General features: G+C 41.0%; 1 protein-coding gene and 1 long non-coding RNA gene across 2 annotated transcripts; one reads left to right on the top strand and one right to left on the bottom strand.

Annotated features, from left to right (window-relative positions):
- Positions 1-45,751: 45,751 nt before the first annotated feature.
- LOC142397121 (contactin-associated protein-like 4) lies at positions 45,752-132,559 on the top strand. The gene is made up of 24 exons (XM_075480470.1): positions 45,752-45,976; positions 67,192-67,302; positions 75,789-75,982; positions 88,608-88,755; positions 93,644-93,847; positions 97,942-98,117; positions 98,213-98,350; positions 100,377-100,632; positions 103,975-104,124; positions 104,536-104,707; positions 107,663-107,769; positions 108,829-108,948; positions 109,078-109,278; positions 110,141-110,303; positions 110,402-110,529; positions 110,604-110,774; positions 112,866-113,084; positions 114,816-115,055; positions 116,514-116,744; positions 123,818-123,951; positions 125,728-125,815; positions 127,085-127,300; positions 128,020-128,091; positions 129,758-132,559. The coding sequence occupies exons 1-24, from the start codon at positions 45,892-45,894 to the stop codon at positions 129,952-129,954; spliced, it is 3,921 nt and encodes a 1,306-aa protein (XP_075336585.1). The 5' UTR covers positions 45,752-45,891; the 3' UTR covers positions 129,955-132,559.
- Positions 132,560-141,809: 9,250 nt separating this feature from the next.
- Positions 141,810-142,346, bottom strand: LOC142400404 (uncharacterized). The gene is made up of 3 exons (XR_012772929.1): positions 142,169-142,346; positions 141,997-142,049; positions 141,810-141,896 (listed from the first exon to the last, which is right to left on the bottom strand). It is a non-coding gene; the product is annotated as an uncharacterized LOC142400404 (long non-coding RNA).
- Positions 142,347-144,179: the final 1,833 nt, after the last annotated feature.

The following is a 144,179-nucleotide window of genomic DNA, read 5'->3' as shown; positions in this document are numbered from 1 at the left end:
CACCTTACAGTTGTACAATATTGTAAGGTCATATGTACTTACATAGGACCCAGATGAGGAAAGCATCTCATATGAAAATACACGAGGATTAACTGTAACATTCAAATCATCAGTCTGTATGAATAACAGTCGAGCTGTGATACATTCACACGTTCTTCAGCTGGATGACATATCGTCAAACAGGTGGCGAAGTTCCTTTCTTCAAACTGAACTGCTTGGTAACGACCAGCAGCTGCGCCTCTGTCTCTGCCAACATTTCCCATCCTGTCATTAGAGCAGATTGGATCTCTGTTGACCTTTTACTGTAATTACCGTAGTTCTGTCAGTGTGGCCTGTCAGATGCTCTCAGTCTCGTTCATATTTGGCCCGACAGTAGGAGCTGACTGAATGCAAAATTTCATAGAAGCACAAGAGGAACAAAACTCAGTTTACCATGGAAGTATGGTATGTTTGCGCGTTTTTCTAGGGCAGCGGGGACTTCCAGCTGAGCTGCAACCTATTTGGCTATAAAATGAGTTGCTGTTTCGCAGGATTTGTTTTTCAAGGATAGCACTAATGCTGCGGCTTGATGCGGCAGCGATTTCAGGGTTTCACAGAGGAGAGCGTAAGGTGGGAAGGAACAGGGCAGCAGACAGCATTTTAGAGGATATAACCTCTGTCTGATGCATTTCTTTGCTATTTCTCTATTTGTAAGAGAAGATTGTCACTATGAAATTTAATGTTTGCCGGATCTTAGAGTAAAACTCTATGATGAATCATTTCAGGTAGTAATTCAGAGGAAAATTGTGAGAAAAATCCCTGCCCTAAATCAGTTTCTATATTTCAGTCATATGTGAAAAATATTATGGGAATAAACCAACCATTAGCATGCTGTTTTATTTAGAGTCAATTTAGACACTGCCGGCATTTCAAAAACAAGAACTCAGCTCGACTGTGTGTCAATAAAGTATCATTAATATTCTATGAATATCTGGAGAGTTGGTGAGATTCTTTGCTTCTAAAACTACAAAACTCAAGGCTGAAAATCACTACTTTTTATTCAACTGTCAGTGACACTAATGATGTCAATGCAATGTTATTTTTAACATTTACCTAAACTCTCAAATGACGATTGAAAATACAGAAAAACTAAAGATGCAACATTTTCAACAAGCATGCTAATACCATATGTTAACAGTTTGTTCAGTGCAGTGATTTAATGAATGAATATGGACATAAAAAGCCAATGTAAAACGTATAGAAAAGTTAGAAAAGTTTGCTGATTTAAGTAGAAAGTAGAAAGGGAGCACAAGCCTTTGAAGTCAGACAAAGATCAGACGCCACGAACATGAAGGCGCTTTTTGAAAGATCTGAGAATTTACTTCGCTGGTTAACTTTGCACAGGCCGAGATATTTGCACTTGGTTATGGTGCCATGTTTAATCATCCTACAAGTAAATACAAAGAAGAGCTCGAAAAATGTTTGGAGAAGTGGGGACTCCACACATTTTTGGAGATGTCCTCACAAAGATACAAAGTGCATCATTGTACAGACTAAGTTTGACTTCTTTTTTAAACTTGACACAATATTAGAAATAAATAAAAAAAATTCTCAGCTGACATCTGACATGTAACCAGTGATTAAATGTCTTATGGTAACTGTAATTATTGGCAATACTTCTCAAAAAAGTTGGGACAGGACCATGTTTATATCTGCGTAGCATCTCCTCTTCTTTTAACAACAGTCTGTGAACGTCTGAGGACTGAGGAGATCAATTTCCTGGATCTTTGGGAGCTGATATAAGATTGAGTCCCTTTTTAACCTATTCACAGCCACTACCCTGCCGCTTCCATGTAACCTTTGTTGCCGTTGCCTGAGAATCACAAGTAAACGGCTCAAGACGTTCCCATGGATAATCTTCCACAGCACAGCAAATGAATGAAATGAACAACTAGAAGATTCATTTTAATACTGTACTCATCCTCTCTGTGCTGTGGGACTTGGTGTGTTGAAAGCAACGCGATGTGGTGTTGATGTGAGGGACAGATACACAGCAGACCTTTGCTGTAAACATAGATGGAATAAATAAGAACAAAACAGATAGCCTTTTGCTGTAATATAATAGATAGATAGAACAAAAGACCTCATAAATATCAAAAAGTGCTCTGTGAGGCAGAACCGAACACTCTCTGGTGGTTTCATTCAGCTGCTGCTATGCTCCTCTTCCCCCCAGTCCTGTTTCAGCCTGCGTTAAATTGCTTCCCATTATTGGGGACAGAGAGATTCTGCACAGCTGTTAAAGCCTGCAGTCACTCAGGCCTATCTTAATAGAGATCTCCCTCTCAGGCTGAGTAATCTATTGAATCTCATCATTCTAGAGGTGAATGGCACCTGAAAACAAAGGATGCCGTAGAGCTAATACCTGCAAAGTCTGGGGGAAAAAACATGTGCTGTAAGCCTGATACATAAATAGAGATTTGGGGTTTATTAGAGTGTCTATTTTAACTCAAGCCATCATGTTGTGCGAATCGAACCTTTCCAAATGTGCCAATTTCCAGCTAAAGCAGGTTTTAAAACAATGTATAGTAAGTAAGTAAGTAAAATTTGTTTTGAAACCATATTAATGTTCAGTATGCTCCCGTCCACGTCATGTTTTTTCAAGGAAGGCCAAATAATGCTAAACCACATCCTGCAGTTACTACAGCATTACGGCTTCATCATAGCAGAGTCTGGGTGCTGAACTGGCCTGCCTGCTGTCCAGACCACTTGCAAATATTTGGTGAAATACAAACTACGACAAAGAAGATCCAGGACTGTGGAGCAGCTTGAATTGTATATAAAAGAAAAGATGACAACAATTGGGACAACATTCATCTCCCAAAGGTCCAGCAGCTGGTCTCCTCAGTTACCAGATGTTTCCAGACTGCTGTTAAGATAAGAGCGAATGCTACACAATGGTAAATACGGAGCAAAAAGATAAGGATCAAATTCAAGAGGAAATATCTCACTTTCAACATTTGATATGTTTATGTTCTACTGTGTATAAAATATTAGTTTATTATATTCCTAATTCATTGCATTCTGTTTTTATTTATATTTTACAGTGTAAATTGGGAAATTTTCTACAGCTGGCCACATTTACTAAAAATTACACCAACTGTTCAAGACACTTCAAACCATTTATTGTCTAGAAAAGTAGTGAGATGTGGCAATTTCTTTCACTATACTGTTTATAAAAAGATTTTAAGAAATTTTGCCATGAGTCTGGCAGATTTAATTGAAAGTGACCCTTGAAATGCATACAATTTGGTTGAAATCTGTTGTAGTCAAGCCATTAACGCATCGGTTCCACCACTCGTGGCTCTAAATAAGCATCCACACACCCTTCTGAAACTGAAATTGTTACAGCTTAAAGCAATAAGAAAAGCCTTTGGTCTCTTTTTCGGTCTGCACTGCTACCGTTTGCTCTCTGTTTACTTTGCTACAGCAGTTAGCAGGATGGGACATTTTTAGTAGCTTTTCTGGACATGAAGGTCGGTTTAAAGCCGTAATCTGTTCCAACCCAGTCCCATAGTAAAACTTGAAATAGTCACACCAATTTAATCTATTGAATTGTGTCCACAGATACAGTTGCGTCAGGTTTTTTTGCAGTTGCATTGTGTTTAATAGGCAAAAAAGTCCACATCTGGCAGTGGGAGGAGACAGGAGGATGGCACAGGTGTTTGGCTATTTGGTTAAGGTTAGTTATTTAAAACGTTGTTGTTATGGTTAGGAAAATGTCAGTGCTTGCACCTTTAAGAATGTATTGTATTAAAATATCCGTCTCATGGGTTACTGGCTGATAAGTCCCACCCCTCAGCTAAACACCCAGATAAAATGAACCATTTGATGATAATGTGAACAGCCCAACCAGTGAAATCTGAATAAATCATTAAAGTTGGGAGTGTGAATGAAGTCTCAGTATTAATAAACAGTGCTGCCAGAATATACTGCCATTGGATAACTAATCACCCTCCTTTTATCTTAATTGCTCGGATCTTTGCAGCGTACATCATGAGTGGGAAAGAATGAATATTTTCTTTCATTTTTCATCTTCTTCCATCCCTAATGTATTCCAAAAGACATTTAATTAAACGAGCAGCTTGCTAATTCTTCCCAGTCTCTCTCATTAAAGAACATTAACTTTGTGTTCTCACAGGACCAAATTACAGACTCTAAATGATCTGTTTCTCTTTGAAAGAGGTGGTAGTAAGATCATTGTGTTGTAGGAAGCATGTGTGAGGAGCAGTGAGTCTGCATTTTTTGTCGTTGCAGCTGGCAGTGATTCCTCTGAAATCCCAGAGAGTCAGTCTGGAGGGCAATCAGAATAATAAGCCGCTTTCGGACAGACAGTTCTAAGAAAGTAGTTATCAGAACTACCCTCCTCGAATTTCGTTCTGATAACTATCCTTCCCCAGCGGAACTGTTTCAGTCTGCATTCGCACATGTGTCGGGACCTGATAGGGACTGATGCGCCGCGCGCAGCCGTCTGCTTCAGTGACGTGTTAGCCGTTAGCCGTTTAGCGCTACATTCAAACACAAAACAAAACGGTAAAAGTAAGGAGAGTAGAAAAAACACCACCAAGAAGCTAATATGGAGAGCGGGGAGGCCACTGTGTTTATGGTCTGCATGATGGTGATATTAATCATGGACAATCACATCAGGCGTCTAATATCGAGGCTGGAAGAGCTCACAGAGAGAGTCAGGAGATACTTTTTTATTTCATGAAGGAAGAAAGGAGAGCAGAGCGCTGCAGACAAATGAGACCAGTGTAAGTTAACTTATTAAACACCCGCTGGTTGTGTCTGTGTCATATGAGGAGACATTTCAGCCGTGATAGAATTACATGGGGCGTAGCTACCGACCACCACACACCTCCCTTAGATTAGTTCTATAGAACCATGAAAAGACCCGACCTCGGAGAAGGAGCTAAATAGTTATAGGAACTAAGGGAGAAAGCCCCGAGTTCCTGTATGTCCGAACACGGGAGAAAACGGCCCCGCGGATTAAAAGGTTATTAGAACTGCCAAAGGTTCCTACAGTCCGAAAGCGGCTATAGTGATGGGACTGTAGGTTCTGTTTGAGCTGTCGCATTTACAAACAAAGCACAGCGTCCAAAAATGTAATTACCTACATTTTTTTGTTTGTTTGCCAAGATTCCTTCAAAGCATCTCTGAGCTCACTCACTTTCACTCTTATCTTTTAAGCTTTGGGGCAAAACTTTCATGCCTTGCTCAAAGGTAAAGGCATCGAAGACTGGTTTTCAAGTTTAAAAGCAAAAAAAAACACCCAGAGGATTAATACCAAGCATCTTTACTCTCACTGCATATAAGCCAGCAATGCTTGTTTTTTTTTTTCTTTTGTCAGTATTTTACAACTTTGGAGTAAAGCCAGAAGTTAAATTCCCCCTACAAATCTTTTTTATCATTCTCTCTATATTCCTTTTTTCTCTCAAAGCTTATCTGTCAGATTATGCAGATGTTACTCATGGTTTAAGTAGCATTCGGTCTGTGAACATAAATGGGATTTATAGACTGCTCCTTCCTGGTCTCAGATTTCAGCTTTGACCTCTTTAAACTCACTTGGACACACTCGTCAGACGTATATTTTGCAGTAGAAAAAGGTTTCATGCTTTATTGAGGTGGTTTTTGCCTTTTTGGAATATCCAAATCAGCTCTGATGCAGAGAAAATGTCCCTCACACGGGGCATCAATCATTTAGGTATTTCCTTGTTACACGACTGTGAATAATCTTAGGTATAAACATTTTATTGTTGAGAGGGAGAAGATGGCACATTAAATAAAAGTTTTTAATAAGATCCTGTTATCCGCCTGATGCAGTTGACAATATTTTTCACATATGGTCATATAAACTGATTCAATGCAAAAGCTGTAAAATCTGTAGTGAGACAGAAGTAGCTTGGTTGGATGGCATTTAAGCTTTAACTGGCTTTCTATTTTCTCCTTTTTAGTCATTTTAACACCTCGTTTTTTGAGTTTCTCTGCTTTTAGCTTCATCCTTCCATTTTCTTTTGCCTCTTTAGTTTTTTTATCAAGTCATATTTCTAAATCTAATGACTGAAAATCACTAAAAAAAGAAACGTTAAACAATATAATTTCACCCCGACCCGTAAGAGTAGTTTTAAGAATTAAACTGTCGTGTTAAACACCTAACCACACACACCTTTTTTGTGACTTTACCGCCTCCTGTACACCCAAATATCCCTTCTTGAAAGATCGATGTCTCCTTCAGGGCATCATGAATTTACCCGTTGAAGGAGCTGAGAAATATTGATCTATTCCTACGTTCAGTCTTGGAAGCTGAATCTAATTTTTGATGTTGGAAACATAGCAGCTTATTCTAGCAAATGCTGCACACCAGCAACAGCAGTTCTTATGTGAGTTCCAGAAAAATAATCCCACAGTGAAAGTATCCTCCAGCATGAAACTACAGTCTTTATGGCCTTTAAAAGCTTAAAAAATATGCTTAAATACTCTTATAGGGTTTGATATGAAGATCAGAATGACTTTTACATCATTTGATATTAAGCTATAGCCAGGAATCAGTTAGCTCTATTAGGTTTATGTTGCAACCCAAAACGTTTAATTGATATTGATAATGGGCCCATTAAAAACTTACAAAAACCGCAGGCTATGACATTTCTAAAAATGCATATTCTGGGTTGAAAATATTTCAGACTAATTTAAGCTTTCATGCTCTGGTCAAAAATGTATAATGTGACCAGATTCTGCTCCTCGTTTATTCAAAGGGAAAGTCATGCAGGCATCTTTCAGGACCTTTTAAATCCAAGTCGAGCATTTAATGAACAAAGACCCAACCTTAAAAAGACCTGCTGAACATATCATGGGCTCATATGAATTCTTTCTGCAACCAGAGCAAAGGTGCCAATTTTCTGTGACATTTTGGCTTGATGAGTGACAGAGGAATGGCATGTTCCTGAGTTAATGAGATTTATCCAGAAAGGCCAATCTGCTGATCGAATGGCATTTCTTCCCCTTATCATCTGATCGTTTAGTGGCCAAAGCAGCAGACTTTTCCCAAAGGCCAAACAAGAGGACAAGGCTTCAACTTCACACCACTGAATCCATTACAGGGAACATGCAGGAACAGAGCTTATTCATTGAAGTGCTGCAAGCATGGACGCTGACAATATGGTACACCTTTGAAAAGAGGCACGGCCTTGCATGTACCTCAAGTAAACAGGAGAAAGCTCATCAAAGGAGCATGATCCATCAGAGATAAGTTGTGTTGAGAAAACAGGAAAATTGGCCAGTTTGCTCCACTTCTTATTGTCATCTGAGAGCTCATTATGTTAATTTCCATTTGTACAACTGTCGCTGTCTGGGGGACGGTTCATAAATTGGTTTTGTTAATTTTTTTTTCCACTTGCTTGAGTTCCTGTATTGACTTCCTTTTTATTCCTACTTTCCACTCCCCACCTGTTCCCCGTTTCTAATTAGCTCACCTGCATTCACTCAGCTAATCACCCCCCTGGGTTGATATACCCCTTGATCTTTTATTGTTTTCTGTCAGATCCTCTGTTTATGTTCAGCCAAAGCTCCCAGCTTTCTGCCTATTCTGGCTTCCATAGATTTCATTCACATCTTTTTTTGTGTGCTTTTGTTTGTTTAAAAAAAAGGCAAAGAATAATTTCTACTTCCTGCATTTCGAGCCTCCCACAACTTATTTTAACAAATGCATTTGGTGCCTACTGGAAGGTGTTTGTTCTACTATAATGTTCAAGGAATAACTTTTTCTGATACTGTACATCAATGCAGAACCTACACACCCCCTGAAGCTGCAGAAACTCTTATTAAATTTACTTTGGTTTGTGTTGATTTGTGTTTTATGGCCTCTGAGCTCAAATATCAGGAAAATTCTGTGCTATAAATCAGTCATTTTCATGTATGAATGATATTTTGTGCAGTGTATCGACCACTGGGAGTCAGATTTCAGTCAGCCTTTGAAGCTGAAACCACAAGGCTTGGTGGTTTACTGGTTTCAGTTAAGGAATAGTGCAAAGTGGAAATTGGGAATGATTAGGACAACGATATCAGGACAGTGTTTTTATATATTTTGTTCTTTCTTAAATGTTGTATACTTTGAACAGAAAGTTTTGGTGCCACAGTTTTACTTGAGCCGGGGTCCCAGCTGGATCTGGGCTCACTATAGCAAAGACTTAGAACTCAGGTTATCTTCTTTTTGATATAATATTTATTCATTTGCTCATTGATCTATATAATACGGAGTGTAGGGAAGTATTCACTGAGTCTGGTCCTTTATTTTATTTTATTTTATTTTATTTTATTTTTTTATTTTCTTTAGCACAAGTTTCTTGTGTTTATATTGAATCAATCAAAACATGAACCAATGGATGGGTTTAATACATACCTGAAGGTGTCCTGGATTATAGTCTTGAAATTCATGGGTGCAAATACTGTGCAGCCTTAACTCAAAACGTAATAAGTTTTTTTTTTATCTGAAAGTGTGAAACTGTACAGGTGGAAAAATATCAGACAAGTTATTGCTCATGTACATTTTTTCTCCTTTTGCATGATTTTTCAATAAAAAAAGTCAAATTAGCTGTGATTAATTATGAAGGAAAACATTCTTAAAATAGGCCAACTAAAGAGAGAAGAAATGTTCTTCCTCTTCTGGAATAAGCTCTCAACATAATGATTTTAACAGCTGCCACTTATCTGGGATGAAAGCTCAATGAAAGACGAAGGAAAGGGTTGTCAGGTGTTAAACCCATTTAACTTAAGAGTCTTAATAGACGGCTGGTTCAAGTCTTGTTTTTTCCACAGTGCTTTAATTATTTTAACTTCACCACCACCAGTTAATGGCTACTGTTAGAAGTTAAAAGTACACAGTTTGGCTTAAAGAACTTTAGATAATAATGAATTTTACAGTTTAATACTTCTTGATCATGCTTCCTGTCTCTCGATGCAACGCTACCAGACAACAGAAACACCAAAATGTTGTCATCAAACACTTTTTAAGCCTGAATTGTGGAACTACTACAGATTGGTTGTGTGGACAAACATTTTACAGCTTCTGGTGTGACTGAGCTGCCTTTTTGTACTGATGCAACTGCTACAGTTGGGTTAAATTTTTTGGAAATTTTATGTCTCTTTGTTTCGTTAAAAAGAAGGAAGATATGGAGGAATCTTTAGAATTAGGTCTCTTTTCCCCCCTTTCTCATCTGTGTTTTGATTTAAGTCTGCGCCAACACAGCGAGCCCTGGCAATCACAGCCTTCAGAAACTTTTTGGAAAATCACTGAGCCATCAATCAGCGGCACCTATCACCAGCACAGCGAGTTTAATCAGGCCAGTGAAATCAATTTGCTCCATGTAAGGCGTGATAACGGTTTCAAGGATAGACAGCCCTGCAAAAGTGAGGCCATCTGAGAGCGGATTAGTTTAAGACAAATTTGCTGGTTCTGGTTGACCACATAACTGATGCCATGCAGAAAGCACCAGCGATAGTTTTAGTGCTGTCGGGGTGGTTTTTAGTGATGCTCATTTAAATTTCATCTTGAAAAGACTCAAATAAGGTATAACATTTCTGACGTGGGAACTTTAAGTGTGATAACATTAATAAAATGAGCAGAAATAGTTCATCTAGGCTCCTTTTAACATTATCTTACTGTCTTTTTCATGAAAACATGTAAGTGTTGCAGAACTAATGTGTTGCTGTGTGTTTGTCCTGTTTTATGATTGTTATGAGGATTTGTTTGGACTGTGTTTTTGGATTTTCTTTCTTTAAGTATCTTTTGTTTGTTCTGCTCAGTAAGATTAATTAGTTTATTTTGTTTTGCAGTGTGCCTTCCTGTAGTTTTGGCCTGTGTTTGAGTCTTCCGTTATAATCAGTAAGACTTGTACATAATTTTTGAATTTAGCTTTTTGTTTTAGCGTTTCAGTTGTTGTTCCACAGTCTCCTCAACCACAGATACAGTTTTAGGATGAATTATAGTTATGTATCAACAGATTATTTTACACACTACACAAAACTCTACTCCTTTCTTTTAATTGTTACTTAGCAAATCACTTTTACATAAAATAACTGGTGTTTTCTTTCTCTCTTTTTAAAATTTTGCTCTTTACAGTGATTGATGCTTTATAAATTTAATCTAGAAGATGAAATAACCAAGATAACAAGGAATGAGCCATCCACTTCTGCCAGTCTCTATCTCTGGGAAATAAAAAGATAGTTCCAGGTTCTTTTGTTTCTTTGAAGCAGAAGCAGCATAGGAGGAGCCTTTCAGTCAAACCTATCGGGCCTGACAAGAAAAGAAGATACCTGCACATTTGTCTGATGAGCTTGTCAAAAAGATTTACTCTGTATTTTGAGAAAACAAAAAGATCAAAACTTGAGCAGGGCTTGATGCCCCGCATTGGTTTATGTTAAACCTGCATTAATAATTTCTCAAGCAAATGAAGCATTCAGCTTTAAGGATTAAAGTTCAGGCCTGACTTTGAATTTTTTTCTTAAAGTGTTCACATTTGTTCCATGAAGTCACTCAAACATCAAAAGTGATTTTGGTCAAACTGACACGAGAATTTACGATTCAACACACAAGAACAACTTTCACATGAAGTGACATAACAGTTTTTTGACCTGGGAGTATATATATATATATGTCGACATACATTTATAAAATAAAGCTGTTGGCCAGTTAAGAGTAAGTCCTATCCACTCACTTCCAATTCTGGAGTAAAAGGCATTTTAACCACATCCATCTTGATGCTAACTTTGCTCCATGATCAGCTTTGTGCTGTGCTGCAGCAGTGTGTGTCAATGACGTCATCCCAGTAGACGCATGTGGAGAAAGCCCCGACAGCCCCTAATAACAACAACACGGCAGCTCTGAGCTAACAGTGCAATAGTACTGGTTCATTCATTCATTCGTCTTAAAGTATTGGTGAAATAAAGACAGATAATGCCTTATTTAGATGCTCTGTCCTGTTCTCTCCCGTTATATGGATATACGCAGATCTCGAGTGATCTAAATATCTTCCGAAGGACGCCGACTGTCACCAAACTGTTATCGGTGAGTAGATGAACGTAGAAATAAGGTCCAGGTTTTAAAAAACAAACTTACCCTTTAAACTGAGGTATTTTTTTCCTCTGAAAAGCTTCTTTACAGAATATTCAGATCCGGCGAAGAGGACAAAGCTGCTGCTCCCTGCCTTTGTGATTTTTAGCTCCTCAGAATAAGGAATTCATAATCATATATAAGGTCCCTGTGGAGGGTTTTCAATTACCCCAAAGCACCATAACCTTTTTATAGAGCGACTGTTCAGATCAACAGCAGGATGATAAGACAGAATCTGGCACTTCTGCAAAATGCAGTGTGCATTAATAATGGAGGGCCTGTTAAAACTACAATTTAGGGAAATTAATAGCAGCTGATGAAACCACAGTAGCACTTGAAACTGAATAATATACAAAGTGTTTTAAAGGTTCAGTAAACAGAAATTCAAAAATGTAGAATTGCATTAAAGGGGAGGCTTGTGGTTCAGCTGGCACGCCATGTACAAAGGCTGACAGTCCTCACAGCGGCAGGTCCAGGTTCCCGACCTGTGACCCTTTACCGTATGTCAACTGGCGCTCTGCCAGAAGGAGTGTGTGCCTGGAGATGCCACGACATCCTGCTCACTTGACCTTTTTAAGTTTGCTAACACACACACTGGATTACAGCCACTGACAACACTGAGCAGGTTTATTTATAAAAGCGCTATAACAGCAGCCATAGCTGAAAGAAAGTGTTGTACATCTGACTATAAATAAGATTAATAAAACCCATCAAGATGATAAATAAAAGTAATAGTAACATTAAAATCAATTTGACAATAAATGTAATTAAGGTAAAAAAAATCAATTTCAAACATTAAAAGCAAAGTAAGATCAAGTCTCAAGCTGGGTTGAAGGCCAATGAGTAAAAATGGGTTTTAAGACAGTGAGGGCCTTTTGATGTCATGGTGGCTAAAGCCAAAACGAGAAATGGACTCAAAGTCTCAAACGCAAGATATCACCAGGGCAACATAGATTTATTTAGTGAGAACTGGGAGAATGGCCAGAAAAACGCTGGGGGAAGAAAAACCTTGGCTGGATAACTGTATGGAGAGATAATTAAGGGAAAATGAGTTCAGGTAAGTTATGTCCAGAAAAATCCAAAATAGGGTGTTCAGAGGTCTTACAGTCCAAGCAGGGAAAAACATCCACGGGAGGGGTGAGCTGAGATCCGCTGACTGGGGAGATGAATCCGGAGTTGTAGGAGGGCGAGCAGCCAGAAAAAAAACAGGTGAGCGAGTTACACCGGGGGAATGGAGACTGGAGAGGTAATGGGAACAGAGAGAAGAATCCAGGAGGGTACTGATCTCATGGGCCAGAGAACTGAGCGCAGGAAACACACTCTGGGAAGTGAAAAGGTTGTAAGAACAACTACAGATTACACAGGACTTGAGGCAAAAGTATCTGGCCTCATTACCACTGAAAATGGTTTCACAATCTGGCGAAGACTGGTGCTCCTGCTGCTCCTTAAGAAGGAGTCTTGATGACTGTAGATGAAGGACAGCTGTGGCACCAGGCAGCAACCAGGCTCCGCCCCGGCGTTCTGTGAAGCCTGCTCAGCCCAACCTACAACTCAGAACACAGAACAGCTCCACAGCCAAACCAGATCATGACAGTTAAATGTCCAAAGGTAAATCGTTCCATAATTTAGGGGCACAGACGGAGAAGGCAGTATCCCCCCTGAGCTTCAGCTTTGAAGTTGGGATGACAAAGAGCAGCTAAGCAGCTGACCTGAGGGACCGAGCAGGCGTGCAGCTGTGAAGAAGCTCGGATAGATTCGGTGGCACCAGACCATTTAGAACTTTAAAAACAAACAGGAGAATTTTAAAGTGAACTCTAAAGTGCACAAGCAGCCAGTATAATGAAGTCAGGACAACGGTTATGTGCTATCTTTTTTATCTTTTCCATGTTCCTGTTAAAAAGTCGTGCAGCAGCGTTCTGAACCAGCAAATTCCAATTCATCAATCCATCTTAAGGTTAAACTCTGTGATATTAAAGGCAGATGTACAGTATATTTTAGTTGGTGATTAGATGTAAAGACACATATCAACCCTATAAATTAAGCCACAAACTTCAGTAGTTTTCCGATAGATTTAAAGAAAGTTAGATTTAATCTGGACTAAGAGCTGCTGCACTCTCAGGCTTCTGTCGGTCTGTTATCACCTCTCATTGTGAAAACCACACATTTCTCCTCTTTAACACATCCCAGCCATGCAGAGACAAGGTTTGATATAGACACACAGTTAGTAATCAACGGTTTCTCTCTCTCTGGGGTTGTGCTTTTTATTCTCTCAGATATAATCACTGCTCACAGTGGACTCTGTCCTGATAAAAGTGGAGCCGCTACTGCTTTTTAACCTGAATAAATAGCCTACTTTTATCCGCACATCCTTTTTAGCTCAAAAAATAAAGCCTGTGTGGGACACATTTGTGTGTCTGTGTGGGTGAGATACAGATGACCACCAGAAAGTACACTGAAGCCCTGTTCCACCAAAGCAATTCCACTGCTGGTGTGAAGCCAGTGGATAATTTAGAGGCAGTTTTTTCCTCAATCCAACTCCGGACAACTGGGTATCGATGAGAACTGAAACTTTATGACTGTCCAACTGGGCCAGTACTCTTCGGCCACTTCCCCCCTAAGTTGTGGAGTTCTACAAGGTTCTGTTTTAGGCCCCCTAAATATTAAATAATTAGTATCCCTTGTGTTGTATTTGTTGTTGTAGTGTTTATGATTATTTTTATTATGCTTTTGCTTCTGTACAGCACTTTGGTCGACTGAGGTTGTTTTAAATGCGCTCTATAAATAAACTGACTATGACTTGTTTACAAAGAAAAACAAGTGTTGTGAAAAGTCTGCCTGATCCTAAAGAGAATAATAACAATTTAACTTAGACGTGGACGTGGAATTAAATGAATAGTGGAACATGAGCTTGATATTCCTCTTATTTTCCTGCTGTTCAGTTTTAATGTAACACCATCAGGTGTTTTAATATCACTAGTTGGAGTTTATACACCCCATTTCCAACAGTGTGGAGAACCAGCATTTGGAAAAGCTGATCAGCATTGCGAAGGGCGCTCATAAAACATTGACTCTCCTCGACAGCATGGATGAACACAGAACTTTTGACATATCAGTTTACAGGGAAAAACTAATATGTAGATACACTCTCTCTCTTCACTGTTGTCCTCAATTCACACACTAGAAGGGGGTTGAAACAGTGACGTAATGACACGGATTTCTGGCACCATGATGCAAAACATACGGAAAAGCAGGTGGAAAACTCTGCTCATTTCTTAAAGTGCACCAGATCTCAAGCGTTCCGTGAGTTAGAGAGGCAGCATACAAACACAATGAGCCAGCTGCATCCTCCATGCTTTACAGAAGAAAAGTACTGCTTTTAATCAATCCTGTCTCCACTTATGATCCTGAAATACAACAACACCTTCTACTTTTTGGAGGAATTGTGACTGTTGTATATTTTGAAGTGTCAGATGTTGCCGCATAATATCCACTTGTCAAGACAACAGCATCATTAAACTATTTTAAGATTATGTATAGAATCCAACAGCAGTTCTGCTGTTTTGTCAAATCCGCTGGCTTCTGGGAGACTATTGTCCTTTGGCGTCTGTGAGCGACGCAGCTGCCGCAACAATATGATCACTGAGCTTGAAAACCGTGGCATGAACGCAGAGCCAACACAGAACTATCATACTTAAGATGCACTTGAACTCGCTGCAGTCTTCTTTAAGATGGGTGTCACTGCTGAGAAAAATGGACGACAACACGACTGAAGTATGGCAGAGAAAATTTAAGGGAGGTGAAGAGTGATTGCAGTTTTCTGCAGTACTTATTTTTTCCTTTTCCAGTTATTGCTGCAGTATTCCTGACTGGGAGTAAGTATTTCTCATTAATTCATTCCACTGTGTTTTCTGTCCAGCACGTGAACTTTTACTGTTATCAGGGCATCACTGGGAAAGAGAGCTTGTTGTTCTTCCCTTCATGAATAAGTGTGGAGGAATTAAATCTCTTTCTTAAGTCAAATAAATGAACAAAGACCGTTATGTGCCCTGGTAGTTGATTTATTCAAAACGCATGCTCATACAGAACATGGAGAGATCTCTGCCGGTGCGGCGCGTCACACAAGCTTTTATACAGTGGTACAAACAAGTTACACAGAACAGAGTTATTTCCTGTATGGCGCGCGAAGCGCGATCTCGTGAGGTGCTTAACGTAAATCAGCAGGCTCTCCTTGCAGTAAGGCCTACGCATCCCACACATAAACTGACAGCTACGGACGCAGATGTTCACAGGTGGCAAGTTGCAGGGCAGATTATACTATTAATATCATGTTTTGACTAAGTATTAAAAAACATGTTTTTGCAAAGTATTAATAACATGTTTTTTGCAAGGCAGAGACAATGATGTTGTTGGAGAAGAAGAGAGACAAAGTGCAATTAAAGTTCAGTGTCTGGTAGTTCAGTGTCTAGTACAACACACATCACATGAATATAAGATTGCCTGCAACATGGGTATATAAGGTTACCTGTAACATGAGTATATAAAACTACCTGTTATATAAGTATATAAATTCTTTCACATTTCCCTACTTTTGATCCTACTGGATCAACACAAGCTGCATGAATTTATAAAAGGTAGTAATAACATCAAAGAATGTATAAAAGTATAAAAGTATAAAAAGAATGTATATAAAAACATGCAGCAATAACATCAGAGATGGCACACCCAAAGGTTTAAGACATCACATCATAAAGGCTGCAGAATCAAACAAGGTCTACGGCTTCTGATTCGGAGTCATCAGAGAGAGAGTAGGCAGGAGGTTTGGGAGGGGGAACAAAGGTACGTAGAGAGAGATAGGGGAGGTGGGGGTGATATGCCCCGATGGCAGTGGTAATAAGGCGCTGGATGAGAGGCCTGAGGAATGGAATGCAACAACAACCACATAACACAAGAATTGCTGAGAAAATGGCGATAGAAGTGAGGACAGAGGCCACAAGGGTTTTGTATTTACCAAAAACAGAGAACCATTGATCCCAGGGGGAGTCAATGCCGGAATGTGCTTTCAATTTTGCGCTCAAAGTGCGGAGGCCATCAACAGCGCGAGTGAGTTTGCCCATGGGGGCAGTGTTATTGGGAATAAAGGTGCAGCATTGATCACCAAATATAGCGCAAACACCTCCTTTTTCAGCCAGGAGCATGTCGAGAGCTAACCGGTTCTGAAATGCCATAAGGGAAGTGGAGCGGAGTTGTTCGTGGACGGCTAGAAGGCCATCTCTGGTATAATTGGCCAGACGTTGGACATTGTAATGTATGTAATTAATACGATCAACGTTTTTGTTTATGGTGCACCACCAGCAAAGGCTGGACTCAAAACCAGCAGAAACTTGGTCAACTAGCTTGTACTCGTTAGGGACGCCGCAAGGTACTCCAATGGCATCTATATAAGTGGGGTCAGGAGTGTCGGGAGTGGAACGACGAGAGCGGGCATGCAACGATGAAAGGGACGGAAAACCTGGCATAATCCGAGCAGGCAGCAAAAGAGTGACAGGAGCGCAGGTTCCAGCCCAATCAGATGGAAGGGTTGCACGGAGGGAGAAACCGCCACACCACCAGTACAGGTCAGCGCGAGCAACGTTGGAACGGGCAGAGGTTCGAGTGGAAGAGCTACACCACGAAGCATTAATGGACCCGAGAGGAAAAGTTCCTGGGGAATAATTGGTAAAACAGGTAAAGTTGCCTGCTGCAACATCAGCACTAAACAAAGGGGGAAAAGGAGTACGTTGAGTGAGAGGGAAGGGCGTGTCCCAGTACTGACAAGAGCCAGAAGTGGATTTCCTAGTTAGGAGATTTAACAGACACGTGGCGTTAAGGCTAGGGGGAGGGGGTACGACACGGAGAATAGGGCGGGATCCTAAACAGACAACGCAATCACCGCCAGCTGCTTCGCCGACTTGTTCAGCGAGGAGCAGCCAATTGTTGGAGGAACCCGAGACGCCTGTCATGATTTCAAAGTAATTATTTTTGCTAAGCCTAGCCGGGTTATGGACAGAGACATGCACGCGGACATCACGAACGACGGAATTACTAATGGATAGAGCCGGAGTGTCGGGTAATGAAGATGTGGTATTATCAATAAAGGACGTGAGATTACTACAAAGGGAGAGGTATGTAGCTGGGTCAGCAGCTGGTTTCTCGAGAAACAGGGTGAAGTGGTAACAAGAATCGTTAACTTGTGTCCTCTTCCCTGAGCGATCAGGAACGAGAGAGAGAGTGGGAGGGGGATGCTTTGGTAAAGGAGAGGCTGTTGTGTTAAGAGTAAGGATAAGGGAAGAGGGAGTGGCAGAGAGAGTGAGGATTTTTGACCAGTTTCGGGCTGCCTCGGTGGTCATCACCTCAGATGCTTTCCACGCAGAGCCTGTGTAAGCAAATACTGTTCCCCAGTCAGCACGAACGGTGGTATGGGATAAATACCACGAATGACCTTGCCAAGAGGAGGCCGGATAGCCACCTATTGAGAAGGAGCTGAGTGGAATGGTTATAATAGCGTTAAATATGGACATGTTGTAACAGAACACTAAGGTGGAGTCGCTGCTGGTGGGATTCCATGCACATTTGTCTGAGCTGGTCTGATCGAGAGGAGTGAATCGACGGGCACGGGTGAGGTTCGCGAGGGAGGGGGTAGAGGGAGTGGAGGTGAAATTGGTGGGAGGGATAGGTTTAGGGGGAGTGGAGGTGAAATTGGTGGGAGAGATAGGTCTGGGAGGGAGATAGAAGAATGCTGTGATAGGTCTGGCAGGGAGAAATATCGAGATTAACAAGACGACTAACGCAGCAACTATAGTCACCAGTCCTAAACAACACAGTTTTATGGAAAAACTCATGGCTGATGGTGACTTGGCACGTCACGTGGCAGTGCACACACAATTCGTACACTGATCTTGTTAGGGTGCGATGGGTGGAGCAGGATTTAGGGCTGGGACGGCCCGACAATGTGATGCGTGGATCCAAGTGGCCCGTTCGGCGACTTTCACAGCCGTTTGCGTTGTGAGGAGGATTTGGAAGGGGCCAGTCCAGCGCTGTGCGTTCCACTGCTTCCATCTGAAGTTCTTAATGAGGATCCAGTCTCCAGGATTCAGGTTGTGGAGGACGGAGTCTGCAGAGGTGGGCAGCGCCGCAGCAACCTGTGAACGAATGTCTGCCACAGTTTTGGACAGATTGACACAGTAAGTTAGCACATCACTTTCACACAGGGAAGAATCCGGAGGAGGAGTCCTGGGAGGTCCCACACCGAGCCGGGGAGGGCCTGCAAACAGAACTTCAAAGGGACTAAGATTGTTGTTAGTTCGCCTGCGCATTCTCATATACATGAGAACTATTGGAAGTGCTTTTGGCCATGCAAGTCCTGTTTCCTGGCAACATTTAGCTAGTTTGTTTTTCAATGTTCCGTTCTCTCTCTCCACAGCACCTCCACTGGCAGGATGATAGGCACAGTGTTTTCTAGCATCAATGCCAAGGTATTTAGAAATCTGGGTAATCGCCTGATTAGCAAAATGAGCACCATTGTCGCTAGACAGTATTCGAGGAATTCCCCATCTGGGAATGATTTCCCCCAATAGTGCTCTAGCCACTGATGATGCGTCAGCCTGAGAAGTGGGGAATGCTTCAACCCATTTGGACCACATGTCAACCATTACTAGGCAATATTTCTTACCATGTGAAGGAGTAAGTTCGATGAAATCCATCATAATGTGTTCAAAAGGTCCCGTAGGGGCTTGGTGTGCGCCTGATCTGATGTTAGGTCAAGATTTGTGTGTGTTATGTGTGGCGCATGTTAAGCAGGCTTCACAGTAGCGTTGTGCCACTGGTGAGAATCCTTTTGTGAACCAATTTTCTGTCATCATTCTTACCATACCTCCTTTTGACACATGGTCTAACCCATGTGTCAACTTGGCATAATGATGAAACAAGGCAGAGGGAAGACAGGGTTTACCATCAGGGCCAATCCAGCCATTGGATGAGTAAACAGCGCCAGCAGAACGCCAGGCAGCCTTGTCAGAGGGTGAAGCCAATGATTGTAGGGCCGGGAGGTCTGTGAGAGGAGAGGAGGGAACAGAGAGCAGTGAGGGTAAGGGAGAAGGTGGGGGAAGATAGGAAGCTGCCTTGGCAGCCTGGTCCGCTCGAGAATTTCCTGCAGAAACAGAGTCAGTGGCATTAGTATGAGCAGCACATTTACAAACAGCAACCTCAGATGGGAGAAGGATGGCGTCAAGGAGTTGAGCGATGAGAGCATGGTGAAGGACAGGTTTGCCATCTGATTTGAGGAAACCGCGGTGCTTCCAAAGTGCGCCAAAGTCATGGACGACGCCAAAGGCATACCTGGAATCAGTGTAAATAGTGACGCGTAGAGCACGAGAGAGGCGACAAGCCTCAGTTAGAGCGACCAATTTAGCAGCCTGAGCCGAATAGGAGGAAGGTAGAGAGCCAGAAGAGAGTGTGGCATGGTCAGAACATACGGCATAGCCAACCCTGTTGGTGCCATGGGAATCACGGGAGGCAGAGCCGTCAACATACAGAACATGGTCAGGATTTGGGAGGGGAGAATCAGTCAGGTCCGGTCTGGGAGTGCAGGTCAGAGCCAATTCCGCAGAACAGTCATGGGGAGTCCCGTCATCGGGAAGAGGAAGAAGAGAAGCAGGATTAAGGCCAGTACAACGCTTGACAGTCAAATTGGACATTTCCAACAAACAGGTGTGATAACGAAGGAAACGAGAGACAGAGAAGTGAGAGGTGCGATGTTCTTGTAAGATATGGGTTACCGCATGAGGAACCAGAAGAGTGAGATATCACGAGAGGCTAAAACGGCCTTTTCAGCTGCGGCAACGGCACGAAGGCAGGTACGAAGGCCTGCAGCCACAGGATCAAGTTTGCCGGAGAAGTAGGCAACAGGTCGCAGGAGGTCACCATTATTGCGGCGTATAAACTTAAAAACCAATACAAACGCCGCGGCCGGCTAAGACATGGGGTTTTACTACTGAAGACGCGTCACGCAGAACTATTGCACACGATGGTGTTATTTATTGCTCCATCTCACGAGCTTGTACATAAAAGACAGACACTTACTTCCTTTTGATGCATTTCACGAGCTGTGCAAGGATGCCTCTGACAGTGCAGTTAATATTATGCTTACGTTTACGGTTACGGTCAACAAAAAGTTTTTCCCCAAGCTCACCCAGCCGCCATGATCCAAGCTCATCCCCCAACAGCTGAGCTCACCTGCTCATTTAAAGGAAAAACACACCCAAAGTGCCACCCACAGACACCGGCGACAGCCTCCTGCTGACGTCATGCATGTGCAAACAAAAAAATAGAATAATACAAAATAAAACAACTCAAAATCAATGTATGGCTCCTACATTCCGGCCCCAAATTATTGCAAGGTAATAATTCACCACCACCACCATAACCTTGTAGGAGACACCAAAATGCAGAGTGAACATACAAGTCAAGTCAAAGTAAAAAGAAAAGCCAAAAGTTCAAAAAAGAGGTTTATGACTGAATGTCCAAATAATCCAAAAAGGTCTTCACTGCTCTTCTGCTTCCTGCAGAAGGCAGACTTTGGTTATCGGCCTGTCCAAACAGCTTGTTTTAGTTTTAATCTGTACACTTCGAACCAGTCCATTTTTATCCGGAACAGCATTCACAATTCTTCCTGTAATCCAAGCACTGCGAGGTGCCATATCGTCCACCAGCACCACGATAACCTTCTGCAGCAGAGCGAAGTCCAGACCTTTCACCAAGTGAGTGTGCTCCATGTCGCCTCCCAGAAACTTGGACTCCTGGATCAGCTGCCACCGTTTCTCTGCCGCCGACTTGTCTGCCTCGGCGATGGGTCCGGTGGGTCGGTAGCTTTCACTTCTGCTCTGACGAGCCATAAGAGCCGTGGCTCGGTAGCTCGCTCCTCCTGAGGGATAGTAGCGAGAACTGTGCGTCGGTTACTGATCCATTTATTGAGCTTAAATCCACCTTCAGTTTGCACCTTGACCTGATGAACTCTGGCCTCAACATCTGCCATGAGCGCCACAGGTTCTTTGCGGAATTTCGCGAGGACTCCCACCAGCAAACTTGTGAGGTCTGGTCCTTGCAGAAGTTGAGAGTTCAAAGATGTCCCTTGAAATGTGGCACCGCAATCAAAAACCACCCGCAGTTTTTTCTTTGTTGGGTGATACACCCCATGGTGCGGTATGTACCACAACCTTTCGTCACAACGGGCCAACTGCTCAGTTGCAACTCTCTCCGCAAAGCCATTAGCCAGCATCCCCGACATAAATGTGGTGTAGTCAGAGAAAAAGGATGGATCTTTATTTAAACGTCTTTTAAGGCCCAATGCACGCTGTACTGCAACTGTCTTATTGTTTGGCAATTTGAGGCATCTTTGTCTTAATGGCAAACCAATGCTGTAATGACCATCAGTGAGCTTGGCAGACTCCAAGACAAACTCGATGAAGCGCTGATCTTCCCTTGACAGACCAGACTGCTCATTCTGCAGGGTCTCGGGGAAATCCACTTTCAGCTGCTTCTCCCAAAGCTCATCAAGCCTTGCCACAGAGATTCTATTGACTGTGATATCTGGCTGAAAACACTGTTCACTGATCTGGCAGTCTCCTCGAAGTGGGCCATTCACAGACCAACCCAGGATGGTCTTGATAGCATAGGGGCCTCCATCCACTGCACGAATCACCTCCCACGGTTCCAGAGCTTGAGGTACATTAGTGCCGATCAGAAGGTCTACATCTGCGTCAATCTCTGGGATTCTTATATGTCTCAGGTGTGGCCATCTTTGAAGGTCTTTTGAGTGTGGTATGTTCCCTCGATTTACAGGCATGCTCCTTTGTGTGAACATCTCGGGTAAGCCACAAAAGGTGTCAGAATCCAACCCAGCCACTTCCAGATCAGTCAACATGTAGCTGTCCACCACCTTTTCTTGTCCCATAGTTCTGAGGAGTATTCCCAGCTTCTTACCAGTCAGATTCAGCCGGTTCATTAATCGCTCTGTGCAAAATGAGGCAGTACTCCCCGGATCCAAGAATGCATGTGTAATGACAGTCTCCTGTCCCCTTTTGGACTTCACCTGGACAGGCAGAATAGAGAAAGCACAGTCCTGTTTACCGGCCCCAGTCAAGCCACTGGACTGCACAGAAACCACTACACCTTCTCTGGCCACTTCCGATCCATCATTAGCTTGAGTTGAGCTCTTTTGTTTTGCGTTGGAGTGGATATGCAACAATGTGGGGTGCTTAAGATTGCATACTCTACACAACAAACGTTTTCTGCAATCTTTACTCATGTGCCCAATGCACAGACACCCAAAACACATCTTATTTTCCTTCAAAAAAGACATCTTCTCATTTTGTGTCCTTTTGTCCAAGAGAAGGCAAATATCCAAACCATGTCCAGCTCCACAAAACGGGCACACTTTACCATGTGAGCTCTCCTTATTGTTTCCAGGATCAAATTTCTTCTCAGGTGCTACAGTCGTGGCAAAACTACTGCCTCTAGCAGTTAAGCTAGCCTGAGGTTTTGCCAGTCTTGTGTCTTTTCTTCCAGTCCCAAGTGTATCTTGTATGTTTCCAAAAATCGGGTCACTTGCAATTTTGACTTGCCTCTCCACAAAATTCACAATGTCAGGAAATGTGGCGCGATGATGGAACTTCTCCTGAATATCACAGGCCACACTCCTCCACCGATCCCGCAGCTTATAAGGCAGCTTTTTCATGATGGTTTGCATATTTGTAGGCACGTTCAAGTCACTTGCAGTGGCTCCCATCGAGTTACAACATTCACGCAGCAGCAGACTGTAGGCCTGTAAAGCCATGATGTCCTCAGCCTTAACGATCGGCCATAAAAGCACTTTATCCATGTAGGCGGCGGCTACTTTGAATGGGTCACCAAAATGCTCCAGAAGTAGTGACTTTGCCTTGGTGTATCCATGGGAAGATGGCAGATATTGGCAGCTTCTGACCAAATCCTTGGGCTGACCTCTAGTATATTGCTCGAGGTAATACAGACGATCCTTGTGACTCTGTGTCCTTCCTTCTATGTTGTGCTCAAATCCTCGTATGAAAGTTTGGTACTGCAGTGGATCTCCATCAAAAACCTGCAGATCTCGCTTAGGTAAGAGGAAAAGTGACTGTTGTTCAACCAATAAAGATGTTATTTGATTTTGCCTCTCCAAAACAGTGAGAAAACGCTGCTCCGAATTATTCTCCATTGCAGATGCAGCTGGGTCCAGCTGAAGGTGAGGACGTGATGGATGTAATGCACCTTCAGGTGATGCATGCAGACCAACTCCAATCCTAGCAGTGGGCAGAGTGGGCAGAGCAGTCACAGCAGTGGGCAGAGCAGTCACAGCAGTGGGCAGAGCAGTCACAGCAGTGGGCAGAGTGGGCAGCTCCATTTTGTTGTGCGTCTTGGGCCTCACAGCAGCATAACTTGAGGGCAAAACAAGATCTTCAGCCCTCATGGTCGATGGCTGTGTGGTGAGCTCAGGCACAAACGCTGCAGCATCAACATTTAACTGCGTTCTCTTGCTTTCCTTCAAATAGGAGTTCATCCCATCCGACCTAGCAGACCTGCGTGACACACGAGACCCTTCTGAAGCTTTTAACACGCTCACCTTAGCCATGGAAGCTGCCAGCTCTATATCTAAATCCAGCTCCTCCTTCTTTCTTCTCAAGAGTTCCTGCTGCTCCTCCATTTTCCTCCTCAGTTGTTCCTGCTGTTCCTCCATAGCATGCTTCTCCCTCAGCAGCTTCTGACGAGCCATAAGAGCAGCTGTTTCAGCCTCAGCCCTCCACCTGGCTGACGATGTAGAGGACAAAGATTTGCTCACCCCTGTACTGCATTTCTTTGATCTCCCGGACACATTAGATACACTGTCACTTGGTCTAATGTCATCTTCAACTGTGTTATCCATATTTTCATTGTTATTTGAAACAGACCCCAAACATGGTGCAACAGCATCCTCTGCTAGTGCATCTGGGACATCTTGCATATCAAACAGCCATTTATTTGCTTCCTCCACAAACGCAGTCTTATGTTCTCCAACACTGTGAAACCATGTGTTTTGGTTTTCTTGTTCTTCCGGCGGGAGCATAGGAATCACAACACCATGAAGATGAGTTGCTTCTATGAACAAACTTGAAATATTTCCAAGATATGATTTTTTACCCTTTCAGCATTGTCAGCACTTTGCATTAGGCAATTAATTTCTTTTATTACACCTTTGATCTTTCTTACTTTAGCTTGGCGCTCTTCTTGGAGCTTTTCCAATTTAAGTTCAAAAGCCTTGGGTGTAAGTTTTGTTTGTCTCTTCTCACTCATTTCATTTCCAACACTTGACTCCATTTTTTTTTTTATAAATCACAAAATTAATCCAAAAAACACATCTCAAAAATAGCTGCTTTACTGACCACACAGCGCCTGTGTTTCCACGTGAAAAATGTACAATGCGTTGTCGTTCCCTCTAACTTTCCAGTGGAGCTAAGCTAACTCAACCCTAGTCTTCTGTGCATACTAGCAGTGGGTATTTATGTACCTAAATACCGATAGTCTCGAACCAGACTGACCGTCTGAACCAGAACTACGGCGGTACTCCCAAGCACAAAGCTTCACCCGCTTGACACACGAAAGAAAAACTGCAAAAGTCCCAAACAAATAAACCAGCACATCACCTTATGTGAATATACCGCTTAGCCTAGCAGGGAATACATTCATGCATTGACAACAAATCTAATCCAAAATGTTTACTGTAACTTTCAACGGAGGCGAGTATGACGACAAAATGAGTGTAGTAGCAGCAGTATTGTGAATGAATGGGAGTCTAGCGCGCATTCACGTCTATGTTTGTAACTGGGAAGGCGATCTCAAACATTCAGCGTATCCCGACATTACACTTAAATCTGCGCTTAAACAAAAGTTTTTGTTGACAAAATATTGCGGCGTATAAACTTAAAAACCAATACAAACGCCGCGGCCGGCTAAGACATGGGGTTTTACTACTGAAGACGCGTCACGCAGAACTATTGCACACGATGGTGTTATTTATTGCTCCATCTCACGAGCTTGTACATAAAAGACAGACACTTACTTCCTTTTGATGCATTTCACGAGCTGTGCAAGGATGCCTCTGACAGTGCAGTTAATATTATGCTTACGTTTACGGTTACGGTTACGGTCAACAAAAAGTTTTTCCCCAAGCTCACCCAGCCGCCATGATCCAAGCTCATCCCCCAACAGCTGAGCTCACCTGCTCATTTAAAGGAAAAACACACCCAAAGTGCCACCCACAGACACCGGCGACAGCCTCCTGCTGACGTCATGCATGTGCAAACAAAAAAATAGAATAATACAAAATAAAACAACTCAAAATCAATGTATGGCTCCTACAACCATGTTTCTGCAAAAGAACAGATGTCATGCAACCGGAACGTTCATCAACAGTTTGAGTGAAAGGTCTGGAAGGATCAGGGAGACCAAGAATGGGGGGAGACATGAGAGCCTGCTTGAGGTCCGTGAAGGCAGCCTCAGCTTCGGGGGTCCACTGTAGAACAGAACTGCTGTGTGAGGAATGAGTGAGGACACGAAGTGGATGTTCGCGAGCAGAGTAATTCGGTACAAAGGCACGACAGTAAGAACAAAGGCCCAAGAAGGAAAGGAGTTGCTTTGTAGTAGCAGGTCTGGGTGCAGATTGAATCGCATCAGTATGTCTTTTAGACAGAGACTTGCCCTCTTCGGACAAAACGTGTCCAAGAAACGTGACCGATTGTTGCACAAACTGCATTTTAGATCGACTGACCTTATGACCTTCAGATGCAAGATGGTGGAGGAGAGAAATGGTGTCAGCTTTACACTGAACCTGAGTGGGAGAGCAGATAAGTAGGTCATCAACATATTGCAGCAGGGCGGTGCCAGGACTGAGTGAGAAGGAGGACAAGGAAGATGCCAAGGCGGCATTATACACTGTAGGTGACTCAGCATAGCCCTGTGGCATGCGAGTGAAGGTGTAACTGCGGCCTTCAAACTGGAAAGCAAACCAAAACTGAGAATCAGGATGTACAGGAACACTGAAAAATGCATTCGACAAGTCAATCACAGAGAACCAACAGGAGTCGGGGGGAATTTTTGACAACAAAGTGTAAGGATTAGGGACCAATGGGGCACGAGCATGAATAGCAGCATCAACAGCAGTCAGGTCTTGAACAAACCTCCATTCCTGTGGAGCAGGAGGGGGCCTGTATTTCTTGACAGGAAGGATGGGGGTGTTAACAGGAGAGTCATCACACAGGCGAATTACACCAGTAGTGCGCAGAGACAGAAAGACTGGACGAATTCCTGCCACAGCCTCAGGGCTGAGTGGGTATTGGGCACGCCTAGGGCGAAAAGATGATTTAGGAGTGACAACAAGTGGTTCACAGTTCTTTATTAAACCAACATCATACTTCGACAGCCCTTTAACAAGCCCCGTTTCAAGCCACCTCAGAAGTCGAGACAACAATCCGGTCTCTACACTACCCATGATCCAGGTCGCTGGTCCTGACGGTCCAATGCTCGTCTTCCGTGCCTGGGCCTTTGACGACATCATCAAATCAGTCAAGCACCTTCCATCCCCCGATAAAGGTGGACAGAAGCTGGCAGATGAGCTCCGGGAATTCATCACTCAATTCACTCCCACAGCTCATTTCATGAGCTGTGGGAGTGGCTCGTATTGGCTCGTATTCTCACTCCAACCCAACTGACTCTCCTCCAGGCACACCTGACCCCGAACCGTGCACCAAGAAACCCAAATTGGCTGACCTCCACTGATCAGCAAGATATTGACTATTGCACCTGGATGACAGGTCTGATTGCAGCCGTTCGAGAAAAATTCCCTGTTGTCTGTGACATGTCCAAAGTCGGAGCATGTGTTCTGAAAGCAGATGAAGACATCATGGAGTACTTCACCAGACTCCAACAAATCTTTGACGCTCATGGAGGAATTGAACGACCTGGCGGTTACCCCGGCAACAACCCTACCACCTACGAGTGCATGCTCAAACAATATTTTCTGGCTGGACTGGAGGCATCATTGCTGAGCATGGTCCATGATTCCTGTGTCGAGGTGGATGATCCCAACACCTGCCTGACTGATGTCCTGAAACATGCAAAACACTGCCAAAAGAGACTGAGAGACAAATCAAATTCTGAAAAGACACGCCGCACCGATGCCAAACACCGTGCCAACCTTGCTCTCCTGCATCAGCCTGGCCCACCACGTGGTCAGAGGGGGGGACCATTCCCTGATCCACCTCCTTATCCACCCATGCGTCAATCAGCCAACTTGCCCTGGAACCAAGATGAATGTTTCTATTGTCATCAAGCTGGACATTGGGCCCAAGACTGCCCCAGAAAGCGGAATCAGAGGCGGGGACGTGGACGTGGAGGCGGTTACCAGCGTGCATCCTACTCCTCCAATTCAGGCCGAGGCCGCCCTTTCCAGGGCCCCTCCCCTTCCGATTGAGAAGAAATGGAAATGGGTGGAGTCCGGGAGGTAGGCCCTGCTGGAGATTCTCCGCCCATGACAGATGATGACAGCTCTCCCCAGACTGCAGCTGAGGGAAGTGACACACACACACACACACACACACACACACCCTCTTCTCCTCTTCTCCCTCCGAACGTAGTGTTCTAAGTTTACCCTCGCTAACTATTCATGTTTGTGGTCACCCTGTTTCCTTTATTGTAGACACTGGTGCCACTTATTCTGTTATCACCACTTGTGCTCTGCCATATTCACCTCCTTTATCTGAACGTACTGTTGTTTCTGTTGGAGCCTCTGGCTCACATGTTAGTGAACGCTTTACAGCCCCTCTATCAGTTACCTCCCCTTATTCCCCTGATTCAGTCCTTCATTCCTTTTTGTATTCACCTTGTTGCCCCTTCAACCTACTCGGTCGAGACTTGATTCTCAAATTTCAGATTAAACTTGTGCCCACACCCGACGGGATTAAGCCCGTCCAAAGAAATGACTTCACCTACTCCATGATAAAGCAAACTCTCTCCTCTCCTCCGTCTCCGCCATTGTATATTTATCAGTGGTGGATCAATTTCTCTCAAGCCTCTTCTCTGGTCACCACTGCTCGAGACAGGCTTGGCCCAAGTGCTGAGTTTATGGCAGAAATGTCGAAGTCCAGACGCAGCGGCAGAGTCTGTCTTCCTCCAGTAGTAGAGGATGGAGAGCTGTCGCTGGGCGGCATGCCTGATCCACTGGTGGCTTGAAGGTGGTCAGAGGAGCTGTCGGGTGCAGGGGAAGCGGAGGGAGCGGGCGACAGTGGAGGGCCGGCAGGGTTACCTTCGAGGGGTGGGAGTTGTCGCTGGAATGGGGCTGAGGAGTCCTGGAGATCGACCGTTGCCAGAGACGCACTCAAGCCCTGGAGAGATGGATAAAAAGACCCTTTTGTGTTATCAGATTTTTTTGGTTTACTCTTAAGAGAGGTCATTTCTTTCTGAGTCTTTTTGCGATCCCGCGCATCGCATTCCCATTCCCACATTTGCAAACATTTATTCATGCATTCAACTTTCACAACATCTTTACTCATGAGTTTCTTTTTCTTAAACAATTGTTCTTTTTCTTTCTCTAGAGCTGCTCTCAACTGCGCCAGTTGAGCTTTACTGAGCGAGCCTCCTTAGGGAAAACCCAGGTGTTCCCAATAAGACAAGAACTCGCATGACTGAGGTCCATACCTGGCTTTCATACACGCCATAATGGGTGTATCTGGCCTCGGACCCTGAAACTTACTTTGTTCAGTCCCCATTTTACTGAACCTGCTCAAAGAATTTTGCTTATCTCGCACGTTCTAACCTGGGGACTGCACTTAACTGAATAACCCTACGGTTATGTTAAAACAGCTCAAAGAATTGGGCTTATCTTGCACGTTTTAACCTGGTACCTTCCTGAATAACCTTACGGGAAATGTCGACACCCGTTTTTGAGTAATAATATACGAAATCAACCACAAAGGCACTTGAGTTAAAGGTAATATACTTCTCACCGTTAATTTTAGAGATTTTGGGTGGTTCGTGGATCCCTGCGCCGCTGATCGAGACCGCGAGCTCCTGTCCCCGTCTCTCGAAGGTCTATTTGAGGTTTGAGGATCTTAGGTGGCCAGCCCTTGGTTCCCGGTCCCGACGAGCGAACGTGGAATCCCGCTTCTGACACCAAAATTGTGGAGGAATTAAATCTCTTTCTTAAGTCAAATAAATGAACAAAGACCGTTATGTGCCCTGGTAGTTGATTTATTCAAAACGCATGCTCATACAGAACATGGAGAGATCTCTGCCGGTGCGGCGCGTCACACAAGCTTTTATACAGTGGTACAAACAAGTTACACAGAACAGAGTTATTTCCTGTATGGCGCGCGAAGCGCGATCTCGTGAGGTGCTTAACGTAAATCAACAGGCTCTCCTTGCAGTAAGGCCTACGCATCCCACACATAAACTGACAGCTACGGACGCAGATGTTCACAGGTGGCAAGTTGCAGGGCAGATTATACTATTAATATCATGTTTTGACTAAGTATTAAAAAACATGTTTTTGCAAAGTATTAATAACATGTTTTTTGCAAGGCAGAGACAATGATGTTGTTGGAGAAGAAGAGAGACAAAGTGCAATTAAAGTTCAGTGTCTGGTAGTTCAGTGTCTAGTACAACACACATCACATGAATATAAGATTGCCTGCAACATGGGTATATAAGGTTACCTGTAACATGAGTATATAAAACTACCTGTTATATAAGTATATAAATTCTTTCACATAAGTCAAAATAATCTGGGGGTCCATGTGCTTGGAAGAAATAGATCTGCATTCAGACTCATGCTCCATGTACAGTTTGAAAATATAAGTTACAAAATGAGGTGAGAGAAAAGTTATATCAGAGTGACTTTGTTTATGTAGCATTTAACTCAATGGGGGGCAAATTCTCCTGAGTAGTTTTCAGTGAAGCACATTTTTTATGGGTCTGGTGTGTAGTGATCACAGCTCAGTTTGCTGAGTGTGCTATTATGAGGAAACTGTATATTATCTCATATGTTAAAAGAGGCTGTTAAGGTGATTTAGTGAGGTTTGTTTCTAAATTTGCTTTAGCATGGTAGCTCAAAGCTCTAGGACAAATCTCAAATAAAGCACACCCTGCTGAAAAGAAGTCTAAAGTAGGTAAAGCCAGCTGCAATGAAAAGAGCTGTATTAAGGTTTTAAAGGGGAAGTGCTCTCCGTGGTATCCAAAGCATGTAACAGGGATTAAATCAAAAGCTTAGAAAATGTGAAAAATTCATTAAAGAGTTTTGAAAGTAAAGTCTACTTAATTTAGTAAGTAAAGTCTATTTGATTTAGAAAGTAAAGTTTACTTAACTTTAAAGTGTATTTTAATTTTGCTAGTAAAGTCAACTTAGCTTAATTAAATAGACTTTACTTATAAAATTAAGTCAACTCATTAACCTAAGTTGACTTTACTTGAAGTTACTTGAACTTTAGTTGATAAATTAGTATTGACTTTACTTGCAAAACTCATTTCTTACACACAAGAAAATAAGTAGCCTATACAAACACTAGCCTTGCTTTATCTACATAATAATCTGATGCAAAAAGTTGCCTTACTTTTTTTAAGTATATCAAGCTCAATATTTTTATCAGTGTACAAATTCCAACTCTTCTGTTATTCAGTGATATTTGATAATACTTTGGGCAAAGCTCTCAGCATAGCAGGTCAACAAAAAGTCCTAAAGTTTCAAAAGTTTCTGACTGATATAAGTACGTCTTTATACTCACAGTAAACATACTGGCAAAATGATGGTGAACATCACCAGTGAGGCTTAATTAGTGACAATGATGTAAAAAGTAATGCTATAATCAATGGTACAGGGTTCTGATGATTGTTGAAGGATTATATCAAATCAAGCCTCTGTATTAAATGGTTTTGTCAGTCAGTTTAGATCTTTTGTCATAAGTTTTTAACAGATCATGCAAAAGCCCCCCCCCCCCCCCCCCCCCCCCCCCCAACAATATAAGCTGCTTTCACCAAATGAAAACGATGAAAACCATATCTTGGCTCCCATGAAACCGATGCTTTAATGTCTCTAATCGCTATTCTACTTGTGAAAGGGCTTTAAAGATCTAAAGAATGAGGGAAATACAGTTATTAATTCAGCGGCGTGGAGTAAAATGTCAAAGTCTACTACTGTCAGGGGTTACAGAACCTTTTCAGAATGCTTTTGCATCTTTGAGCGGCTCCAAGTCTGCATTTGACCTTGATGTTTAAACTCGCTGATGTCAGAAACATGTCAAGATACTGTAAACACCTCACCTCATGAGAAATAGAATGAAACATTATGAATAAAGCCTAATGTGTGACTGAGATTACTCCTCCTGTCAGTCATCCTGATGAGCCACCTGCCTTGGAACAGCATCAGCTTTGAAGGTGAAGTGACAAGTATCTGTAAAGGCGCCAGAAGAGTTGAAGAAAACAACACAGGCTCTAATGTTTCACTACTTCATTCTCCAATGAACATGTCTTTTAATACAATGCTTTCAATACTTCAGATACCATTACATTATTATAAATGTTTTCCTTTCTCAGGTTGAAATATGCTCCACAGGATATTGCTGCAGTCACAGAGCACATTTGTTTTCATGGCTAAATCCTAGAGAACATCAGCCTACACGTGGCTCATTTCTACTCGGTTTTTGACCCTTTTACACACTGTGGCTGCCGTGGAAGAGTTAGGTGGAGGCAGGGAATTTTGCTGAGGCCTCTCTGGAATCAGGAAAAAGGTGCTGATTCAGCTTTTAGGACGGGGGTGCTCCGAAGCCAGTCTGGAGGGAGAATTACAGAACAGAAGTGAGATTTTAAAGAACTGGGATCAGTTTGACCGGTATAGTGACATCAAGAATAAAAGTGAGGCGAGTTTTAAAACAGAAGTGATGAAGAGTAAAAGGAGGGAATCCTGTCCATACAGTAATAGGGGGAAGGTGGGGGAGTAAATCTTCTATATTGGACTTGTGTATAAATCAAATCAAATCAAATTTATTTGTATAGCACATTTCATGTACAAACAGTTCAAAGTGCTTTACATAAAATAAAAGCATTGCAGCAGGGAGTGCAAGAAGCATTAAAAATACATAAAATAATATAAAGAGAAACAAATAAAATCATTTAAATGAATTTAAAATCAGGCAACAGTCTAAGTCAGTATAGTCAGTATAAACTTCACGTATTATATTAAAAATTCTACTTGCCTAAAGAACAAATACACTAAAGAGAAAAAGCATCACCTCACACCGGCTTCCTCCTACAGTCCAGAAACATGGATGATTCGTTAATTGTGATTGTTATTTAACTGTGGGAATGGCTTTGCATGGTTGTGCTCGTCTCTGTGTCAGTCTTGTGACCTCTACATGATTTACCTCTAACCTTTTTTTTTTTTTATCTATTAATGCTTCAAAGGGCAATTTTCCAACAGAGAATCACTTAAAACTTTACACAGCAGCAAAAAAAAGTACTGACTACAGCTGTGTATTGATGCTGCTACCAGTGCGTGCGGCCTCTCTCCCGCTTCTTACTTTTTCTTTTGAAAACCTCCCCACCACTTCTTCGGTTGAGTAAGATTCTCGCAAATAGGGATGTAGTCTGGTTCTATTAAGGCTGTTTTTTTTTTTTACTAAGACAGAGATATTCCTGAATGATAGTTTGAAGGACCCAAAAAAAATAGCTTTCATCTTTGGCTTTGACGCAGTTTGACTCCCAGTTTTCTTGAAGTTTTCTTCCACTTGCCCAGTGGTTGCACATCATTAACAACATTGCAGTTTTTCAGTCCTATAGTTGGCCTTTAGAATATCTTATGTTCTGCTAATAAAGGAAATAAGCATGACTGTTATAACTACTCAGAAATGTGTTTGTTTGTGAGGAGTTGAGGTAAACCTCATAATCACAGATTCCTTTTGAGCTAATACTGAATCAGGATGGTGCGGGCAGACTTCTGCTGGCTTGGCAAAAGACAGTGATTTTAGTTTTGAAGGTGTAATCAAAGCTCTGGGATTGACTTATCATATATTGCAGAGCAGCCAGAATTTCCACAGTCACAAACAGAATACCAAATGGCAATTTGGAGCTGATGGGCTCTGAAAGTAAAAACATTTTGTTTTTTCAGGGTTTTTTGTTAGAAAAAGAGAAAGTATCCCAGAAACAGCCCTAAGATGCCTCAACATGGCTGTGTGGTCATGTAGATTAAAATAAAACATTTATTCAAAGTTATATTCTAACTTAACATTCTATTTAGATCAAATTGATGGGGTTTTTAATGTAATATCATACTAAGAGGATGCATTATGTTCTGTCTCATCGAGCCACTAACATTGACATGATTAATTTTGGGAGGTTTTCTTCAGGGCATTCTGCCTGAGAGGTTTCTCTTAAAAAGGCTGTAAGCAATCAGGAGGGATATTGTGTAATAATAAATGCCTTGTAGTGACCACGCTGTCTAGCAATGCATGGGCTCGATCGCTACAGAGTTTTTGTTTAGGACTCAAATTCTTTGATTTCCATTTGGATGTACTTTGAAATTAAGTAAAAGATTGCATTAAAAGTATATTTATACAGTTTATTAGCTTATCTCTAATCAAACTGATTGCTTGTAATGTGTTGTCTTAATTTTATTGAGTAGATATGTTGGAAAACGAGAGGTCCTTAATTAAATTTAAGGGTCATTTGTTTCCTGTTTATCTCATGTCTCGGTTATGTTTCTCGATTTTAGGGTTCCTTGTTTTTGCTTTCATGTGCTTGTTCAGTGGCTTGTTGTGACCTACTGTGTACCACGTTTGGTTTCCTGCCAAGTTTGTTCATTGTTTTTGGAATAACCTGCCACTGCAGCACTTTCATTTCATTAGACAAAAGTTATTTATATCATATTCTGTCCATTTAAAAGCTATTTCACAGTTTTATAGTGGTGTGTGTGATCTGCCGTCACTGCTGGTACTATTCAAACCTAACTTGTGCCTGAAGCAGTGACAACTATTCTCACTCAAACGTCCTCTGTGAAACATTGTAATTATGTCAAACTATGAAATATAAATAATAAGGAAAGGTTCTTTGAGTGCTCTGATCTTTGGTATTCTAAAGGGAAAACTGTTTCTGTGCGCCTTTGAATTAAAAAAATACAAATGTGTTCACGGCCAAACTGAATTACCACCTAATTCCTATTCTTTTTTCAAAAATGTGTCCAAACACACAGGATCAGTCATTCACAGAAAATCTGCTCCTCCTTTTTGTTCATTTCTGTAAAGACTGTGAACAAAGCAGCTGTGGACATCTGTTCTGTGGGTCCTTGGAGCTGTCTTACACTCCTTGACTTGAATGTTTGGAGTGGAGCCAACTTTCTAAATCGGTGTTTCAGTGTAACACCGCACAACCTAATATGGAGTGACAGAGGAAAGGCAGACTGTATTATAGAGCATTACAAGATGTGTCTCATGCTGCACAATTACTTTTTACTGTGAGCAGTGCGATTTTCAGGCTTTTCTTCAAGAACTGGTTTAGAATGAAACTGCTGAGAGCTAAAAAGGTTCAGTTTGTGTCTCTTAAGTCAGCAGAAATCTGCTTAAACAGAACTCTGCAACACCACAAAAAGCAGTCTCGTATTGTTCCATCTTCACGTATCTTCTAGTTTCTGACTGGAAAAAGTACAATTCTCCCATAACTAATTCATCTCTCATCACCACATTACAGATATTTAAGTTGTTCTTTTGTTTACGAGTATAATATTTCCCCACCTTCATTTACCGAGCCTTCACTAAAACAGTTCCTGGACAGACCCACCTCACGCTTTAAATGCCTTTCACCGAGCACACTGAAAGGTTTGTCAGAATACAGCTGAATGTGTGTTTCCGTGAGGCCCTGTGATGGACTGGCGGCCGGTCCAGGGTGTACCCCGCCTCTCACCCAATGACAGCTGGGATAGGCTCCAGGCCCACTGCAACCCCTTGGATTAAGCGGGTATAGAGAATGGATGGATTTGTGTTGAGAAGCACTGTACAACCCAAATCCAGAAGAATTGGGACACTTTGTAAGATAAAATGAAAGAAGAATGCAAAGATTTAGAAATTGTATCGGCCAAATTTTAGTAATAATAGAAATAGATTCTTTATTTTATAATTATTTCATGAAAGGGTTGAATTTGATGGCTGCAACACCATGGTGCCATGTTTGCCACTGTGTAGTATCACTTCTTCCTTTAAGTACAGTCAGTAAACACATGCACAGTTTAACAGCTACATCTCGACTCGGTGAGTTAATTAGACCGCAGTTACACATGCAATCATAGTGTGAGAAAACATTCAAGACATTCTGCAACCTCTAACCTTTTCTGTGGGAGATCATTGTACATGTAAGTGTAGCTCCTTGTCTTTAAGTTTATTGAATGGTTATCTTTTTTCAGATGACTCTGCAGTTATAAAATCTGTTTTTTATTAGAGCAGAGTAACAGTCTGGATATGTGTTAAGCAACTCCAAGCTGATATATAGTCTCAATCCCAATTTGACACATTTAGCCGTCTGAAAAGAGAATTACTATTACTTTAGAATTACTATCTTTACAAAGAAAAAAAAAGTAAAAAGATGGAATTTGTGTGTATTTGTGCATTGCCCAGGCCCAATTAAGTCTGGTTTTAGCATTTACAAGCAGGAGCGATTCGATCCGGCTGTGTTAGTCTGGTTTTGAATGAGATCGCGAATACAAGCGGCCGAAATGAGTTTCCTCCGCAGGGTGTCTGGGCTCTCCCTTAGAGATAGGGTGACAAGCTCGGTCATCCGGGAGGGGCTCGGAGTAGAACCGCTGCTCCTCCGCATCGAGAGGAGTCTGATGAGGTGGCTCGGGCATCTGGTGAGAATGCCTCCTGGACGCCTCCCCGGTGAGGTGTTCCGGGCCTGTCCCACTGGGAGGAGGCCCCGGGGAAGACCCAGGACAGGTTGGAGAGACTATGTTTCTCGGCTGGCCTGGGAACGCCTCGGGGTCCCCCCAGAAGAGATGGAGGAAGTGGCCGGGGACAGGGACGTCTGGGTCTCTTTGCTCAAGCTGCTGCCCCCGCGACCCGATCCCCGGACCAGTGGAAGATAATGGATGGATGGATGGATGGATTTAATCTTCAAATAACAAAAAAGCTGGATTTATCTCATTGAGGAATAAAAACTGCATCAGCTATGCTGTTCTGCACCATCACTCCGAAACCAAAAACATTATCTGAACCTGTCCAAAACTAAATAGAAGTATTATTTAATTTGTATTATTATTATTAAATCTACAGAAGCAGTATTGTATTGACTTTTAAAATTAGATGTGCCAGAACTTCAATATATCCACCTGATCCTGTAATTTATTCTACAATTTATCAAACAAACCCTGTAATCATAGTTAATCACAAGATGTGAGCAAATGTTGCATAAAGAATGACTTGCTGCACTGCTCTTTTCATGAATGAAGAAGATAATTTCAGACTAACAAATGTCATCTGATCTAGACACAATTGCTGGCAGTGCTGAGTCAGCGAGACGGAAAGAGACAACAAATGATTGAGGCAAATAAAAAGAGAATTGTTGGCCTGGATATGGACAGTGAGGCAGAGAAAAGAGAAACAAATTTCCATTTTTCTTCATGGGGACTGAAAGGGGATGGAGTGAGCTCCAGACTCCGGTAAAATGTAGCTACACAAAAAAAAAACCTCTGCAAAGGTCAGAGGTCATCACACTGACCGCTTGATTGGCTCACTCTGATGACCTTAACATAACCACAGGTCAGACAGAGACGTTTTGGATCAGTCTTTGAGCTAATTTCACAGGTTGCTTGCAGAATTTAGCTTTAGCTTTGCTGTACATCTCGCTGCAAACATCTCTGCAGAAACAGTAAAAACTAGAGTTGGTGGAACCAATTATTTACTGTCAAAGTGATCTCTTATTTTCTGCCCAAAGGTTCAGTTCGAGAGCATCCTGAAAGCAAGTTATCAGTAAAACCAAAATCTTTCCCATCATACTCAAAATCCCATTTATCTGTCATTTTTTTCTGCCAGCAGATTATTTTCCTTCTATCTAACTTTTAGACGTTTCTCACCAAAGAAGTGCTTTTTTCCAGCTCAGTAGCTCCTGTCATTCACCGCAGATGTGTAAACAATGCCTTGGATCGTTAAGGCTCCGAAGCATCCTGGCATGAAGACCTGCACCTAATATCACGCTTCACAATCCGGTCAATACCCAACAACACCACGAAGTCCAGGCTCGGCCGAGTGCTCCCAGAACACTTGAGGAGATAGTTTAATTCCTGCTGCTGCTCACTGAGGTCAAAGCCACCGAGCGCAAATCAGCTGTCAGCTGCCTGAGAAGTGTGAGAGCAGTTATTCAGTCAGGGAGGCCACCGGGGTTTCAGTAAGGATGAGAGCTAAATGAGTGCTGTGGTTTCATATGTAAATCTGAGAATGTTTCCATCTCTCACAATTCACTGTGAGGAGATGGGAGACAACAGGGAGTAACAACGAATAAACACAGATCCAACAGCTGTGATATCCACATGTCTCTTGTGTCCTCAATTTGGAATTGGTGTGATATATACCCTTTACTCTCACCTGTACAAAATATAACTCCTGAATCAAGTCAAGCTATTGAAGAACACCAGAATCAATCACACCAGTCTGAGATGAAAAAGATTATAAGAGTAAAGTTCTGCTGAGCACTCACAGTCATGATGCTCGAGGCATGTTTTGCCAACACCCAATAACACAACTGGCATTAGCAATAAAAGAGATTAACACAAATTGCCTGATACTTTCTCCCAATGAGTCATAAGCACTGACTTCCTTTTCTTCTTCTGCAGCTACATTGTTGCAGCTGGCCTGATGATGGGAGTTTTCCTTTCAGAGTGCCACATTTGAATGTGTCGTGACCTCAATTTCATTCCATTTAAGTTGTGAAATAGTAAGTTAGAAACTTCTGAAACTTACGCAAAAGTAGTTTATTTCATCATTTTGGCCAAACAGGCAAGGCAATTTTATTTGTAGAGCACAATTCGTACACAAGGTAATTCAAAGTGCTTTACAGCTACATAAAATCACAAGAAGTCAATAAAATCATTCCAAAAAAACATTAAAAATAATCATTAATTAATTAATTCAAAAGTTAAGAGTGCAGATAAGCCTGATGAGAGCCAAACAGCTCAAGTTTGTTCAACTGTTTTGTTCTGCCAGACCCAAAGAAATTGAGAAATCTGCCTCAAAAATACAATGTTTCATGAAAACTTGAGTGAATTGAACCTCAATTCTTGGAGGATTGAAATTGTTATTCTATGTTCAACACATCACATGACAACATTTTTGCAATATAAATTGCTTTGCACAACTATTAGTACTTTTGTTTTCAACACACAAACTTCAAAGTTGATTTAACTTAAGATCATCTGTAAAATGAAGTGCTTGGCCAAGTTCCCTCACCTAAAGTGTTGCACTAAAGTCAGTTGAATTATTTTCCTTTATTTTCTTAATTCACTGTGGAACCTTCATCTCATCTAAATATTCAAGTTTCCCCCTGATGAAAGTCAAATTTCTTTCAACTTTGTGATAGGTTCTGTGGGAATAAATACTATTGGTAAAGAGCTCTGATTCATCATAATGCAACTATGCCTCACAGAGAAGTATTTAATAGGATACTATAGGATATTAGGAACATGACACACAAAGCACTGCTGATGACCTTAAAGGGGAAATTCGTTTTTCAAACCTAACAGTGCAATAGTTCATTCGTTCATTGGTCTTAAAGTATTGGTGAAATAAAGACAGATAATGCCTTATTTAGAGGCTGTATTGTCTCTCCCGTTATATGGATATACGCGGATCTCGAGTGATTTAAACATCTTCCAAAGGACAGCGACTTTCACTAAACTGTTATCAGTGAGTAGATGAACGTATTTTATGCCAGAAATAAGGTCCAGGTTTAAAAATAAAGGAACTTCCCCTTTAAGCTTTAATCTACTAAAACTCTGAGTAAAACTTTTCAGCTTTCAGAGAAATAGCATGTTGATTAAAAAGTTCTGGTATTTTAAATGGAGAGGAATTAAATACAACGATGCAGGCAAGACAAATTTGTTCAAATGAAAATGTAAATGTACAAATGAAAGTAAGTGAGGTGACAGGACTCTGGGTCTTTTCTTCCAGAAAGACTCAAACTGTGAGTTTCTATGGTAACTGACTCTGAACCTAACCAGCTGGCTTTTTACCACCAACATATTTTCCAGGATAAAATTCATCAGTTCACAGTAAAATCTGAACATTATCATAATCTATTAATTTTGTAGCACTGAATCACTGAAGCTGAAGCAGCTGTTTGTCCACCGCTTCTTTACTGAAACATTTACTGTACATTTAAATAACACTAAACTGGAGGAGGCTTTAGACATATTACACATTGATCGATGAACTGTCATTTGGCATCAGACTCATCGAACATTGATGGTTGCAGAGGTCCACTTATAGGAACCACATGATACAAAAAAAGACTTTTTCTGCAATATACTTGATGAATATTTTCAAATTAAGTACATGGAAATTCAATGAATCATTTCGACAGATGTCATTTTTGATTTTTGGATGATGATGTCTGTATTTACGGAAGCTATGAGCAATCAAACAACATTCAAAAAGCTTTGGAGAGTGTGTGTAATTATGACTGACATGATAAGATGTATTTTTACTCACCAAGACTTCACCACCCAACGTTTTGAGTCAGCCTGACGGGTAACAGTCTGCCCTCACCAATAATCTTGTCAGCCACTTAACTTTTATGAAAACTAATCATACGTTCTCCTGGTTGCTTCGGTTTTTGTGCATATTTAAAACAGAAGATGGTAGCTAAAATGCCACACTGCATCTCCCGCTAGAATAGTGCTGTACTTAAGAATCTTATTCCTCTTTTCTCCACTTCAAGGCATTTGAGGAGAAACATACCCATATTAAACAAGTGAAAAAAATATTGTGCAAGGCACTGATTTCCAAAGATGGAGAGCAGGAACACAAACCTATATTTTATTGATATTTCTTAGAATTATTCATGAGGTACTTGTTTGGGAGGTCAGCGGAAATACAAAGAAAACATTTGTGGTCAATTATGGGGAAAAAAGTTGATAATGGAAACAGAGGCCCTTCTGTGATTTGAGCTGCAACAAACAGCAGTGAACATAAACTTTAAGTCTTCATGTTGAGGAGCTCTGTATGTCATACTGTTTGGAGAGGGCTGTGCAATGAATTAAACAAAGTACCTCTGCTTCCAAACCGCAAGTGATGCTCTTTTTCTGAAGAAAAAGGCTTCAGGCAACCCAATGCATGCCAGTGCTGTGCGTCGACCCGTCATAAATAAGTCATGCTTTGCATGGTGTGTGACATGATTCAAGTACATTCAAGTGGTATGAACACTGTACACTGTTTCAAACAATGTCCAAGCAATGTTGTAAAATCTGTAAAAAGGAAAGGCTTAGATTTAATTTTCTTTTTCTTTTCCGTCTCTTTTTTTCCTGGTACCGCAGCTCTTTAAAGTATTTGCTTTGGTGGAGTCTGTTGAGCTGTATGTTCATCATCTTTTTTTTTTTTTTTTTTTTAATTTTATTTATTTTTGTTACAATATTTAACATGATATGATAATAGTGCCGAACTGGACCGGGGGACAGAGAGAGAGGGAAAGCGAAGAATGAAAAATCCGACAACCAGCTGCTACACCTGTAAAAACAAAACTGAAGACGATTCACGGCTTTTGTGGGGAATCCAACCTTAGAAGCACCAGGAGCACCTGTAAGCAGACAAGCAGAGAACAAACACACAAACAAAAAAAACACAAGCAGCAGCAATCTCATATGATACACAGGTGACCTTAAACCACAGGACAGCACAACAACTGCTTAGTGAGCATAGTGAGCATGCTACTGGGCTAATGAATGTGTGTGTGTGAGTATGTGTGTGTGTGTGTGTGTGTGTGTGTGTGTGTGTGTGTGTGTGTGTGTGTGTGTGCGTGTGTGTGTGTGCATGTGCGTGTGTGCGTGTGCGTGTGTGTGTGTGTGTCTCATGATTAGTAATGTCTAAGGTGTAATTAAAACAAGGGCGGGGGGCTGCAGAGTGCAGCAAATGGGACCACCTACGTGGACCCATCCTCTGCCCCCCACAGAACACACCCGCCCTCAAACCCTACATGTGTGAATGTGTGCTGTGTACAGGAGCCAGAAGGGAGAGGGGTATGGGGATCTAGAAGACCGGGGGAGAGAGGCTCCCCCAGAGAGGGTAGCCAAGAAATGGCTGCAATAGGCACCCCTGTTTCCTGGGATCCGCCACAGAGCAGGAGGACTCGATGTTCACCAGGTCCGGGGCCCACAGCGTATTAGGGGAGCCACTTGGCAACCCGAAGGCACCCACCCGCCCCACCCCAGACGGCCCCTACACATAAAGAAAAGAACAAAACAAAACAGAACACAACAAACAAAAACAAATAAACAACAAACAAACCACACAATCACTCCAGTCATAACAGCCCGGGCCTGAGACCCACCATCACCCAGGCCCACCCAAGCCGCCCCCAACAGGGGAGAAGCACCGCCACACCCTACCGCACGCCACCCCACCCTAACAAAGAACAGCCTGCAGGCACATCAGAGACCCCAGAGCAACCAGCCCGACACCAGGACCTGCACCGACCCACCTTCACGGCGGTGTGCCCAGGGCAACCAGACCCCCCCGGGCACAGGCAGGGCACCCCCCGGGGCGCAAGGCAGCGCCCAGACACCAGGACCCAGGCCCAGCACTACAACCCACGCCAGAGCGGCGCGGCAACCCGTCACCGAGCCAGCGACCACCCCCCCATGCCCACCAAGAGACCACGCCAAACACCGCAAGACAGCTCCACCCACAAGTCCCCCAAACTGTCAACCAGGCCAGACACACAGTCCCCCCCAGCAATGATCAACCCGGCCCCCACGACCCGAGAGACCACCAGAAACCCGAAGCCACACAGCCCCCCCAGCACACAACCGACCTCCCAGAGCGGCGGGACAGCAACACACCACCCCCACTATGTGATAAAGCTAATCAGCGGGGACCAGAGAGAATGAAATTCAGCCAGTTGATCTTTTGAGGAGGCAGACATTGTTTCCATGCTAATATAATCTAAAAGAAAATTTCTAAACTGGTTAATACACAGATTCCTCTTTGCTTTCCAGTTCATGAGAATAGTTTTCTTTGCGATACATAGCACTGTGAGGACCATGTGTGCGAAGTTAATTTCCATGTTGAGGTTGTCCAAGTCACCCAGTATGCACAGTGTGGGGCATGCAGGAATACTACACTTTAGCCATGTTGATAGGTCCTCACAGACCTCAAATATGTTCATCATCTAAAACGTATGATTTTACAATTGTTTTTCTTTTTAAAGTATCTTAGTAATATGAATCGCTGCTGCTTTGGTGACGATAAATGTTTCCAAACACAGAACACAATAAGAGGAGTGTTGGTGCTTCAAAGGCAAAATGGTGTGGAGGACAAGCTGTAAGCAGGGATGGGAAAACGGCGGGTAATGGAGGATTTACTGGCATTGGCGTAACTGAGGTTTAACTGTTAACTGAGACGATCAATGTGGAGAAGAAGCAGGCAAAGAACGGAGAGTCAGAGTAGATGTACTGCGGCGAACCAATCTCATGGATTTTCATATATGAAATCAAGGGCGTAGGAATGAGTTTAACATTGGGGGCGGGGGGGGCATATCGGAAACCTGACACATATAAAATAATGTTTGGGTGGGACAAATGCGCCTGCCCCCCGGTTCCTACGCCTATGTATGAAGTAGTCACTATAATAAAATGTCCAATTCCTGCATATTACAAACTACTGCTGTCCATGGGACTTTTGAAATAAAGCATTTCAAAGGGAAGTCTGCTTGTGTCTATAACGTCGTAATCTGTCGTAATCATTAAAAAATGATTAAGTATCATTGTCATTGTCTCTTTATGGAAGAGTCTCAAACTCACTGTGCTGCTGAGAGAAATGTTAGAACTCATTTAAAAAAAGAATCTAAATGTCACCCAATATGTAAAATAAATATTTCTGTAGCACAGACCGTGAAGTATCAACAGCATAATTAATTTTTCACACTATGAATGTAGATTGAAAATTCGTTTCAGGCCCTCTTTGGCCAGAAGATGCTTTTATATTAAATTTTTTAACCATAAGTTTTAGAAAAAAATCCATCTCGTCTTTTCTGTTCTGACCAAAAGCAAAAAGCCAAACACAGGCTGCAGCTGGTGGTGTGAATGTAAAGTAGAACTGGAGTGCATCAGTCATTAGGCTGCTTCATTTGGTTTGCAAAATAAAAAGGACTCGTACACGAGGTCTGGCATGAGACTGCTGTGGGCCCCAATGCAGCTGCAAAGCTAATTCATAAAGTTCAGTGAACACAAGCAAACGAAAACAGAATCTAAAAGTAAAATGATTTGTTTTTACCTTCAAACAAATAAGTAAATAACAAATAAAAGTTTGTATATGTCAATTCAACAATTTTGATAATGTCTTTATTATAATGTCCAAGGTCAGTGTGTTTTATAAGAACGTCAAACCTGAGGTGTTCTGTCAATGAATCTGATTAAATACTTAATTAAATACTGAGTAAAAGCTGAGTTTTGCCACATCTTCCAGCCATTTAACCGGGAGTGTCAAGTGTTTAGTATTATTGAGGCTTGGACCCAAAACGCAGAACCTCCAGAGGGAGGAGGCGAACACAAGTAGTAAAGGGCTTTATTCGAATGAAAGAAAATGGAGCCGCCAAGGCAGGACAGAAAACTAAAAACATAAAGCACTCACCAACAAAGATGACTGGAGGCCTGATGAACAGATTAAAGGAGCTCACTTACTGACAGATTTGAAGGTTGGAGACAACAAATGAACTGCCAAGAGAGTGATTATAAAATCAACGGCACGTGAGCCAATCAGCAAAGGAAACCAGGAGTGACAGGGAAGCTGTACACTAACAGAAATGAACAAAAGATTGGGATTTACTGAAATAAAACAGGAAATAACAAGAAGCTAATAACTAGGATCATGACAGGGAGACAGCCTGAATGTCGGTCAACCGGTAAGTTTATTTCTCTAATGTGTTATCTCTGCCCACTCTTGATGGTAATTCCTGCCCTAAAGCCGCTGGGTAAGCAAGCCCACAGCTGGCTGTTTGTGGCCTGGTGCTCTGGCTGGTGGCAAGTAGGCTCGACACCAGCAAACAGTGAAGGGCTCATCTTGAGGGACCCAAACTCAGTTTTCTTCACAGACATTTCACCACACGATTGTGTTGTTGACACTCAACCTCGGTATTTTTCTCATCATGTCCAAATCTAACGTCTCTCCACTTATGGATACAAGCGTTTGATTCTGTTCATCATGCCACAAATGATAATAACCTTTGGAAATCCATTCCAAACTACATTTTCCAGCCCTTTAACCTAAATTCATTCAGTGCAGTTTATTCATGCAGCACCACAGCACAAAATACTCACAAATCGTAAAAGCACCATGCTTTCCTTACCCTGCTCCCCACACAGATACAGCTTGAGACGACGTCCTTCATCACCATGTTCCCGTGTGATGGCGTGCACTTTTCCCATGTTGCTAAGGTTTACTTGGCCACAAAAGCTTGTAAGGAGGGTGGTTGGAGGGGTGCTAATCAAGGATCGAGGGTGTAAGCAAGATGAGTGGCTTAGCAAGCCGTGTTGAGCTGAAAGTCAGAGTTTTAAGTGTCACCAAGGTGGCTCTTGTTTAACGTGGTTTGATCACCATGGTAACTTAGGTTTAGGCATGGTGACTCATGACCTGATCCGGAGCAGTTTATGTTCATATAGTTTCTGATTAAATCATGTTACCCCAGACAGCAAACTGTTACCCCCAGACTGAAACAACACTCTGATGTCGTTTGAACAATCTGAGGATCAGAATTCCCATCATGTTACATGGACGCTGCCTTTTGTACCACAGTTATTAACCATGGACTGTGACAGTAATAGATTTAGGGGATGTGGACAAGCATACCTATTCCATGTTTTCTGGTGAGACTGGGTTCTCAGTGGACCTCTTGTGTTGTTTCACACCGACTGAGTCCCTCTGCAGTGGACCCCTACCCTCTGATTTCATTGAACTCATCACCTAAAGTGCAACTGCAAGATGACAAATGGTGTTAGCACCAGCCCAATGCCTATGGTGACCTGAGATGGCTCTTTAACAAATCAGCAGAGCACAATATTGTAGCCTCCCGTGGATTTTCTCCTGAAGGATTGTAGCAAACCACAATATGTTTAAAGTCCTTTGGACTAAAGTGCTGTGGTCGGGTGCTGTGACAGTAGCGAAAGCTCTTTCTCTTTCTGTGTCGATCCCTCCCTCCCTGTACCTCTCGCCTCCTCTTCTTTCCCTTCATTCTGCAGAGTGCAGCCGTACAGAGAGCAGCTTTCTGGTGTTTGTGGAGCCAAGTGGATGTTGAAGAACGCCAAGGACGCCGAGGTGTAAAACTCATCAAAGATCTAGGCATTGTGAGAGTGTGGAAGAGTGGAGTGAAGAGGAGGAGAACCACAGACCAGATCTCTCCTTCACTGTCTGGGCTTTTCTGCAGCATCCCTCCACTTTATCATGGATCTCAGGAGTAAAAAAGTATGGAGAGTTATTGCACAGGTCGTCCTGATACTTTTCAACTCACACAGGGACACAGAAGCAGGTGAGTACTGACCAATCTGATGTGGAGCTTTTCTTCAGTTTATGTTTATTTCAGAGAGTCTGAGAAAGATTAGATGCGAGTTATTTTTGTAATTTATAAAAAATGAGCTTGTTGTTCACGTTACATCGCTGAGTTTTCTGAAAAGCATTTTAATTTTGTGAACATGCACAGCAATGTTTTCGCATTGATTTTGTGTCATGCATAATTCCTGCACTGGCTTACATGTGACTGAGTGCAGCAGGAGTCCGAGCAGAAAGCATGCGAGTGTGCCAAGTGAAGGAGAAACATTACACAGCTGTAATGTTTCCACCTTGTTCACTGGATCTGCATGCTGTGGAAGTATAGCTGTGGGTCTGTAAAGCAGAAAGCAAAATAAGCATTTCGAAAGGTTTTCCCTACAAATTTCACTTGTTGTTCAAAGCAAAATTCAGATGAAGCAGCTTGATTTTCTTAACTTTTCATTGTACATTTTTTCTTCCATGAAACAAAATAAATTGAGTCAGTTGATTTGAGTTCATAGACACGACTTTTGCCCTTTTTTGGTGTAAAAGCACATGAAATAACTACAGAGTAACACGGTCTCACAGCATTTCATGAAGTGGTCACAGGTTGACTGTTGTATCAAATTTAATTGAGTTGGAAAATGGTAATACACACCCAACTAACAAACTTTGGCCACAGCAGCCCATTAGATCACTGTGTTCCAGATCACACATTGTTCTGAAGACAACACAGCTAACACAGTTGAATAATATGGCTATCAGAGGTATACCTGAACACAATAGATCTATTAAATATCAAAAGAAACTGCGTGCCACTGAGGGATTCAGAGAGGGCAGAATAGGACACAGAAATGGTAGAGCTCACCACAAGAGATTTATATTCCACTTGACGGACCCCAGCAGCTACACAAAGGTGCATTTATTGGTTTAAACAGAGTGAAATAAAGGAGATGAAGAGAGTTCTTTGCCCTCCAAGACTCAATGGAGTGCCAATCATCATCTACATGCAAAAGAAAATGAATGCTGCTTGCTTTCAAATCAATAAGCTGTACTTGCAACCTATTTTTGCCCTCATGGAGAGCAAACATACAGTGCATCATCCACTTAATAATCTCCAGAGACCAGAACTTTGTGTTAATGCTGAGCCAATGCCGCAGGCAAGGTTTGACTGTAGCTATTGGAGTAACAAAGGATGTATAACCTCTGTGGAAGGGTAGATGTTTCTGTGTCTGCAGCTGGTCACTGTGATCATGCTCAGCGCTGAAGCAGAAGTGTATTTCTCTGGATTTGTCACATGACTAAATTACTTGACATCTGAGGCCCCTGATAGTAATCAAATCTGACATTATTAGTTCTGCTTTACTTATACAAGATCTATCAATCTTAACATTTTATGGCATTTTATTTTGACTTTGTATGCAAAGAGATAAAATAATCTAATAAGATAAAAGTTTTTTTACTCATTCTTGTAACATTAACACTGCAGCTGTGGATTGAGAACATCCTGATATTTCACAATGTGGGCAATAAGTATTAAAATCCCCTAATGTCAGCTAAACCATCATCGAGTCATTAATGTTGAATGAGGACTAATTCACATGTATTTAAACAGCAGGAGGTGCTGATGACTCTGCTGTAGAGGAAGCATTACAATGGGATGAGAATAATAATGCGTGTTACTTTAACTGAAATAGAAACAGTTACTGGAACTCATGTAATCTTTTCAAAGAGATACGCATTCCTGTGTAAGATATTAATCATCATCATTTTTAATGAATCATCATGATTATTGACTCATTTTTATGGGTTTCTGTGGATAAGCGTGTAAGTTAAATGTAATATTTTAACAGTAAATACATGATTGTGTTATAAGATGCGTATAGTTCATGCATTTTGTATCTGTTCACTCTCTGGGTCAAAGTCATGCATGAAGAATAACTCATTTTGTGATGTTGCACCAATGCAACTGCTAAGTCAGCACCTGCCACTGGCTGCAAGTTCAATCTGTGAGTGTCGGGAGAGCAGTTGTGGTTCAGTAGTGGGATCACCAAGGTCAAAAAAGGAATGATGGTTGTGAAATAGCAAAGATGACAGCAGAGCCTCTGACTGGAACAGAGAGAGGAGGAAAATGAAGATAATATGGCTTTGCAAGCCAATGTCTGGTCGACATTAACCTTACATTCAATGCTATGGTGACAAAAAGCCCCCAATTTCAACAAAAAACGTCATCCAAAATGGGATTCTTCAACCTTTTAAGAGATCCCTTGGACAGGAAAAAAAAATTTAAAATGAGGGAAACATTTTAATACAACGTGCACATGAAAAAGCTTTTCAACGTGTCAAAGTTTTTCAACATTTGTGGACACATTTAGTTTATTTGCATGCAGAGCCAGTCCTTCTCATCTGCTGAAGGACGCCATCGTATCAAGTTAAATTCATCCCAACAGGTGTTCAGAATAAAGAGACGAAAAGCCATTTTAGGTGAGAGAAGAGAGGTGACATCATGACAATAAGAGAACAAGTCTCTTCTTTTATCCCTGTCTCACTGTCAGTGTGAGAATATGTGAGCTAAATAAGCTGTTCAAGTTCAACGTTAGCTTACTCGCTGCTTTCTGTTGGTCTGCTCATCCTTCAGATTTAGCCGGCAGGCCTCAGTCATTTTCCCTCCGTTATCTTTCCCCTCTGAAGCCTGCTTTTGCTTTGGTACTCGGCTTTGTGTCGATTTATGTCTTGCTGTCTGCTGTGGTGACGTCGTTGTGTAGTTTTGCACGCGTCTATAACTACATGCATCTGTTATCGTCTTTAAGCAGTTGCATTAGTTATATGTGTCTATGATGTGATGGGGGCAGAAGTCGCTGCAAGGTCAGAGGAAGGAACAATTAAGCACCACACGTCTACTGTCGACAACAATGTCGTTCAATGCCTCGAGAAAGAGCAACGCGTTAATGCACAACACTGCTTACAATCATACAGTGAAGTAAAAACTTGTCATAGTCTAATAATGCTCTCATGCTATTCTGAAGCGTTTTCTAACTAATCTCTACCAGTTCAGCCTTAAATCAAGCACGCTTGATGTAAGATAATAAAGTATCAAATGATGAAGCAAAGGGGGCTTCCACACTGCTCTGTCTTCTCACACAGAAGTGGTGCAGACAATGTTTCCCTCACTCCATCTCTCCAGGCCTCGTTATCTCCTTTCTCAGCTGATGTGGAGTCAGTGAAGTGTGTGTTCTGATCGCAGCCTAATGACAGATAACATCTCAGCTCTCCGAACCTGTGTGTGTGTCTGTCTGGGTGTGTCTGTGTTCATTTGTCGGGTTTTTGCATAAACACGTGTCAGTGTGAGAAGCTCGTATGTATTTAATATATATATATAACAGGGCAACTAAGGAATTTTACACAGTGGCTAAAATTGTGGTGTGTGTGAGATAAGATAACGCCCCCCCAAAGATAAGTTGCCAGGGTGTCGGAAGGTGCTGCATCCAGAGAGAGCCAGCAGAGGAAGCGTCATTCTTCGGCTTGTTGGCTGGAATTGTGGGTTGAGGATCAACACTGATCTGAAGATGTTGGCGCGTCCTGTTATTCAGCATTGGAGTGACAGCTGGAGGTTGGAACAGTCGAGTCAGTTCAGTTCAATAATACTTTATCAATCTTAGAGGAGAAATGATATTGCTGCAGTATAAATGATTATTAAAGATATGGTTTTTATATAAATCAGCTGACAAACATGTAGAAAGTGCAGCAGAAAGGAAGGTGCGGCAGAAATATTCAGAGGGCGCAATCAATGGATCAGGTGTTCTTTTGTAACTTGGCAATAACTTTGCTGAGTGCACACGGAGCATTGACAGGTGACACAGGTGAACTCTGTCAGGAGACAACATGGACAGGAAATCACAGCCAACAGTTCTGCATCTGGGATGCAAAGATGCACCTTCTCCATAACATGTCCAGGATTACAACATCTGTTATTAGTAAACCCTCCTCCTTACCTCACTGCCTGGCCATATATATCTTAAAGAGTTCTGAGTAGAGAGGTGTTTCTGCCTCCAGGTCTCGGTAAAACAGAATATTTCTGCTATGTCTTAGTCAGCTCTCCAAGTCGTTTTTATCTGCCAGTAATCTCACACTTCCTACAATGATCAGGGGAGGAATTTGTTTAAATTTTCTCCTCTTTTCTCTCCATGTTTTTCCTGCTTTGCACCCACAGCATCTCCTCCTCAGCCAGTCTGGTTTTGGGGTCTTATTCCACACTTTTCTTTGGAAATCAGTTGCTCCAACATGCAAACAATTTTCCAGCTGCAAAAGTTATGGATCATGGATCATTACCAACAAAAAAACATTCCTACAGGAAAGCATCAAACATAGCATAGCAATGTGTTTAAGAAATCTCAGGTTTCAGAGAAACGAAGCTAATTAGATAACCTCATGGAGATGCAAAGAAAGACAGCTTGTTTAGAGCTACTCCTGCAGGCTGCCACTCGTATGGTGCCATCCCGAGCTGAGGCTTAAAACTGAACCTGAACCAGGTAGAGGAATTAATAATAATAAAAAAAAAAGATCTTTAATGGAGATTTCTGATGAATTTGGGGTGTAAACAAAGATTACAATGTTATTAATTACTCTGACTTTAGTACAGCACTAAACACCAAAATGGGGGTACCTGTGCTTCACTCATGTGACAGCTTTAGTTACTTTTAGGATGATTTTGAAAAGCAATATAATTCTATTTATATAGCGCCAAATTATAACAAATGTCCTCTCAAAGCACTTCACTGTATACAAATACATCCGATATGAAGACATTCACTTTTTTTTATTTTATTCTATTTGCTTGTTTTTACTTTAATTGTTTAAATATCTTTATACTGTATGCTGCTGTAACACAATAATTTCCCAAATTGGGATGAATAAAGTACTTATCTATCTATCAATCACTGTACAGCCGTGTCTCACGAGAAAATGTGACAGAGAGAAAATAAAGCTAAAATCTGTATTTTTTTCAATGCCATTAAGCACAACTTTCAAAGTAATGTGTGTTGAGCAAAGTGGTAGCAGCTCGTTATTCATTATTACAGGAAAAACTTTAATGCAAGCCATGAAACCATAACCACCTGTTTTTAAATACTTACCCATAACCAAGTCGTTTTTAACAAAGCCTAAACCATCTTGTTTTTGATACCCAACCTTAAGCAGGTAGTTTACAATGAGTAAAACTGCAACATAACAGAGAAAACAACTTTCAAAGTAAAGCTACTTCATGGCACCGGCGGTCAGGGCGGGACTCAGCCTCGACTTTCCCACTTGGTGGTCGGATGTGTCGTGTCCTTTCCTTGTTCAGCAACACAAAAAACAGGAATGTGGGTTGCGTTGTATGACACATTTTATGTAGGAAGAGCTGAAATGTTTATTTTTTTTTTACTTAATTTAAAAGTATCTTTGGTAATTGTTTGAATAAAAATAAAAATAATATTTCACAGTTTAAAATGTATGAATTTTCTGTCGTTTTGGCTCGTATTTTGGTTCAGTAAGATGTTTGAACGGGGAAAAACGTTATGATGGAGTCTTTCTGAGCTCCAAGATTATTTATCCGAGATTCTGAACCATTCAACTGAGAAAATAATCATCAAATTAATGACCATCCATCCATCCATCCATTATCTTCCGCTGGTCCGGGGATCGGGTCGCGGGGGCAGCAGCTTGAGCAAAGAGACCCAGACGTCCCTGTCCCCGGCCACTTCCTCCAGCTCTTCTGGGGGGACCCCGAGGCGTTCCCAGGCCAGCCGAGAGACATAGTCTCTCCAACGTGTCCTGGGTCTTCCCCGGGGCCTCCTCCCAGTGGGACGGGCCCGGAACACCTCACCGGGGAGGCGTCCAGGAGGCATTCTCACCAGATGCCCGAGCCACCTCATCTGACTCCTCTCGATGCGGAGGAGCAGCGGTTCTACTCCGAGCCCCTCCCGGATGACTGAGCTTCTCACCCTATCTCTAAGGGAGAGCCCAGACACCCTGCGGAGGAAACTCATTTCGGCCGCTTGTATTCGCGATCTCGTTCTTTCGGTCACTACCCACAGCTCGTGACCATAGGTGAGGGTAGGAACATAGATTGACCGGTAAATCGAGAGCTTCGCCTTCTGGCTCAGCTCCTTCTTCACCACGACGGGCCGGTGCAGAGCCCGCATCACTGCAGACGCCGCACCAATCCGTCTGTCAATCTCCTGTTCCATTCGTCCCTCACTCGTGAACAAGACCCCGAGATACTTGAACTCCTCCACTTGGGGAAGGATCTCATTCCCGACCCGAAGAAATTAATGACGATAATCTTAAATTGTACCCTGCCATGTTGAGGTTAACCTCCATCAGTTGCATCTATTAAATCATTTCTCATTATATTCACATTATGAGATGCATAATGTAATAGATGGAGAGATAGTTTATTTATTGGCAATATAGCAAACTAATGGTGCAAAAGATGAATACAATATGTTCAATGCAGTATCATTAAAAAAAAATAATAACTAGTAGTAATGATAATAAATAAGGAAGAATACAGAGTAGTAATTAATCATAACATAATTAGATGGTGTGTGGCCCTGTGGTTTACTGGTGACCTGTGTATTCCATCTCTCGCCCAATGGCAGCTGAGATAGGATCCAGCCCCCCCCCCCCCGGTATAAGAAAAATGGATAGATGTCTGGATGGATGGTTAGGGGGTAAATACAGATGGGAAGTGCCATAACTGATAAAGATTGTAAGGTGACAGTCACAGGGGACATTTTCTTGATAAAGAACTAAAGCCTCTGAATACTTAATGTGACACTGATAAAAACAACCCAACTTATGTACATAATGATGCACAAATGCATACAGGAATATAAAAAGAAAACATGGAAATAAATAGTTGCACAGAAATAAATGGCAGGAGAAAATCCATCCATTTTCTATACCCATTTATTCCATTTCAGGGTAGCTGGAGCCTGTCCCAGCTGAAATGATCTGAGAGGCAGGGGGAACAAGTCCATCACAGGGCCACACGGAAACAAACAACTCCACATGCTCACTCTCACTCCTTCAATCAATTTAGAACCAATTGACCTGACATGCATGTTTTTGGACGGTGGAAGGAAACTGGAGAACCCAGGCATGCACGGGGAGAACGTGCATACTCCACACAGAAAAGCCCTGGAGCCCCGTCACTGTGAGGCGATGATATAGAAAATGGAAGGTTAAATTAATGAAATAAATTAAATAATATAATAATAAATAAATAAATAAAATGATTCAGTAATAAAGAAAATTAAATTGAGAATCAGCACAAAGTTAAATGTATACAGACAGAAATGAAAGCAGGAACAGTTCATTTCACATTCTGTACATCAGTTATTGCATTACTGATTTCAAATCAAATCAAATCAAATTTATTTGTATAGCACATTTCATGTACAAACAATTCAAAGTGCTTTACATAAAATAAAAGCATTGCAGCAGGGAGTGCAAGAAGCATTAAAATACATAAAAGAATATAAAGAGAAACAATTAAAATAATTTAAATGAATTTAAAAACAAGCAACAGTCCAGATAAATTAAAAGATATCGTGCAGATTTCATGCATAGACACATAAGAACAGAAATGTCTTTAACCTGGATTTAAAAATGTCTCCATTTGGTGAAAGTTTAATCTCCACTGGCAGTTTGTTCCACTTGTTTGCAGCATAACAGCTAAATGCTGCTTCTCCATGTTTAGTCTGGACTCTGGACTGGACCAGCTGGCCTGAGTCCTTGGATCTAAGAGCTCTGCTGGGTTTATATTCTCTGAACATATCACAGATGTATTTTGGCCCTAAACCGTTCTGGGATTTGTAAACCATCAGCAGGCTTTTAAAATATATTCTCTGACTAATACGATTTGTAGTATTTGTTGGCATATACATTTATTGATTGTGTCATTTATATATTTGTGTATTTATTTCCAGTCTCACGAAGCTTTTTATTAAAAACAAACAAAAATTGCGTACAGGAAAGTGAACGAAATGATGCAAAACAAAAGTTATAACTTAGTCCAAACATGTCGTCTTTTAAGTACACGTCTACCTTCTGCTGTAGCAGGGAGACGAGCTCAGGACGACAGGTTCTGAGTCCCCGCCTGCCAAACCAGCCTGTCCTTGATGTGATGACGATGAATGATTCATGAGACACTGGAGTTAGAGATGAGATGAGCAAAGTCAGAGAAACCCTCCCCGTCACGTTTCTTCTTTAATGTCATGTATAGGTGTGTGACTTCAGAGAATGAAACCGCAGTGGTCATCTGGGTGAACTTGGATCCATCAATCAGGAACCTGAGTAGTTCAGTGATAAAACTATCATCAGTCTGTAGTCTAATGTCTGGCACTTTAAACGCATCCTCATCCTTTTCTTCAGAGTTATATCATCATCTTAGATCACTCTTAATTGTTACAATATTGTCAAACTCTATTAAGTGAAAAGGTAGAGTAAACAAACACGCACACTTGCATCTCCAATCAATTTGGAGTCTAAAATAAGATGTGACAGTAATAATGAACAAAATGAGTAAGTAGGAATGCTGGTGTTGATGATGCTGATGATAGATGGAATATATAAGCTAAAGACAATTATAACAAACTGAAGAGAATAAAATATGATTAGAACAAAGTGAAGAAGATGAAGAAGAAGGCGATAAAAAAATTAATAATGTTGATGAAGATAACGGTCGTAATGAAGAGAAAGAGGATGATTAAGAGGATCAGCAGGAATATTTGATTTAAAAGAATTAAGCTGTCAGGAACACAAAACACAAGATGTTGCACTAAACTGTTCATACACAAGCATGTTTTTGTCTACACTGTGATACCATTTTATCTTCTGAAACATACTTTATTTCCACCTGCTCGAGTATAATGCATCAACAGAAAGCTGTCCATCCATGTTTTAGTAGAGCAGGACCAACATGGTGCATTCAGAGTTCTGGGCATGAATCGGATTCAGTGTCTGGATGCTTCGTCACCTCCACATTCTTTCACACTGTAAATTGCCATCTGTTCCCTTTATTCTCCAGGCTGCCACCAAGGATTGTGTAATTAGATCAGATGCAGCTTCTTGGTAAATGTGAGTGCAGTCCAAATGTTATTAGTCTTCAAGGCTGTGGCTGACACTGAACGCCACAGGGGAAAAGCTCAGTAAAAGCCAAAACTTAAAGATGCAACAGAGATAAAGTATCTGACAGGTAGTTTTCATGCCTGACACAATGAGGCGGGGTGAGAGCACAGAAAGAGGAAAACGCACCTGCAGTTTCACCAGCTTCTCCAGTTAGAGTACTGTTTAGTTCCAGTTAAATGTTGTGCAAATGTTAAAGGACTTCTCTAAAACATTATATTGTAATAATCTGCATTAAAGGAATTTTCTTATTGTTCCACAGTTGTAAATATTAAGGATTTTGCTTACGGTAATAGAGACATTATTCTGAACTCAAACTAACACAAACTTGAGCAAGAATCTGCCCTAAAAACATAAACAGTCAGTTAGGAAATTCAGCTGTAACTACAAATAGCGTGACGATTGCTTGCAAACATCACAAACAATTAAGTAATTGTTTGAAATTGCACTACTGGAACTTTAATAAAGATTAGATATCAGGGAATCAGCATATTTAGATTCTTTTAAGTGTCCCTTTGCTAAAGAAAAAAATCTAGTTTTTAACCTTGTTGACATGTCAGTAAGATTTTTTACTGCAATAGCTGGGGATTTCTGCTTTGACCCCGCAAACACAAAAAGGTCTCCATTATATCTGCTAAAGGTCCACTCAGGATGTCCACCATTCAGAGGACATTGAAAAGTCAAAAAGTTAAAGGTTAACCTGTTGCCAAACCTCTGAACTTGTGTACGACCAAGGATAAAGCCCAGTCTTTTCACATCAGTCATACGTGCAACACACCGAGTTGAACTCCGAAAATAACATGACTGACATACGGATATAATCTTTTCTCAAGCACTTCTGAATAAATGGTTTTATCACAAGTATTCTAATGCACATTGAAAAAAACACCATTACAATGTGTGATTTTATGAATGCACACATAAGAACATACACACACACACAACCAGAAAAGTCATAAAGTTCCTTCATAGGTTAAAGAAGAAAATGTTATCCGTGGAACCAAAAGAGGATGCTCCCTTGACATATGTTTTGGTTCAAAAACCCTGAACCAATCCTGACTGTGCAGCGTGGGGCTGTACAGTTAATTTGCATTTAATTTGCATCCACTGTGAGAAAAAAAATTGGCTGCGACGAGCCTCTAGCTAGAGGGACTCGAACAGGGCCGAGCTCAGCTTCCTTCTCAGCTAACTTCTTGTAAACCACACCCTTGATCATCAGACAACTGTTGAGGTACGACTTCAAAAACATGCGGGTGCAAGCGGCTCTGAATTCTATCAAACACAGCCAGTACAGTGCAGCTACTCTGTGCTCACACCGCTGTGTCAGCAGAGCAGCTGGAAATGTGTTGGCCTGTTTCACTGAGGCCCTGACGGCTCCAAAGTGCTGATCACTAGCTCAGCCCGTGCACTGTTTTAGAAATCAATAGAGTAAGACAGACTACTGATTATTATTTTAAAACCTCTCAGCAGGTGATCATGTATTACAAAGTCTTTATGACATGAAGCTGCGGCGTGAAGCCCTTCTGTATCGACTGTATTAGCGGTGAAACACACAGCTGCGTGCCACAATGACTCTCACGCACACCATGATACAGACACCCCAGCATGGATGGCAGAAGCATAAGTTAACAGTTGTTTTGTTGTCAGATTAGTTTTCTGATCCAGTTTGCAGTCTTCTGTTGGTGAAATAAAGTGATTTTTTTTGCCTTCAGGTTATTTTCACAGATGTTAAATTTGTTTTTCCAAATGACAAGAAAGACTAATGTGTCCTGCAAATTATGCTAATGACATGTACTTGTCCTTCAAGTGCATGTCATTACCTTGAAGCTACAAGCAACTTCAAGACATTCCATCAATAAGAAAGGCTAATGTTTTGATGGGTTTAATATTTAGCATCATAAAAATGCTAAACAGGGACATCAACCAGCTCCTCCATCAGTGCACTAATGCCTTTTACTTGTTTTGTTCATTTTTTGTTATATGTCTTATTCCCTCTCCACTTCACTGAAGCAGTAGAGATACTTCTCTTCAGGGCACAATGACAGCAGGATTATTCCCAGTGGCTCAGCAATCACATCTTTAGACTTTCTCCTCTTGAGCCAAATTCTGTAAACTTTCCAGCAGTGAAGCAGTTTCAGGGAGTTTCGGTTGTATGTCTGTGTAGGTGGGATCAAAGTTAAAGCAGCAAAGAGAATTTGGAGTGCTGCTTTAGTTAATTATTAATCAATAAAGTAGAATAATCTGAAAAGTTTTTGTGATGGGGACGGCACTCGTCCTATGTCGCCAGATGCTTATTGAATCCATAAACTCTGCACTATGTGTGCCTCAAGAGCAGTTTTATAATTATGTCCTTGTACTAAAACTGCACATGAAGGAAGAAGTGAGAACACTTAAGGACGAGAATCAGTGCACACGTTATTGGCACCAGCAGGAAGGACTTCCAGCACCCCTGTTACCCAAAAGTTCCTGCAGTGGCCGCAGGCACTTGCTGTATTTTTAAAATCTTTCACCGTACGAAGGGTCAGGCGGTCCCACGAGGGGAGGAAGCTTCAGTTTGTGCTCGGAGCAGAAGCTGTGGGTTTTTAATGTGATAAACCTACAACCGCTATCTTTTTATTGTTGCTTTTTGGTTGTTTATTGAAGTTTCTGATTGTTTGAAACCATCAATTTAAAAAAAAAACACTTTCTGAACATGTAAATCAGAGCAGAGATTGTAATAACTTTTATATGATTCAGCCGATCTCTTCTTTATCATGACTGTTCTGCAGGTGTTATCGGTACAGGCTCTGCTCTGCTTGTCCGTCCAACTGTTAGGAGGGTTTCTTTCTAACGTCTTCAGTGCCAAGAGGCAAATTACCTCAGAGAGGTAGAATCGATGAGGCTGGAGACAGTCGTAAAGAGTAGAGTATTCTTTAATACCTTGTACAGAGGTTAATACAGCTTAAATGCCAATGTTGTAAGACGGGCAGCAAATAAGCCAGTTTCCTTTTGTAGGTGCAGAACAATTCATTTAGTTCTGGCTCCGTTTTTCAACATGTGGTTCCTTTAAAGGTCTCTTAAGACTTTCTGGCGTCTGGCTGACATGTATCATTAAATACATATCAGAAATACATTTAATATATTTCAAAGTTTGACTGTCTCAGGAGGGTGAATTGCAATAATCAGGTCTGGCCTCTCCAGACATAATATTAGTTGTGTTCATGTGTCACCAGGCAACCAACACAATGCAATAACAATAATATTGTGAAGGAATGTTTTTTTTTTTTTTTTTTTTTATATAGCTCAGCTTCAATCTTCTTTTAATCTTAATCTGAGAGTTTCCATTTCTGACCCGAACCAAGTCGCAGTTTTAGCAGTTTTAGCAGATTTAGCAGTTTTAGCGCCTAAAGCTAATCGTGCTGCCAAACCTCAGCCATCTAGATGGGAAGCATAAAGAGCAAGTGGAACCTAAAGCAAAGAGAGAATTAGAGAATTAAGAAATTATAAAGTGAAGAAACAGCTGTCATGGTCTTGGTCTGGAAAGTGTTACTTGCACTGGCATCTTCTACCACTCCTGCTTTCTTTTAACGTGGATTTTGTTGCTTGGTCAATATTTCAGTGACATTTGCTCATTCAGTATAAATGGATGGCAGCAATGCAGTCACTGACTGGCCTATATGTAATTAAACTGCTGTCCCAGTGTAAGCATCAAAGAGGAATTGATTTTTTTCATCGAAGTACGTCTGACTCTGCTACAAGAGGAGACAATATGCCCCTTCAGCTTCTTGATATTGGGCTTTTTCTGCTTGACGTATCGCATCCCGACCCAAAATAATTAACGGTTTAGCTGTCTGCAAATTAGCTTTCGTAGTTGATGCTCTCCCTTGTAGTTATTCTCTGTATCTCCAGCTTCTTCCTCTTCATACCCAACCCATTCTCATTTCCAACTCATCACACACTGCTTTTCCAGGAGCTCCTTGAATCAGTTTTCAACACCCAGATGCCACTTTTTCATCTATTTCAGATGAACAAAACTTGTTCTGCTTCAACAGTAAATATGCCATTCTACAGTGATGGTTTCTGAACGAGTACAATGGCTGCATAAGGAGGTTAGAGGGCAGGAGGGAGACTAAACTTCTATGTGTTCAACTTATATTCATGTCCAACCTGCTGTTTTTTTGTCTTTATTTTGACCTCTGATCTTGATTTTGACCGTCTTTGCTGTGCAACTGTACTACTTTGTTAGGCGTTAAAAGTACTTGGTGAAGGTAAGCTGAGCAATACATAGTACTTAAGCAATATATGAGTATTATTACTGTGGAGGTGCCCATCCTCACAGCTCAATGAACAGACAAAGTTCCTTTGTAGAGCCAGAATAACTGCTCTGTTCTATCTGTATTTAGAGAATAATGTGGGGCATTGAACTTTAACATGCACGTCATAACAGCAAGCGTCTACAGTCACTTTTCATTGCTTATTTTACTTATCATTTTATTACCTATGGCACAGCTTACAGGGACTTTGGCATTATCGTCATTTCTATTACTTCTGAGTAGTTCTCATAAATCCTCAGTCTCTGCTGCGAAGCGGATGGTGGCCTTTGCTAAAAGCTCTATCGAGCATTTCAGAATTTAGTCAATCATAATTAAAGTGACATCTACAAAGCAGAAATGTCAAATGTGATGTGAAAGTTCAGTGCTGTATATTGCATGCACTGCTTACTCGCTCCATTTCTAGGGATTTTCACTATATTAGGTCTATGTTTAAACTTTAATGAATGCATCAGCAGTAGGATGAAGGGCTTTATTTCAGGTCTATGAGCTCTAAATCGTAACTGTCCTCATCAGAGTAAAAACCTGAAAAAATGAATTTGTTATCAATCCAGCCATTGAAATGTTTACTTTCTGTTTCTGTTTGTTAGGGTTAATATTTGATGACACTAATAATGGCCACTTATTAAAGCTACAGTTTAAAAGCTGTCCCAGTACGAGTGCAGATCTGAAACAGTATTTAATGACACAAGAAGAGAACTTAGAAGGCAGTAATAAGTGCAAAATATAATGTAGCTAAGGCAGTGACTTTGACTTGTTGGTTTGTTTGGTGTAACTATCTGCACACAGCGACGGAGAAGCATACTGAGGCCTTAACTCAGTGCAAGCCATTACATTACAGATCAACTCACACCTCCATCACATGAATGGATGCATGAGCATGTCACCAAAGCTGAAACTGGTCTGACCACGCAGATGTGGAAACCTTGAAATGACTCCAAAGAGCTCTGTTGGGGTTTTTAACTGCGTCACGATTTAATTTCCTCAACATTACAGAGCATCAGGTCACATTAAGAAGTCACAGACATGACCCCTTAAGTCCCTGTGACAAAACCTCCGTCCTCTGCTTGCATCTCAGGTGGGAGGGACTAAGTCACAGCAAGTGGAGGTTACAGGAGGAATTGTGTGCATTGAAATTGGCTTAAGACGATTGTGTCCTGTACTTCTCCTACAATGAAAAATGGTTCCAACAGATAAAATAAATAAAATAAATTATGCTCTAAACTAATTTGGGGGACAAACTGCCAAGTCACAAAAAGATGTTTTGTGTATAAAAACAAAAAAGATGGCTGTGTGGGGGCATTAGATCTTAGCACATTCCTCTTATTAGACATACTTGAAAAGCACTGAGCAGAAGTGCTCCACGGACTGGAGGAAAATTAAGCCCACTGGGCCAAATTAAATGTTTGAGCAAGATGTAAAGGTCTTGTACTCTACATTTCTTTTTGGGGACATCTCGACTTTTTGGGGACTGTTGTAAATAATAAAGACACTTAATCACTGTAATGAAAGAAATGCTAATTCTGAGTAAAGCTCTAAATGATAGAAAATAATTCTGAAGACCTTCATGACACAGTGTGGCTAATCTCTGTAAACAGACTCCCTGCCAAGGCTCTGCTTCAGTGGAGCCGTTATGTTACAAAGAAATGTCCAATAATTATTTGTGACATTGGCAAAAGTCTCCAGCAGCTGCTGCTTGACCGCTGCAGAGTTGTTGAAATGAGAGAAAAGTGTTGTATGTTTACTGTTCACAGAGACTCTCACATACTCTAATGGACGGATGTTTTAGTCGGTTATGAGTTATTTGACTTTTATAGGCTCTGCATGGACAAGCGCCAGCATACATCAGAGAACTTTTACATCCATACGTCCCCAGCAGGTCCCTGGGGCCATGTTATCAGGGCCTGCTGGCTGTGCATCATACAAGGCAACAGTGGCCCCCAGACTCTGGAACTCTCTTCCACTGAGCCTGAGATCTCAGTTTTATCTTTTTAAACTTTCTTTTGGTTAACTTTTCTTTTTATGCTTTGACTTTATGTGCATCAACACCCACATAAAGAAAACAAAGACTACTGAGGATGTCCTCAGAAGAATTGTTTCTCTGCCCTGGCACATTTTAAACACGTAGACTATCCTCAACACACTTTCTGTATGTATGTAGTGATGAATGGGGTAAGATGAGCCAGTTGGGTATGTTGACCCACCTTCTGTATCTTGACATCCATTCATTTTGGAAACACCCATCATTTCTGCCAGACTGTAAAATGAAACAGCATACGGTAGAAGTGATTCTGACATGTCAAATAAAATGGCTGCAACAACAATTATGTTGCATGTTGGTAATATGTCGGCATATAAAACCATGCAAATAATTTAGCTAAATGTTAGCTTGAATTGGTAAGCTACGCTAGCCTGGGAATTCCCATGCTGCTTTGCGCGCGATTTCATTCTCACTGCAAAGTCAGCCTGGAAACCACCGCCCTTATTTTTGCCTGCATTTGGGAACCAATCACAGAACGGGGGGGCAGCAAGACGATGACGACGTCTATGCGCTACACCGAAGCTTGTAGAGTGTTAATCCAACATGGCAGCGGACACAACGTTACCCTTCAATGCAGCCTTAGAAAGTGTTTTAACCCATTGGCGCCTGGAGCGACATTTACGCTGCATTCAGGCTCTTGAGATTTGAGCTTTTTTATTAAAAATGTGGGGATGGTAGAGCTGAATTAGCACATTCTAATGCAAGATGAGGGTCCTAGCTTTTAACTGCAACTTATTTCATGTTTTTATGTGCTTCGGAGGCTGAGATATTTAGGTTTTAATAGGCAGAGGGCACCTTTTAAAGGGCTTAGGCTAAAATGGGTTAAGTAGCTTAGAGCGCAAGTTTACTTTTATTTTACTTTTTTTTCTTCTTCTTCCTCGTCGAATTTCTGTCGTCATCTGGTATAAGTGATACAATTGGCTATGAATCGCGCGCAAAGCAGCATGGGAAGAACCAGACGCCATTTGATAGACATTCGTAGCGCCCAATAAACGGCTCTAGGCATTTGTAAACCACGCCTCAAATACGAGAAAATGCACACCTAGTTCCCAGACCACCATCTCATCAAGACTGCGTAGCTTTAGCCAGGCTAAAGCTAAAGCTACGCAGTTTTCCTTCCCCAAAAAATATCAACTGTGGGGCAAAATGAGCCCAATGCTGTGGGGTAAACATGGTCCATAGCTTTTGAGAACTGATTTTCTGTCCTTTGTTCTTCATCTTTTCTCTGGTTTAATTATTTCTTTGTCTCTCGGTCTCTGTGCTCTTGGTTGGTATTTTGTTCGAGCTTTTCCCATGTTTTCTGTTGTCGTTTCAGTCCTCAGTGTTTAATTCCCCCAGTTGTCCTCAGCTCCACCCACAGCTGCCTTCTGTCAATCTGTCACAGCTGCAGTCACTTACTCATTAGCGCCCCAGTATATTTATATATATATATATATGCTCTTTTTTGCCTTGCGTTGCTTTCACCATTGATCTTCTCCAATGTTCTGTTTCCCTCTTGTCTGGTTATCTGCCTGCCTCGTTGTTCTATTATTTAAGCTTTTCGAATTTCCAGCTTTGTTCATGGATTCCAAACTCAGCCGCACTTTTGGCTTCCAGACTGTTGATCTTTAACTTGGGTTCTCTATAATCTTCCACAACTGACATTGTAACAGTTAGAGGTTGGAGGAACTGCAAGGAGGGAGTAACATTTCAGATTTCACTGCCCTACTTGGATAAAGAGAAAGTTGGAGAGCATTATACTAATGTTGTTTTATAAAAAATAAGAATGTTAGGTTATTTGAAAAGGAAAAATTAGAAATAGAATTAGATCTTCAAAGATTTTATCAGTGGTTAATGGTGGTTAGCATCACTGCCTCACAGCTAGAGAGTTCCCGGTTCGAATCCCTGCTGGGGCCACTCTTGAGTTAGACTGACGACCTGTCGAGGTGTACCCTGCCTCTCGCCCCCTGTGGCAGCTGGGATAGACTCCTCTGGTAGTTACATTGGTAGTAACCATGTTAAGATATGGTTATAGGCTTTTGTTGTACTTATGTTTAATATTCCCTTATCTTGAGGAGTAAAAAAATGGCTCATCTAACTCTACTCCACCCGACATGGTTATGTACATCATGTATAATCATAGATGGCCAGTATATGTGTTTAATGTCTAATATGTGGTGAACATTTGTAGACTGTCTTTTCTAACTGACAGTTTAGATTTGAAGGAAATACCTGCCCCACCACCAAATTCATTAGAGTTTTTAAGGCAAGTTCTTTATACTTATGACACTGTCTGAGGTGTAAAGCTTTGCCATGAACAGAAATGTCTGACATTTTGATGTTTCACAAAATGTCCCTCATTATTTTCATGGTCATTTTTTAACAGTGTGGAGTTTAACCTGATTCCAGGATGTGCTTCTACACCCTGCTGCTTTATTAGTGGACCTTTTTGGCTCCATTAACTTCAGCAGTCTAAGCTCAGGAGGAAATTTTGTTTTGTGCTTTGAAAGTTGCCTCCATTTTCAATTTCCCAGTAATTTCAATCAGCCGCTGGACCACAAAGTGAATTCAGCAGAAATTTATGGTTAGAATACTGATAAAGATATTTTCTCGTCTTGTGCTACTCTCATACATCTTTTATCAATTAGTGAAGCCACTCTAACCACTGAAAGTGGAAAAGAGGTCAACCATCCCAGTGCTTCTTGTAACAATAGCCCCTTTCACACTGCCGAATAACCCGCGTTTAATTCGCGAATTTAGCGTGTCCGCTGTTGTGTTCACACTGCCGACCCGGGCTGCCGCGTCAACTCGACTCGCCTTTCGACCCGCGTCGGACCCTAGTCTTTTTGCCGAGCCGAGTTTGATGTGAACACAATCGACGCGGGTCGGACGTGGGCGTGACGTGAGGAGTTTAAAAGACAGAATGGACAGCTGATTCAGAACAACAGCGACAGGTGAGGACAAGTTTTACTCTGTTTTAGCCTACATCAAGTTCGAGGCATTTTTTAATATGGCCAACTGGTGAGACAAGGAGGTCCGCGAGCTCCTCAGCCCCCGAGCAGAGGACGTTATTTACCGCCACATGTCGGGGACGGTGAAGGATGGACCTCTGCTGGAAGGGCTGGCGAGAAAGATGGGAGAGCGCGGTTTCCCACGCAGCAAGACGCACCATAAAGTAACATCTCCATGAACTGCATTGCAAAAACGAGTTTTCAAGGTGTCCCGCCATCGTTTGTTTGAAAAATTTGATGCAGACAGGTGTATTTAACCCTACCTCCGGCGCATGGCTTGTGACTACGTCATTGTACACGCCCAGCATTTTATGTGTTTCGTGTGACGCTCTGCCACTAGGCAACTCCCCCTGAACTCGGCTTCAGGCGACACGGGTCACCCTGACACGCCAAGCGTTCACATTGCTCGACGCGGGTCGAAGGTGCAATTTGGACCCGCTAAGGTAGCGGGTCGCAGTGTGAAAGGGGCTATAGACAGTATATTGATGCAAGTTTAACACTCTGGGGTCTAAAGCCCACCGGTGGGCATTTTTGACACATCTCCAAAAACACATCTGTAACTCTGTGAGTTTTTGTCATTGAAACATATAAGTGACACCATTAAAAACCTTGAAACTTCTAGTTTTCAAATATATATATTTTTAAATAAATTATATAGCTGTCCCTTTTTAAAGAGAGTGAACAGAAATCTTTGGATTTTCTGTACTGTCTCACTGCAGCAGCTTCCAAGGCCACACCTATCACTATTCACATGTAAAGTACCAGGTGATTGAGTGGCTATTCACAGGTGAGAACACGCCCCATTCAGCCAGCATGTGGGGGAAGGCAGCAATGTCCTGCCAGTGACAGACAATTATCACATGGAGAGTGACAGGGGGGTGGGGGGAATCAGGGGTGTTACACCCATCTAATTAGTATTCAACTCTCAGAGACATTGCTTGGAGTTACCATTACTTTTTTACAGTTTGTGTGAAAACAAAAAAACATTTCTGACTGCACTTTTTACTTTTATGCAGCCAACACTTTTGTTTACAAGGTTCAACCTTCAAAAGTCTTGGCTAGATATATTTATAGTGTGTTTTCTTGCACTGTTTGAAGACCTCTAAAACTTGTTTTTTTGTACAGTTGTGTTTCCCCTCAATTTAAATAAAACTTGTTTGTATTACATTCACTTCACTCTCATATTGTTTTTTGTTAGGCTTTTCAGAATACAACCATATGTGTCACTTTTGCATAGATGTTTACAGTTAGTTGAAATACTTGAAAATGTCAAGGTGGTGACAACTGCCTCAAAGTCTCTGAAAAGGTCTTAGACTCCAGAGGGTTAAGATCTGCCAAGTTGATCTCATGGGGAAATCATACCTCAGCCAAAAGTAAATAAAACTATAAAACTTTCATGCATTGAGAACATGCATTGAGAATTTGGTTTTGAGATATAGAAACTAATACATTTTCAACCTTTTCTTTGCTTTTTTTTTTGTTCTCAGCATCAACACAAGCCAAATTCATTGAAAAAGTAGTTTTAAACAGACAAAAATCCTCCTGAAAAACAGTTAGACCAAATTTGTTAATACATGTCACATCAAATTTGATATACACTCTTGTTATATTTAATCTTTTGTACTTTATGCACTTGAGCGCTGCGGCGAAAGAATTTCCCGCAAGTGATATATAAAGTTTATTCATTTCAATTCAATATGAAACAGAAGGCTGACATTTCTCAAGAGAACCAAGTATGAGAGATGGATAAATGATAATTAGAAAGACAAGCTGAATATGAAATGAAAGAACAAAGACTGGTTTTGATATAACAGCTGTCATACAGTAATTGATTCAAAATTAAGTCTTAAGAATATGTGGTATACTCACATCTACTTTAATTTTTGTATATGTGTGGGAAACCTTTAAAATTTCTGAATTGGTGGATTTATGTGTACAAGAAGAAATATTCTCTTTAATATCCGATCCCAATATTTTACTTTTTTCCAAGGAGAACTGCAGTGGTGTACACATTTACAAATTCCCTGAATTTGGACAGGTCTGTTTTAGACACTCTTTTTTTACTCTGAACATGCTATTTTCTATGCTAATGAGAACAAATAACATGGTCAGAATGATGCAAAGAAAGTACAACAATGCTCGATAATAACAAAGTCTTGTGAAAGTCACATTTTTAGAGTGAGCGGCTTTTATGGGCAAAAATCAAAGATCAAAGCAGGAAGCATGAGTCGGATTAAATCGAGTCTAAACACAGTAAAAACGCTCCTCGATTCTAAAATGTGCATAATTTCACCTTTAGATATTTCGTTTCCAGTTATCTGACATATTTGTCTCTCAGCCCAAAGGAGACATCCACTGACTTAAGACTTCAGTTTACTTCATCACCAGGAATTTAAAGCAAGCTCTATCAGACATAAATGTGCACTTTTCTGTGTAGCTTATGATGGATGTGCATTATGCATGTTCATGTAGTGCCTGAAACCATCTGTAAATCTCATGTTTACATACATGCAGCTGTGTCTGCAAGTCATGTTACTGTGTAGTTTGATTTTGTCTAATTATAATGCATCACTTGTCTAGTAGGTCCTCACATCGACCCTGCATCAACCAGGCTAAGAGACAGAATAATGATCTTTGTTTTTCATGTTTTCTGTTTGGATACTGACCGTCACATGTCCATTTGTGTTTGCCGTGCAACTACCAGAGATGTGTGACAGTCCACTCATATCCGGTCTTCTGCCATCGTCCTTTCGAAGCTCCTCACAGCTGTCCAGCAGTCATGGCCCTGGCTTTGCTAAGCTGAACCGGAGAGAAGGTGGGTAAAATCACAGCCTATTTCAAGACTGAACTGTTATATGGCTTATAAATCATTCTTGATACACTTTCAAATAATTCCACTCGAGTCCACTCGCTGCCTAATATATCCCACCTTGCAGGTGCAAGATAATCCTTCATGTGATAATCACTGTTATCTACTGCAAGTGTCAGTGATTTTAATGCCGTTAGTTCTGCATGCATCTACCTCAAAATCCATCCAGTGTTAATACTTTGGAGCTTTGCACATGGATTGCTGACACATCCCTAAAAATCCCTTAAAAATCCTTAAAACGGCCTTATCCCCCAGGGTGTTGACATCACATGTGGTGTTAAAGAAGAATATACCAACGTTAAAGTCAATTAAGGTTTAACTGAACATCATATTATCTTGATAAAGAACATGAGAAGCCTCAGACCTGTGCCATGTGCCATGGGCCAGTGTCACAGTTTAAGTAGTCCATCGCTCACTCAGTTAAACCCCCCCCCCCCCATTATTCACATATAAAATTTAGCAGTTTTTCATCAATGAATAATAGCTGCATCCTTGTCTTCTTCTCTTCTCACTATGTTTCATAATCTCCAGTGTTTTCGGTGGTTGTTCAGATCAAATAGTCCGTAAAAAGAAGCCCCCTGCTGTTTCTGCTCTGATGTGTGGCAGCTGCACTGCTCATGACACGGCACACAACATCAAAGACGCGTCTCACTTGGACTCACATCAACTGACATCACACAATCTGACTGGTGGACTAAAAGATAGATAGTATGGTGGTTAGCGCTTTGTTTCTGCAGTGTTTTGGCGAACATTTTCCAACTGATGTTGGATCAGAGATAGATGTCAAACGGTATTTGCTGATACAGCGGCCTTCCTGCTTTTTTGGGAGCTTTCAGGCACGTTATGTACTCTGACACCCGGGACATAAATCGAATAAAAACACCATGATGTTTCCGTCTTTGTAATGACACAGAATCTGAAAGATTTTCCGCACCTGGAAGACTGCAGGAAGTGGAGCCTGCAGGTTACTGATTTCTTAGTATGTTTGATGGATAAAAGCTGTGAGCAAACCCACCTGCTGTGCTCCTTCACTTCTGTCAGCCTGTTTGGTCTTTTTTACCAACTTTAGTTTGATCCCCACAAAAAAGGATTGCATGCTTTCAGACAAGGACAAAATTTCTCTGATTGGCACAACATAAGTTAGAAAGCAGGTAAACACTGAGGACGCCTTTGCACACAAAGGTGCTGCTGGTCTGCAGGCAAAGTTTACTAAACATATTCCCATATGTTCCCTCAGTTTGTCTTGGTACAGGTTAAGCTCATTAGCTCCTGTAAAATCTGATCACTGAGTATCTTGCATCTTCCAGGTTGCAAAGCATTATTAATTCTCAAATCAGAGTTTAGAAGTGAAATATGCTGATTAATATTCAGTTTTGAAAGCAATTACATGCACTTCAGAAGAAATCCTCAATAGATAACAAAGTATTTCATTGACTGGACAATAAAAACTGCTTTATGTTCAAAATCCCAGATTGTCTCTTTGGGAATAAATAAATGGTTCATTTACATCTCCTCCAGCTGTTTCGAATTCTCCTCATACTCATATCGTCTTCCTCTGAGGAGATGCCTCATTTAGAAGTAATTTGCCAGCAAAATGTAGAGAAAGTCACATGGTACAACACATATGTTTAAGGAAAATGCTAAAATATGTTTTTATTGTATGAAGCACTCTGCAGTGGCCTTGTTTGGATTATAAACCTGTGCATCAACCCATGAGAAAACATTTAGTTTAAAGTCAGTTTATTGAAAAGTCACTCGCTGTATTTATTAAAGCAAATATATGGGAACCTATTGGAAATGTTCTGCAGTGATTAATTTGTTTCAGTTGGCAACAAGATATTTAACTAACTGATGCAGTGAGTAACTCCTCTGTGCTTTAATTCAGTTCTCAGAAGGCACATCCTCCAGTTGTGGAAAAAATGTTCCTGTTTCAAACAGGGTCAAATGATTGTTCTGCATCTAACAAACAAAACCACCAAGTTAAGAACTGTCTAATGCTATGTAAGAGCTTTGATTAATTGTGGAGAGCTATCATCTTCAAGGAAGTAAAACTTCAACAAACATCATCGGAGCTGAATTAAACGTGTGGTGAAATAATAAATCAATAGCAGAACCCACAGCAATGTTTAGTAGTGAAGGAGCTGCAGGCAGCGCATAGACTGGTCCAGGATTGCCTCAGTTTCCCTCTAAAACCCACTGCCCCAGGAGTAAAAACAATAACACTTTAACAGATTAACTGCTGCTGATCGATATCGGTGCATCCGCTCCAGCACGGTCAGTCATTGTTAAGTCCATTAAATCAAGTAATTCTATGAAATCCACAGGCTTCTAAGGAGGACATAAACTTGATGAGACTCAATGTAGAGGGAGCTGAAAACAAAACACTATAAACACTCATCCCACCAATAAACTGTCAAGTGCGTCAGGTCTAAGAACAGTTAAAGTATTAAGGCTTACTGTTGCTCCACACTAAACTTTATTATAAACAGTAAATAAAAAATTTCCTCAGTTCCTGATGCACAGTTTTGTGGATCTGTGACATTGTGTGTTCCGTCTTCTTCCCCGACTGTCGCAGCTGACCAAAGGAACTTTTATATACATCTTAAGATTAAGATCAGATTTATTGTCATGCATAAACACAAAGTTGGTCCTCTGCCTTTAACCCATCCAGGTTGGCACCTGTTGACACTCATGCACAGGGTCACACACTCAGAGAAGAAATGCCAACCTGGAGCGGTGGGCAGCCATTCACAGCACCCGGGGAGCATGGGGGTACGGTGCCTTGCTCAAGGGCACCTCAGAGGGCTGACACCTCTCCAGCTGTCAGTTTCACCAATCTTTTGAGTGGTGAGAGGGAATTGAACCGCCAACCTTCCGGTTATTGGACAACCGACTCTGACCACCGATTGTGATCGAGCAGTTTCACCAGTTTACCAAGACTTGGCTCATTATTTCTCTGCAACATTTCAACAACCATCATATTCGAGATGCCCCGTCTCAGTTCAAAATGTAGAGAGGGCATTTCATAAAGTTTAATTTACAACATAGTTCAGCCTTGAAGTTGGGCTGAAGAGATGAATCTTGAAATTAAAATCAAAACTGGGGGTGGTCTGTGGCGTAGTGGGTACAGCAGACGCCCCATGTACAGAGGCTATAGTCCTCGCTGCAGCTGGCCCGGGTTCGAACCCCGCATCGGACGGCCCTTTGCTGCGTGTTATTCCCCCTCTCTCTGCCCCCTGCTTCCTGTCTCTCTACTACACTGTCCTATATAATAAAGGCATAAAAAGCCCCCCCAAAAAAAACATTTTAAAATTTTTTTTAAAGAAAACAATACTGACCATCAGATTCTAATTTGATGTGATTTGATTCCAACTCATTCAAAATAAAAATAAAAAGTGGGGGAAAAAACTCGGCTGATTTAAGTTAAATCTAAAAAACACTACATAGGCCGTAAGGTGAACCCCGTTTTCGTTTAGGCTCGCTCCGTGCTCTCCGAACTACATGCCCGTTAGCTGATAAAAATGACCAAGTTATTTTGCACATATAAAAAAAGTTTCGCGTCACAGAATCCTGTACTTTTTTTAAACCGAGACGTTTTCTGAAGAAATATTTTCCGCAGGGCTGAATGACGATTTTGACGTCACAAGATACCACATGACCGCGCTGGACCAATCACGTTGCCGATTTACGACAACAAACTGGAAAAATGACAACCTGCCAGGTGCTGTCAAATCTAACCTACAGAAAGGAATCTCGCAAAATATCATTTTAAAGTGAACATAAAATAATAATTATCAACGATAATGCTCATTCATGTATTTCTGAATTGAGCCAAATAAATTCGAAATAGTGCTTTATTTACAGCACGAAGCACAATTATGCAAGTGACCTTTCATGTTGTCATTTTGATCAATTAATGGAATTCCAATAATTATTGATAACCACCCACGTGTTTGTAACGTGGGCTAAATTGATTCCAAACAGTGCTTTATTTGTAGTACAAACAACTATTGTGCAAGTGGATGAAAAGGTTACCTTTTCATGTTGTCTTTTTTATTAATGAATGGAAATAATTCTAATTATCAATGATAAGGACCATTCAGGTATTCATTTACTGATGTATTCACTAATAACTATACAACACATTACAAAATCAAAACAAGCAGGGCATACACATCAACCGGCATTTACATCAACCGGCATAAACTTATATACATAACCATAATAAAAGGAATGATACAAATGGAATAGAATAGAGGTAAAAAAAAAAAAAACGCGCGCACACACACACTATTCCCCCCTGTCAGTGTCAGGGCAGCTGTCATCTTCTTTATCCTCTGTTTCCTTTGTGGTGTTTGAACAGCTGGAACACCTGCACAAGTCTGTACAACAGAGTCCTGCAGAGAAACAGGAGGTGGATTTCTTGTCATCCATGTCACTTCAAGATTTCCATCTTCCAGATGCCAACCATGTCCAGTGGGAGATGGAGCGCCAATCTTTTTCTTTACACATGACCTCATTATTTTAGCCTGATAATTTGCCCTTTTGCAGGGCTGGTGGAGGGCATCACTTGTTGGGGGGATAGATAATTCTGGCAAGGCTGATGATGCCATACAGAAAGCTTTGTTCCTAGCCTCATTGATGTTTTCTGCGCTTGGCTGATCGTACAAATGGCATACATATTTGCAAAGTAATGCAAATGTAGATTGGTCCAAGTTAAATTCAGTCCCCAGATTTCTGAAAGTTCAGGTAGACATCTTTCTCGCATGCCACAGCAAATGTCTTCTTTTTGCCTTGTGGTGTCACACCCAGTGAATGTATGGATCCCAATCAAGGCTGAACACACACTGGCTCCGAGAGCTGATGACACCTTGGTAATGTCCATTATGCGTGTTCTGTTGCCCGTCCCTGTGAAAAAGTACAAGCTGCATGGCAAATCTTTCTGCAGACTCACAGCAATGACTGCTACATCAGTGTCAGGGCTCTAAATAATGACAGTCTTATGTTCCTGTGCAGCATGTTGTGCATGCAAAAACAACAGTGTCACATTCGTCGTGGTCACACTGCAGGTCTACCACAGCATGAACAGACTGCACACCTTCCAGTACAGTCACACAGTGACATTGGGGTTGATGTGCTATGTACAAGCTGAGGTTTTTTCCCACTGCTGTAAGATCAGCATGTGGCCACGCATCGTATAAGAACTCAGCAAGTGCTTCTTTATTTGTTCCTTCTGATTCCTTCCATTCCACCTTGTGCAGGTGAAATTTCCTCATGCTTAACAGAAGATATGTGCATGTAACAAGTCGGTCGAAATTTCGTCTTCTTCGGTACTGCTGGATGATCGCGCTGCCACTGCGGTGCTGTTTGTTTACAAGCTCAGCTGACATACCAGCTATCCGATTCGTCCATTCTGATGACGTCTCAACCGTGGCACCTCTCGCGAGCCAAACTGTTATTACGCCTGCCGAAAATGTACATACGCCTTGCCAGGCACTAGTTATTCCTTTAAACGTTGCGAACTAAAAAAGTACTGTGTTCTGAGCGGCGAAACTTTTTTTTAAACCTCAACATAACTCAATCTTTTTATGAGCTGAAGTGTGTTTGGTACGGAGAGCGTGGAACAAGCCTGGTGTTCTGAAGGAGTTTTCGAGGTTCACCTTACGGCCTGACGGAAGCCTTTCCACTCAGGGACCTTCTTGGTGGAAGTTTGGAGACTTCTTGCTCCTTTTGAGTTGATGCAAACGCTTTAAAAAAAGCACCAAGTTTTTGAAAAGTGATTCATAATTCTGCAAAATGTCTTATATTTAGAAACTGAATTCCACTGACAAAAAGTAACTTAACAGACAGAAACATCATTACACTTCTCTAACATAAAAGGGATTGTGGTGATAAGATGCTTGTTGATGTCATTACAGATTATTCTTTTCTTCTCTCTTAAAACTGCTAACGCTGAATTCTCACTGTTCTATTATCTGTGAGAATTGGAGCCTGTGACTTATTAGAATAATAATAAGGGCGGTTTACCACTATTTCAACAACACATTTAGGTTTGATTGTTCTTTGGAATACCATGAAATGAAGATAAATAATATAAATGTATCTACATCCAAAAACCAATCATGCTTGGCTGAAGGCAAGAGAAAAATGCTGTTAAGGATAGAAAAGAATGTTTTTTTTTTATTAAACATTAATAAACAGTTTTTTTTTTTATTTGTTTATTTATTTCAAGTCAGAATTTAAAAAATAAATTTAAAAAATATATATATATTTATAAATAACAGTCACTTTTGCCCACTGGGCATAGAAAACAACAAATGATAAATTAAACAACAGAATACCAGCTTGAAAAGGAGTGGGATGAAGACAAGCTTATTTACTCCCACCCCCATCCAATCCGCAATAGTTTACATGTTTTCAATTCCCACTATACTCCGTAGTCAACTGCATCAACAGTATTCATAAGTTTGCCGTATGACACAGTAGACTTTGTGCACTGTGATAAACACCATCTATCCTTAATCTCAACACTTTGGGTGTGTTAAGATTTTCAAACGAGATATTTTACCTTAATATTAACATTTCAGATGTCAGATTTGTCTGTTATGTCTCTGTGTATTTGATGTTACAAATGAGCTTTTATAAACCAAATTTAACATTCAGAGCCAGTGTGCTCATGAGTGTGCGTGTCATCCTTGTTCATGAGCTCAAAAAAAATCTTATACTGGCAGCAAACCTTTACTTTAATGTGACTCAGTACTTTAACTTCTGCACACAAAGGTGCACATTTTATAACTTTAATTGTTTAATGTCCTTTTTTGAGCTTCTACCCTGTAATTTGTCTCAGCCACAAGTTATATTCAGAATATATTTAATCATCGAAAATACCTTTAGCTACAGATTAAACTCTTCTAAGGTTAAGACATAACCGACCACACAAAGATCAGATGAAATGAGTTAAGATGTATTTTCTGTAAAAAAATGACTGAAAACTCTGAAGGGGTTATGTTACGTTGTTATTGCAGCTTAAAGGATAAGACCGGTTTTTTGACATTGGGCCCTTGATTTCACATTATAACATGATGTTCTACTCACCCCTGCTTGTTGTTGGTCATTTGGAGCTGTTCCGAAGATATTCGAGAGGCGTCTGGCTGCTCTCTTCTACCCAGGCTCCGCCCTCGCAGTGACGCAACACCTTCGGCTCTGCTACACTTACTCAGGCCAACTGCTCATTCAGGTGGATTCGAGTTCCCGAAAAAATGGGAACTCCACCCACTTTGTCGGGAAGCAATCAACTTTGAGCAGCGCCAACCAAGGCGGGTTCAAGGTAGTGACGTGATTGAACTGCCACTCAACCCATGGATTGTACACGGAAGCGCTTCATTCAATATCAACATGGAGCAGCATCAAGCTTTTGACACTGCTGTAGATGCTGTAATGAAAGTGTTCGACGGGAGATTCTCGTTAAAAATCGAGCAAAGAACAGCCCTTGAATCATTTCTTGACAGGAAAGACGTTTTCGCCTTGCTCCCTACTGGCTTTGGTAAGAGTTTAATCTACCAGTTAGCCCCGCTGGTAGCTAAATCATACGTCAGAGGAAAGAGTGGTGTGATTGGCTTAAGCTTAGGCACAACCTTTTCTGGCCACAACCAGTAGCAACCCGAGGGAGGCGGGTTGACCAGGCCATTTCGAATCGTATTCGTTATGGTCTTGGTCAGACCAGAATCTCGAAGAGATTTGAAAGTCTATGTTAATCAGGCTAGCTCTCTTCAGATATTCGGCCATGAAACGGTTTCCTATGGGCAAGCTTATACAGGCACAAACTATGCTGTTTATAATTTATTAATTACTCTACACTAGCACTGATAACGTGGAGGTGCGTCGCTTACTTAAAAAAATCCGGGTTATTGTAATTTTGATTTTTTTGTCGTAAAGTGGGTGTTACTCTCTTCATCGTCGTGCTACTGCCACAGACAGCCCACAGACCTGCTGCCTATTTATTCATTCGGCTAAAATTCAAAATTAGTAACCCGGATTTTTTTAAGTAAGCGACGCACCTCCACGTTATCAGTGCTAGTGTACAGTAATTAATAAATTATAAACAGCATAGTTTGTGCCTGTATGAGCTTGCCCATAGGAAACCGTTTCATGGCCGAATATCTCAAGAGAGCAGCCAGACGCCTCGCGAATATCTTCGGAACAGCTCCAAATGACCAACAACAAGCAGGGGTGAGTAGAACATCATGTTATAATGTGAAATCAAGGGCCCAATGTCAAAAAACCGGTCTTATCCTTTAAGTGTTTTAAAAATTTCAAGTTTTTAGAGAAAAGCACATATAATTTCTCTAAATATCGTGATGAGAGACTCAAGTTATATCTTAATCTTTGTGGATGTTCACATGTGTTTGTGACGTTTGTTGCTCTCTGGCCAGGAGCTGGAGGTTGGTCTCCACTGAGTTCAGACAAATATCAGTGGTTGGAAGTCGACCTGGGTGGACGGACACAAATCACCGCTGTTGCTACACAGGGTCGCTATGGCAGCTCTGACTGGCAGACGGCCTACCTGCTGATGTTCAGCGACACGGGACACAACTGGAAACAGTATCGACAGGAGGGCAGTAGAGGGGTGAGTTTTACGCCGAACCCTATGAACAAGAAACAAAATCCTCGTGAGGTAGTTCAAACAGGAGATTCATATTTCAGACCATCTTTTTAAAAACAGTTTCCCATTCCCCTGTTTGCATCAACTTTTTGGTTTCACTCACTGTCTCCGGGAGTGTATTACAAAGCAAAGTCAACACAACCTGGCTTAGCTGGCGTGACAAAACACTAAACCTCCTTTCAAAGGTAACAGATACTAACATGGTGATCATCTTTCTTTGTGAACTGTGCGTGCTCACAAAAAAAATTAAAAAAGGTGCTTTAATCATCATTTGATGCATCTTCTGCACAAAATGCACTGCGCCTGGCATTTCATTGATAAGTACAGCCGGTTGGATGAATGGAGAGGTGAGAAAAACATAAGAATTATTCTGGTAACGACATAGTCAATGCAATCAAAAGGATGGAAGTGCTGCTAGAAAATACCTACTTGTGCAAATGAGTGAAACCTATGAAAGAATTGTGCCTTTTTCCAGATGATTTAATAAGAAAATCTGAGTTCCAGAGCAAGTAATGTGTTCTGCCAAGGTTATGATTATGATCAAGCTCGTTGAAAAGAGAGACACTGAAAACTCTTCCAGTTTAACTGAACACGCTGATTCAACAACCTGCTTTGTAGTAAACCCCAGTTAGATTTACACAGTAAATCTTGTGGTTAGATTTACAACACAATGTTTCATTTCATTCATTTACTATGCCAAGTAATGATGCGGAAATATAAACATTATAATATACTTTAGAGGGAAAACTGACGGCATCTATAGCTTCATTTCCATAACCTCAAACACTTCCACTCACTGGCATCAGCTCCGTTTCCAAAATGTTCTTGCTGGCAGTCACCTCGACTTCGGTCAGATGACTTTTATTACCATAGTACTGATTCTTTGATATTAGTAATATTAACAGCCTGGCAAGTGGAAACATAATGAGGAGAGGAGTGGTTCCTGATCCACAAAGTTTGGTGTTGAGCCAAAACTTTTCACCGTGTCTTCAGAACAATGTGTAGAGAGAGAGCTGTCCTCTGCACATGACTGGACATGAATACAAATTCCTATTTTTGCTTTTTGGCTGGAGCTGGAATAGCACAATGTGGATTGATCTAAGAAGACTGATATATATTTCCCTCATTTAGGTTTGTTCACAAACAGAAATGTTTCTACAGAACAAACAGCAGGAAAATGAGTCTGCAGTTCATTTCCAGTAATCATTACCCTTTTCCTATGAGTTAGTTTAACAGTTAGAGCTAACTAAACTAAATAAATTCAGGTTGCTAAGAATGCCAAGACTTTCATAGTCGGATCAAAACTGATGTCAGCTGACCTCTTAGAGAAAACAAAAGAGGCTTCAGACGGCTTAAAACATCATTGACGCTCAGCACATTTGAGACAAATCCACAGAATGTTTCAAAAGTCTTTCCAAGGCTTTACAAATTAGTCAGCCGAGGTTATCACAGCTTTAGAGGTAGAGTCGCCTGCTGAGCTACATGATCTGTCACAATTCCGTCAGGACCTCCGCTTCCTTTAAGCTTCGGGGACAGACTTTGTGAGGCTTAGTAAAGCTTGATTTCTCTAATTCTCTGCTCTGCTCCCATCTTTTCACCTCTTTCTCACTTCATACGAGCTGGAAAGATTCGACAGGTTTAAGTAAAATAGAACATTTTCACACAAAAGTTTGAATATCTTTGGTTATATACAGTCAAAATGTGTTCTTTGGCTGTTTAAGCTTTACTGTGATTTGTGTTTAGAGTTTAGCAATAGAGGACTGTTTTCAAATTTTATTGCTTGAACTGTAATTTTAACGTCTGTAATCTAAAATGCTTTCCAAGCCAGGGCTAAAAGCTGGTCCACTGTTGATATGCCTCAGTCAGCAAGGAGGTAGTAACAGGAGAAACGGGCCTGTATCGCTGTGTGCTTTACCATTTTATCATATCTTAGTTTAAGGTGTATATCTGAGTCAAAAAGGCAGTTCATTTGTCTATATTCCTCCCACAATGACAATGGTCATAAGATGATGCCTGTGGGAAGAATTCTACATGAAGTAAAGTTTTGAAACTGCAGTGGGTTGAATTTAATTAATTTTCTGTGTAAAAATGTGCTTTTTTTCTAAATAGATGGACTCTATACATCAGTAAAAAGCCGTCTGTCTCATTACAATCATCTAGTTGTAGTTAATGTGGCATTATAACAGTGTGTAGTGAGGAACTCACATCATACTATTAACTTTAAAGAAAGATTGTGGTCCATCTTAATCCAGAAAAGCTATACTGTGACTCTCAAATGATAGAAAAAGACCTCTACATTAAAGAAGCTACCAAGCTACATTAAGATTTGCTTAAATTTGTCATCCAGCGTTATATTGTGATCATCATATATCCCATTTTTTCTCTCTATGTAATTAACCTTTATTTTGGGGAGATTTTCTAACTCAGGCCAGGTTGCATATCAAAAACGAATTTGCAGCTACTCGGCTTCTTCAGCCAAAAACAATCATTTGTGGTGTTAAGGCCGTTTAACACAGTGAGGACGGTGCAACAGAACAAGTAGCACTCAGTGTGGATCGAATACATCCTGGCCAGGATGTTTCACAACTAAAGCAACTCGTGCTATATTCCAATAACAGTAATACAGTCACAGTTCCAAAGGCGACAAGTCAGTCACCAAAGATCTGAGATTTCTGTTTCAACAGTTTGTAATGCTAGAAAGAATAGTCAGAAAACTTGAAATACTTCCAGGATTTGGTGTGAACAGGGAACTAAATGAGAGAAGTCTATGAATGCTGTTATAGATTACGGGGAGAACACCAGACTAGACGAGACAGACATGATCTAAAGAGTTTTAGGCTAATTTAAATTAATCTAGAATGAATGATTTAAGCCTTTATCATTATTGTGCACTAAACAAAGCAGTGCAAAGGCATTTAAGCATAAAAATGATATAAAAACAAAAAAAACACACAGATGTGTTTAAAAACATTCAGATCTAAGCCAGTCGTTCTTGTATAAATTTCTATCGACAAAGGACATGAATGTAGCACTTTTTAGAGTTGCATCGGTTTGGTAGCAGAAAAATTAGGCCCATTGGATTTAATAAAAAAAAATAAAAAAACTGACTGCCAACCGTAAAACATGCCACCAGGAGCTGCTTTCCTGCCCTTGGTAATGGAGGCATTGAATGGTTCAAAATAAAATCAGAAAATTACTTGGGCATTTTACAGAAATATATGTTACCCATTATGGAGTTAAATTTGTCTCAATAATATTTGTATATACGCAGAAGGGGATCCACAAATATGTCTTGATTTGCATGTGTGTTTTGATATCTACAAATAAAAAAATCATATTTGTAACTCGTATATTGATTTTTACAAATATAGATGTGCATTTGTAAATAAAATGCCATTTGTAAAACCAAAAAAATCATTTGTGAAATGTGATTCTGCATTTCTGAATCACCAGCACACACATTTTTCACTTTCCACAGTTACGTGTTTTTGAGACGTTCTTCGCATGAAAGTCGCACAAATCCACACGTAAATATTTCTTGACTTGCATTCGTGTTTTGATATCCACAAATAAAAAAAAACATATTTGTAACTTGTAAATTGGTTTTCAAAATTGTAGATGTGTATTTCTAAATGAAATGGCATTTGTAAAACTGAAAATTGCCTTTGTGATATCTAATTTTGCATTTGTGCATTAACAGCACACGTAGGTTTCGTTTTCGCATTTGTGAATCAGCACACTGACTGCAGACCGCAGATCGGGGCGGAGATCAACGTTGAGGGGGCGGAACGTTGAGGGGGCGGAGCTCAATGACTCCTTTGCGGGAGCCATCTGGTGGCGGAGACCATGCAGCACATTCACAAACAGCAAGCAGCACCGAGTTGCCTAAAATAAGGAATCAATTATAACTGTATATAAAACAATTATAATAATATATATTAGATATATAATTATATATATATGAAACAATTATATATATTAGATAGATAATTATGTGTATATATAAGCACACAGTTTGACCAATCAACTATCTGCAGACTGAGATCAGCTGATTATCTGAGTCAAGACTGTACCGTTGCCTGTTTGGGACGAAAACCTGCAGCTGGTGATGGAAATTGAATCATTTTGAACCATTGTCTCATAAAGTGGTTCACTACCCGAAGCTTCATTCAATTCCCTTGGGTTACATATACTGGCAGTAGCGATTGTTGCACCAAATAAAGCAAATATGATACATCTCTTCTGTATATAATAACACAATAATTTAAAAACAATGTGAAAAATTTTGGTTTGTCATTCATATTTTCTTTGGGAGTGTAGTTGGTGTAATAAAGAGGGTGCTTGTGTTACTTCACGTGTTTTTATTCAAGAAAAGTAGTTTTTGCACAGTAGAAGGGCTCAAACGGTTTCTTATTTTTTTTAAGACAATTTCTCCAGCGAGTTTGAAGCATGCTTCGAAGCTTCGGTGTCATTTATTTAAAAAAAAAACGAGTGTAGGGGTATAGTACTATAACTTGTTTTATGAGACACACATCTCTCTTTCTTTTTTTAAATAAAAAATTGACAGTTCTCGTTTATTTTTGAAAACCGGAAGTCACCACATGCTGTTGAAAGTTAGCGCTGAGTTTCTCAGTCGTCTCCGTGGTGTAAGATAATAACTAAGCTAATAACTAAGAACACAGTGTATCGTCACAGAGAGCATAGCATATTTTAAAATGAAAAAAATGTTACTTTCTTCCTTGTCTGTCACAAATATTGCAAAATAGCACATTAAAAAACGAATCTACTTCTTCTCCTCCACACAGTCTTCTTCTGCAGTTCAATGTGTTGTTCTATGTTGAGCATCAACGTTGAGCACCGACACCAGATGGCACCCGCAAAGGAGTCATTGAGCTCCGCCCCCTCAACGTTCCGCCCCCTCAACGTTGATCTCCACCCCGATCTGCGGTCTGCAGTCAGGGGCTTCTCGCACGATCAGCGCACGTATTTTTAACAGAACAGGAAAAAAGAATAAGGGCGCAAGGTGCAGAATGCAATATACCTCTAGGAAAAGTTAACAGTGCACAAGAACATGTGTGCATTCAGAATAAAAAGTATACAAATTTCCAGCATGTAAACATTGACAACAAGCAATAATAAAATAATACTGTTACTAGTGCAAAAGAACAAAGAAACACTATTCAGCACAAGAAGAGCAAAACCAAACCATGGCGTGTCAGCGGAGGGTCTGTCCACAAGCCCCACACAACTGAAGTGATACCACTGGACTGGTAAGTGGAGGCTCAGAGTCTCCGTGAATGCAGGACCTGTAAAATAAATAAAGTGAAATAAACTAAACAGTAAAAAGCATTTATTTCAAGTTACAGTCTACACTTTAGACAATTGATAATGGCTTAAATCTAACCAGGAATGTACGCCTTGCAATCACACATAAGTACCCTAGCCAACCCAGAACTGGTTTGTTCACTTTGCAGCCCCCAGCACCCAACACAATAACCTGCTACAGTATGTGTCGTTGGGCTAAAATCAAATGACAACTAAATACCTAAACATAAGCTTTAGCATACATCAAAACATTGGAAACGTTTGTGTACATTGAACATCTCGTTAATCTAGTGTTTACAAAACAAGTCGCAGTTAATTACGTTGTCATTTTGGTCAAGAAGTGTCTAAATGCAATGTAATTACAACACACTAAAATGCATGAAAAGAACCTTACCTTTGCCAGTACAACGCTGTTATCATCACCAGAGCCACCTGGAGGCTTGTAGATGGCCAAGTCCTGCACCCAGCCACAGCAGAAAGTCTCGTACGATTCCAAAGATTTGTGACTTTTAAACTCCTGCATAGTGTAGTAACTTACATCAAAGACAAGATAATTGACTATGTCCATATATGTGCACGGAGGTAACTGGTGCAGGTCTCTGTGCCATTCTGCTGCAGGGAGCTCCTAAGGATCAATATTTTGGATGCTGGACAGTTTCTCCAAATACCGCTGCTTTGCGCTTGTAATAAGCTTGTCCCTGCAAGGTCCCTTTTCTTTCGCCTTATCTCTCTCCATTGCTTTGCTTTCTTTCTTTCTTTTGTATTCCTCTCTGCCCTGCCGAAATGACAAATGCGGGAGGATATCCGTTAAGTTAATGGCGTTGCCCCTGGCAACCAATAGATTCTTCTGCCAACATGGCCGACCGGCCGACCGGAGTCACGTGACTCCTCATTCTCAATACTTAATCTATTGCGTGTTACCATATTGCCCTCACTCTGAATACTGTCAGAAAAAAATAAAACATGAAAAATAGAGAGTCTCTGAACTATTTACATTTACATTTAACTATCATAATTTGGGGCGAGGGAATTGTTCTTAGGGCCTACTGAAGTTGGAGGTAGCTGCTCATCATGCCCACGTTGTTCGGCCATGGTTGAATTTGAATGAATTGAAAAATTCGATGAAAGTCAAGTGAAGCATAGCCGTTATGAGCTTTATAGAACAACACCTACTGGATTAGGAAGTAGAGGTAGGCTATTTGTGAATCTGGGTGGCTCCCTCTGCCGCAAAGATTGTCTCAAAAATACGTGCGCTGATTCACAAATGCGAAAACGAAACCTACGTGTGCTGTTAATTCACAAATGCAAAATTAGATATCACAAAGGCAATTTTCAGTTTTACAAATGCCATTTCATTTACAAATACACATCTACAATTGTGAAAACCAATTTACAAGTTACGAATATGTTTTTTTTTATTTGTGGATATCAAAACACGAATGCAAGTCAAGAAATATTTACGTGTGGATTTGTGCGACTTTCATGCGAAGAACGTCTCATAAACACGTAACTGTGGAAAGCGAAAAATGTGTGTGCTGGTGATTCAGAAATGCAGAATCACATTTCACAAATGATTTTTTTGGTTTTACAAATGGCATTTTATTTACAAATGCACATCTATATTTGTAAAAATCAATATACGAGTTACAAATATGATTTTTTTATTTGTAGATATCAAAACACACATGCAAATCAAGACATATTTGTGGATCCCCTTCTGCGTATATATACAAATATTATTGAGACAAATTTAACTCCATAACCCATTGTCAATAAGCGACTTCAACACGAGAGCGACTAGAAGCACATCGTTATTGGCACAAAATCTTGATTAAGAAAGTAAAGATGGTTTTAAACTGGCACATAAAAACACTGGGAAAGGGTTTAAATCTGACACAGCAAAAAGCACATCTGGTAACGTGCTAAGAGTTTGAACATGGAGCAGTGGAAGAGAGTTAAACACTACTTTCCTTTCGGAATAGTCTGAATTAAGCTTTTAAAATTTAGTGAGGTCAAGAATTGTGGCCGAGACTGTATGTGAAAATGTGAAAGTTATTCAGTAGTTTCACCAGCAGCACTTAATTTCCAGGTTAGCAAACAGAAATACTCCCTGTCCTAATTATATTTTGGAGCTGACCGAGCAGGTGTTCAGGAGCATGTTTCAACACCTGGATTTGATACATAGCTAACTGCTCCTCGGTTATTCCGAGCATGTAGCCAGCTGCCTTGCAATTTCAAACCTGTGCAGATTTAAGTGATTTATAGTATGTGGCCTGGCCATGTCTCAGGTGGAAGAGTGGCCACTTTCAGCAAGAAGATTGTTGGTTCACTCCCTAACCTCTGTTTGTTGTGTCCTTGAGTAAGACATTGAACACCACATTTTTTCTGATATGCTCTTCAGTGGATGATTGTAGAGGGTGAAACAGATTTGTCATTTTTCCCATAAAAGAGATTGTAGTTGGTATGTTCAGAAAATTTTGCTAAAATGTTTGAGATGTGTCACAAAGGGGTAGATGCAGTATCACACTATGGCTGGACCAAACTTTGTTTTGGTATTAATAATCTAACATTGGTATTAACAATGGATGCGCATTTAACCCTTAAAAGCCATGGACACAGCAGTCTCTGTGTCTGTTTGGGGAGAAGAGTATTCAAAATCCACCTGTAGATTAAGTCCAACTTGAATCTATGGGAGCTGCTCTTTAGTTCCCTATACAGATGTGGGATGTAACACCACTGCCATAAAACAAAGCTTCCACACATGTACAGCCATACACACTAGGGATGTCCCGATCAGGTTTTTGTGCCCCCCCGAGTCCGAGTCATTTGATTTTGAGTATCTGCCGATACCGAGTCCCGATTGGCGAAGAAACAGATCCAGGATGTTCCTGATTTTTTTTATTTTATTCACCTTATTTTATCATTTAACACTTCTAAACAGAGCACTTCTGTGAGGTAGCTTGAACAAAAAAAAAGTAATCAAGCAATAAAAAAATTCTTCACGTTGTAGTTTAGTGCAACAATGTCTAATATAAAAACGAGCAGCAGCTCAACTTGAAATACCTGGCAGCCATGTAAACAAATAAGCAAATAAAAGTGCCACTGTGTTATAAAGTAAGGCCAGTAATGTGCTTTTGGGAACTGCACTCCTAATTCTTACTCTCCTCCTCTGGCTTCACAGAAGGAAATGCACGTTTTTCTTGATGAAAACCAACATCTCTACCATGTCAGGTTTGAGCCTGTTCCTGTTCTCGTCAAGGATGTTAGCCATGTCCTTGCCACCTCTTGAAATCCCAAGTTTGCATATCACGTTTTTGTCATCCACTTTAAAATACCTCCACACTCCGGACATTCGGCCCCCAGCTTTAAGCTGCTGCCGTGTTCTGCTTCGCTTTACGTCACACAGCAAAGTGACGACATGCCGCATGCGTTGTTTCTGTATGGAGTTGAGACCATAGACATAAAAATTCGGGGAGTTATGATTATTGTAGTTGGGGATATACACCTTCAGTCGAAATAAATGTAATGTGGGAGCATTAGAGACCCATCCAAGATGGCGGCCGCGGTGATACGTCAGCTCCAATAGGCAGGGTCAGCCTATGAGGCGACTACGTGTATTATGTCTATGGTTGAGATGGTCTGACGATACCACCACATAACAGTAAATACTAAACTGTTATTTTTTCCCCATTTGCTTTGAAATATTATAGTTCTGATAAAATAAAAAATAATTAGAATAAATATACATATATAGATAGGCTACATATCTGATCCCTGATCGGGATTGTTAGATTCGGTTCTTTAGTAGGAGGCTCAAGAACGGACCGAAGTAATTCAAGTGAAAATGAAGTGTTTATTGGTAGTCACACATCCAAGCATATCAGCGCTGGGCTCAGTGGAACAGAGCTCCCGCAGGAAGTCTGTCAGACTGGCCCTGATTTCCGGTTACAATTCGTATATATGTCTGATAGTTTCCCACGGTGGATCCCTTGTTGATCAAATGTGATTGGATATGCACACTAACCCAAATAATGTGTGTGTGTGAATCTGCCCTTGCTTTCCCAGGCTTTCCTAATTGTTTTGTCTTTCTACTCCTGGATCACTTTAGGTCATAATGGAAAAGTACTGAGACTTATTTCATTCATAATGTCTAAGAACAAAGCCAATTTTAACAGGATGAAACGTCCAATTTCGATCAAGTCTGAAACCACGTGATCGGAATATCCCTGATACACACTTGAATTGGTTCTCATGTTGAAGAGGCCACAAAGATGCCATCAAAAGCTCACAAAAATGTCAACCGACCACAAAGCAAAATGGTGTGGTGTAGGGTTGGAAACCAAAGTCGTATCTCAGCCCCAAAGCGCTCCAGGGCAGTTTCAGGTCTGTTAATGCACATAACAAAGGTCAGTGCATTTCAAAATGAGTCAGAAGCTCATCGTTTTGAGGTTTAAAAACTTCTCTACTGTTGCTCTGAAGGTTAAAAAGAAAATGTCGAGCCTCAGAGGTTATTAAATGTTATTCTCAACCAACTATGTGTTTATCAAAGAGTCTAATTTATCCGAAGCTGCAACTCATTCACAACTAATTTTCTACCCGACTGAGAAATCCCTCACAAGGGACATGGCCACGTCTCCACAATATTACCTTCATTAAGAGGAAAATCAAATGCTCTTATTTCATTCAATATAAACACAAGAAACTTGTGCTAAAGAAAATAAAAAATAAAATAAAATAAAATAAAGGACCAGACTCAGTGAATAATTCCCTACACTCCGTATTATATAGATCAATGAGCAGTGCTGACCAACATATCATTGGGGTCATCAGGTAAGAACCTCCTTTCATCAGTGTTTCGTCTAGTTGGGCCCACGACACCTCCAGGAGGCTAGACAATGACCACTGGCGTCCCAGAGTCACCCCCCTAATGCCAGCCAACACTGCCCCTCACACCACAACGACCATAATCTACCTCAGCCTCTCACCAACTGCACACCAGTTAAAGCGGGGTGGGGATGCAAACCCTGGTTCGGGTAGGGGGAGAAATAAAAGAGGTAAGAAAAGCAGGAATGGGATTCAAACCCTGGTTCGGGTAGGGGTAATGAAAATATAGAGAGTGCCAGAGGTGGAGGAAGGACAAGACACACTAGCAGATTCAGCAGACAAACTCACTTAAATAGTCCTATAATCACTAAAATACCAGCAAAAACAAATCCATACAACTCACTCCAAGCCAACTCACCCAAAATGGCCGCCTGGTTTCAAAAGGATCACATGTGCCAAACCCTCCACTTAAATAGCTTGAACTTCTTCTTTGCTTATTCAAAAGTCTGTTTACCCTAAGTGCTCCCCCTGCTGGGCCCCCAGCTGCTATTGCTTCTTCTTATCCAAATCCACTGACTGGATTGTAATGCTTTATCTGAAACCTCCTGCACTATTTTTCTCACACTCTGTCCAGTTACACCCAGCTCCCTCAACAATGAGACAACAGACTTTGCAACAAATCCTCTACATCCTACTTCCACTGGACAAATTCTAACCTTCCATCCTCGCTGCTCTGCTTCTGCCCCCAACTCCACATATCTAAGCTTTTTCTTTTCATATGCTTCCTCTACCAATTCCTCCCAAGGAACAGTCAGCTCTATGAAATAGACTCTCATTCTACTCCTAGACCACAAGACTATATCAGGCCTTAAGTTTGTAGAGGCTATTTCCTGGGGAACAGCAAGCTTATTTCCTAAATCTACCTGCATCTCCCACTCACAAGCATCCTCCAAGCTGCCGTGCCTCCTTATCGTCTTTTTAACTTTCTCCCCCTGTTGAACAAACTGAATTGCAACTCTCTGTACCTTGGACCCTCCTAAGTTTACCTGCCTTCGTTTATCTTCAATAACTGCAGCTAAACTTCTTAATACTTGGTCATGTCGCCATGTATACCGGCCTTGTGACAGACTAACCTTACAACCTGACAAAATATGCTTTAGAGTTGCAGTACCTGAACATAACGAACATAACGGGTCTCCATTTACCCAGAGTTTTAGGTTCTGGGGAGTAGGCAATACATCATATGTTGCCCCTATCAAAAATCTAATACTCCTTTCCTCCATACTCCACAGTTCTTTCCAACTAAGCTTTTTCTTTTCTACACCTTCCCAATTCACCCACCGTCCCTGCTTAGCCTGAGCCACTGCCTTTGCACCCCTTAACATTTCCTCCTGTCTACGAATCTGCTCAACAACTAGCTTTCTCTTCTCCTTGGGACCTGCTCTACTCCACACTAGTTTGCCTGGGCCAAGCCCCAAGCCTCCCCGGCCTATTTGCACATTGCCCACAATCTCTGTATGTCTAAGAGTTGCTTCTGCCTCCTGAGCTGCCAATCTTGGTTTCCACTTCCTCACCTTGGTTGGGTTTGGAACCACCTTACTAACTACCACATCTTTACTCCCAGCTAACAGGAGCTCTGTCCTAACTTTAGTACATTTAAACTCCTCTACTAGACTAGACACTGGGAGCTGGAGTATGCCTTTCCCATACAGTGCCACAGTACTTAAGCATCCAGGAACACCTAGCCACTTCCTAATATAAAAGCTAACTAATCTTTCCATTTTTTCTACAACAGATAATGTAATCTCATACACAGACAGTGGCCACATCAACCTAGGAAACAATCCAAACTGCAGACACCACAGCTTCAACTTTCCTGGAAGCTCTGATTTATCTATTCTATCCAGTCCCTCAACAACATCTTCACGAAACTGCACTGACTGCTTTCCATCATTCATGTCTGCCTGGTACCACCTGCCTAAACTCTTCACTGCCTTTTCCCTTATTATTGGAATGCTTTCTTCATCTATTACAAACTTTCTATCACTTAATTTCCCTCTACTTATTGAGATACTTCTAGACTTAGTAGGTTTGATTTTCATCCCAGCCCACTTTAGATTTTTATCAAGTCTCTCAAGTATTCTCTTCATACATGGTACTGTTGTAGTCACTAACGTCATATCATCCATGTATGCTCTAATTGGCGTAAGGCGCATGCCATCCTGACGTCTCTCTCCTCCTACAACCCACTTGGAAGCTCTAATAATTATCTCCTCTTATATTATTATCAATACATTATTATTCCATAACACCTCGTTTCAAATTCAATTAAATAACTTCGTCATTAAAAGTCCAGAGGGAGAGATTTTCCAGTTATCTTGGAAAGCTGAACAAAGTGAGAGAATTACACAAAACTTGTGTTTTTGTTGTTATTTTCCAGGCTTTTCCAGGTAACAGTAATGCTGATAGTGTGATGCAGCACAAGCTCCAGCACTCGGTGATCGCTCAGTTCATCCGTCTGATTCCCCTGGACTGGAATCCATTTGGGCGGATTGGACTCAGGCTGGAGGCCTACGGATGTCCATACGGTCGGTTTTGGTTTACTTCATTCTCTCCTTACAAGCATTAACATACAACTTAGTTTCACCAACACTAGTGGCTTCCTGCTTCAAATCAAAGAATAGATGTAGGATTTGTTTTTTCTGTTCACAATTGAATCAGTTTTTGTAGCATTCAACATTTGTGACCTTTTATTAGTGAATCAAGACATCTAAATTATTTGTATTTGAAATGTTTCATTAAAAGACTTCAGACAGTCATAATTAGTCAAGAATTAATCAAAGGGCTTTAATGTAAGTTTCATGTCAGTTAAAACGTGATAATTGCTTTTTTTTAACTTATATGTCAAATAAAAACTCTGTATGCATCCAAGATAAATACAGCCACTGAATGTTGAAGAGGGCTGATAATGAGTCACAGGTGGGGACAGACTGACAGTCCACCTGACATTTGCTGGATAGGTGAGGGGGTGCCAGGTAAAGCTGACACTGCATGGAAATACAAGCGGTGACAATAAAGCACCTGAAAAATACGAGAGGAGTTGTGTTCATTGCACAAACAGAAAACCCGTCTCTTCTTTATTCGAGAAGGTTTGATTGCTTTCAAGTCTGTTAATGAATAGAAGAGGTAAGATGTATGCAACGTATTTTTTCCCCAAATTGCAACTCCACAGCCTTGACTTAGAGCCACTGTCATTAAATCCAGGAATTTGGGAGTCATGCTTGATTCTAACCCAAATTTGACAGATGAATTAATTCGGTGGTAAAGCCATAAAGGCTGGATAATATTAACTGTTTGTATCAGCCAGTCTTGCAGCTGGTTCAGGATTCAGCAGCCAGACTCCTAACTGGTATCAGTTCACTTTTAAACTCCTTTGCCCTTTATTGTGCTTTGCTGTGAAAAATCTTTGTCTCAGTGACAAAACTTGCTTTTAAGGTTAGAAAAAGTTCAAATGGCTTGTCAGCTGCTGAGACTTACATGCACTCGGTGCAGTAATTAATGCATTTTAACTGACATTTCTAATTTGATGCTTCAGTAGTGACACTGGAGGTCAGAGATGGCGTTCACGTCAGCAGCAAAACCAAGAGAGGGAACATCAATGTATAATTTTCTTTAGATTGACATGAGAGTTGCTCCACAGTCATTAATCTGCCTCAGGCATCAGCTAAATGATGAGCTCCAACATGCTCTAGTTTCCTTTTAAGTTATTCTTTCCTAAACTAGTTAAACCACCCCGTTTCTTCTGGGAAACAGGCTTTTGCTTCAGTGCTTCGTGATCTCAACAGCACATAAAGACAAATGCTCTATTGGTCTGTAATATCTAAGAGAAACACATTAGGAAATGACTAAAAGCCTGGATTCACACCCCTACACAACCTAAACTGTTGGTGAAATACACATGTTACACCCTCATCTCATTTGATCATCTTTGTCATTCTTATGAAACTTTCTGAATGTACAACTGTTCCAGTTAAAGGTTAGTCAGCCTTCAACACAAATTTGTGTTATGCTTTGTCTTTTGAGACATTACTCATATGCAGTCGTGACCAAATGTTTGTTGAATTCATTTGAAGTATCAATTTTAACAAAGTTTGCTTCTTTAGTTCTTGTGATGACAATTTGCATATAACTTCAGAATGTTATGATGTCTGATGAAGTCCCTCTTTGCCATGAAAATTAACTTAATCCCCAAAAAAGCTATTTCCACTGCATTTCCTCCCTGCCATAACAGGAACCGCTCATTTCAGTGATCCTCTCGTTAACGAAGGTTTTGACGACAACAACCAGGCTGGAGATCACAGTGTCATGCTGATTGAGCTCAAATCGCAGACTGAAAACTTTAAAAGGATAGTGGTGCTCGAAATCATTGTTCCTCCTCTGTAAATCACGGGAACCTGCAAGGAAACGTGCAATCACCATTACTTAGTAAAGAAAAAAAAGAAAGGATGGGCTTCACAGGCAAGGATATTGCTGCTGGTAAGATTGCACCTAAATCAATGATTTAGGAGATCACAAATTTCAAGGAGAGTTGTGAAGAAGGCTTCAGGGCAGCCAAGAAAGTCCAGCAAGTATCAGGACTCCTAAAGGTGATTCAGCTGTGGGATTGTGGCACCACCAGTGCAGAGCTTGCTCAGAAAAGAAAGCGGAGCTGGCAGGTGAGGCAAAGACTTTAGGAGAATAGCCTGGCATCAAGAAGGGCAGCAAAGAAACCACTTTTCACCACGAAAAACATTAAGGACAGACTGATATTCTGCAGAACGTACAGGACTGCTGAGGACTTGGGTAAAGTCATTTTCTCTGGTGAAGCATTTAGCTAATTTCAAATGGCATTCACTCGGCTAATTAAAAAGATTGAGGATGATTATTTTTTCATCAATGGAAATGAAGCTCATATGAGAACATTTTAAAACTTACACCCAACAGAGGCAACGTCTTCAGAACCACGACAGCATCACCGGAAGTCCAGCTCTGCTGAAAGCATCGTTATCCTGATACAGGTGGGGTTGGATGATCCGCAGCTGGGTGCTGCACCTTTACTTTTCTGGAAGCAGAAAGAAGAAGTTTGTTTTTGGTTCCTCAACATCTGAGATGTAGCAGCTGCTGCATCAGTTCATCCAGCTCTAAAAACTAGAGATGGCAGCTGAAGCCTCATGAAGCTTCCACAGGGTTCATCTGATTGTGCCAGAAAATGAACCAAAGTTTTCGGGGATTTGAAACCACACAGAACAGTGACATCTGATGGTGCACTGCAAGTATCATCTGCTTCAACCAGCCTCCTTTTCCTTGTTATACTTTAATATGTACAAAATAAAAATCATAAAACAAAAAAAAATTGTGATTTATGTGAGAAGTGCTTGAGTTACATTGTGAATAATAAGTATAAAGTGAGAGGGGGGTGTACTTATGAAACAGGGCTAAGCTAAAATGACTGCATGGGATACATTTCACAGATTTTTATTTAAAAACAGGATTTTCTCAACTGTGCTGGGTTTCAGCCTGTTTCGTCTTTGGCTGACGACTTCGCCAGCCTTGGAGAAAATCCCCATAAAAAGGCACATTGGAAACTGGTGTGCACAAAAAGTTAATTGTCAGCTTGTAAAGGTGTGGATATAACACCTTGTGGGTGACCCAGTACCTCAGTACGTTCAAAACACATTATGTGCCGAAGATGCAGTAGATTAGCACATGCAACCATGTTGGCAGCACAGTCTGTGACCAGGGCTGTCACCTGGAGGAAAGATTATCTTAATAATAGATAATTATTTAATAAAATATAAGATAATCTTGTCTTTTATTGGTCTCTCACCTTCCCTTTGATGTCCCACTCTTCCATGAGGAGATGTTTGGCCTCAGCCAAGTGAGCTGCAGTGTGGATTTGGGGAAACTTTTGAACCCCCAAGACCACAGAGGACAGCTCCACCTACAATGTGCAAAATCAGAGTAAGAGACATGAACCACAGCAATACACAAAGCTGCAGGTACTTACCTCCTCAGTTATAAAATGGCAGGTTACAGCCAAGTAGGCATCCATGTTAATGGACGTTCACATGTCAGCCGTCAGGCTGACAGCAGAGGCCCTGCTCACAAGAGGCCTTCTCCTTCGTCGCCTTGTACTTATCCTCCACCATTGTCCTCAAGGCGTTCCTACTAGGAATTATGTAGGTGGGGTCCAAAAGGTTGACAGAGGCCTATGGGTGACATTAAATGAAATACAGCTCATTAGGTAAACATGCATTGATACTCTAAATGCTATAGAACTACTAGCCACCGTACCTTGAAACCTTTATCTTCAACATTGGAAAATGGTTGTGCTTCCATTACAATCATATCCACCAACGCAGAATCAAGCTTTTGCTTCCTTGACACTACAAAATAAAATTCAGCATATCAAGAAAATAAACGCAGCTGTGTTCCTAAATAATTTAAGGAACATAACAGCATTATTTGTACCGTTTATTCAGTAGCGATACTTAACATACCCAGGCATAGCAGGTAAAATACACCACAAATGAAAATAAGAAAAGTGCGCTCATGTCTCAGGGCTTTCATGCATTTCCAAAAGTGGACCTTCTCTCAGCTGACCTACTGATGAACATTTTAAGCAGGGTCGAGACATGGCTTTCATCCATAAGGTCACTGTGAGCGTTCATGATGGCCAAACGTGTTAGTCTTTCCTGCGTCATGGTGTCGCGCAGCCAGGTTTTCAGCTCAAGGCTGAGAAAGAGCGCTCGAATGCCGCAACAGATATGGGCAGGGCCACACAGAGCGTGATGAGCTTCTCCACCTCTTTGGGGCAGCAAGGTTTGCAGGATGGACACAACATCCTGGATGGTGCTAACTTCTGATGGAGGCTGGGGGTGGTGGTTCTGATTCACTGAGTGTGGAAAGTCAAATGTATTGAATGTTGAAATTAAACCACATGCTCAGGGGAGGTGAAACATCTTTCTTTTGAGCTTTAATTCCATCAAAGTCCTTGTGAGGGGGCATTCCGACGCCATCAAGGCTTGCATGCGAGAGAGAAGCTAAAAATATGACAGTCGCAGTTTCTTGTACTGCCTGAAGACAGATACACTGTTTGATGTGGTTTCCATGGTTTCAGACATAGGAACAATCAATGATGCAGAAATGAGCTAGTCCAAGACACAGGGCACAATATGAGGGATAGAAAGTAATCTGAGTAATCTTTGATTCTGTCTGTACTTCACAGAATGGAACAGTCATGAATAAAGGGAACGGGCTGCAACAAAGTGCATATTTTTCACCACAAATATGCATGTCATTTTTGCTGAAATGGTCTTTGATAAACTCTGACAATATTTTTGCTTCATCTGTAGCAAACACTACAATCTTTTATATCTCTAAAGCGTGCCGTTGTGGACATAAATCTCATTAATGTGTGGCTTTATTGTTTTTCAGATTCGGATCAGGTGAGCTTCAATGGTCACAGCAGCCTGCTCTACATGCTGAGTCCCTGGCCGAGGCAAATGTCCACTCAAAGCATCTATCTTAAATTCAAAACACTGAGGAACTCCGGGATACTTCTTCATGCAGAAGGACAGAATGAGCAAAGCCTCACTCTGGAGCTGGAGAAAGGAAAACTTTTCCTGCTCTTTAGAAAAGGTATAAATTTGACGTTTATTTCTGTTTTTTGCTTTGTGGTGATATGTGTATGATAAACATTTACATTTACATTCTCTGGTTTGTCTGCGGATGTGAGCTTTGCAGTGGTTTGATGCCAAATGTCAAATCAGTGCTCTAACAGATGATGATGGAGACAGACATGCTATCATTATATTCCAGTTGATTTAACTACGCCAAAGTGCTTTTACCATTTAGAAAGTCCTCTATGGACAACTAGATCTCATGACAGATATTGAAATTCCCATGTTGGCCAAAGATCACGATGATAATTTTATTATGAAGCCTAAGAAAGATGTACCAATGCAATGTTTCCTTCTAAGTTCTCTCCACGTGATACAGCTGCTGTCATACTAGTGATATTGTCCCTACTTCTGTCACAGCACAATGCAATGATGTCACCACTGGTGATTTGGACAAATGCCACATTCTGGTGCAGGAGAGACTTGCCAGATGGCGCTGATATCACCCAAGAGACTGCTCAAATCCCAGCAGGCCTTATATTTTTCACAGTCACACTTTTACTTTTCTACTTCCACTCTCACTCACCACTGCTAACTCATTTTTACTTTGCTCCCGTACACACATCATTAGGGTTAGACTTTTTTGAGCATGGTCTCACGATGTCTAACTTGGACTGTGAAACTTCTACGTTTTAACTTGTAGATAAATGTACATGAGACCAGAGACCAGTCCAAATGAGACCAGGCTGCCATAGAAAAACATTTGTAAAATATTTAACAGGTGACAGACCCATGAAGACTAATGCAGCCAGTCAGTGAATATTGTTGGCTGTGGGACTGAAAACCATCCGATACCACCAGGATAGGAGCCGATTGGTCCAAGCTTTTGGATTCTGGCCACAAACTGACAGCTTGACGTCTGATTCTGACATGATTATGTTGTTGGGAGTCTTGTGAGAATCCCTTTGCCTCTCAAGGTAACCCTAAGACTAATTTTAGGGTTTCAATTACAGCTTTTAGTTTATTTTGACAGATGGGAGACATGCAGCAAACAGTCCTCTTTTTCCTTTTCAGGGTCACTTTTTATCAATCTAATTTCTTTGAGCTTCGCTCTAATTGTTTTCCTTCCCTACCTGTATAATTATACATTTGTAAGTTATCACCACTCTTAGCATGTTATTCCAGTTGCCCATCTTCTTATTTTTCTATCTATGAATGGGGTTATTAACTTTCATTACTCGTTCTATTGTTTCACATCACATCTCTACCTGCTTCCCACCCTCTCCTGATGTATTTGCAACCTAAAAATGAGACATTTCTTCCTGCATCAATCCTTTCGCCTCACTCCAGTGTATAAAACAATCCTTTTGACAGCATTCACTCTTGTAAACTGTCATCTGAGGGTGGTGAAACTAAAGCATGGACTTTCATCTCTTTGTTTTTTTTTTGTTGCTACACAGAAGCTAAATGGCATCATGGGCTAGGGGAGTTCTAGATGGGAGCATCCCCATTCCCGCTTTTCCGCTGATTTATGGCTTGAAGCATATAATGTTGCTGAATCTGTTTTATTATGTTTCCTGGTCACTGATGGATTTTGGGAGCATGTGAGCTCCGACTTTGCTTGCTCATGCAGAGAACACGAATCAACTTCAGAGTCCATCCTGCATTTATAGGTTTGCTTATTATGACAACAACCATGAGACTATAATCAAAGGTCAAATATAATGAGATAATGGGGCTTTTTGAACATTTTCCAAATGCTGTCTTATACAAGAAATTGTCTTTGTTGTCCCTGAAATAAAAACATTGACATTTTATTTTATTTTATCTGAACACTTGCCAAGTAAAGAGAAAAGAGGACGGTCTAACTTATTGATGGATGCCTCCACTCCCCCCTTCTTAAATACAGCAGAACTACATGCACAGTCAACCGTAAGGCAGCCTGATCAGTATTCTTGGTTCTGTGCCGTGTTCAGTGGAAAATTGACCCCTTCTGATTCCAAGTCATTGACTCTGAAAATCACAACAAAGACAATAACTGCCTAATTTGCACCTTTGCCTGCATTAGATTTGCATTAGTAAGTGTGCATTTGGCCCCATCCAACCCATTATGTTCGCACATTTACACTAAGCAGCCTTCAGCCACACTGAACAGAGTTCACTTAGTTCCAGTCGGTTTGCCTGGAGCTGTCAGAGCTCTTAGAATAAATACACTGGCCTATTAAAATTCATGTGTTCTCTGTAAAAAGCAGTTTATTTCATCCCTTCTATAAATTCATCAAAATGTCAGGGTACAGTTCGGAGGCTCCTGGCACATAATTAAAGCCCTGTTTTTCTTTTGGCCCTGGAAAAGTTGGTGAAAATAAATGTACAATGGATCAATGTCTACTGATCTTATGCCATGTGATTGAGCTTGTGTTAGGTAAGGAATGAAGAACAGCAAAATTTAAAAGGTAGCCTGCAGGATATAAATGATATAGTTCATGTGAAGTCTTTGAGGTTTTCTAAAGCAAGGGGTTGATTTGCTGACATTTGTGCATATTTTGCACAGATTGAGCTCAAATTAAAAAAAGAAAAGAAATGGATAAGCACGTGAGAATATGTCAGAAGTGATGTGTTGTGTCTTTACCTAAATTAAATTATTTAAACCTAAACAGTTAACCTTTTCATTTTAAAACAAATGTCTGCCAGTGGACACGCTGGTGAAAAGCACAAAGTCTGTTGTGTTTAACGTTGCAGTTTTGACTTTCCAACAGAATGTCTTCAAACATGACTCACAGGAAGGAAGAATTACAGAATCATTTAGGTAGAGATCTGGTTAGCTGAGATAGATAGATAGATAGATAGATAGATAGATAGATAGATAGATAGATAGATAGATAGATAGATAGATAGATAGATAGATAGATAGATAGATAGATAGATAGATAGATAGATAGATAGATAGATACTTTATTGATCCTGAAGGAAATTCAAGCATCCAGTAGCAGACATAATGAAGCAATAAAAATGTTTTTACAATTATAAACACTTTAAAAACAATTTATGAATTTAAAAAACAATTAAAAAAAAAAAACAGATTAAAAATATAAAGTCACCAGTGAAGTAAGACGAAATTTTCGTACAGTCTTGGGTTGGTTTATAGACAAATAAAAATACTGCTGCAGTGATCGAGGATATGATGAAATGGGGGCAGGCGCTATGATCTCTGTACTGTTATTTTAATGTAGAACAGAAACCTTAATGCGAGCAGGATACAAACTCCACTCTATGCTGAAAATATTATAATGCACATCATATTTTCTTCAATAAGAAAAATCCGGAGATGACATGACCTACCTGGCAAATATAATTTGTTAGAAACAGGGTTGTCACCGGTGTCAAATACGCTTGGCACATGAAACAGGAAAATGGAGACAAACATTAGTCTCCTCATCAATGACAATTAAGTATACCTCAGCCTCCCCCCTCTTTGTCTACCCTCTTTCTAGCCTCCCTCCGTTGTGCCAAGTACTTGATAGATCAATGAAGATTGATGACTGAACACTTAGTCGGTCTCGGTCTCTCTTTTTCTCATCCTCTTATCCCATGCAGACAAAATAGTCCCCTTTCAAACTAAATCTAATTCATTTTTAATGACTGAGTGCATTTAACAAGGTCTCCACCTCTATTTCTCAGAAGAAAATCCTCACTCTGCTGACACTTCAGGGAGTGCAGAGAGTCAGTAGCTTTGCTTGTTCATTTATTCATACCTATATGCCTCCTTTCCCACCTCCTTCAGTGTTAGTTTAGTTTAGTTGGTAACTGCTTTTTCTGGGTCTATCGCATCTTTAGATGAACGTTCTGCTTCCCAGATGTTTTCCCAAGCAGAAACACTTACTTCTGTACCAGTCTGTAGATGGAGAAAACTGAAGAGAAATATGCAACTGTTAAGAATACAAAAATCAGAAATAAATAATTGATTTCAGTAACAAAGCCTTCCTGTAAAAAAAAAAGAAAGGAAATAAATGTAGACTTTATCATTTCTCATACATGCTGGTTCATTCATTCTTCGTTTTTTTTCTCCTCATCACTTCACTACCATCTCACTCTTCCTCTTCTTTCTACCTCCAGGCAGCAGTTTGTCCCCAGACAGTCGGCATGTTGTGTCACTGGGGAGCCTCTTAGACGACCAGCACTGGCACCATGTTGCAATGGAGCATCACAGCAATCACTTCAACTTCACTGTGGACAAGAGCACGGAGTGGGTGCAGATCCCAACACACTTCTCCCACTGGGATCACAACCAGGTACAAATCTCATAAGCAACACTTGCAATCTGACAAAAAGCAACACATTCACACTTTTGCACTTCAAATGTTCATGTATTTGTGTCCCTGTACAGATGAGTGTGGGTGCAGACCAGGACTTTGGCTCTCAGAGGTCAAACAGAAATTTCCACGGCTGTCTGGAAAACCTTGTTTACAATGGCCTGAACTTGGTACACCTCGCTAAAGAGAAGGACCAGCGGGTTACTGTTAAGGTAAACTGGCTTGCAGTTATGCCTCTGGACAGTATGCCTGTGTTTGTGCAGCCACATTTAGAATAAAAGTCTAAAATTGTATATACACAGGATCGCTAAATTATTTTAAAGTGTGAAATCAGTTTTCAGTCGAGGATAAATCTGTTCGGTTTTTTACTCAGGTAACAGAAACTGACCACAGAAAGCAATTTTAACAGGATTTATTTTCAATAATTACAAGTTACGAGCACTGATTGGTGAGAAAAACGTAGCAGGCAACTGAGGAGGATTTCAATTGCGGAGAAACCGGATCTCAAGCATTTGTGACAAATTCCTTTCCTGAGCAGCAAACCTCCAGGTGAGAGTATCTCAGACAAAAAGCTGGCCCAATAAGAGGCTCCATGAACAAAAACACAATAAAACTCTGGCCTGTATAATACAGCAGCAGTAGAAGGTGACAAACTTAGGGTGTGTAGAGAGTGGACCGGAGCTATTCAGCAGGAAGAGATGAATCAGTAAACTCTTGTGTTTTTGCTTGGTTTGTGTCTTCTTTTTCATGTTCTCTTCCTGTTCTGTATGTTGCGATGAAATAAAAATATAAAAAACTTACCTAACTGGTTGGACTAATAAAATTAAATGCTAAAGCAGCAATAACAGATCAGGTGAATGATCGACGAGGATGATGCAGGGAGAGAAGGCTGTCTGTGTCGGTGAGGTTGCAGGGTGTTAAAGAGGAATTTTAAGGGAAGTTTCCTGAGCTGAAATTCCCTGAGCAGGGAACAGGGCGCAGCGAGTATCATTTATATGCCTGGCTGCATGACACACAGTTATATTTACAAAACACTTGCACAATTCTTTAGAACTTAGCAAGCAGGAAGCAAAGTTTCAGCAATCCCACTTGGTATATATAGAACTGGATTGCTATATTACCATTTCAGAATCGTTGTGAGGAGCTTTCAAACCTAGTCTTAGTTGGGATCAGGTGTAAAGGTTATAAGTTATTAACTCGGCTTAACGCATACAGTGAGGCTTAGAAAGCAAGAAAATATAGATGATACTAATATCAGTGATGAAAATCCAACCTTTTCATGTAATTCACTGAAGTGGATATCAAAGACGTCTGTGGTAACTGTGGGAGGGTTGAGCATATATAGATATATCTGGATAGTGTAGTATGAATAATGATATATGTGCATTTAAAGAAACTCTGTTTAATCTGTCACTGTCTTATTGTATTCATATTGTCCATATATATCGACCTCTGTCACTGTATCAAGATGCAGATAATTAAACTGATTATAAAGGGAAGAAATATTTCAAATGTGCAAATATTCTTAAACTAAATGTCCTTCAACATCTAAACATTGTAGTTTAAGAACACCTATTAAAAATGTAAGCCATGAAAATGAGATCACTTTAATTACTTTTACTGTAAATACTCAAAATGAAAAGCATCAGTGTGTGTGTGTGTGTGTGCGTGTGTGTGTGTGTGTGTGTGTGTGTGTGTGTGTGTGTGTGTGTGTGTGTGTGCGCGCTTATTGGATTATATCAAACTAATGCACACTGTTGACTGTGAAGCTCACTCGTCTTCAGTCGGCATTACTTTATATTGTTTTAAACACCCTACTAAGAGCTTTTAGATTTGATCTAGTGTCATGTTGCATGATCAGCTGAAAATAGAAACACAGTATTTCCCTCGGGGACCCTGGAATGTAACATGCTGCAATAACAACTTCCCAGAACTATGAGCCTGCAGCTATGATCCACTCTTTCCATCTCTCTTTGTCTTTTTTTAATCACTCAACACCTCGGCTCACCCCAGGCTCCCTCTGTGACCTCTGAAAGCTTTTGGCTGACATTGTGCTTTTGCTAAGCGTGGCTATTATCGTTATGGTAATACTCCAAGACTTTTTAAGGAGACTTGCAGATGAGACTTCTGCTCATCAGGACGCTTCAGTGCAGCCATGGAAATTTATTCCTATTCACATACGGTCATGCTGTCCCCCCTTTTGTGGTAATAATCTCTCATTCTCTTCATCCGTCTCAGGGCAACGTGACCTTTTCCTGTGCTGAACCCGTTTTCGTTGCCATGACGTTCACCGGCCCCCAGAGTTTCCTGAGGTTGCCGGGAGGCACAGGTCTGTCATCAGTGGGTCTTCAGTTTCGAACATGGAACAAGGAGGGGCTACTGCTGACCTTTGACCTCCAAAACCAAGAAGGGACGGTTTGGCTGTACCTGAGCAAAGCCAGGTTACATCTACAGATCCACAAACCTGGCCGGGCGCCACTAGAGCTCCAAGCAGGTTAGTCTGACCCGCAGCTAAACCCAGTTTCCCTATCCAGTCCTGAGTTAAATCTTGTCAAACCACTGATGCAACCTATATTATTCATAATATTCAAATGTTCACAATTCTTTTTGGGAGTTTTTTGCATATTACTAAAGCGATTAATTGAACTTTTTGTGTAAAATGCTCCGTATTAGTTGCTGTCCCTTTAAGGTCCCCTTTCCATGCAGTGCCCCCTCCGGTGCCCCAGTTCAAGGAGCAGTCCTTCGTAAAATAAAGGGAACACTTCAATAAGATGAGATTGTTCTACTAAAATTAGATTAACCAACCATTTCTTTCATTTGTCTTCATTTGGAGGTCCTTACAAAGGTGAATATGTGTTGCACTGAAGGAAACTGTATCCTCAATATGGTGATGTCGTACTTTTTTTTTAACATATTAACCCCTAACTTACTTAACTGATCTTCTTTAAAACAGACGACTTTTTTTCCCCTCATCATTATCTTTACATATGAAACGAGCAGCTCCTGGGATTCAATCGGTTTTTCTCACCTGATTGTTGAGCAGATCTGGAAGCTTCTCTTCAAGGCTTCTCTCTCACATCTGTCATCAATATTGCATGCTGGGAACATCAAAGTCATCGGTCAGTGGGTCACCCTTCCAAATCAAGGATACCCAGCAACATTCATACCATTGTTTTCTTGCTTCTGTTTTTGCTTCTCATGAGAGCTTGAATAAGGTGGACTTTCAATGAGCAAGAAAAAGAAGTCCAGTTGCCCTTATTCAAGTTCTTCGGATTACCATCAGTGGGGTTACATGGCACTGAAAGGATCGGATTATTGGCTAAATTACAATAAGACTGAGGGGCCGTTTACACGGAAACAAAAACGGGTTAAAAACGCAAAACCTTTTTGCGGATGCACTATATCGTTTAGATGGAAACGGCGTTTTGGTGGCATGAAAACGCAAAAAAGTGAAAACGCCCTCCAGAGTGGAATTCTTGAAAACGCTCCACTGTCGCGCCATCGTGTAAACGATGAAAACGCAAAACTGTGTTTCTTGTCACATAGAAATGACGTGACAAGCATAATAAAGCGCCCAGAAACCGTGGGAAACACATCAGTAGGCTATCAACATGTCCGTCCCTGCGCACTTTCAACTCGCCTTAGGCGCGGTAATTGATGTTCAAGAGTCATTTCATCAGATAACAGCAATGATGAGCGAGAGTAGTAAAGAACAGACCAAAAATATGAACTACGTTCTCAAAATTCTTGAAGTTCATAGAGAGAGCAGGCGACCTAGACAGCTGTGGGTGAGACCTGGGAGGACTTCTCAGTGGTTAGATAACTTCATGAATGGAGTGGTAGACGAGCAAGCGTGGCATGAAAATTTTCGCATGTCGAAGGAGTCTCTGTTTGCCCTGAGTGAGGAACTCCGTCCTCACATTGAGGGACAAGTAACAAACATGCGGGCGCCTGTCCCTGTCGTTAAGAAGGTAGCTTGGGTCGGCTGCGCAAAATGGCAAATGCCTTCGGTTTATCCCGACCGACTGTGTCGCTCATAGTCAGGCAAACTTGCGAGGCTATCACAATTCACCTCGGGCCTAAATTTATCAAGCTGCCATTCACTGTGCCAGAGACAGAGGAGCGAGTGTCCGGATTTTTAATGGATCACGGAAAGAGAAGTAGAAAGGCTTGGTCTTGGTAGTGTTGCCACCTAGCCATCTGGCGTGTTTACTGCATCGATAATGAAACGTCACACACTTTTGCGTTTCCGTATGCACGCAGAGTTTCACCCTAAAACGCTCGTCTAAACGCAGATTTAAAAGTGAAAACGAAACGCCATTTTTGCGTTTTGGTTTTTAGATCGTTTCCGTGTAAAGGTAGCCTGAGTTGAGCAAGGGTAATTATCCTTGGATATATGGCGGTGAATGAATCGGATCAGAGGCACAAAGCGTGTCATACCCCGGTAGGTGGCGCTGTACCCATTTCAACTATTGCTAATAGAGCCACTTCCTGTTGACCTCTTCACCACCAACAACAACTACAAACTCGGGCATTGGAGAAAGATGGCGAACGAAGAGCAAGATGAAGCTACGTCCCTCTACATTTGGTCTGTGATGAGCTGCTTGTTGCACAAACGCGATGCACAACGGAGCATTCTCCATCGCGTTGTTTGTTTCTTTCTGACGGCAACAACAACAGTAATATCGTCTCCTTTGACTTCCGGGTCACGACTCCGGAAAAAAATCTCGAGCATTCGCAGAACGCAAAGTCTAATTCACCACGTGCTTCACCATCTACATGCACGTTTAATTTGACTTTCAATCGAGTTATCTCGGGGTCTTAATCCGATCGCGAGTAACTCGATCCGATCCAATTTCTTGTCAGATTAAGGTGTCTACATGAATTTAATAACTCAATCTTATTGTAATTTAGCCAATAATCCGATCCTTTCAGTGCCATGTAACCCCAATGACTGTTCTCAACAATGTTTAACCAATTTCGGCTATTTCCTTAGCAAACTGTGCTCTCTGCCAGGTCTGTTGTATGTACATTCGTTATTTTCCTTCTCCAGTTTTTGCCCCTTCAGTGACTCATATGTGTGTGACATAAAAATCTCGTAGTGTCAACTAGACTTAGTCAAACTCTACCAAGCTTCTAATTTACTGTAATTGGGGATGTTTCAAACCAGCCACCAGAATGACATTCTGCAAATGTCTGACAAAATGGGCCAAAGATAAGTAACACAAGAAAAGCCTGGACTGCACACAAGATGTTTGAGGCAGCCCAGGAGCTGCATTTTCTGTGACAAGAATAGCTCTTTGTCACAGACCTTTAACAGGAGCAAAATTGTAAAGGAAGGAGAACTTTTACATGGAATAGTATGGCCTCTTTGCTCATAAAAATGTGTCAGCCTTAGCTGCAAAATGTCAAGAAGTCAGAGAGAGCTAATCTTTCAGGGGAGTGGATGAGTTCAAATAAATCTTTCACCATCCATCCCTGCTGAACGCTTCATAGGACCAGTGGCACTTCTTCTGTCACTGAGCCGAGTTTCATTTTTAATTCATTTGCAGTTTACAGTTTAAAGTTTCCCTCCGAGGATTAGTTGGTAGCCTGCAAAATCTTGTAGGTTTAGGAGTCATTGTTTAGGTTTAATTAGATCCTTTCAGTTCATGGCTGCGTTACATGGTTATTTCAACAACATGAGAAAATAAAACCTTTTTCTCTTAAATGGTTCAGGAGCAACAAGGATTTCGTCTTTACAAAGAAAAAAATGGCACTGACATGGCTTCCACTAGTAGATCAGAGGATCTAGTTCTTGCTTTGACCACTGATGTGCGTTTGTTTGCAACCTCAGGTTCAGCTCTGAATGATGGCCAGTGGCACTCTGTGGAAATGATCTCAGGACGAGGACGTTTGACCGTCACTGTGAATGGAGATGAAGGAGTCACCGCTCATGCTAGTCCTTCGTTTCTTATCACGATGGGAGGACGACTTTTCTTTGGTGGTAAGGAGAGGATAACTCATGCCTCCTATACTCTAGACACCCGTTCGTCCATGCTATCTCCCTGGCTTTTCCAGCTGAAAGCCTCCCACTATGAAGTGTTTGTGTGAACAGCAACTGTGGACAAAGACCAGATCAAATTGTTCTCACATTCTCCTGAAGATCTCTCGTGTTAATGAGTGAAAACCACTTAGGATGTACTTCAGATTTTGGCCCCATAACCTCTGAGACAGGCTTCAGCCCACAGAAACCCTGATCAGGATAAAGTGGGTATTTAGAATGGATACTTTGCTTTATCTCTTACTTATCATGGAAAGTGCAGAAAGTTCAACTTTTTAAAGTGAGAGCCAACTCATGGCTGGATGACATGGTTGCCTCCGTATTTCATGCATTGACTAATACTTTCTTGTGCAGGTTGCCCTGCTGAAGGGAGCAGCCAGGAGTGTACAAATCCCTTCAGAGCTTTTCAGGGCTGCATGCGTCTGCTGACCACTGACAACCAGCCAGTGAACCTGATCAATGTGCAGCAGAGGCTGATGGGAGATTACAGTAACCTGCAAATCGATATGTGTGGTATCATCGACAGGTAAGAAACAGATCATCATTAAGTAATGTTTAGAATAAATCAGAATTTCAAATAAATCAGAATTATTGCATTTATCTATGAAACGTTTGGACAGTATGCTGTTTTTTTATATTCTCACACAAATTAAGAAGAGGATCAAATGTTGGATCTATTGGTGGACTTTAATAAACACTTTTTTTATCTCCATAATGTAGCTTTATGACTTCATGGTTCCCTGTGAATCAGAGTTACAAATGTATAATAAACAGGCAGCAGTTCATGAAACTGAAGAAAAGCTGCAACAGTGTTTAAGTGAAAAAGGCTGCTGAGATGCTTCCCCATAAGAAAAACAATACTCTTTTTTGCTGTCCTCCAACATCATATTAGGTGGAACTACTTTTCGTGTATTTTTGCTTTACGTCGGTATCGACTGCTACAGAGAAAAAAAGCTCTCTAGGAGACACTCACATACACGAAAACATATATAGTTGTGTGTACTGTACAGCAGTCTGAAATAAACATTTAAAGTTTAATTTTATGATCATTATCATCATTGCTAAAAAGCCATTATTGCTCAACCAGTGTTGCCTGTCTTTAAGGATATTTAAGGATATTGGAGCCATAATGTAAATACAAATGTCCTGGGGCTAAACAGCTGAGATTGTGCACTGAAGCATGAGTTTTTACTATCTGGCAGAATCAATACGACAGATGTTTCACCTTTATCAGGAACCGTGGCCTCTGATACATTTCTTTTCTCTTCCCACATTGTGGAAAATGTCAAGTCAAGCTCTGTGTGTGAGATTGAAATGTTTTGTATGAGCTAGACCTCGGAGAAAATCAGGGATTGCTTATCAGAATATTATCTACTAAGATGCTTAAACGTTCTCAACATCTCACCTCCAGCCTACTGCGTCACTTTCCAGGAATAAGCCTTTGACTGATCACACATATACCTCATTTGCCTGCAGGTGGACTCTGTGGCTTATGAAAACACATGCAAGAAATGCATGTACGCAGGTAAGTAGGGCAGCAATAGATTGCCATAAAACTTCGTAATGCATTCATAGAAAACCAGGATGCAGACGAATTACAAAAGGCTGCACCTGCATGCTCCCATCTCTATTTTCAAGGAAACAAATCAAAGAAAATGATGCTGAAAAATAAACATTACCACCTGAAAATCCTGCTGTGTCAGGCTTTTGCTAACCGTGAATATCCCACTGGCTAAAAGATTAAAAATACATGTCTCTCCCCCTTTTTCTCTTTCAGTCTCTGCAGTCACAATCTGCTGACCTCATTTCTTCCTCCACATATATTTGCACACTCAATGCTGAGCTCCATTCATCTTTTTGTTGCTCCCTGGCTCCTTCCTTCTAATTCTTCACTTCCTCCTTCAGCTTCAACTCCCTCTGTATCTGGATTGTTTTATCTCCCTGCTCTTGTCCTTTCTAATGTCCTAATCCCTTTTTCTTTTAGTTTCACTTTTGCCTGGCATTCAAAACAATGCTGTAATAGATGTAGTATTTGGTTTAGCATTGTTCTGCTGAATTATGGAATGTCTTCCCTTAAAAAAGCATCACCTGGATGGGAGCATCTGTTGGTCTAAAACCTGTACATACCTTTCAGCATTGATGGAGCCTTTCCAGATGTGCAGGTTTCCAGTTCCGTGGACACTAATGCACCCCTATACCATTAGAGATGCAGGCTTTTATACTGAGCTCAGTTCTCTTCTTTCAGTCCATTTTAAATGAGCTTTGGGCCAGAGAAGATCGCAATGTATCTGCATCATGTTCACCCATGGCTTCTTTGTGTGATGGAGTTTTAACCTGCATTTGTGAACAGGATTGCATTATTTTCTTTAATTGATTAGTCTATCAAAAATGTTTATTTTTAATTAGTGGATCAATTTAACATTTCCATCTCTGTTTAGTTGGTTACATTTTTTGTTACCTTACCAATAAATGATAACCATAACTTTCATTAATCTACCTGGTTACATCACAGTCATGGTTATTTGTGGTGAATATAATGTTTCAATTATGTTTTTAAAAAAAAGGATTAATGTCGGTGGAGGTGGTGGGAAACAGTTGTTGGTCAGTAGTTGGACAAAAGGGATGTTTGTGATTATAAACCAGCAGGTTTTCCTCATAGTTCACCATTTCCAGTTTGTAAGTAAGATCACAGTCATAAAGTGAACATTTATCACTTTTTTATGAGCTTTTTCGATTTCTTTGCCTTATATATTATATCATGATATGGAGTGCTATGAGGTCCTGAAACATTCCCTCTGAGCACATACATGAACAACATGCATGTATCTCTTTAATTAATAACTAAAAATCAAACTGTCATAAGAGTGCATTTGAGCCCTGACAGTCATTTTTGCCACATTTATCACAATGTTCTTGTCACAGAAATTCTCTTTCTGTCAAGTTAAATAAAACCTTAATGACCACAAACTGCAAAGCTCTGTTTCCATTTCTCAAACATAAATTAAATTAACATATTTTTAAAATTGTGCACAGCTGCCAGAAGGGTAATCAGCACCATGTACCAAAACGGGATCAATAAAAGCAGGACCTGTCCATCACAATGCATTCAAAGTATGCAAGCTTACTATTTAGTCTGTGACAAACGCTTCAGTCATATAATTAACATCACACTTAGACTACGGTATCTTTAGCAGAGAGTTTAGCAACTTCAAAACAAACAGCAAAAACAAGCTACGCCTTAGAACACAGAGCAGCATCTGTGTGACATGAATTTCTTACTCTATTTTGTCAGCATGTGTTGACAAATGTGCATCAAGACCATGCTGACACTGTGAATAACTCCTGATGAAGGCCATTTTGGGGCATTGAACTAAAGTGAATAGCCCAAGCAATGCACAGAAGGCAAATAGCAACAGAAAATGAGGATTACCCTACAACAGGAGGAAGTTTATATGTTCTCTCTTGTCTTTCTTTGTCTCAGGTGTTCTCCGAGTCACTGTGAACATGGGGGCAGCTGCAGTCAGTCATGGAGCACCTTGCACTGTAACTGCTCCAGCACCGGCTACAGTGGAGCCACCTGCCACAGCTGTAAGGACCCGACGCTGACTGCACACATTTGGTGTTTTCTTAGAACATAATTAGATGACCTGATGCATTTAGCTTCAAATGCCTGCAGGTATTGTCATTGCAATGCAAAGGGTCCAACTTTTCCTGCAGATTGTGAGAGTGCTGAGAGATCTCACTCATGAGAAAACAGGTTGATACAACAAGAAAGAGAGGTGAATATATTAAGGGTGGCTTTTAAGAGGGAACAAACAACAAACTGTAATTCTGCACGGTACCGTTTTCAGTCCTTTCATTGAAACGCCAATTTCATGATTCTTGATCAAACACTGTGGTTCTTTTCTATCTCTACCTTCAATGTTTGTGAGTGCATGAGGTGTACCTCCTGAGACATTCCCCTGTCGTTAGGAAGTGTTGAAGCTTAAAAAGTTTCTCCCAGCGTATTTAAACATCGGAGAGAGAAATCAAAACTAGAGCAAAACGTGTATTTATTTCACACCAGATGTTTAGCAGCGTGAACTCTGCATTGTTTTGTGTTCTAAAAGGGTAAATTTGAGCTTACACACTGTTTATATACTGTGTTCCTGGGCAAGTTGTCCGAGAACAAGCTAATACTTATAAAAAGTGTTTAAATAAAATACTTAATTTATAGATAGTTTAGAATCTATCTGCTCTTCCCGGTTTTTTTCATCCTTTAATGGTGTCTCGGTGTGAATGTATTGACTGTTTTGGGATATTGGGACACCCCTGGTCTGTATATTAAATATGAAGGTACAGCCACCAGGCGGTTGTGTGCTTTAGCATTAAGAACTGGAAACAATGGGGAAACAGCAGGACTGAAAAGTGAGTCTGTTTTGTCTGTTTAGTGTTTTTTTTTTACACATATAAAACCATAAGATATTAGAACTTAAACAGAGGTTTGTGGTGCTGTGACTTTTTATCTACATCAAATTACAGAGCATTTTGAAACACTATGGAGAGGTCGTTGACCCACAAAATGGTGAATGAGTGAGAAACCAATGACTGTTTGAAGACAAGCTGAATATAAATGGCCCTGATGTTGATGATGCTGTCTCTCTTCAGCAATATACGAGCAGTCCTGTGAGGCATACAAACACAGAGGCAACACGTCTGGGTATTATTCCATTGATGTAGATGGCAGCGGACCCATCAAACCACAGCTGATATACTGCAATATGACAGGTAGCTGAGACACACATCAAAACACAGCATGCAGACACCTGCCTCCACCTGTCCTGCTGAGTTTGCCGGCAGAAAAGTTATTTTTTTTCTCACAGAAATAAAAAATAACACACTTCTTCTTTCTCTCAGAGGACAAAACGTGGGCGGTGATCCAGCATAACAACACCGAACTGACCAAAGTCCGTCCATCACCAGGAGGAAGTGAGCATTCGGCTCACTTTGAATACGCATCTGACGAGGAGCAGCTCGAAGCACTCATCAGCCGGTCAGAGCACTGCGAGCAGGAACTGGCTTACCACTGCAGGAAGTCACGCCTCCTCAACACCCCAGGTAAGCCTCAGCCATGAATTTACGTTTTTTTGAAAAAGCATCTCAAACTCTTGAGAACTGCCATGTTCTTTAAGCTGTTCCTCAGCAGATTTTGCAGGGCCCATAGTTGACTTTTCAGAAGAATTCAGAAAACTGACTGAGGACCCATTTCTCCCATGTTAGCCTCTCTACTTTGGCTCCCTGATAGATTTAAAATAGAATTTAAGACTTTGTCTTATCAAGCTCTGTACTACCTTAAAGATCTCATTGTTCAAGATCAAAATGAGAAGCAGAGCCTTTAGTTTTCGGGCTTCTCTCCTGTGGAAACAGACCCAACAATTTTTGGTACAAGATTCAAACTCCCTTTCTGCTTCATGTGTCGGCCCATTTTTTTATCCTTGGTATTGTATTTTTAGTATTTTTGCTCCTTTAAATGTTTTTATATTAATATTTCAGTGCTGTTGTAAATTGTTTATATGAGTGTTGTAAACCTTTTACTTTTCTATTCTCCATTTTATTTATTTGTTCTGAAACCCTTTGAGTTGCACTTTAAATGTTTAAAAAGCGCGGTATAAATAAAGCTGAATTCAGATGATCTGAGGAAGCTGCTACTGTAAGTTAATGCCATCAGGGGTGTTGTGGCTGATGAAATGGGTTCATTCCCCCTTCCCTTTCTCTTTTGCATTACCTTTCTTTAATGCAGAAGACCTGTTCATGTCATGTTAAGTTATTTAAATGTCTTCAGATCTGGGGGGGGTTTCGGGATCTGCACAGATTGTTTCAGAGCATCACTTGAGTGGAGTCCTCAACAAACACTAGCATGGAACATTCGTGAATAAATAGTTAAATCGGACTGAAATGAACAGAAGTCTGTGTGTTTCAGAGGGCTCTCCCCTCAGCTGGTGGGTTGGAGGTCCAGGTGCAGGACAAGTGCAGACTCAATGGGGAGGAGCTCCGCCAGGCAGCCGCCGGTGCGCCTGCAGTGTCCAGGGCAACTGTGTGGACCCCAAACACCACTGCAACTGTGATGCAGACCGCACTGCATGGTACTGTGTTCACTTAATGACAGTCACACTTCCTCTTACACGGTTTCCTTTTTTTTTTCTCCTCTGCTCTCCTGATTGCTCTGCCTTTCTCATTCCAGGGCTAATGACTCTGGCCTGTTGACCCATAAGGAGTCCCTCCCTGTCAGATCTCTTGTGCTGGGCGACATCCAGAAGCCTGGCTCAGATAGCGCCTACAAGGTGGGACCTCTCCGTTGCCATGGAGACGGTAAGTCTAACCTTCAAACCACTCAACGTGATAACAATGCCCACATTTGTAACATGCCCTCGTGCATTTCGCAGAAAATATCTGGAACGCTGCATTTTTTGACAAGGAAACATCGTACCTCCACTTTCCTACATTCCAAGGAGAACTGAGTGCAGACATTTCCTTCCTGTTTAAAACCACTTCAGCATCTGGTGTCTTCCTGGAAAACTTGGGCATCAAAGACTTCATTCGGATAGAACTGAGCTGTAAGTAAAAAAAGACAAATGTAAACTGTATAATCCAGACTTCTGCGGAGTACAACCTCAACAAGAAAGAACCTCAGATTTTCAACTGGGCAGAAATCGGCAGAAGGTCATTGTTCAATGTACTTTAGCCCTAATGTCAGAACAAATGTGGAAACTGGACTGCCCTCTGAAACCCATTCATTTGTATTTATTCCGTGCTGCAGAATAACTATTTGCCACCGTGTGAAGCAAAGAGAACACCCAACTTATCCAGGCACAGAAAGCAGAAACGGAGAGAAAAAGGCTGTTTGTGTTTGTGTGTGAATTCCTGGACACAACGTTGGGTCGATCCCTCCAGTCCCCACAGGACTACTATCTGAGAGTGCAGCACACTTTTGGGCTGCATTGTAAGCAGACTGGCACATTCAGGGCACTCTTCCTTTCCCCATGGCTGGTAATAGTGCTTGTCTTTTTTGCTTTAGCATGGGACAGAGACACCTTCCTTGCTGGCAACACAAACCAGGAGCTCCCTCCCTGCCAACAACATAATGACAAGCTTAAAGTTTTGAAAACTTCTATTTTATTTTGTACTCAGTGGCCAGTACTGGGTACAATTTGGTCTGAAAGGACCATAACTAACACAGTTTATTTCCCCTGTTCAGAGAAATTACATCAGTGTTGGTGTTTCAGCGTGCCGCAGTACAATTTCTTTTAAACCAGAACAATGTGGAGCACTCTGTATCACTGCAGGCACTAAACCTCCTGCTCTGTTCTATCCCCATTCAGGAAAAAAAGTACAAGAGATACTTTAACTCCTTCACTTGAGACAGCAACTCACCTCCAACCTATAAACCTATCAAACTATCTCAGTGCCTACAGGAGGTCTCAGCTCGATAAAGCAAACAGGCCCATATTATCTGCAAAAATCAAAAGTGCTTTTCAAAGCCAACAGGGTTTACGGGCAAAGACACCTTTGACTGTAAACCAAACCAAGCTCTTACTGTGGTTGTACAGGGATCAGATGGCCCATAACAAGCGGATGGTGTGTTTAAAAAAAAAAAAAAAAAACTGCAGATGTAAGACTGCAGCTGCCAATCTGTGCCCTTTATCCAGTGCTGGTGTGTTTTTACCTCTGTTGGGAATATGCTGTGTGAAGATGCAGCTTTTGGACTGTATGAATAGAACAGCATCTGTGGTAGGAAAGTTTGTTTATCCAGAGTTCTGACTCTTCAGACAGATTTCAGGCCTCAGTATGCAAGAATGAATCTTTTCTTTCATCCTTAGCACAATGCACTGATGCAACAGAAAAGTATCGTTGGAGAGGAATTAGTCTTAATGTTGTCTTATGATGTGAAAATCAAAACAGGATCTTCTATTTTGATTTTTATTGCATCTTTAAGTGATTATGTGTCAGAAGGGTTGGGTTTGTGGGAGGTTTTATAATGACCTGTTCACACTGTACAGTGATAAAGTGAACATTGTGCTATATTCTAAAAAAATCCAATGAAAATAAGTCAAAACAAACAAACAAACAGAGGACAATTTGTGTCCAATCCTCAGATTAAAAGTTAAAAAAACAATAATCTCATATACAAATTGTATCTCTGTATTCTCATTTATATTCTTAAGCTTTTCTTCAATTTTATGAAATCAACAAATGAACTGGAACGAAAGTGTTTCGTATTCGTTCAGCTGACAATTTCGAGTTGATGTTTGCAGATTTAAAATGAATTTATTCCAGCATCATCAGTTTTCTCCATGGATTTAAAAAAAATTAAAATCTTGTAAGTTTTAAGGAGTCTTCACTGAAAGTCAGATGAACACCTTGGTATGTTTGAATGTATTAAATGTAGCTGGTCATCACGTTGAACGCTTTCTGTGATGACTGCTCCCTTGTTTCAGCTGGCTGGTGTCTGTGTGCTTCATTGAAGTGCTACATCCCTTTGAGAAAAAAGTTATCAGACTGAAGTTTCAGCAGGGTGATCGTGTCAGTGTCAGCTGTCTCTTCTTCCATCTTCAGCTGGTAGAGCTAAAAGGAGGCATGGAGGACAGAGAAGGAGCTTTCCTGGATGATAATAATGATGTCTTGATTTTCTTCTTTCCCTGTTACAGCCTCCACTGAGGTCCTCTTCTCCTTTGATGTGGGTAACGGCCCGTTGGTGGTCAGAGTGAAAGCGGACGTCCCGCTGAATGATAGCAGGTGGCATCGCGTTCAAGCTGAGCGGAACGTGAAAGAGGCCTCGCTTCGCCTCGACCAGCTGCCTGCTGCCACGCAGGAGGCTCCCGCTGATGGACACATCCACCTACAGTTGAACAGCCAGTTATTCATTGGTGTGTATTCCTCTGACAAAACTTAGAAATGCAACTCAAAGCTGCCTTTTCATGCTGTCAAAAAGTTAAACAGTTGAATATGTAACAAACCATCAAACATGGTTTAGTGTTGATTTAGTAACACGATATTTCCCTTTTTACTCAACAATATTTCCTCTTTACTCGACGATATTTCCTCTTTTCTTTACGATATTTCCCTTTTTACTTAACAATATTTTCTCTACGATATTTCCTCTTTACTCGACGATATTTCCTCTTTTCTTTACGATATTTCCCTTTTTACTCGAAGATATTTCCCTTTTTACTCAACAATATTTTCTCTACGATATTTCCTCTTTTCTCTACGATATTTCCTCTTTACTCTACGATATTTCCCTTTTCACTCGACGATATTTCCTCTTTACTCTATGATATTTCCTCTTTTCTCTACAATATTTCCCTTTTTACTCAATGATATTTCCCTTTTTACTCAATGATATTTCCCTTTTTACTCAATGATATTTCCCTTTTTACTCAACGATATTTCCCTTTTTTCTCTACGATATTTCCTCTTTACTCTTTCACTCGCCATCTCTATTTTGATAATTTTTTCCCCCTCTTTTATCACAGTACTAACAGGGTGCTTTTGGGCTCCTGTGATGCATTTTTATTGGCTCCTGGGAGGTTTATGGTTTCACATCTTGACACCTGAAAGATGTTAATAGTAAAAAAAACTTAAACTTCCAACATATTGCAGTTCATGATTATTGATTCACATACTGTCAGATTTTTAAAAGCTTGATACATACTAATTATGTTTATAAATTGTACTATGACGTAAGTTTAAAAAAGTTGGAGGAAATCTCCTCAAATTGGTGGAAATGTCCAGTAAAATGTAGAAGTTTCCTGGCAGCTCCTGGTAAAATTCTGAGCCATGTTGTGAATCTCATCAACTCTACAGTCCTGGAAAGCTCATCATAACAGTCTTAAGGTTGCCAGTTTGGCAGTCTGAGACTATTATAATGTTTCAGAGCCTGAACCCTGAGGACAGTTGGGGGTTGTAAGGCAAGAAGTTGTAAAATTATATCTTGTGGAGTCAAAAAATTGTTTCATTTGTGCAAGACTAACAGCTTGCAAACCTTCAAGATATCAAAAATCAACACGGAGCTCTTTTTCTTGAAAATGTTTGTCTGCTCGGTTGAGTTTCTGTGTATCATCACTGTTTCAAACATCCAGTATACGAGTGGTGACGTACTTACTCCTGGAAGCACAGAATATCAAAGGTACCTGATGATAAAGATGATAAAGAAGAAAGATTCTTCCAGAATTATTACAAAGATCATATGATTTTAATTTTAGAAATGTAAAAAAGTTTTCACCCAGCCATCAGTTGTATTTTAAGAAGAGCATGAAGCATTGAGGCTGGAAAATGGACATAAATTAGATCAAAAACAAACTAAAAACATCTGTTTTACTGGAACAAGACGCGCGATCCTTCAAAAAGCTGGTGGAATTTAAGCAAAAAGAATGGACATGCTCCAATTATAACAAACTAAATATCAAGATTTACTGCTTTTTTGTCACTGATACCGTTAGGGAAAATATAAATCGGAAAACATTCTAAAGGAGACGAAAACTTTAACCACTTTCTCAAAAAAGACCTTAAAAAATCAACGAGTTGCATTCCTGCGGGTGACCCACAAAGGGAGATGAGAAGAAACATGCTGAAGTTTTTCTTTTGTTTGTCTTCAGGAGGCACCGCCTCCAGGCAGAAGGGCTTTCGGGGCTGCATCCGCTCCTTGCAGCTGAATGGCATCACCTTGGACCTGGAGGAGAGGGCAAAGGTCACCCCTGGGGTTCAGGCTGGATGTCCAGGCCACTGCAGCAGCTACGGCTCACTGTGCCAGAATCATGGTCGCTGTGTGGAGAGGACCAAAAGCTTCTCCTGTGACTGTGGCTCATCCGCTTACACTGGAGCCTTCTGCGACAAAGGTCAATCTCAGATACTCGTGTAGAGACGAGCAGCAGTCCAGCAGGCTGTAGTAGGCTATAAGAAACAGACAGTTTTTTTTTTTTACAGAAGTTACTTTTGAGAAAAAATATGCATGACTTGTAGCTTCTAAGCTCAGTTAACTCATATATGATAGTTAGCGAGGAGCCCAGAGATACCACGGATGCCAGCAAAATTATTCTACCCCTGTTGGGTGGGGAATCCAACAGGGGTTGAATATTGTTGACAGCTGTATGTCCTAAAGCAAAGTTAATTTGTATAGTTGAAACTGATGCATTAAGAAGGATGTAAATGCAGACTTGAGGGTTGGTTGAAGGTGCAGAACAAGCAAAACAAGGATGCTGCGAGGCAGGAAATCCAAAAGCTCAAAACTTTTAGAGCTTTTTCCAAAAACGTGTACTTTATAATCAGGATCCCTGCAGTCACATGCATCACATCTATATCAAACATCTGCCTATCTTAATCTACTGGAGTTTATCGAGACTAATTCTAATCTTTATTGCTTTGTTGTTGTCTTGGTTCGTAGATGTGAAGTGTCTTAATGTTGTAAATTACTCACATTACCTGCTGCAGTGAAACTGATCGACACGCTTCCTGTTGACTCCGTTATTTACATCATGGGAGGAACACTGAGTCATCACATCAGCAGAGTAACACAGCCTCGTGTGTATTCAATAATTAACAAGCCCAGCTGTGCACGTTGTTGGAGCTCCACAAGAATGTTTGCATGGAAAACCATATCTCCGACGCCTCACGTGTTCTAATTAGATAGAGAGCCAGATTTGGTGGGTTTTTATCACCTGTCAGCTGGTTTTCTGAGGCAGCTTTTGCTCCGGCTCACTAATTAACTGGCGTCAGTGCAACAGAAGCACCGCACTTATAAGTGTATGAATAACCCATAAGGGTCTTCTTCTGAGATTGGTTTTTACTCAGAGTCAGTCTGAAGGCATACTTTATGTACCATGTAAATTGGATGCAGATCATACTCGCCATGACAGATCATTGAAAATAACAGCGAGGAAGACCTGGAACTACATTTGCATTCTTTTACCTTCTGACTTGAGTATTGCATCTCGCTGTAATACATATCGAAAAACATGTGAAAAAAAAGGGTAAAAGTCAATATTCTATAATAAAAAACTAGAGATTTAACCCTTTGAATGGTTTTATTTCAAATTTATAGCTGTTTATAGAGACTGAGAAACATGTAACGGTGAACAGTTTGGTCAAGTTTGTCACACAATCCTCACTTTCAAACCATGCTTATGTTTCATAAAGTTATTTTTACATTCACTTTCTGGTCAGAATGGGTCAAGCTACACTTTACTTTTCACAGTTAAACATAAAAAAGCCCACCGCATTTTCAACCTGCCTGTTATTTCTTCAGTAAATGAGCTAACTTCTGTTTTAAATCAAAATATTTGACTTTCTCTCTACAGAGGTCTCAGTCATCTTCAAGCCGGGAACCTCCATCAGCTACGCTTTCAAGGAGCAGACGGGGAATGAGCCGAACAGGAGCAGAGGAGCCCTTCCTGCCTCCATCTTCTCTGACATGACCCTGAGAGCAGAGAACATCTCCCTGAGCTTCAGGACCAGCCAGAGTCCCGCTCTGCTCCTTTATGCTGGCTCCTCCCACAGAGAGTACCTGGCTCTGCTGCTCAATAAGCAAGGTGAGCGCTCCGACTCCCTTTATTTTGAATCTGGTGTGCAACTATCCTGCAACTAAGCGTTCAACCCGATAAATGTTGCATCATCATGAGGTGCTGCTGCCTTCTGAACAGTAAACTCACCAAGCAGTCTTTGTACATTTATATATCGGTGAAGGTAAAGTAGCCGAGCAAGTTTGACTTTTTTCTTTTGATTATGAGTGTGCTGAGTATCAATGAGACCGGAATAACGGTGAGAGAGAAATCAGACTATGTTGACCTATTGTATTCATCTAACCCATGGATGTCCAAAGTCAGTCCTCAAGGGCCACATTCCTGCAGGTTTTAGATGTTTCCCTGCTTTAACACACCTGATTCAGATTATATGGATCTCTCCAAAAGATTGTTAAGTTCAGCACAAGCCTGCTAATGATGCATTGAAGCTGCTCTCATTTACGTATTTTTCTGTTTCTTTTGTCAGGTGGCAAATGACTGAAAACCAGCCCATTAAAACGATGTGTCGGTTTCAGGCAGTTTGAATAGCACCATAAAATAATAAAAACACGTTTAAGCAAAGTGTGAACCTGAGAAGGTCAATTGCTGGATGGGGTTTTCCTCAGAGTTTTGGATCAATATATCTTAAAAGAGTCCAGAACTTCCTCCTTTCTTCACCAATACTTGCCACCACTTTTTATTTGTTTAGTCAGCTTGTCCAGACTTCAGCCAATAAAGACCCATGTGAAGGGTCACCTGCCTTGGGAAGACAAAAAGGATGATAAATCCAATATGAGCAGGACTCCACTGAGATTATTGGAAAATAATCTGTGATTTGGCTGCCTTATTAACCCAAAACTGGAAGAAGCCAATGGAAAGCAGGTTAATAGAGTTGCCATGGTGATCAGGTAGTCAAAGAAAACCACTATTAACTCAAGCACAGCACAACTAGCTCTGTTAGTAGTTTGTTTAATGTGCTGTTAAGCAGCGCTTCATGTTTGTCACCAAGTGTAGCCAAATGATTTCTTCAACTGTTGTGAAAACTGTGAACAGAGAGATTTAAGAAAATTCACCTTGGTTGTATCTTTGTTTGCAAAGATTTAGGAGCTATTCAGAGGCTACGCCGTTAAAAAGATATCTTTAGCAATCCTTCTTAAAGACAGTAATGTCTTTTAAAACTGGAAATAAAAGATAATTGTCTGGTAACTGATTGCATCGGTGCCTTTCATCTAGTTTCTAAGTCACTGCACCACTGAGCAGGTGTGGCTTAAAGAGCTCATACGAGCACACAGGTGCACCCTCCCTGCACGAAATTCACACTTCGGTGACAAGTTGTTGATGTTAAAGCACTGAAGGAGAATTAGTTTAATTTGCATGTCTATAAACAAATTCACCTCAGGTTAAGATACACCGGATCTGAAACTGAGCAGCAACAGAAGGGAAACAAGAAGTCGTGGGAATCTGTTGTAAAACTGTTCAGCTGACTTTTCACCACCTGCTGGCTGTCAGCAGTGCCGCTGGTGTTCATGAGCTCTGCGTAAACTCCTCACACTTGTTCATTGTGGTCATTACAGTGTGAACATACTTTCTTCTTTTTCCACTTAAGGCAAGTGTGTTTTAAATGTTAAAAATAATTATCATGTGTGGAAGTTGTGAATAATGCATTATTTAACAACTTTCTGCCTGCTGCTGTTACCGTGGACTGACATGATCTGTGGTTTTTGTGTTCTGTTTTTTCCTGTCTTTTGAGTTTCTTCATGGTGTTTTTATGAACCAATTTATTCTTTTGGTTCTGTTTCCCATCCTCAGTTCCCTGTCTGTTTTTTTTAGCTCCACTACCTTCACCTGTGTTCATTAGCTCAGCTGTACTCATTCAATAATCACTCTCCACAGCATATAGTCTCCTTCGAGTCTCTCAGTCTCAGATCATCGCTGTTACCATCTCATGCTTTCCTGATCTGTTCTGTTTCATGTCCATATTCATTATCAGGTCTTGTTGTTTCTTGTCTTATGTTTCTTCAGTTTTATTTTTCTGGCGTTCCAGCTGGTCTGTGACTTTTGTTAATTTTGTAATGAATTTGAAACACACTGTGGGTTCTTCTTATCCTCCAACGCCCATGACAACCACGGTCCTATACATTATCCCCTAAATAGGAAAGCACATAGAAATATATTGGGAAAAATTAACTGCTATTTCTGAATGTATATGGGTAAAAATGATGCAATTCCATTAATTCTAAAATCAAATCAAATTTATTTGTATAGCACATTTCATGTACAAACAATTCAAAGTGCTTTACATAAAATAAAAGCATTGCAGCAGGGAGTGGAAGAAGCATTAAAAATACATAAAAGAATATAAAGAGAAACAAATAAAATAATTTAAATGAATTTAAAAACAAGCAACAGTCTAGATAAGTTAAAATATATCGTGCAGATTTCATGCATAGACACATGAGAACAGAAATGTTTTTAACCTGGATTTAAAAATGTCTACATTTGGTGAAAGTTTAATCTCCACTGGCAGTTTGTTCCACTTGTTTGCAGCATAACAGCTAAATGCTGCTTCTCCATGTTTAGTCTGGACTCTGGACTGGACCAGCTGACCTGAGTCCTTGGATCTAAGAGCTCTGCTGGGTTTATATTCTCTGAACATATCACAGATGTATTTTGGGCCTAAACCGTTCTGGGATTTGTAAACCATCAGCAGGCTTTTAAAATCTATTCTGTGACTGACTGGAAGCCAGTGTAAAGATTTTAAAACTGCTGTGATGTGTTCAGATCTCTTAGTCCGGGTTAAAACTCTAGCAGCAGCGTTCTGGATGAGCTGCAGATGTTTAATGCTCTTTTTGGGAAGTCCAGTTAAAAGAGCATTACAGTAATCGAGTCTACTGGAGATGAATGCATGGATGAGTTTCTCCTGGTCTTTTGGGAGAGGAAACCTTTAATTCTGTTGATGTTTCTGAGGTGGTAAAAAGCGGCCTTGGTGACAGCTTTGATGTGGCTGCTGAAAGTCAGATCTGAGTCTATCAACACTCCGAGGTTACGAACTTGGTCAGTGATTGTAAGGGCCTGAGTCTCAAGATATTTACCAACGCTGACCCTCCTCTCTTTGCTCCCAAACAGAATGATCTCAGTTTTGTCTTCATTTAATTGTAGAAAATTCTCTCTCATCCAGGTGTTTATTTCCTCCAGACACTGACACAGTACGTCAGCTGGGCTGCAGTCGTCCGGTGACAGAGACACATAAAGTTGTGTATCGTCTGCATAACTGTGATAATTGATGTTAAAATTCTGCAATATCTGACCCAAAGGGAACATATCCAAGTTAAACAGAAGAGGTCCAAGAATTGACCCCTGGGGGACTCCACAAGTCATGGCCACTCGCTCAGATTCATAGCTGCCAATTGTAACAAAATAACTCCGGCCTTCTAAGTAGGACCTGAACCAGTTAAGGACCGCTCCAGAAAGTCCAACCCAGTTTTCCAGCCTGTGCAACAGGATTCTGTGATCTACAGTATCAAACGCAGCGCTGAGGTCCAACAGGACCAGGACTGAAACATTACCAGAATCAGTATTCAACCTGATGTCGTTTAACACTTTGACCAGAGCTGTTTCAGTGCTGTGATGACGTCTGAAGCCTGATTGAAACTTATCAAGACTTCCACTTTCATTCAGAAAGTCGTTGAGCTGGTTAAATACAACTTTCTCAATAATCTTGGATATAAAAGAGAGATTAGAGACAGGTCTGTAGTTGTTCATCATAGAGGCATCTAGAGTTCTCTTCTTTAGGAGTGGCTTAAAGGATAAGACCGGTTTTTTGACATTGGGCCCTTGATTTCACATTATAGCATGATGTTCTACTCACCCCTGCTTGTTGTTGAACATTTGGAGCTGTTCCGAAGATATTCGCGAGGCGTCTGGCTGCTCTCTTGAGATATTCGGCCATGAAACGGTTTCCTATGGGCAAGCTTATACAGGCACAAACTATGCTGTTTATAATTTATTAATTACTGTACATTAGCATTGATAACGTGGAGGTGCGTCGCTTACTTAAAAAAATCCGGGTTATTGTAATTTTGATTTTTTTTGTCGTAAAGTGGGTGTTACTGACGTCCTTGTCGTGCTACTACCACAGACAGCCCACAGACCTGCTGCCTATTTATTCATTCGGCTAAAATTCAAAATTAGTAACCCGGATTTTTTTAAGTAAGCGACGCACCTCCACGTTATCAGTGCTAGTGTAGAGTAATTAATAAATTATAAACAGCATAGTTTGTGCCTGTATAAGCTTGCCCATAGGAAACCGTTTCATGGCCGAATATCTCAAGAGAGCAGCCAGACGCCTCGCGAATATCTTCGGAACAGCTCCAAATGACCAACAACAAGCAGGGGTGAGTAGAACATCATGTTATAATGTGAAATCAAGGGCCCAATGTAAAAAAAACGGTCTTATCCTTTAATGGCAGCTGTCTTTAGTGACTTGGGAAAAATGCCTGATGCCAGTGAGCTGTTAACTATTCGTAGGAGATCACTTTCTACTGAGGTAAAAACAGTTTTTAAAAAGTCGGATGGTATTATGTCCAGAGAACAAGTTGTTGATTTCAGTTGCCCAACTGTTTCCTCTAGGATTTTTAAATCTACAATATTAAATTGTGACATAACGTCAGAGTTATTTCTAGGTTTTAGACACAGATTAGTTTTCTTGTTTGTCTGTTGCGTGAATGTTTTGTCTAATTGTTTTGATTTTTTTTGGCAAATTCGTTGCATTTCTCAGTGGAGAGGAGGTCTGGGTTTGACTGTTTAGGAGGATTTGTGAGTTTTTCAATCATAGCAAACAGAGTTGGAGAATTGTTGACATTCTTATTAATCATTTCAGATAAATGCAGCTGTCTGGCCTTGCACAGCTCATTGTTATAACTACGCAGGCTTTGTTTGTACAGCTCATAGTGAATCTGAAGCTTTGTTTTCCTCCACTTACGTTCAGCTTTCCTGCATTTTCTTTTCAGATTTTTGACCGTAGTGGTGTTTCTCCATGGGGTTTTCTGTTTGATCAAGGTGCTCTTGATTCTTATCGGTGCAACAGCTTCCATTACATTAAAAATTTTCAAGTTAAAATGATCCAGCATTCCTTCAACCGACTCTGCGCTCATTGTTGGTAACATAGCTATGGCCTCCCTAAACTGAGCACTTGTTTTCTCATTGATGTACCTCTTCTTAACTGAGAAGCTCGTTGTTTGAACATTCTGAGTAATATGTAAATCAAATAAAATACAAAAATGGTCAGACAAGGCCAAATCAATAACCACAACAGAAGAAATATCAGCACCTTTGGAAATGAGCAGGTCCAGAATGTGACCTCGAAGGTGGGTAGGTGCTGTTACATGTTGCCACAAACCAAACATGTCCAGCACAGAAGAAAATTCTTTGGCATTACCATCCGTGATATTATCTATGTGAATGTTAAAATCCCCGGTCAAGATAAAATGGTTAAAATCAGTGGAAATAACAGACAATAATTCAGAAAAATCATCAATAAAACTTGCACAGTATCCTGGAGATCTGTAAATGATTAAGAACAGGATTTTAGGAACAACCTTTAAAATAAAACTAAGATATTAAAAAGAAGTGAATTCACCAAATGAGATCTCTTTACACTGGAATGTATCTTTAAATAAGGCAGCTTCTCCACCACCTTTCCTCCCATTTCGGCATTTATCCATAAAACTAAAGTTTGGGGGGGCTGCTTCATTAAGAACAGTAGCACTTGTGCTCTCTGTTAACCATGTTTCTGTCCGAAAAAGAAAATCTAAATTGTGTGAAATTATGAAGTCATTAACTAACAGTGACTTATTGGACAGAGATCTAATATTAAGTAAGGCTAGCTTTGTGGAGTTTACACTGGTCTCTGTTGTATTCTGAGTTGTACGTGGTACCGTTAACAGATTAGATAGATTCACCCAGCAGGCTGACTGTTTTCGATTCCTTCTTTTACTAACTAATACAGGAATCCTATTGGGCCCCAGCTTGTTCTCAGAACAGCTGTCAGAAGAAAGCTCATCCTTTGTTTTTTTTGCTCATTGAGACTATAAATTAAACAGGTCCTCCTTTTTGTTACAGTTCCCCTGCTAACTTTGAACTCTGGGCTACACTTTTGTTTGAAATGTGCTTTATAAATAGAGTTGAGTTCAGTTTTTTTTTAACTGAACAACTTTTAAACTTCTTTTGAATTCCGTAAATAAACCTCAACAATACATTTTTTTTTATCTTCTAACATCTCCTGTCAGTCTGATCTGACTTTAATATCCATTTAAGAGTTAAATAAAGAGTAATCAGTATTTCCCACCTTTACAATATCGACCTGTGTGTTACTGTGATTAACTTTTATGCTATGAAACACAGACATTTTAGAGGTGTGGTGGTGTGGAGAACAGCAGCTCTTTAAAAGGTATTGCCTTAAGACAAGCATCCACGGTATTCCTCATCTTTCTTGTCTGGTGTGTTTTTTTTTCTGAATGGGAGATTGATCCGAGCACATGTATGGATTTGACATTCAGTCCAGGCATTCACATTTGCAGTGAACCTCTGTGGACGGGCACATATGATGAAATTCATGTCATATATGTCACACAGATGAGCGGATGCAGAAACCATGAACTGGTTTCTTTTTTTTTTTTTGTGATGGATATATAAGTAACAAAAAATATTTGAGGCTATAAAAGAGAGGTTGCATGTGGTTAAAAGAGAACAGAACAGTGAAAATAAATTATCAATTAATTTGACAACTTTAAAGCTAATGCAATTTAAATAGTCAAAACTGGGCCATGTTTATTATTTGCTCTGTGTTTATCCAATTCATTATCATTTCAGTAAAGTAGCTTCTTGACAAAAAATTATATTAAAATGAAATAGAAACTGAAGTCATGAAAATGCTAACAAATAGATGCTAATGCTAACAGTAGAATGAATTCAATTGCAGAGCAGAGTGATAAACTGCTACTGACTGGATAAACATGGCATTTTACGCTGCCTGAACGATAACGTTGGAAGTGGAGGCGACTACTAGCCTATTTTGTCTTCAGTGATTTGTGATGTGTGTGCAGACAAGCTGGAGGTAAGGTACAGACTGGACAGTGGCAAACATGCAGAGATCCTGAGGAGCAAAGTGAGGAACCTCGCTGACCGACAGCTTCATTCTGTGACCATCAGCAGAGTGGCAGATGCAGTCTCTGTGCAGGTAACACACATAAAAACACTCCAGAAGCAGTGGCGGCTCCTCCATAGGGACGATTTGTGCGACGCACTACCAAACACAGAGTTTTTTTTTTTTTTAATCTAGTTGCTAAGGCGGGACTGATCTGCTGTAGGCAAACTGGTTGTATATGTCATTGTCCAATCAGATTAAGGTCGCGCCTGGTGTTGCCACGCCCATTTGGGGCGATTTCTGTCAGGGTCGAATTTGCACCTGGAAGCTCCCAATGACATGAATGGTGCGTCAGTTTTTTTTCAAAAATCCTGCTCCCAATGCATTTTCTATGAGGGTATATGTGCTCGCACAAACGATGCACAACGTGCTTTCGTCATATGTCTGTTGCTGCGCGGGACCATGAACATTCAACGTTGTTGTTGTAACATTGTGGTTTTCAATAAAAAAAAATAAAAAAAAAAACATTCTACGAAGAAGATGGCGAGTGTCGAGTGCAACAATACGGTAGTGTTTCTGAAAGAAGTACCCTTTAGTCGTTGTACTAATGCGGAGAAGGAAGTTTGGAAGAATTTTGCGGGATTTTCGGGCTCGCCTTGCGAGGCAAAGATGAAACCCAGGCCTCCACCAACCCTGCTATTTTTCCAGGTAGTATTTGATGTAGCTAAATAACTTACCCTTTTGTGCTCAGTCATTGACTTGTAATGATTTAAATCTTTTATATAATGTTGACAATGATAGCAGAATGTATAATGCCACGTTCATTGTTAATGGTGCAGTATTATATTTAAAAAGAGAGAAATCTCACATAAGTAAGCTGCACTTAACCATGTTTGACAATTGGTTATGCTTTTCTAAGTCATATTTTCCAAAACTTCAATAAACACTTGACTTGGATTTATATGCTGTCATTTTAATTACATTCTTTAGAATGAAAATTGAATGAATCTTATCATTAAGAGCTTATGTGTTTACTTATTTCATAGAATCCTGGTACAATATGAGGAAAATAAATAAATAATGGTTAAGGTGTAATATTAACTGATTGGCAAATTATGCAAAAAATAACAAAAAATTATTAAAAATTATTACAATAAATTATGCTACCTAGACAAATATACCTCAGTCCTATGGACTTTTATGGTACTTATGGACATAACGGGGGGAAATTGCAGAGTCACTTTGGTTATTTGGCAGACCAAATAACCCCTCGACTCTGCGTTGTGTTTATTTTACGGAAGACAAGGAGTTTCTGGACGATTGGACATTTTATTTCCTGTGTGGGAACATAACAGGTTTGCATCAGTGCAATCGGTTCAGCTTCGCACAGCACACTCTGATGCAGCTTTCACAGACTGGAAATTGCACTACCTAAAAAAAATGTCTGGAGCCGCCACTGTCCAGAAGTCTTCATCCTGCCCCAGCGTTTGTTCTCTGCTGCATCTCTGCCAGTCGGCTTCAGCAAGCAGCAGGAGACGTGTGTAATGAATCCTGTGCTGCATGTGGTTGTCAGCTTGAAAACACATCTCAAACTGCTTTTTCTCACATGTTCAAGTCCACAATATCAAAGATTAAAATCCCAGCAAAAGAACTCAGGACACACATTTAAATCTTATGTCCTGGTAGTACAGAAACCAGAAAAAAAATAAATAAATCTAAAGCAGGCATCTGTTTAAATGTGTAAAAATGCTACATGAAAATGATTAATTGAGTTGTGAAATTTGTTGCTCTGTAGCATAAACCTACAGTGATGTTTAGATGTTTCTTTAAAGGTTTAGTTTTTAATAGACACCTTTCATTTTATTCCAGATTGACCAGAATGAAAGAGAAGACTTTAACCTGACATGTGATGTCGAATTCAGTGGCAAAAGGTCACTGATTCTTGGAAAAGTGCACAGTAAGTGGGACGGCTTCATAAACCAGACGAGGCTTTTCAGCCTGTGGAGCTTTCAGACTCATTTCAGGGACGTTCTACTTTATCAGACAATGTTTAAAAGTTTCATCATGATGGTCCCATCAACGGAAATGCTGCCATTTTGAACATAACATTTAAAAGAACAAATAGAAAAGTGGCAGGAGATTAATCTGGCCTCAGTTCACCCTCCAGTTGGATATTTTTACACACAAGCAGCGATTAAAATTCCTATTCTAACTAATTACCACACAGCCTGCTCTACCTGATGCTCGAGTTCACTCTTTATTTCATATTTAGGGCTCTGTGTGCCCTGAAATCAATATTTCACAGCACAAAAAGACTGAACTACTTAGCAGCTAATGCATGATTCCATTCAGTGGAGGATAAAAAGGATTATTGAGGAAGTTAAGCTCTGCTCCATAAACACGATCGATGTTAACAGTTCATAATACCAAGCATTAACTGTAGTTTTTATCAGGCGATCTGCTGGTCAATGATGCATTTAACCCACTGAGAACTGCTGAGACATTGAATTTTTCCACATTTAGATGGCTTCCGTTGTCTTAATAGGTTCAAATTCTCAGACTATTCTCCTTCAGCCATTTTTTAAGCTGTAACAGGCACAGTATATAAATGGCTTGACATACACAAGGATGCACTCTTGGGAGACTAAGGATGCTTCGCTGACTCTTTCAGTTCATACCTAAAGTATATTACATCATCACTGAACCAATAATCCAGCCTATATTTAGTGTGATGAATACCTGCCATGTTAGAGTCAGTGTACAGTGCATAAGGGTTTAACACTGCATTAAAGGCTGGTCAAACATATACAAAAATACTGCTGAAATGTCCAGAAGAGATGAAAAATCCTGGTGATTTCAGTACAAAAATAGAACTTCTTCTTGTTTTCTTTTTGCATCACGTTCCAGTTAAACAGACTGGTATTGATTTTGTTTGAATTAGTTTTTTTGTGGTTGTCTTATTTGGATGCACCCTCAGAGACAAGCAAATAAATGTGTTATTAAGAAGGGAAGCTTGGCCACACTGACCCGGGTGTAGCGCCTCTACAGAAAACTCATAAGATATAATGCTGCTTTTAATCAGCATATCCATACTTTGATATATGACTATGTGGTTATTTTTTAGTAAAAATCAGACTGGCAGTTATGTGGTTGTGTCTGCAGGAAACATCCAAACACTTTAAGCTTTTTATCATAAAACATCTTGCTTTCTCTGTCCTCTTTTCAGACTCCAGTGACTTGGATCCAGAACTGGCTCGGCTTGGCTCCTCGGGTTTCACAGGCTGTCTCTCTGCTGTTCTTTTTAACTCCATCAGCCCTCTGAAAGCTGCCCTGTTTCATCCGAACAGCAGCCCTGTCGCTGTCACTGGCCCACTGATCCAGTCCGTATGTGGCTCTACTTCAGCCAGCACATATGCAGCAGAAACCACACACCAACAACCAGGTCAGAGGGAAACTTTCTTGCTTTCTTCAGAGCCATTCTCAACAGCATTGCTCAACAGCCCTTTCCATCAGTTTACAACGCAGTGGGTCTTTTTGACGGATAGTGCAGTGTTTGTTTTTCAACAGCTAACATGATCTGTGCAGGGAGGTCAGAGGGGAGGAAGGGGATCATCACCCGACAATAAAGACAGAGTCTGTCAGCTGTGGTGACTGCAGCTTCCTCCACACAAGCAACCCAGTGGACAGAAAACTAGAGACTGAGGCTTAAACAAATGTTTCGTTAGAGAAGTGTTTGACCACATTGATAAGGTTCATGCACGAGCACACATTTTCTCACAAGGCTCGGAGATGTAGACATTAATGCCCTTTTTGTAGGCGGTTATGTCCGGTCCCTGAGATGATTATATTCATGATGAGACCTTCAGGTTTTTAAAGCTGTTATGACACCGGGTTAATAGCCAGATGATGAGGCTGTTCAAACCAGGGAAAATATCGCTGCCCTGCTCTGGGATCTAATAGTCCTTACGGTACACAGTTACTTTGCATCGTCTCAGTTAAGCATCTCTCTGCAGCACTTCAGTTCATATTTTTTGGATCAGAAATGACCTTCTTTTCCCATGTCTCTCTCATGTGTTTTATGCCTTGCTTTCTCTGAGTACTGTCTGTCCCTGTTTTTCTCCTCTTCTGATGTCTATTTTCTACTTTTATTCTGTTCTTCAGGCCAGTCTGAGTCGGTGGGAGCAGGTCAGCCTTTAGTGAATGCCATCAGGAGTGACTCAGCTCTCATTGGAGGTACTTTAGCAGCACTTTGTTTCAGTGTCACACCGGTTTTATCATCGACCACGAGACAGAAACGATGTGATTATTTGTTTTCCTATCAGGTCTCTTTATTTGGATTTTTTCTGGGTTTGAACTGACAGTGAAAAGATGTTTAAAACGTTGTTTTTTCTGTCTGAGCAAATGCAGGGAAACACAACTAATTAGAATACAAATTACTAGGAGTGCATGAGAGTAAATTACCAAACTGCACAACTAATGACAGAACAAAACAATCTGATTCATGTTGCTTAAAACAGGATCCATGGCAGAAGTATGATTTCAGTAGGATTCTGCTCAAACTAACACGCTGCTTTTAGTGAAACTGGATAAGACTGGAGCATGAGCAAAGGCAGAACCTGTTCAATTCTGGTGCAGATCCAGATCACTTCCTTTAACATTAAGATAGAGCTTTTGCCTTTGTGTCCAGTTTAGTTCTTCAGCTGCAGTTCGTCTTATTTTAAAAGACGCCACAGATCACTGAAGTGTAATCTACGTGAAAAAACACCTGCTTTCAAAGTCCAAACTTTCTGCTCCCACTGACATCACATATTTAAGTGTGCTGGCATCATGCGAGGGCAGAAATCAGGCTTCAGACGGGCCCAGCATTCAGCAGTTTAGCCTGTTTCTCAAAAGATTTGTCACTTTTAGAAGAAGATTTCAATTGGACTGCATTTTGGCCCCCAGACCAAACTAAAACGTGTTGCTAACCTTTCAAGTTAAAAGAGGTAAATATACCCGGTGCAGTAATGAAAGTTCCTTGTCAGTTCACTCACACCACATTTAACATCTACCCACACGTTTCCAGTTCTGGGTAATATACTCTCCCCAGCTCTGTGCTTAACACTTGGCAAGGTGCTCCTTTTATCAAATGCTGCTCAGTTCCTTTTTTTCAGATATTTTGGGTATATTTTAAATTCCTTGGTCCAAACTCTGCTCCCGGTTACCTTTTGAGGACATTTCCATCCAGACCGTGTCTGTGCATATTAATGCTACATTAAACTGCAACCCGGTATTATTACAATGGCTCATGGTACAGGTTGTAAAATTGTGACACGTGTTGGTTTTTTCTTCTTTTATAATCGGTTCTGTCGAGGTTCATTTTCCAGATAGAAATACTCAAAGTTTATCTTAAATGTGAGGTCGAAGGTGATCTTTCATCGAGAACACGAGGACAACGACGAGGAAGTTATTCCACTTATTCCAAAGTGATATTCAACCATGGTTTAGTTTTCAGTCACTGTGCACCATTATTTAAACTTACTGCCTTTTTTAGAGGCTGTTTGGTTAATGCTCGTAGCCTTTTCACTGCTTCATTGTCTTTAATGTAAGATTCTTGTGTTTTGTGCTGTAGAATATAATAAGAAATGTTCTTTCTTTAAGAGATTATCTGAAAATTTAAGGACAAGATGACAAATTTAAACCACCAAATTGATCAATTATCATATGAAGTTTGGTTTGGTTCGTAGCAAAATATAGAAAATATATCAAACCTCAATATCTTGAAATTAAATTGACTACTTTGGTTTGGTAAAAGAAATAAATGTTGATGTAATTTCTTGAATCAAACAATAGGAACCATGTAAAGTAGATTTCTGGCCCTTAGAGCAGCTGTAACTTTGGCCTTTTCTCTGCTGCGCAGGTGTGATAGCTGTGGTGATCTTCGTGATGGTGACTGCATTAGCCATTTTGGCCCGATTCCTCTACAGAAGGAAGGGAACGTGTCGGAGCCAGGAGGTAAAAACAGTAAAACCAGAGGACACCCCTGGGCCTCCATTCGGCAGCCAGACCGGCTCGCAGCACGGTCCGACTGAGAGCCAGAAGGAATATTATATTTAGGGGGATGCTTTCTGCCGCTGTGATAATGGAGCTGAGGGGGAGATGGACAGAGATGCCTTGTCAATCCTCAGTGCTTTACACAACAAACAGAGCCAGAACAGTGGCTCAACACAACAGGAGGACACAAACCCAACCACAAACTTCTGTCTTCTTTCTGTTTGTTTTTGCTTCTGTAGTTGTATTTTTATGCTGTTGGAAAATGGTTCAAAAACAAAGTGTTAAAATAATAATGTGTCAGTAGTCAGTAGAAAGCTTGTGGGTAGATAATTATGTAAATCTTAAGATTGTGCGTTTATACCAAACAGTTTTTTCTCCATCTTTGTGAAATTATTAAAGAAATAATAGGTTTTTTTTCTATTAAGTTGTTTATATCAAACCTTCTAGTTGGATCTGGGAGGACGTGAATATTGAATGTTTACAGTTGTGAGCCAGGAAGTCTTGTTAAATTGATTTCCTGTTGGTTTTCAGGTTTTTTTTTTTATTTGTTCGTTCACAATGAATACCTCTCATTTTCCTGGAATGTCTTTGTGTTTATGTGCATACTAATGCCGACCCTGCTTTACTCCCTGATTGGTTTGATCAGCCACTATGTACTCTTCTCTGATCTGTCACATCCCATCACCGGTCATTGCTCTGATGTTTCACCACCTCCTCTGAAGTATTTTCTGCTACTGCACAATCTACCAGTGTGCACGTGTCCACTGTATCGGTCATTCGATGATTGTTTTCAGGTGTCGGGGTATAGATTAATCGATCGAGTTTACATGTGAAACTGAGCTAAACTCAGACTACAGTTACAGCTCAGCTTGGCCATTTCCTTGGACCACTGTCCTGTAAAAAATCTGTCTCTTTCTCTGTGTTAGATCATCACACATGTAAGTATAGCCGAAGTCACTGCACAGACGTCGTCTTTAGGTTTGAATGGTGATTTTATCAGATGATAAGTGAAGGTTGTAAAATCAGAATTTGATTAGAACACAGTGACAGTGTGGAAATGTTTTAAATGACAAATAGTCTTAATGGGCTAATACGTTTCTGACACGTTTCGCCGTTGGGAATCTGGCTGAACTTTGTCCAGTTTTGAGAAGCCTGATTTTTTTTAACTTTTTCAGTGAGAGTAACATGTTTACAGGCATTTTAAAGGTCCAGGTTAATACGCTTAATACAGATTTTGGCCCTGTTGTTTTCTGTAGATTTGTGGGAGAAAGAGAAAAGTATTAAGATTAATTAAGCAGATTGATTTTATAAGCCTTTACTGAATAAAAACTCAACTTTTGCATTTAACTTGGCTGTTAATAGTTGCCATGGGAGGCACTTTAGCACGAGTACAGAAAGAGATTCTTCATTCATGTAGATTTATTTAGAATGCCAGAAGAAGACACAATTAGAACATGTTGATTGTCAACCCACTTTACTCTTAATCTACTGGCAACCTTAACCTTCATCTGAAAGCAGTCATACAGTAGCTGCTGCACTGAAACTTGTAACATTAACAAATAGCCGAGAGGCTCCGCAAGCAGCGACATGCTAGTAGGTTTATATTTATTTTCTGGACTCATAGACGTTTACAGATATTCCAGGGTGGACAGTAGGCAATGGAGGAAGTTGGCTGTTGGGTAATTCCAAAAGGTTCTCCTTTTTGTTGTTGGTAAACTTTAAATATCCACTATGTAGTATGTGGTCACATCTAATGGCGGAAATGACACATTTCAGCCCTGGGTTTGTGGTGCCTGTAAAAAGAAAAGGAAAACAACCTTAAAGACCCACTCTGAAGTCAGTTTTTGGTTGCTACATCCTTCAACAACAGCCCCAATTTTTATTTTCAGTATATATGCAATGAACATCTTGTGTATATATATATAGTATTTCATTCCATTTCTGCCAATAGATTGACCTAAATGTGACACTTGCTGCCTGGTCCTGGGCCCTGAAAACAATAAATTTGAATCTTTTTAAACTGAAGAGCACCGTATGACGCTCATGTGAAAGAATGATGTTTACTTATGAAATTAGACGTTACTTAATCGTTGATAAAATAAAAAAGATGATTAAGGTGCAGAGTTTTGTTGATCCATCCATCTCCCATGACCTGATCCAAACACAAATCCTCAGCTCTGGAGGTGTTATTACAATGAAACATAATAAACTGCAAACCTTTTTTTTATGGTATGATGGCATTAGATTTTTAATGCTACGAATAATTGTCTTTTTAAGTTGGTGTTGATTTATTTATCTTTTTTCAAACTTTGATTTGCTGAATTATCTGTTTAGAACTGCTGTGAACAGGTAAAGTCTATTGTAACATCTCACTAAGAAGTCTTTAAAATGGATGCTCAGAGTGGTTTTTAAACCCCAACATCTTTTAGGATGTGGATGCAAAGATGAAGTCCTAAACAGACACTGTTAATAGTTTTATCAGTCAGTCTGGGGACACTGGGGCGGCTTTATAAAGTCTAAATTGTTTACAAATTGTCAGATTAAAATGGATTCTGTTCTGAGGGGTTTGGTTTCTCTGGTGGAAGCGCTTCAGCGATGATTTTTTATGGGATTGTAATGCCAATGAGTGCAATTTAGTGCAGTTGGATTTTGATGTGTACAGTTATTTTCGTGACAAATGGTTCAGTTCTGTGGAAATAAAATAAGTGATCTTCTTACGGTTTGTTTGTCTTTTGGCTGATTTCCAACATTGCATCTTTAACCCGTATAACCCGGCTTTTTTCTGCTGCCCTGGCATTCCCTTCTTTTCCAAGCTGTCATAGCTTTCACTTTATTAATGACGTCATTGCTTTGGTCCAGGGGTGTTGCTTTCTTATCCAGCCAATCAGTCTCTTTCCCATCCTTTAAAATCTCACTTCAGCTGTCTTTCTCCCTTTAGACTGCACACCGCGTACCCCAACTCCACCTTTTCAGCTTTCCCAACATAGAGGAGGCCAGCCACCAGCATCTAGTCTCCAGGGTCTTTTCTGTCATCCATCATGTCACATTATGCCTTGATGCTGTTCCAGAGTCATTTCATTTCATTCATTCCTTAATGAAGTGGTAATGTAGTCACTGTCTATGCTCACAATATTCCAGTTGCTGCTAAGTCCTGTCTCAGATCTGCCATCTAACCCAGAGCTGGTACACAGCAGAAGCAAGGCCGAGTGAGAAGTGATCTTCCTCACCGCGGGCACTGCTAACCCCGGAAATGCTGGGTTAGTTGGGAACTGGCCGGAAAAGGGTGGAATGCCCTCTCCGGGTCGGGAATGAGATCCTTCCCCAAGTGGAGGAGTTCAAGTATCTCGGGGTCTTGTTCACGAGTGAGGGACGAATGGAGCAGGAGATTGACAGACGGATCGGTGCGGCGTCTGCAGTGATGCGGGCTCTGCACCGGCCCGTCGTGGTGAAGAAGGAGCTGAGCCAGAAGGCGAAGCTCTCGATTTACCGGTCAATCTATGTTCCTACCCTCACCTATGGTCACGAGCTGTGGGTAGTGACCGAAAGAACGAGATCGCGAATACAAGCGGCCGAAATGAGTTTCCTCCGCAGGGTGTCTGGGCTCTCCCTTAGAGATAGGGTGAGAAGCTCGGTCATCCGGGAGGGGCTCGGAGTAGAACCGCTGCTCCTCCGCATCGAGAGGAGTCAGATGAGGTGGCTCGGGCATCTGGTGAGAATGCCTCCTGGACGCCTCCCCGGTGAGGTGTTCCAGGCCCGTCCCACTGGGAGGAGGCCCCGGGGAAGACCCAGGACACGTTGGAGAGACTATGTTTCTCGGCTGGCCTGGGAACACCTCGGGGTCCCCCCAGAAGAGCTGGAGGAAGTGGCCGGGGACAGGGACGTCTGGGTCTAAATGCTCAAGCTGCTGCCCCCGCGACCCGATCCCCGGACCAGCGGAAGATGATGGATGGATGGATGGAATTGGGAACTATTGTAGCAAAGTCTCTGCTGGGCCAAGCAGGCTTCCGGTCAGCTCTACGCCTTTGCCAGCTCCCAGCTCTTCCCAGTTACATTACATTACATTACGGTCATTTTGCAGACGCTTTTAACCAAAGCGACTTACAATAAGTGCGTTCAACATCGGTAGGCAAAAGAACTTCAGGTCACAAGAAATCATAAGTGCATTTCCTTCTAATACCAAACAGCTAAGAGCAAAACTAGTGCTAGAGTAAGTGCGATAACCAACCAGCCTCTCACCAACTGCACACCAGTCACAGCGGGGTGGGGATGCAAACCCTGGTTCGGGTAGGGGAAGACATAAAAGAGGTAAGAAAAGCAGGAATGGGATGCAAAACCCTGGTTCAGGTAGGGGAAGAAATAAAAGAGGTAAGAAAAGCAGGACGGATTCAAACCCTGGTTCGGGTAGGGGGTAATGAAAATATAGAGGGTGCCAGTGGTGGAGGAAACAATAAGTGCGTAAGGAACTAGGACGGCGCAGATGCTGTCCTAAGAGGGCGGATCAAGGTAGTTTTTCCTGAAGAGGTGGGTTTTCAGCCTACGGCGAAAGATGGGCAGCGACTCAGCTGTCCTGATATCAGGACAGCTGAGTCGCTGCCCATCTTTCGCCTGATGATCGTAGAACTAGTGGCATCCATGGTTACACCATTCAACCAGAAGCAAGCAAGCTTCTCGCCACCTCCCACTGCTCTTCGCTCGGCATTGTTTCTTCCATGTTCTCCAACCAGCCTGAACTAACTTCTTCTCATCTTGCTAGCGTCCGCTTTCATCTGTTGCTTAAAGCACATGCAAATTAGCTGTATACCCCACAAATGATCAGGACTGATCGGTCCTGGTTCCTGCAAATAGTCCCTGTAGCAGGGAGGCCCTAAATAAAGCTGAATCCTGGCTAATTTAATTACCATAAAAGTATATATGTGAATGTTAGGCCTTTTAAAAGTTGCTGATGGGTGGATCCTTTCTTCCCCGTGTGACATTCTGTTTGCAGAGAGGCCATAACACTGAAGCATTCAGGTGCAGATGATGTCTGGCTGATTGTTGTCAGAGGCTGACCCGGCCTCTCTTGGAGCTGAAATAATTACACATGAACACAAAGCTTTGATGTTTGTCTCCCACTAAATTCACTTGCATATGCACTCACACCTGGGCCCCGGTGATCCAGGTGACTGCTGCTGGATGATTGTCAGCAGGTATTATTTATAGAGAGGGGTGCATCCAGGCCTCCAATAAAAGCTAATTAGGGAGATCTACAGGAACATCTGATTAAATTAAACAAGCTGCAGCCCTGATAGGGAAAATAATATGGATCACAAGTTGAAACTATTTCATGTGAAGACTGTTTGGCAAATCAGATCCTTAACAGGGACTGTCTAAATAGTTATTTAAACTAATCAGATCGGATTTGTGTGTCCAGACGTCAACAAACTGCATTTGATGTCGAAACAACATAATCATCTGTTTCTGCACTGTTGACTTTAGGTGACTTTGCCTGGGTAAACGTTTCCCCCAAAGTGCCACCAGACAATTTATTTTGCTCTCTGTCCGCCATCTTGTTTTCCATGTTGTCCTTTTACAGCTTTCTGTGCAGCACTGTTTCCAAGCATCATTTTCAGTTCCCAGAAGATCCACACAGAGTGTGTTGGTACAAATCAAACATTAATCAAAAATTTAACGATCCTTATGTGGTTTTGATCCAAACTGCAAGTCTCTATATATAGAAATGTTTTTGTTCAGCCTTTCTTAGATCTATCTGGACATACCAGAATGCCACCTCTTGCCTATATTTATCTAACGTAATGTTTTTGTATTCATAGTGTGGATGGGACCTGTGTTGATGCTGTAAGATTCCTCTGCTGGAGTTGCAGCAAACTGTGCTGCTGCTAATTATGTCAGCTTGCCTTTGCTGTTAAAAAACAAAGAAAAAAAAACAAAAAGAAACTTCCCTGGTAGCACGGAGCATGAGTTTGCGTATTGACAGTGAAGTCAGGGTTCAGCGGCTTGCAGGACACAAATTGGACTGTTTCTGCTCTTGCAAGCCCCTGCCGAGTCATATTTGGATCATGTCAACTTTTTTTTTTTTTTTGATGTGTGTACAGTTGCAGAAGTCAACTGGGTCACAACAGAAAGGAGACTCGCCGGGAGACTCATATGAGTAGCTGCTACTTCTCACAGTTGTAGCTGTCATCTTTGAAGGCTTTGTTTTTCAAGCAACTTGTTCAAAGCAAGAGGGCAGAATTCATCACCAAGCCACTGCACCACCTAGCAGTGACAACAGCACAGATGTTTACCCTCTTTCCTTCATTTTTCCTCTCTCTTAAATTGTGCGATTGCAGGCCAACAGTCGTTGATTTCAATGTTATTATTCATGCCATCATGTGGCCACTAAAAAACTGCTTAAAGTTTCTGTATTCGTATGTGTAATCACAATAGTTTTAAAGACAGGGATTTATCCATTCATTTATTTACTTTGAGCGCATTCTGGTAGCTTCTTGCTCCAGAATCTCACTCATGGGACAATTTTCATGAAACTTGCAGAGGGAGAAAATGGGCAAAATCAGTGCCGTTTGAAACTCGGTATCTTCACTGTTAGCACAATACCGCCACCAAGAGGTTACAGTCAACATTGCATTTATGAGAAGAGATTTTGTATCAAATGCTTGTGCTTTCTCAAGATTTTGCTCCAAGTTCTCGAGCAACTTGGTTTTGGCAGGTCGGAAGGTGAGTTATAACTTATCTGATCAACTTCTTCTAAGGAATATCACATCACATTTTGGAAATCAGTTAAGCGGCATCTGGCATAAGGTGCTAATTCAAGCAAAACTACATTTTCCCTGATAAATTGAAACTTTATTGTCATGTAGAGATACACGAAATACTATGAGGTGCCACCAGGGACATAAATCAGAATTAACTTCCATATACACATGTGAAATTAAACTCTTCCACATACTATACTCAAAACCTTGCACATAAACTAGTGAACACATTTACCTCTTATATAACCTACTCAAAAGCTATCATACACACTACAGAAAAGCTTCCATATAAATTGGTGAAAAGCTTTACCTTTCATATATACTGGTAAAAAGTAAAAACGGCTCTTTATTTAGGATCTTTTGTAGCCTTTATTTTACCTTAACTTTGCAAAAAACAAAAATCATGGTTTATGTGTTGACACACTCATAGAGACAAATGCCATGTTCAACGGCTGTCCACAGGAGTTGCCCGGGGAGCAGATTTTGGGGGAATACGGTGCTCAAGGGCACGCCGGCCGTGACAAGGAGGCGGACTGCCACCCCTCCAGCTGTCAGTTTTCAGTCTTTCAGTGTTCGAGCAGTGAGAGCAGGAAACGAACTGGACAACCCACTCTCGCCTCTGTGCAACGGCCGATACCAATCGGTGCAAACACCACATAAGACTAGGCTACTGTAAAGTTTCTAGTCAGTCCCCAAACAATAAGTGAGATCTTATCTCAGTCAGCAGCTGTTTAATCAGGGGAGTGAAATGTTTGCTTTTGCCCACACACCCTTAACACCTGTAGTAGCCACTCACTTCAGGTGGGATGGAAATGGACCAGTTCCCTTACGCATATCTCTCTCTTTGCGCTCCCTGTCAGTGCCAACACGTCGTAATATATCATGTGCCTTGCTCCATGTGCGCCACATAATCAGTCAGTTTGCCGCTTGTTGCATGTGTGCATTCAACCCGGCAACAAGAGGCCGTGCTGGTGTTTGGGCTGCTGACCTGGGTGACGGTGTCCCCTTTTCCTCCTGTGTGCACTGTTCCCTTGGGACCTGAGTATTCACGCTGTGTGTGCCTGTCTCATACCCGGGTGGCTTGTGTTATTTAGTGTGGACCCCTCACCAGCGTCATCCCACCAACGAGTCTCAGCCCAGCACAAGTTTCCCCTTTACTTTTATGCTTTAATGGTTGATTCTTTTTAAGAAAATGATTGAATAAAGTGTACATAATGTTTTAAACTTTGAACCACGTCTCGTGCCTCCTGAGTAGGACTTACTTGTGTGACCTTGTCTAATGTAAACTTTGTACACAGACCATATCATGTTGCTTTGTCTGACTGGGTCCTCCGCTCGCTCAGCTCCGCGCCACGTGTGCAGGAGACTCTAAACCCTGCAGCTCTATTGCGTTTTTTAGCTCCTGAGTTGGCTGTTTTAATATTATCAACCTAAATGCTACTTTGGGAAATGTTTAGAATGATAGAATTACCTTAATATATTTTCATTCTTTCCATTCCCTCTCTGAGAGAACATGGATCGAATATATTATGAATCCCTGATGAAAATGGGTCCAAACACATGCCCAGCAGCACACACAACACGACTGCACAAAGGCATTGAGTGAGTCTACGAGTCATTTGGATGTTTATTTTCACAGCCCTGTTGTCTGGTTGAGGGGGAGTTTTATTTTTTTTATTCTCCAAGGGATACAATAGTTACCTCTGGACTGAAACTTGAAATACAATCAGATCTTTTGTTGATCTGAATGAAATAAAGACATAAATGTTACAGATGTTTGAACCATTTAATACTCTTTAATTACAAGTGTGGTCTTTGCAGAACGGTAAAATTACCTTTCAATAGATGGACTTTTAGACATCTATCCGTGTTTACAGAGGAACTGGCCTCGTGTGAACAGGGGAACAATGAATAGCATTTTGAGCCAGTCCAGCAGCTCATGAAGTTAGTACTTAAACTACACGTGGTGAGCCTAAGTGAGTCACTTGCCAGATTACATAATGCAGGTTTGTAACTGTGACTCAGTGGTTTATTTTCATATGTGGTCCAGCAGATTACTTTCAATTTTACAGTTCTGCAGAGCATTAACCAAAAAATTTACTATTCTTACCATTTCAGTTAGCAGTTACTAAAAGGAGATTTATCATAAAGATGCATGTTAAAGCCATATCTAGTACAAGATCCAATCCAACTTTATTCATATAGCACTTTAAAAACAACACAGTTGGCCAAAGTGCTGTACACATGTGAAACATAAAAACCATGAAAATAAAACGGTAAAAAAAAAAAGTCAACACCTCAGACTGAATTAAAAGCCAATGAGAAAAAAAGTGTTTTAAGAGAGGACTTAAAAATATTAAGGGAGTCAGCCTGCCTGATGTGAGTATTTACTTTCCAGGTTTTCATCGTCACTGAAGTCACAGCATTCATGTCAAGTCAGGTTTGTCCATGTTTTCACAGTCAGAGTCAGGTTTTTTTTCTGTCACGTCTGGTTGTGGTCGAGGCGTGGGGAAGGAGGACCTGGATGCAGATATTTAACAGAAAACACTTGATTTATTCCAAAATGCAGCTGAACCGGGATACAAAACCTAAACTATGAAAGAAAACTTGGCAAACCTGAATGTGAATGTGAATGTGAATGTGAATGTGAATGCATGGACAAACCTGACTTGACATGAATGCTGTGACTTCAGTGACGGTGAGGATCTGGCAACATGAGAAAACCTGGAAAGTAAATACTGAGGAGGGTGATTGTTGAGTGAGTGCAGCTGAGGGCAGGGAAAGAGAAACTCAGGAAAACGTGGCAAAAACTAAAAGACTAAGCAGGAACCTAAAACCTAAGAAAACTAACAGACAAGACATAAACGAGTCGTGATAAAAGCATGGATTAAAATCTCAAAATGATGCAAAGAAATAGTTCAGCTTTAGCTTTAGAACTCTGCTGCTCGAGTCCTCACTAAGACCAAAAAAGTGGAGCACATCAGTCCAGCTCTGAGGTCTTTACACCGGCTGCCTGTCCATCAGAGGATAGACTTTAAAGTTCTGATGCTAGGATGCTAGGACCAGAATACATCAGTGACCTCCTGACCCAGTATGAACCTTCCAGACCCCTCAGGTCATCTGGATCCGGTCTTCTATCAGTTCCCAGAGTCAGAACCAGACATGGAGAAGCTGCATTCAGCTTCTATGCTCCACATGTCTGGAACAAACTCCCAGAAAGCCTCAGATCAGCTGAAACACTCAGTGTGTTTAAGTCCAGGTTGAAGACACACCTATTTTCAGCTGCATTTGAATAAAGCTCAAAACTTAATCACATTTTAACTACTGATTTTATCTGATTTTATCTATTGTTCTTATTTCTTTCTAATGTAAATCATGCTTTTTATTTCTACTGTTTTAATGTATCTGTAAAGCACTTTGAATCGCCTTGTAGTTGAATTGTGCTGTACAAATAAACTTGCATTGCCTTGCCTAAAGTTGTCTCAGTTGAAAAAAGCTGGACTTGACCACTGAGCTAACCTGTGCATCAAAGTTGAGATTGCTGTCAAACCTTACACTGAGGTTTGTTGCAACTGGTGTCAGATGTAGACTTAACAAGCCAACGTCAACAGGTCTGTAGACCCAAACAACATAACCTCAGTCTTACCATCATTAAAGTGCAGAAAATTCATTGACATCCATGCCTTAATTTCTGAAATGCACTCGAGTGGTGGATTTGTAGAATATCCATTTTAGTATCCATCCAACATAGAAGGATGTGCAAAGAATGCACCTGACTTGAATCTTCTGTTGGCTCCAAGAAACAATATTAAAGAACATAGACGTTTTGTATTCAGTAAGGACACAAGACGAGAAACAGCATTGCTGGCCCTCCAGATATCCGTTACACAAGCTACTGCACACTGTGATACTCTGTGATACATTTCCTGGCTTATTGAAAGTATTTCCAGGTACTATGACCTCGAGCACTGGTGCTCTTTATTCAGTTTCTTTCTATGTTCTATGGAAGCTGCCCAGCCTGTCAGCAAACAAGAAGCTACATAAAAAGGAGGGACATAAAGTTACTGACACTGGTTAAAATGGTCAAGATCCTCACTTGTTCTTTTGTAGCTGAAGTTTCATCTCAAGGGCTGAGATCAGACTTAACACTGCACGAAAAGAGGGATTTGTGTCACTGTGGACGGCAGTGAACTTCCGCGAATTTGCCTAATTTTCGGACGCACCTGGGCGCTTGCAGGCAGACAAACTTTAAGTTTGTTGAGCGAGAAAATCGTCGGAAACGAACCCGACTCGCGGCGGGCTCTCACAGCGGGGTGCTAATGGCCCAGCGATTAGCACCCCGCTGTGAGAGTGCCTGGACCTCTCACTGGCCTCGCTGGTATTGGACAAAAAAGGCACGTGATTACATAAAAAAGCTCCTGTAAAGCTGTCCGCCCATTGGCCAATAAGGTTAATATATGCATACTTTATATGGGCATATCATTCAGCAATTATGATTAATAATTGTGATTATGATTACTAATATTCCTGGGATGTTTGTGTACTTCATATATTCACGTCATTCTTATAAGCTGCACTATGACTAGGCTAATGCAGGCATGAATGACGTGATTCTATTGAGAATGAAAAAGAAAACTTTTTTTTTTTTTTTTTAAAGGGCTTTTATTGCCACACCACACAATGTACATAGCTTACATTGTAATAAGAACCATGTTGATAATAAAGAATTGAAAACTATACACACACACTGCTGTAGCCTACAATATACACAATAAGCCTAAACGCCACCGTTTGGAATCCGCATTCTTCGCATTACTCCGGTCCCTGCAGGGTCTGCAGGAGTTGTCAGACGTCCTCATCCTGGATCAGAAGCTGGCTTCTGGGAGCTGTTGGAATAACCAATAAATAATCCATGCACAGCATATTGACAACTTGTCTATAAAGTAACAAAAGTCATATTGACAGCGTATATGTTCTTACTCTCTTTTACTCTTCTGTGGTGAGACTGTGAGTATTTCGGGTTGGCTTCAAGACGCGCCTGTAGCACAGCACACAGGTCCGTCACGCAGCTAAAAAAAAAAACAAGAGGAATGAATAAAATGACCAGTGCTTAAAAGTATCAGTGCCAGCCGTGGTAAAAGTCAGCGCCGCTCACCCTCGATAGTGCCCCCGTCTGCCTCTCTGAAGTTCGGACTGTTTGACACCGCCTCCTTCAAGCGACTCGTTACATCCATATTGTGAGGTGACAGTAGCCTGTAAAAACAACAGGCCTATGGTTAATAAAAAAAACTGCATTAACGTAACATCGGGTCCAACTCAACTAGATATTGGGAGAACATTCACTTATTCTTACCCTTGACCTGGATTATAATGCCACGGTGAGTTATGCAGGCGGCGAACTGCTTCCTATAAATTGAAAACACGAAATTCATTTTTTTAAATAAAGCAACTCACACTGGTTTTCACGTGATGGACACAATTAAGTTGAGTTTAGCCTAAAGCCACAGTCAATAACCTACTCTTACCGCGATTTTCGGATTCTGTATCCGCCTTCTCTTGGGGGTGCGCTCTTCAACTTCTCTGGAATGTAACTTCAGTCCGTTCTCGACGGCCATCTTACCTCCAACCTAGCGAATCTCTGGTCGATTCCCTCCAGAACCCTCTACACGACCGTATCCACAGTGCTGGCCACCATACGAGACATTCCGGTCATAGCATTCAACAGGACTTTCATTTTATCTGCCTGTAAGCAAGTGAGTAAGTAAGTTTAATATACAGCACATTTAAAATCAGCGAGAACTGTCCCAAGTGCTGTACAGTGTCAACAAGACTAAAATTAAACAATCAAATGGTCATGTGCAAGTAGAAAAAAACACACAAACCTGTAAACCCGCAGAGAGTTGCTGGGGAGTTGAAAGCTAGTCGTCTTCCAGCCATTGTATTGCACAAACCAGGGCAGTTTTCACAGTACGGGACTCTGTCTGCCTTTCTGTCTGTCTTTCTGCCGCCAGATCTGCTCCTTAAACTTTTTGTTTACACTGCACGACACAATGTTTCTCATACGTGATTGAACGAGAGCTTATGCAAGCCGTTAAGCTCCACCAATCATATGCGTACACGTCATTACACGGAATACTCGCGAGACAACCTCCCGTCCTTTTGCTATTTAATGTTGTCTGACCACAGCTGGCAATTTGCACTGTTTTGACACAAAAATGGACTCTGCAAGGACAAAGAAAAGACCTCGGCGATATTGTGACCATTGTGACACCGAATTAAGCCATACACAATAAAACACTGAGCGCACTACTGCACATTATGTATACAGGCCAGATTTCTATATTTTTATTTCTATTTTATTTAAGAAACCTTTTAGAATATTGCTGTTGCATGCTTATTTTATCTTTATCTTATCTTTATTATTATACATTTGGACATCCAGTGCGGGCAACAAAGAAAATAATTTCATTGTTCAGGGAAACACGTTTCTAACTGCACACATGACAATAAACCTTTGAAACCTTGAATCCTTGAATTTTGCCCACAAAAAGCGGTTACAAAAGAGGTGTTTGGGAGAAAAAAAAACAGATATGCATCACCTGTCACCAGCAGACAGCGTGCACCTCTTCTTTTTCAAGACAACACAGCAACAAACTTGGCTGGAGTTGGAGGTGATGGTCAGGAACGTGTAGAAACAGGCCTGCCCACCCCCCACCTCACCTCACCTCACCCCACCCCACTTGAAAATGACTGTGGCAGCTCCTGACCTGATCACTGGCATTTACATATTAAAGGCTCTCCTAAGTAGGGGAGGGGAGGGGGGCATGGGGGAGCAGTTGCCAGGTCAATTTGCGACAATTTGGGCCAAGTTTTCACTTTTACCACCGCAAATGCAGGGGCTCAACGTATGCGGACATGTAAGGGGCCACATACATCCGCAAATCCCTCTTTTCATGCAGTGTAAAGTGATAGTTCGGAGTAGATTCACCCTAGGGTCATTTGAACCGTGACATCCAGCCAAGTAGCCCACCCGAAGTTTTTTCGATCTTGGCTGAACATCAGCTGAGTTACTGAGTTATCCCGAATAGCTTAGTACAAGCGCTAACGGAACCTGGCAGTATCTCCAAAATTACCACACTAAAATCACATGCCATGACACCAAACTTCTACAGTAGTACAAATATGGTCTGTACTCACAAAACGATGCATTTGGAAGTTTGTACACAGTCCAGGAGTTTATTATTATCAACACAAGCCTGATAGCTTCTCTGCTGCTAAAGCTGCGTCGACGTCACTTCCTTGATCTGGGAGCTTCAAAGTAAGATGAGGGTTGATCTACTACTGTAGACAACAAAGCAAGGCTGCTCAATTTCTCCATTGATAAAATAAATTCACAACTCTACAACATAAAAATTCATAAAAAATAATGTAGAATATAGCATATACTTTGTTGTCTACAGTAGTAGCATTTCTAATAAGCAATCGTTTTACTAATACAGCTCTCTCGGTTATAGTCACAGTTTTAACCTCATTACC

This window comes from Odontesthes bonariensis, chromosome 2, assembly GCF_027942865.1.
Source record: "Odontesthes bonariensis isolate fOdoBon6 chromosome 2, fOdoBon6.hap1, whole genome shotgun sequence".
Lineage (NCBI taxonomy): Eukaryota > Metazoa > Chordata > Actinopteri > Atheriniformes > Atherinopsidae > Odontesthes > Odontesthes bonariensis.
Note: the sequence above shows the minus strand (reverse complement) of the source record. Positions and strands in the feature narration are given on the sequence as shown.

Bases quoted from the DNA above. Each gene is read 5' to 3' on its own strand.
- LOC142397121 (XM_075480470.1), top strand. From the start codon at position 45,892: ATGGATCTCAGGAGTAAAAAAGTATGGAGAGTTATTGCACAGGTCGTC. The intron at 88,756-93,643 runs GTCGGTTTTGGT...ATTGTTTTTCAG, and splicing joins GGCCTACGGATGTCCATACG to ATTCGGATCAGGTGAGCTTC. The intron at 123,952-125,727 runs GTAACACACATA...ATTTTATTCCAG, and splicing joins CAGATGCAGTCTCTGTGCAG to ATTGACCAGAATGAAAGAGA.